This window comes from Canis lupus, chromosome 1, assembly GCF_011100685.1.
Source record: "Canis lupus familiaris isolate Mischka breed German Shepherd chromosome 1, alternate assembly UU_Cfam_GSD_1.0, whole genome shotgun sequence".
In the NCBI taxonomy this organism is placed as follows: domain Eukaryota; kingdom Metazoa; phylum Chordata; class Mammalia; order Carnivora; family Canidae; genus Canis; species Canis lupus.
The window spans coordinates 5131798-5275976 of NC_049222.1; the positions used below are offsets into that span (position 1 = coordinate 5131798).

A 144179-nucleotide genomic window follows, 5' to 3' on the forward strand; every position below is an offset into this window, starting at 1 on the left:
CCCCTTCAAATTCACGTATTGAAGTCCCAACACCTAGAACCTCGGAAGGTGACCTAATTTGAAGACACGGTCCTTGGAGGTAATTGAGTTAAATGGGCCTTAATCCAAAGCACTGGCGTCCCCAGGAGAAGAGAAGATCAGAAAGGACATACACAGAGGGATGACCACGTGAAGACGGGGGAGGAAGGCCATCAGCCAGCCTTGGAGAGAGGCCCTGGGAGGAACCGATGCCCCGACAGCCTGGTCTTGGGGTCCTGGCATCAGGACTGTGAGGACACAGAGGTCTGCGGTGTAAGCTGCAGCCAGGGCCATGTCTCCCACCTCCAGCCACAGTGCCCAAGGCCAGGAGAGCCGCCAGAGGCAGAGCACTGGCACCCAGGCCTTGCCACCATGTGGCCCTCAGGTCCCTTCCGAGTCCCAGCACATCCCACTGTCCCTGGAGGGGGTGGGCAGCACCAGTTCAGGGGCTCGGGCCACACTCAGCTGTCTCCTCTCTTCGCCAGGTGTCGGGCTGGAACTGTTTCTCAGAGCTCCATCTCCCTGACTCTCACGACCTTGGACATCACAGGCCAGCTGTGTGGCTGGAGGTCTCCCAGTCCCGGTGTGGCTAACGTCATGGAAGGGGAGCCGTGTTCTCCTGCCTCTTCTCAGGGACGCGAATCCGCCTGTTCCTGGTGCTGTTCCCTGCAGCTGTGGGGTGAAGGTGGCACCTGCCAGGCTTCTCCCCGGAAAGTCACCCCTTCCCACTGCCGATGAACAACACAGAGTTGTGTGCATGGGGGGTACCTCGGGCTGGGTAACTGTTTCCTTCCTCGTGAAACATTTCTTCACTTATTTATTAGTGTCACTAAGGACCCAGAGGCCCATTTGCTCAGTGGCTTGTCCTCCACTGTAATTCACTCTGATGTGCAAATGGTCCCAGGTGTGTCCCCAGCAGTCAGGCCATGTGGTACGAGGTGCTTTAGGTGTATTCAAGGCTCGCCTGGCCTGTCCTGGAGCCGCCCACTTCTCCAGAGCCCCCTGCTGCCTCTTAGTGGGAACCGGACACCTGCGGTGGCAGTTGGGGCGTACACATATAGACACGGGGGCACACGCACGGGCTCACGTCTATATTTCTTTCCATATCCACCGTGTGAATGGGCAGCCCAGGTTCTCATCGTTACCTCCACCCGGGGCCACCAGCACCGGCTCATTCCTGGCCTCCTCCTTTCCATACCTGCCGCTTGCTCTCTCCTGTGCTCAGAACCTGGCTCCCTTCCACTGCGTATGTGACAGCTGGACCACCTCCCCGTATGTGACACCTCCTGACCCACCTGAGCTCCAACACCTCTCCCAGAGGCCAGCCCGAGCTCCAACCCTGAGGCAGCACCGCCCCTGCACTGACCCCCTTCCTGCCTGGAGCTCTGACACCTGCAGGCCCCTCATCCCTCACCTCTGCTCACCATATGCAGGGTCTGGCCCCCAACCCCAGGCCACAGTGCCCCTTTTGGGCACCCTGTTCACCTTCACCCTGCCCTGGGCTCCCCATTCTACTCCCTGTACCCCGGTCTATGGAGACACCTGTCGTGTTTGGTCACAACGCATGGCTTTTTCTTCACACTGACTTGATTCTGCAATAATGGGGCCATATTTCCTTGAATAAGAATTAGATGCTTGCTAAAAAAAAAAAAAAAAAGAATTAGATGCTTGCTCAAGGAGTTTCCCTTGTCACATCTCATTCAAAACCAGGGCATCCAGAGTCCTGTGACTGGGTTATAAGACATCCATAAAACATGCTGGAGCAATGCCACATCCCAGGGGTGACGAGCACCTGTAATGTCCTTGTCCTCTGTAGGCCACTGATGAAAGGAAGGAGCCAGAGCCACTAACACTTCCTGGGTGGCCTGGCCTTAATGAGATGTGAGCAGCATATGGGCAGCTCCTCAGGAGGCAAGCGCATGTGCCCAGCTGAGGGGCTGAATTCCTGGTTTTGTGTGATGTGGCATGATGTGACAGGGATGAGGTGCCAGTGGATTATTGCTTCCCTGACGTGCCACCTGGCGCCCGGTTCCATGGTGGCTACAATGCTCAGAGCGAGGACTCTGCATGTCCTTTGCAGCTGTCCCACGGAGCAGGTCTGCTCTCCCTCAAACGCCCCTTCCTGCCCCCGTCCCCACTGCAGCTGTGTTCTATCCCTCTAGCTCCTCCTCTTGTCACCTTACGTGTCTGGCCTGAGGCCCTACATCAGCTGATTTGAACTTCCCGCCCAGCATCCCTTCTAGGATGCCTCAAGGATGCTCTCCTTCCACGTGCTTCCTTGAAAGTGTCCAGTAACATCCCTCTCGGTCCTTCTCTCCTTGACACTCCTGAAGGACATGCCACAGCTCCCCATCCGCTCCCTGGAGAGCACCCCTGTTTTGGCTTCTGGTATAGTTTCCTGGAGCCACCATCACAGATCACCACAAACTGGGTGGCTTGACGCATCAAGAGTCTTCTCTCGCTGCTCTGCAGACCAGAAGTCCCAAACCAAGGAGTGGGCAGGGTCGCCCTCCCTCCACGGGCCCAGGGGAGGGTCCTTCTTCACCCCTTGCAGGTTCTGGGGGCTCTAGGTGCCCTTGGCTTGCAGCATCATCTCTCCGATCTCTGCCTCTGCTTCACACTACCGTCCTCCCATGTGTCCTTTTCTGTTTCTTATAAGGAGGCTGTCATTGGATTTAGGGCCCACCCTAGTCCAGTATGATATCATCTCCATCCTTACCTTAATTACATCTGCAAAGACACTAATTCCATAAGGTCACATTCTGAGATTCCACGTGAGCATGAATTTTGAAGGACATTCTAGCTCGCTACAAGGGCTGAACTGGGCTTGTCTTTGCTTCCCACGTCCATCCTGATCATGGTGTCTGTCAGACCATAGTTCTCCACCCCCAGACATCCCCTCAGAAAGATGGCCATGTTCATCCTGAGATCAGAGCCCATAGAATACTCAGTGTATGCATATGAATGGCCTGTGGTTCTAGTCTCCAGGCCTGAATCCTGCAGTAGAGCAGTAGGCACAGCTGCCGGGCCCCTACCCCTGCACAGCTGACACTTAATCCAGCATGTCTAGTAGGATTCATTCTTGCACCATCCCTCTGTCCGCCACTGCCATTCAGGTCCACCTCCCAGCTCCTCTGGTGTGTCAGAGGCATCTGAGTCTTATAATTATCAAGGCTAAACTTATTAGGCCCATCTATGGTGTAGCAATTTGAGAATTTATGGCAATGAAAGAGAAGCCAGATAGCTCACTATAGGCTTACTGAGGAAGGAAACTACAGGGGATACTTTCCTTTTACGGTATATTACTTTTGGGTAAATTATGAAGTAAGCTCAAAGGAGCTAAATAATGTATTATTGTAAATTATTATGTTGTTCACAGCTGCAGTTAGAAAAAATTAAAAATTTTCTACTTTCCAAGTATTTGAAACCCAGGATGAATGGCTGTCACTAACTAGAGGGAAGGTCGTTTATATAGGGCAAGTAATAAGAAAACAAGATAGCTTTTTAAAAATGCTGTTTGAAAAAAAAATGCTGTTTGATAAGGTAGGAGGGGGAGAAAGGACCCACTTTAAAAAAAATAGTTACATATTGTTGTGGTGGTGTTGAGATTTCTCTCCCATGTTCTCATTTCTGTAGGATTCTTTTGCATTTTGACATTGCATTCCTGCATTACATGCATTAAACTGTCCTGGAAAATAACACTGAATTTTTGTTCTCACACATTCCCACTAGATAGAAAAATATGACATTGGTTTTAAAACATCTAACCTTAGGAGCGCCTGGTGGCTCAGTCGGTTGAGTATCCGACTCTTGATTTCTGCTCAGTTCATGATGTCAGGGTTGTGAGACTGAGCCCCCCCACCATTGGGCTCCACGCTCGGTGTCGAGTCTGCTTGTTCCTCTCTCTGCTCCTCCTCCTGCTCAAAATAAATGCATAAATAGAATATTAAAAAAAAAAAACAACCTGGAATCCCTGGGTGGCGCAGCGGTTTGGCGCCTGCCTTTGGCCCAGGGCGCGATCCTGGAGACCCGGGATTGAGTCCCACGTCGGGCTCCCGGCGCATGGAGCCTGCTTCTCCCTCTGCCTGTGTCTCTGCCTCTCTCTCTCTCTCTGTGTGACTATCATAAATAAATTAAAAAAAAAAAAACGCTTCTAGTCCTAGTCAATGAGAATAGTTATTTTTTGGCAAAGGCAAGTTGTTAGAAGTGGTAATAGCAGATTATGTTTGAGCTGTGAGCTTCCCATATTCCAGACCCCATGGTCAGCTGGACATGTGTGTTTTGCCTCTGACCCTCATGCTTCTGGGTCTCAGGGTCATCTGGAGGTAAACTGAGACTCAGAGAGATTAAGTGACATTACCTGTGATACTCAGCCAAGTGAGTGACGGGACAAAGATTTCATTCCTGTGTCTGGCTAGCTCTAAAGCCCATACCCCTAACTACTTGACCGTAATTAATTTACTAATGTCCAAATCATAGTTTAACAATATCTTGATTTTTACAGTGCTGTCAGGATTTCTCAGAAGACTTCTTTCCCTAACAAGTGGGAGTGTAGGTTGTCTGATACTTGATTTCTACAATGTTCCTGCAGCTGTGTGTAGAAGGAAAACCACACAGAGGAGCGGTTTTCTATGTCCTGTCACCTGGAGGGCCCCGTGCTCCTCATTCCACTCCCTGAGTGGGCGTGTGAGACTGGGGCCCTGTGCCACACGCCTTGTGCTCCTGGATGGGAGCTCCTGTCCTCGTGCACACACGCAATCATAGGGCAGGAAAACAGGACCGCTATGACTTAAATCATCACGCACAAGAGTCATGGAAGAGAATGATGGCAGGAGGGATGTTATATGCAGAGTGCTGTGTGTACAGAAGGATTTCATGGCATAAAAAACCATACCTCCCATTCAGGCTGTAAGGTTTGGAACATACTTGAACCCTACGACAAGGCTTAAAGCAGGCATACAAAACGGATTCAGCACTTCTTCAAATTATTCCGTTCAATATAATCTAAAACAAGGACTCTGAGTGGCATATTAAAAATGCTTCAGAGCTAAGAACTTATTTCCTTTCTGCTATGTAAATTATTTTGACCAAAAGACAAAATCTAATTAAGCTAAAGCCTTTATGCACATTAAACTAGTCAATCTTCCTCCTCATTCTGCAAATATGCTCAAATCCGAAGGCTGGTCTCCTATGAATTGTAACGTGCTGTTGGTTTCTATGCAACTTCATACTGTTGCAGTTTCCATAAAGAGCCAAGGGTGTTTTTAAAGTCCATTACAGGTAAGCAGAGAAATCACACCCGGGACTTCCCTCCAGCAGCCAGGCCACGAGGACTTCAGGGTTACATCTGTAAAAGGCATTAAGGTGGACAAAGGCCTGAACTGTTTTTTCTGAACTCAAAAATTCCACCGCAGTTTTAACCTTGAGCAGATGGGTGATGGGGGCAGTCATCTGCTGTTGAATCCCTCTGGTTATTTCTGACCAAGGCTCCCTCTGTCACCTTGTCATGCTACGGGCACCGTCACTGTGGAGTGGAATCAGTGTGGTTTTTCGGGAGAGAAAAGATGCACCACTATTAAAGTAAAAATTTCTTTTGGGGGGGTTAACTTGTGAGTTATATAGTTCATTACACACTCTCTATCACTTTTTGACACTTGGCTCTGAGTGGCTTTTTCAGCGCCTCGGGCACAGCAAGGCTCAGCTGGTGGAAAAGAGGTTCTGGAAACCTCTCCTGGCCCACAGTGTGCTACTTCTCCCTGGGGGCACTAGGGGTCCCATGGAAGCTGCGTTTGTGGCAACTTGTATTGCTCTCACCAGGTGAAATAATTTACCTCTGCGGCAGGTTAAATGTCCTTCTTAAACGGAGTTACCTTCTGCATGCTGGTTTTTATTAAATTACCGCAGATGTCGTGTGAACAGACGGGAGCAGAGACCCGTGCAGCATGCTCCGCAGGGAGTAGGATCCCCATGTCCCAGTTCTTGGGAAAGAGCTGCTTAAATGTGACCCTGGTCCTCATCTCTCAGAGATGCGCATCTCACCATGGGTGTTTATGCAGTCCCAGCTTGAGTCCTACCCCAGTAGGAAGATGCCCAATTTGAGAGACAAAACCAACACGGAAACCCAGAGAACATAGAGCTGGCTAAGCTCTGAGAGCCAGGGGTGGCGTGCTCTTGGCCAACTGTTTCTAAGTCACCCATGTTACCTTGGGAACCCATTACAAATGAGATTCTTGGGTCCCCTAGCCGATTAAATGATGACCCCTCAAAAAAGATGCCAGTGTTCTAATATATGGACCATGTGATTGTGACTTCATTTGAGAAGGCTCTTGCAAATGTGATTAAGTTAAGGATCTTGAGATGGGCCTCCTAGATGATACAGATGGGCTCTAAATCCAGTGACAGTGTTCTTCTGAAAGAAGAGAAGGGGACAGGCACCCAGGGAGGAGGCCGCATGACAAGGGAGGCAGAGACAGGACTGCTGCATGCAGAAGCCAAGGACATGCACCACCGGGGACTTGCACCACTGAGGACGAGCACCACCGCCACAGGTAGAAAGAGACAAGGTAGGATTTTCCCTCTGGAGCCTCCGAGAGGCACGGCCCTGCCCAGCCTGGATGTCACGTTGCAGGTCTCGGTGTCCATAGCCACAAGCCAGGTTGTGATCATTTGTTTCAGCGGCCGCAGGAGTCAGGTAGGGCCCACCCCAGGCCCCCTGAAAGCTGTCCAGTTTCAAAAAGCTCTAAAGCTATTCTGATGAGCAGGTGATTTGTGGAAAAACCATGGGAGTCATTGGTCTGGCTCTGAGGTGCTCGAGCCCTATTGTACACTGAGCCCTCGGAGCACCTAACGTCGGGGATGCCCAGGCCACACTGCAGACGCGGATGCTGAGTCAGGTGGCCGGGCATGGACCCGGGCGCGCCCTCCCGTGACTGTGATGTGCAGTAAGGTGCCAGCCTCTGGCTGCCCGGCCGCTGCAGGTGGAGACGCAGGTTCCTGTTGGACGTTCACCCGAGCCCTCCAGCAGCTGGCCTTGGAAACGGCCCAGTGCTGGGTCTTCCCGGCTCTGGCCACGCTGCTTACCCGCTCCTTCCTGCCCTTCCTCCCCCTGCTTACCCCTTTGAACAGAGGTATTATTGACATACCGAGTGTGCAATTGGTAAGAACGCCTGAGATTTGCAGTTGCCTGTATCTGTGCGATGGTTACCCCAGAATGTTCTGAATCCCCTTGGGGCCAGTTCTCTCAGCCCCTAGAGTTACTCCCGCGCTATCACCTCTAGCAGTGAGATTGTGTCTCTGTTCCCCTCATGTAACCTGTCTTCGTTCCGCTGACTCTTCTAAATGGTTCCCTTTACTTGGTTTCCATTAATTCGAGCCCGACATACCTACGTGTAGTTTTTCTCCCCCCAGGATTTTATTTATTTATTTTAAAGAGAGAGAGGAAAGAGGAGAGAGAGAGAGAGAGCGAGCAGGGGAGGGGCAGGAGGAAAAAGAGAGAGAGAATCTCCAGCAGACTCCCCACTGAGAGCGGAGCCAGACTGGGGCTCGATCCTAGGACCCCAGATCATGACCTGAGCTGAAACCAAGAGTCAGACACTCAACCTACTGAGCCACCCAGGTGCCCCCCACCCCATGTGTTGTGTTCTTGGTCTTTTGTCTCTCCTTGAGCTTCTTGGATTTGCGGGCCGTTGCTTTTCATGAAATGCAGAATTGTTTTTGGCCATTGTGTCTTCAGGTATTTTTATTCTTTTCTCTGTTCAGTCTCTCCTCCCACTCTGGGTTTCTAAGCTTCCATCCTTAAAGAATCATCTCTATGTGGACAAGTCTCAGAGCTGTGTCTGCATCCCCGACCTTTCTCCCAAGGTCTGAATTTGTGGCTGAATGCTGGGCGACTGTGTATCAGTGGCATTTCAGATTCTAAAACTGAACTTCTAATTTTACTTCCCCAACCTTTTATCCCTGTGTTCCAACATTTACATCCACTTTGATACCATCCTCCTCCTCAGATGTAAGGTTAGACACTTCAAGGTTGCATTTTCCAGACTGTGTTCCTTGAGCTGTACACGTGTGCACATTCCACGTGTCCATGTGGTATGTGTGTGTGTGTGTGTCTGTTGGGGGAGGTTCTGTTGTCGAATACATTTGCCTTCATTCTAACTTTCCCTTAGATGCTACCATTATAAATTGCCACATAAATGCCCTTACAAGTCCCGCAGCCATAATTTAACTTTGCTTAAAAGTTAAATTATCATTCGGCATTTTTCAAAATAAGTTAACCATAAACTCCTCTTTTCAAATAAAATAGAAAATCTGCTAAAATCCATGTAAGTGAATTTTGAGAAATATTACCACACGGCCATCTTTAGTTAATCTTTGTCCTATGAATGCTCCAGTACTCACGAATTCTGCTTCCTGGTATCCCCGGTCTTTTTCTGCCTCAATATCCCCACTTTCATCACCTCTCATGATGACCGCACAGTCTCTGAGCAAGAGCCTCCCTCCTTTTAATGTCTTGCCTCTTTAATCCACTCTTCGCTTGGCTTCCAGAATAGTCTTCTTCAACACCAATCTCTTTCTTAAAAGCTTTGAATGGCTACCCTTTACTTGGAGAAGAGGGTCCAGGGTCCTCAGCCAAGGAGCAAATACTTTTCCTCATGGGCAGCCCTCCCAGCTTTTACCCAAGCTCCATCTGCAGGCTGTTATGGGCCAAGGTGGGGGCTTCTGAGGGAATGCAAGTGGGGCAGCAGGTTTCTGGGTAGGGGTGAGTTGGGCAGGACGATGGGGGTGGCGGTTGTGCCTGGGAGAGCAGCCTTGCGGGGACAAAGCCGAGCAGAGAAAGGACAGGACAGCCTGAGATTAGAACCAGCAGCAGGTGTGGAGAGAACAGGAGGATGGGGGGTGGAAGGCAGGGTAGGAAGGAGGGAGGAGCTGGGCGGAGAGGCGGCCCCAGAAGGGCTGACACAAGGCGGTGACTGAGACCATCGCCAGGCGCTCCTTGGTGCAGACGCTGACCATCTCAGCAGGTGCAGCAGGGTGCTGGCTGGGCAGACGTTCCTCCCCCACCTGCAGCGCTTCCCTCCACTGAGCTTGTGGTCCGGCCCACCCATGGCTCCCCGTCACTTCATTTCTTCCCCAGGACCCGGCCGATGGACGCAGTGTGAAGCCTTCCCCAATCCCAGCCCCGAGATGCTGGATGGTAAAGCTGCACTGCTTCTCTTAAGCAAAGTGGATCGAGTCCCTGGTCCTATTCACGGCACATGGACAATAAACATTTAAGGAACTGGTCTGAGAATGAGATGGGGTCTTGGTGTTGACATCAGAGGATCCATGAGATGCTCCGGATCCCTTAGGCGACTTCATGAAGTGGCTTGTTTCTAATTCTGTGCTTCTTCCCACTGGTGAGACGCATCTTTACTTCTCCCGATCCAGTGAGACCCACAACATTGATCTTGCCTGATGTAAATCAACAAGAAGGGATGTAAATGTTTGTCAAGAGGGAAGGTGGCTAGACATAAGTCTCTAGTATAGTCTGTTAAGGAGAGAATAAGGAGAAGACGAGGAGGAGGCGGAGGAGGTAGGAGACGAAAGAGATGGAGAGTCAGAGGTAGTGTTGGAGAGAAGGGGATACAGCAGGAGAAAACGGGGGACCTGCGGCTTGATGGATTTTAAACGAGAGCAATCGTGTCCTGCTATTTCCTTGGGGCCTGAGCTGCTGTTTGAAGTCACCTGGATAATGAGGTATTTGGCTCCTGTTTATTCTTCAGAGCTCCGTGCACACTGGAATCCTGACTCTAGCTGAGACTCAATAAATCTGGGGGTGCCCTTTGTATGGGAGGAACCCTGCAGCCCACTTCAGAAGCATCCCCAGGATTGCAACCACAGGAACCAAATCAAGAACGCTTCAAAGACAGTTGCAATCGAGCCAGGCGCTGCACTTGCTCCCTTGGTCAGATGCCCCCACGTTATCCCCTGACGTGAGCGCTGAAAATCGCAGCCTCCAGGTGGTCCAGTTAACGAGAAACTTCTGCACAAGTCCTTAGCAAACACACCGGCATTCCTGGATTAAGTAAATTGCAATAAAGTAAGTCAGTATTAATAACACAAATGATGATGCAGTTGCATTTGGTAAGGACAAAAGTGAACACATTAACAATACTTTGAAATGAAAAATAATGAGCCTATTACAATCTGTATATTATTTGAAACTATTGAAATGGCATACATCATTTTTACGTATTTATGTCCATTTCATATATCTATAGGCTAAACACAAACTTATATCAATGACTGTGACATCTAGCTTAATTACACTTATCGTTTTTATCCCAACTGTTGCTGAGGAAAAATAACAGCATTTCCTGGTGGTCTGTCACAACAGCAGCCGGCAGCTTCCAAGAAAAACAGTTGACTTTCATCATCTGTGCCAAAGACAAGGGGTCCTGTTTGGTTCATCGAGAAATCAATATACTCCTTTAGAGTCTCCTCTCCAGACAGAAAGCCCTGTGCCTCCCTCAGCATTTACTTGTTGATAGCAGTTACTTATCTCCAAAACAATACTGACAATTTTGCCTAAATAAATGAACGTTCCCACTGCTGCATTCCCGCGTGGCAGGAACAGTAAGTGAACATGAACAATGAGTTCCCATAAGGGAGACCCCTCTTGGGGCTAGAGCATCATTATCATCAGACAAACATCATTATGGTCCTGCTCTTTGCTCATCATGCCGTCCCCCTCCCGTGACTTGATGGCACAGCTCATGCCAAGTAACAGTCAGGGTGCAGTCAGCACAGGGCTGGATACCCAGGGCCAGGGATGAAGTCTGGGTTCTCCATTTGATGAATTCGACCTTGTCAACTTTATGTGTGTTTTTTTTTTAATTTTTTAAAAAAGATTTTATTTATTTATCTGGGAGAGAGAGAGCACAAGTGAGAGGGGCAGAGAGAGAAGGAGAGTCTTAAGCCAACTCCGTACTGACCTTGGAGCCTGACATGGGGCTTGATCACAGGACCCTGACACCACGTCCTGAGCCGAAACCAAGAGTCAGAAGCTTAACCAACTGGGCCACCCAGGCAACCTTTTTTTTTTTTTTTTTTAACCTTTTTAATCCCTCAGATCTCAATTAATAGAAACGATCCATGTTAAACATTGTTTCATTCATTCACATTTCTGTTAACTGTTTTTAATAAAAGCTCATCACAGATTCTGGGAATAAGGGGAGAGGATGGAAAAAGAAGAAGGAGAGGCGTTTTATAGTTTATCAGAGATCTTACTATTATGATTAAAAACCAGAGAAAAGTGGACTAATAGTTTTCTAGGTTGGGTGGGGGATCTAGAAATAGGATATTTGGTGGAAAAGGGGACACGGTGCCCCCAGCAAGGCATCTGGGTGTCAGGGAAATTCGGGGAGAGAGAACCTTCCCTGCGAGCTACACAGAAATAACTGTGGCATCAGGGCCACGCAGTGAAAGGCCGGGTGGGGTCAGGCTGCCGCTCTGGACAGTCAACAGATTAATTGCAGCACATCCACCACATCTGATGAACACAAGTGGTTCTTTCGAGCTGCTTCTGCAGGAATTTTTAAGTAAATGGTCACAGCATTGGCACTGCAGTCAAAGAAATGTTTTACCATGAAAATAGTCTTTTATAAAAGAATGGAACTCTCTTTGGTCAAATCAACAGATGTGAATGCAGCCACTTACTGTGATTCTCGTAACTATTTGATCAGATCATTACTTTTCTTTCCATTTTCATTCTGTCATATTGTGAAGCAAGTGGTCTCACAAGCTGGTTTTTCCATAAACCATTTTTTGCTGCCTTAAATATATATCTACCCCAATGAGCAGGGTGTTTTCCTTCTGCCAACCCCACTCCTGGGGGGTATATCCACCTTCTAGAGGCATCAGTTTGATGTTATTTTGGTTGTTATTGTATTTTACTGATGCAGGGTGGCTCGTGAACATTTGTGGACCACATCCACAGATTTCGTGGCTTTCTGTTCCTTAGATTTGGCTTACCAGGAATTTTGCAGCTTTTCAGTTGCCTTCCAAGTCACGTGCTGCGTTAGAATGATGGATGTTTCTAAGGCTTGGATTTCACAAACATTTTGGGAGGACCTACTATTGCCAAATAACCCTCAAACTGGAGGTCCAAAAATGGAAGCGATGCCTTCTCTAAGTGCAGTCTGAAGGGAAGACGAGACACACACTGGTAGCTGCCCTGGGTGGGAGCACATTCCACACGGCCTCACAGAATCCTTACAACAACCAGAGGCAGTTGTATTGTCCTCACTGGAGAGATGAGGAGGCCGAGCTGTGGAGAGACCAAGGGGCATGAACCTTGGCATGAAACAATGTTGAAACATCCAGGCTTCAGACTGCTGGTTCCAAGGTCACACAAAGCAGGTGGCTCCAGCCCATGCATTTGGTGGCCTCCAGAATGGTGAGTGGGTCCCAAAAGATAGGTCTATGTTCTAATCCCCAGAACCCGTGAATGTCACCCTATAGGGCAAAAGATGTGATTAAGATGAAGCTCTTGAGGCTGTGGGTTATTGAGTTCAGCCTGGGTCTCCACTGGAGGGAGCAGTGCGGCCCTGGGCTTCATGCACCTGCTCTGGACTTTTTTTTTTTTCTTTTTTAAAGATTTTATTTATTCATGAGAGACACAGAGAGAGGCAGAGACACAAGCAGAGGGAGAAACAGGCTCCCCGCGGGGAACCCCATGCAGGACTCGATCCCAGGACCCTGGGATCACGACCTGAGTTGAAGGCAGACGCTCAACCACTGAGCCCCCAGGTGGCCCTGCTCTGGACGTTTTGTGACGACGTCTTGCAGGCAGGGAGCCCAGCATTGATCAGCTTCATGCCAGCCCATGGAGCAGGAAGGAAAGCGTTATTTCCCAGGCGGATCTCCCTCTGCGTGTCACCCACCCGTTTCCAGGGGGGTCCGTCTGCATGTGGTGTCTGCACAGGATGAGGGCCGGGGGGGCGGGCAGCAGGAGGTGAACCTGGGTCTGGGACTCACCGCGGGTGGTTCCAAGCCCCTGGTGGTAGCAACCCCTCGCCTTGCTCGGCACAGGGGGACCCAGGAGGCGCAGGCGGTGTGAGTGAGGCACCCTGTTTCTGCTCCCGGGACTAACAAGGCCCCATGCTCCCCGTTGGTGGTGGTGGTGGGGGGCCCTGCTCAGCCCCTGTGGCGAGAGGCCCACAGTAGGCAGTGCCCCAGGAGGAGCTCTCGGCCACGCGAGCTTGTGCCCTGAGCTGGGGGGGACTTGGCTTTTCTGCCCCATAAGGCCCAGGGCCATAGGATAGCCCGTGACCTGCTTCTTGGGTGGAACCTTACGGTCAGGAGATGGTTTTGGAAATGTCACCGGGGGAAGGAGACCTCTTGCCCATAAAAGCATAGCTTCTGGGGCTGCTTGGGTGAGAAAGGAATGAGCCCGGGGCCCACTGGGAAGCATTACGAAAATTCGAAGTAGCTGAGAATATTTACTAGGAAGACATACGCAGGTCCTAAAACCACCTGTTAGCAAAGCTTTTGGATGTCAGGGTGTGAGGAGGTGAGCCCCTGGAGGGGGGCTGGAGCAGGGCGGGGGCCACCTGGGGAAGGACCTCTGTGGGGAGCTGCGGAGATCGTTGGGGGGGGGCTGGTTTAGAGGGAGGACGTAGGGGCGCAGACGGAGGTCGAGGGGAGACTCGGGGGGGGGCTGGTTTCGAGGGAGGGGGTACTAGGAGCACAAACCGAGGTTGAGGGGAGGATTCCGACCTCCCAGCTACAGCAGCTCTGAGCATCTGCCAGGCGAGGGGGCTGTGGGGACGGGGTAGGACGTGGATAAATCCTACAGAGACGCGGCACCTGGGGGGCTCAGCAGGTTAAGCAGCTGAGTCTTGGTTGTGGCTCAGGTCGTGGGCTCGAGCTCGGCGTGGGGCTCAGCGCGGTGTCTGCTCGGGTCCCCTCCCTCCGCTCCCCCTGCTCGCACACACTCGCACAAATACACACCAGTCTTAAAAAAAAAAATGAGGAAGAACAGATAAGTAGCCAAACTCGTAACAGGGCTACAGTTCAGGCTACAGAGAGGACGAGAGACACAAGCAGAGGTGCGAGAGCGGAGAAGCACGGGAAAGCGGGGTCTGGTGCCTGCGGCCGGGGACACTGACGGGGTGAGCGGGTCCAAGGCCGAGGCCAGGCCGCAGCGCAAGCGGCCGGAGGGGCGCCCGGTGTCCGCCCTGAATCAAGTCCTCGAAGACGGGAGCAATCCCCAGGGCAGTGCTGGGCTGGGGGGTCTGTGACACCGGGGCACCCCGTGCTTACTTAGGCTTCATCTGTGTAAATTTGCGGAGCGTGGTGGCAGGTGACCAGCCCCGTCGGCACCGAGCCCGGGATGCGTCCTCCTCGCGGTGTCCTCAGGGCCAGAGGCTCCGGAAAGCTCCGGGGCTTCTCTGAGAACACTAATCCCGGGGCGCCTGGTGGCTCCGCCGTCGGTGAAGCGTCTGCCTGCGGCTCAGCTCATGGTCCCCGGGGCCTGGATTGAGCCCCAGCTCGGCGGGGAGTCTGTCTCCCTGTCCCCCTGCCCCTCCCCGCTGCGCCTGCACTTTCTCTGTCTCTGTCTCAAAATCTTAAAACAAGAACACTAGCCGCATGCGTGGGGCCCACACCCTTACAGCCCAGTGGCCTCCCAGAGGCCCCAGGGCCCAACACCATCACCTTTGGGGGTTAGGGCTTCGGCATATGAATCTCGGGGGTGGGTACAAACATTTGGACATAACACATGGTGACTGAAGTAGTGGATCCCAGTGTCCTCCTCCAGGCTCTGGTCCAAACTTGCCAGTGTTTGGCTCTCGCATGTCTTGCTCTGGGTTCGGGGCCTGTGCGCGTGAGGCGTCCTAGGCCCCTGATGGGAGGAAATCCTGGTTGGGGACGTTGTGCATTTATTTTCAACTTTTTTGAGCAGTGTCGAGTGCGCTGTCCAGCAAGTGCCACTGCCCCCCCCCCCCCCCCGGCCCCTCCAAGCAGTGGGTCAGGGCTCCCTGTCCATTCTCTTTCTTTTTTCTTAACATTTAAACAGAATGTTTTATTGACTTTAAGTCAGCTGGGGACAAAAACCTGTGTTTATGTTCTAAGACCATTCACTTCTTTACTGATTTCAAAGCGTTCACCCGTCTGGCAGATGGAAACGAGGAGCCCACGCTGCACGTTCCTGATTTCAGTGAGGCTGGAGGTTCTCTCAGAAGCTCCTCAGCTCCACGTGCCCTCCCTTTACTATTAACTGTTCTGGGATGTTAACATGCCCACTTTCGCCCTGGGTTGCTGCTTCTAGCTCACTGGTTGTCTTCAAGCTCTTTGCAAGTAATCCTTCCTTTGCTATAGGTGCTGTAAAGCATTCTCATTAGTGGCTTAATTTTTTTCTAGTTTTTTTTTTTCAAGATATTATATACTTATTTTAGAGGTGGAGAGAGTTTGAGTGGGGGGAGGAACAGAGGGAGAGGAACAAGCAGACTCCACGCCGAGTGCAGAACCCTGCCTGTGGCTCAATCCTGGGACCCTGAGATCATAACCTGAGCCGAAATCAAGAGTCAGACGCTCAACCGACTGAGCCCCCCAGGTGCCCCTCTGTAATCTTTTTAAAAAAATTTTATTTATTTATCCATGAGAGACATAGAGAGGGAGAGGAAGAGACACAGGCAGAGGGAGAAGCAGGCTCCTCACAGGGAGCCCAGTGTGGGACTCGATCCCGGACCCCAGGATCACTCCCTGAACCGAAGGCAGATGCTCAGTCGCTGAGCCACTCAGGCGTCCCCTGAAGTTCCTAATCTTTTTTTTTTTTTTTTTTTTGAAGTTCCTAATCTTAAGACCAATCTTTTTCTTCATGATTTCTCATTCTGTGTCTTACAAGATCCTTCCCACAAAGGTCACAAGGATGACCGAAGTTGTAAGGTGTTAATCTATGTGGGACAGACACTTGTGTGGTGTGGGGCAGATTCCACTCCCTTCCTCCCCACCTGGTACCCGACGCCCAGCGCCATTCGTTTGAGCGTGTGACTGACCTCCGCATGGGTAGGTGTGTCCCGGTCTGCGACTGTCCGCCGTCCCCACCAGTAAGCACAGCCATCTGGGCGGCAGGGCCCTCTGTGAGAGCACGTGGCCTCCAGGGGACACAAGCCCCCTCTTCCTGCGGCACAGGGGCTTCACTCACCTGAACCCAACCACCTGCCTCATCTGTTCTGTCTGTGGCAGCGGTCACACAGCTGTGCCACTTTCTGGGCCTGCTCTCACCCTGGCCACCACGCCCCCGTCTCCCCTCTTGCCCTTCGGAGACTATCCCACACCTCGTCCCACTCTCCGAGGCCCAACCCCACTCGAGCGTCTTCTTGGCTCATGACACACTCAGGCGAAGCAGCTGGGGCCGACTTTGAACTTGTCCCTCCCAACCCCCCGCAGACTTCTCTGCCCTTGTGCCCCTCCCCCCTGCCTCCCTGGGTTCTGCCCTGAATCCAGTCCCCTGGGACCTCGCTCTGTCCTTGTCCCTTTTCTTCCCTGCATTTCAGCGTCTCCTCTCTTGCCTCCTTTTCTTTTGCATGTCCCCAGATTTCTTTCATCTTTAGGAATCCTAGAAAAAAAAAAACCGGTTCAAAGTGCAAACACACTGATGCTTTACTTAGTGTCTGTTAATCATTATAGAGAATGGGGGGGGGGGGGTGGCGCGAGGTGATGTGCCTTCCCGCACCGCCCGTGCCCGTGCCTGCTCACCTCTGTCCACCTCAGCTGCTTCCTCCGTGTGGGGCTCTCTGAGCTCCTTCTCTAGGCCACATAGTGTCCTGAGCACCAGACTCGACTGTCCAGTTGCTCCTAGACCCACCACATGGCTGACTCGGGGGCTCGTTAACCTAGATGCTCAACTTAGCATCCCCACTCCCTCCCCTAGTTCTTACTATGCTCACTCTAGGTGGACCCGGGGGCTATCCTGGGCTATTCCCTCTGCACCCACTTGGCCTCTACCCCTAAACATGCTTCCACGGTACACCTTCTCTGGCTTCATCAGTGTCTGAACTGTCCTAATGGCCTTCATGCTGGTCTCCTCCCTGGCTCTCGTCCCTCCTGCAGCTACCAGTCCTTTTTTTTTTTTTTTTTAAGGTTTTATTTACTCATGAGAGAGACACACAGAGAGAGAGGCAGAGACACAGGCAGAGGGAGAAGCAGGCTCCACGCAGGGAGCCTGACGTGGGACTCAATCCCGGGTCTCCAGAATCAGGCCCTGGACTGAAGGTGGCGCTAAACCACTGAGCCCCAGGGGCTGCCCACCAGTCCTCTTCTGTTACCACAGACACAGTAGCTTCTGCTCCTGCTCAGTTTCTCATGTTCTCCATTGCTACTGGAGAACCTTAACCCTCTTGTCATGTGATATACTACCCCCCCCCCCCCCACCCCCGGCAGCACTCCCAGGCCCCACAGAAAAGGACATTTCTAATGCACAGGCACTTTACAGTCACATGACTGCACTCTTGGAAGTTAGGGTCAGTTTCCTCCAGATCGCCCATAGATACTTGGGATGATGGTCCTGTCCCACAAAGGCATTGTATGTATATTGGCACCAGGCTGTCTCCACGTTCCTTCAGCAGTGAAGAGGGACTTGTGTTCTCCAGGGCGTGGGGACACTCGGTGATGCCAATTCGTGGTTGGTGCTTGCACCTTACCGCTTGTTCAGCTGGACAGTGAGGTCAGACGGTGAGGTGTGGCATCTATACAGGCCTCTGCCCTGGTTGAGGATCCAATGGCCCCCGATGAGCGGGCGTGGGCTTCTCCCACTGCAGCCAGTGTTCCCACTTGCTGAGCTGGAAGTACGAGACACACTACAGTGCTATAAACTGTGGTGTATACACCTTTCTACAGGTGTGCTGAAGCATACGTTTAATATTTGCATTTGTCACTTGAACTTCCTACAGTTCTCAAATGTTCTCACATGTTCAAGTCAGATTCCCAAGTGTGTGGAAGCAAGCAGCTTCTGACATCTCTGTTACTTCTGACTTTATTTCACAGATTTTACAGTTATACAGCATGAAAGCATAAAATATTGAACTCTTTTTGCTTATTTACATGGTATAGTTTTTAATAACAGATTTCTTATCATGAAAGATATTAACTAGAACAGAAATACTGCCCATGATCGATTCAGAGATACCATAAAGTATGTTCTTTTTCATGATTTGCCCTCTGTAAGAAATTCTCCACGTACGTGTATCTAAATGCAACTACTACCCAGTTACATTCACTTTTATGTGCTGCACACTCTTTCCTATCTTATTCTACAGCCTTGGGAGGAGAGTGGGGAAGGGCGGAGCTGTGTGCCCGCACCACTCCACGTGTGCTTGGAAACCGTGCTTGCGGGGGTCTTGCAGTCAGCTCAGGATCGATTGTCTTCGATGATGATAGTTCTTCTAGGGTGGGGCTCAAGTTCAACAAATATGTATCGAAATTCATATTCGCCACTTTCTGGGTTCTGAAAAATAAACATATTTCTTGGTGTAACTTCTGTCCCCAGAGCTTATGTCCTGCTGCGTCAGAGCCCTTGATCCTCCTAAGGCCCCCTAAAGTTCCCACAAGGTCCCCACAAAGTCCCACGAGGTCTCCACCAAGTCCCACAAGGTCCCCATACCTCCTTCACTTCAAGATGCACTGTTCCTTGTTTCCCAGGCTCGGAGCCCTCAATGTAGAACTTCACACGCATGTGTTTCAGCCCATCCTTTACATATTCAATAAAACTGCCAAGAAAATGGAAGAGCGTGGCTTAAACTTCTGTCACTTAAACAAGCGCCCGAGCTTCCTGAACACATGTGAACGGGTACCTGACGTGCTGTCTCCGTCCACGGCGCGTCGCCTCCCCGTAGCCCTTCACGGGCTCCCCGAAGATGCTGATGACCTGTGGGACAGACTCGGTGAGGCCTCCACCCTTCAAGCTTCCTAGGGAAATATGTTCTGACAAATCAAGTAACTTTTTTAAAGAAAACAAATCATTAAGCCTGGGACCCTTTCAAAATGACAACTCCACTGATGAGAAAACGGACCAAAAAAAGAATTAGGCGAAAACCCTCCCACAAGGATATATTTCCTGCAGACAATGGGGTAGGTGATTCTGCGGTGTGAGCTACAGCTTCAGGACAGGTGACCCCACTTCCCTCACAAAGACCGGACACAACAATGGGGGCAAATGCTTAAATATACATTTGAATGTTTTTAGTGAAATGTATCTAATGGGGTCTAATACTCAAAGCTACAAGAATAAGACAACTTTCTGAGTCACTAGAGACAGTGAAAAAGAAGAACGAGTACAGGTTTCTCCAGCTATCCAAAAGTTGGCTTGACCACGTTGCTTTTAAGAAGGACCTACGCTAATACCTGTTTCTGCTAACTGAACAAAATCCAAATGCTTCTTGCTTCCATGAAATAAATGGTGGCTGCGCCCTTGCTTTACGCTTCTGACTTATGAGAACTTTCATGGGAGCGCACCACTTCCAGACGGCAGGGGCACCTGCAACAATCAACTGCTTAGAATAAGCCAGATCTAGAGGTATGAACCCACGATTCCTAAGGGAAAACTCACAATGACGTGGACATGCAGTTCTTCCTGAATTTAAAATGCAAATACCATGGAGCCCAGGGAAAGCGGTCAGGGACCTGCGCCTACTGAGGGCACCTGCAGCCTCACGCCTCCCCCTCACAGGGTGCTGTATTACTCCTGGGTCTGGGTGAGAAGCCACCCGCCTGGTTTTTGGTGCTGTCTGCTGTTTTCCTTCAAGATACAGGGATTGAGATTTCAAAGAGTTTCCGCTCTGGCACTACAATGGCTGCGCTGGCTTTCTACCTGTGACTGGAAAGCATCACGGAAAGCCCTCCTTCTGGACAGGACTCGTAACAGAACATGGGCAGCTTTCCCATATGTCAGCCTCCTCCCATGGGCAGGCCGTGCTTAAGAGCATAAGCTTTGGAGTCACACAAACTTGGCCTCAGGTCCTGGCTGTATCATTTACAGCTCAGCAATCTCAGTTGTTACCCAGTCTCTAAAGTGTCAGTCTCCCCTTCTGCAAATGACACAGTCAGTAGTATTTAACACAAATGGCTTTCATGAGATCCAAGAAAGAGGATGTGCTGAGTGCAGTGCCTGGTGCATAATGTGCCTTTAGTGTCAAGAATTATCATTATGATCATGGGGTCACTATGCTTTTTTATAAGACTAGAAACTTACCGCATGAGTTTAAAACTCTGGGAAGATCTAAGCATTTAACATCTATGACAATAAGTGACTCTCTTGTATAATTAGGATGGAAACACATCGCTACACAGACCTTTAGGTGGTCTTAAGGCATTTCAAGTACAGAACAAAGAGCTAATAACATAATCACAATCCAACCGTTATGACTTTATTATCCTATAAACGTCACTAGTCTCAGAACCAATATGTGAGTTCTGTCCCTCGACCCTGGCATCTTCTCCGGATCTTCAGAGTGTGTGTGACTGCATCTGGAAGACTCACCTCGGGGTGTGATCTGCATTTTTCTAAGGCTTTCCCATAGATCTTATTAGGACTGGATGAAGAAAAAAGTTCTTTGAAAATTGTGTAAAACAAGCCACCTGCGAATTATAGAAAAAGAAGATCAAGCAAATCAAGAGCAAGACAAATGTTTAATTAAACAGATTTTAGGGACAGACATTATACTTGCTGTGATCAACCTGTGACGGTGATTCCAATAAGCACCACTATCAAATAGGTAAAATCTCTTCCAGCTTCTTTCACTGTAAACAGAAAGCACCACTGAGTTAGAGGTGTGCCAGATGGGCAGGAACGCGCATGGCTTCAGCACTTCTGGAGGGTGAGATGTGGACCCAGGACCCTACGGGGGGGTCTGCATGCATGCTGGAACAGCTGCTTTCAAGCCTCCCCACAAATCAGAACCACCTAAAGAAAGTTTTCAAAAGAACCTCAGCAGAATTCTGGGCCAAGGAATTTGTATTTTAATTTTATTTAGTAGTATAATTTTAACACTTCTTTACTTTCTAAGATGACAAAACACTTGAAACAAGTGCCCCAGGCCCTCGGCATGAAAACATGTTACAGATTTGGCAGTGCCGGTCACATTCTGTTCACAGATGAAGTGTTTGCTTTGTTAACTGTAGTCCAAGGGATCAGCATAGGCCTCAACTCTTCCAGTCACCTTCCCACCAGGCTGCCCCCACTGGCAGAATGGAATTCAGAAAAGGAATTTGCTTGGCCAGAGCTGATAATCGGATAAACTTAGAATACGAAGCACCTGCTACCAACAGGTAGTGCTTGTTGGAACACAAAATGACAACAACGTCTATGTATGGTCTCACCTAGGATTTGTTAGGTATGTGTTACAATGTGATTGTTAGGGACCTGAGCCTTCTGGACTTTGGCTGTCCTGTAGAGTAACCACACACCATACATGGCTATGTGAGTGTTATTTTAAAGTTACGTTAACTTAAAATTAAACACTCAGTCCCTCAATCACACTAGCAACATTTCAAGTGCTGAACAGCCACATGTAGAGACCTCATACGTACAGAACATCTCTGTCTCTGCGAAAAGTTTTATTTGGACAATGCTGTTGTGGACATTTTGCAAGACATCACAATAGTCCATTCTATTTATGCCATCATATTCGTCAGAGCCCAAAGTAACAAGTGGCATGTGTGTCAGGAAGCTTGGTAAACACAGGTACTCCAAATGTGGGGGATGAGGCCAAAAAACAGATCCAGAGCTCACCAACCACATGAGCAAAACCCTTAGGGGTATACTGCATGGGGCATGCTAAGACACTCCATCTCAAATAAAAGAAACTACTGCATCTTGTATACCCTAGTGTGGTGTGTGATAGGTTCCTTTGGACGCTGTGGGCAGCATATCCCACATTTGGGAATACTGCTCCCACTCATTCGCTGAGTCACCAGGAAGGCTGTTGCCTTTGAATGGGGTCCAGATCAGGACAGGACTCTGCAGCAGGACCCGTCTGCAGCGTAAGCAGCCCTATTGCTGGAGCGACAACCTGACACATGCTGTTTGACAGTCTCTGCCTCTGCCCTCTGCATACAGGTTGTTCATTCATGCTGAACTTTTAATCATCCCTCACAGCTCTGTTCAGGCTATTATGAATGAATGAACATGTATTTTACATATTCAACAGATTACAAAACAATTGCTAGGATACAGGTTTTTTTGTTAATGTTAAAAAGTATATATGCACTAAAAAAAAAGTATATGCACGGAAATAACATAGAGCAAAATATTAACAAAAGTCATCTCTGCATGGTAAAATCAAGATGTCTGAACTCTTTGCTTCCTTTTTACTTATTTTTCCACAAATTACCGTGAAATGAAGAAATAAACAATAAACGTTAAATTCATCATCTCATCTGTGAAAACCTGACTTTCCCTGACAGAAAGACATTGTGCCTTCCGTATTACATATGTTCTTTCTATCACTTCTCGTGTCACTTGGAGGTAAACGGTTTGGAACACCTTTAATTCTGTAGCGTGAAGAGTCTAACTCAACATCTGGGCGTCGCAGTCATTCAGGAGCAGTGTTGGGCTGACCTACGTTGAGTAGGTCCCCACGGATTATGCCTCAATAGTATTTCTTTTATTTATTCTACCCAATTACTCTATCTATTTTGTGCTCTCTGGTACTCTTTGCAGCAAACTACCATGTTTTCATTGTTTCACACTGTACCTACCTCCTCCTCATTGAGTGCATCTGTTTGTGTACAGGAACTCTCTGGCACACCCGTTAGCATCTGCTCAAGTGTACGCAGAGGAAATGGAAGCTCAAGAACTACTGGTGAACGGCTGTTCTAAAGAGCAATGACCTGGGTACTAGGAAATGAAGATTAGAAGATGTGGCTTTAATTTTCCGTTGTGTGAAACTGGGGAAGTGTGCCTCACACACAGAATTTTAATGTTTGAGGGAGGGAACAGGAAACTCAACTGTGGTAAACCACATCTGTGAAGTCTACTGACTTACTATCAAGTACTCAACAACGGTTAAGTTGTAATAAAAGCTGGGAAACATTTTCTCGCCACAACTCAACAAAGTCACCTAAAAAGCAACTTTGAAATCCGAGTTCAAGTCTGTGAAGAAAAGAAGTCTGTGGGTCTATAGTCTCAAACTCTGCACTGTGTTGAACGGTCCTACCTTTTAATTTGCGTGAACCGTTTTTCTACCTTTAGCCCTGAACTTGTGCGAAGGAGGGACCCTGCTCGCTCTCGCCACGTTTGCTGATAGACTCATCACTCCCGTTACCTTTCTGTGACGTTGAGACGACGGGTTCCCCTCTCTGGCTGTGCACGGACACTTGTTTGCTGCCGTCGTCTCCTGCCCTCTGGGGGCTCTGCCTCTGCGTCCAGATGGTTTTCTGGGTGACTCCAAGGATACTCTCAGGTCGTACCGCTTTCTTTTGCTCTCGCAGACCCCAGCTCAAACCCGACGCGGTCTTCAAGCGAGCTCTGTTAAGCACGAAGTGTGGCGGAAACAACGGCTTCCCTGACGACCTGCACAGCTTCTCCGCACACCGCGCAGCTCGTAAGAAAGTACAAATCATGATCACAGAAAACCGCTCCGCTTTACAAAGGTGCCAGCGGGGAACCGCAAAGCTTCACCACCCAATACACGCCCAGCCAGAGTGTCCTCAGCGCTACACAGTCACATCGGTGATTCTGCACGGCTTGTTCGGCAAAAAAGTTAGCTCCCGAAAGAAGCCGTGTCCACCTCTTCTTCCCTTCTGCGCTCTTTCTACTAGAATTAAAGTGATTTAATTACCTGCCGTATTGACATTCACACACTACCCGCCATGCCTCTGCAAAGTAACCTGGGACACCTCGGGGAGTCCTGGGAACAGTAGTCCGAGGCCCTCACTCCTCGCAGAGCTACCGCAGCGGGAAAGGCACCGGGACTACAACTCCCACAGTGCAAGGCGGCCAGACAGCGCGTGGCCTTTCCGCCACCTTCCAGAGTTCCTTGCGCATGCGCTCCACCTATTTGGCGCCAGGGTGGGCGGGGCGATCGCTCAACGGGCGGCAATCAAATTAGCGATTACGAACTGGGTGTTCTTGCAGCCCTTCGAGAGGACTGTAAACTGCGAAATTCTCAGTCTGACTATGGCTCTGCTGTTGCTTGTGGGGAAATGATGTAGCCTGTGTTTCAGTTTCTTCCCAAGGCCACCAGACGGGAGGCAGCACAAACTTCCCCAAAGCCAGCGGCTGGGGAGAGACGAGGTTGCGGCAGTGCCCCCACCCGGGACCGAAACTCGGCGGCCCGCTTGCCACGCGGCGACCTCGGCATCAGGCCGCGGGGCGTGGGAAGAAGCAGGGCCCGGAAGTTTCCAGAACCGCTCCTCGAGCCGGCGGAAGGGCGGGCCGCCCTCCGTCCCGCCCCTGCGCACGCGCGCCGGCGTCGAGTGGGCGTGGCGTGGGGCGGCGCGCTCCTGCCTCCGTCGTCGCTCCGCCTCGGGCGCTCCCGCCGGGTCTCCATGGCGACGGGACGCGGCCGACTCCTGCTGCAGCACTGGCGCGGCCTCCTGGCGCTGCATTGGCCGCCGGGCGGCGTCGGCGCGGCCCCGGGGCTGGCCGGGGAGGCCCCCGGGCCCGCGGGGTTCAGGTGACTGTCGGGGGCCGCGGGGCGGGGCGGTACCCGGCACCTTCCCCCACTAATTTCACTCTCGGCTGTTCTTAGTGCAGGAGAGGTCCAGAGAACCGCGGGAGGACGTCCCCTCAACTTGGAAACATGCGGAGACCCCACGTCCTGATACAAGTAGCCTAGCTCCCCCCCACCCGGGGAACAGGCTTCCTCCTTCCCTTCATTCAGTTGTAGGCGCTGTGGGGAGCTGGGAGCCCTGGAGCAGCGCCTCCTGCGGGATGCGCTCCACCTGCGAGGGCAGGTGCACATCCCTGGTCTGCACCTGCGGGTCGCCACAAGGGCACCCGTTCAAAGCTCATCCCTAAAGTAGCTTGTGTCTTCTGGGGCTGGAAAATCACCTTTCGTTCTTTTTATTAGGCTCTGGAATCTACTCATCAAAAGGTTACCGATTTTCTCTCCCGCCCATGGTTCCTGAATGGAGGACACAACCTCTAAGCAGATAATTCTGGTGGGCGGGTTGGTCTGGGAGTTTGTTTTCCTGGGGCAGAGCTTTCTGAATTTCGGATTTCGAGGCCTCCAGTGCCTTTCGTTTGGTTTCTTTTTACTCTTTTTTTCCTTCTTTCCATGGAGTTGGGGGGGGGAGAGTGAGGGAGAGATGGGGAGGGCAGAGGAATAGGGAGAGAGAGAATCTTAAGCAGGCTCCACTGTGAGACTTCATCTCACAACCCTGAGATCATGGTGGAAGCTGAAATCAGGAGTCCACTGCTTAGCAACTGAGCCACCCAGAAGCCCCATAGGTCTGCTAGGCAAACCCTGAAGGGATGCTTATTGATAGCCACTCCTTGGTGTTCAGGCCCCTGATCCCCTTCTGCCTCTCTTCCTTGGGCACCTTGCGGCTGAAGGGTGGTCCTCTTGTTAAGTGAGAGAAGGCAACTTGGAGGTGATGGGGAAGGGGCAAGAAGCAGGATGCTGCAGCTATAATCCAGAAGGCTCTTTAGCTTAACTCCAAAGGTTGGTTGATTTCAGAGTGAATGATCCAGTTTGTCAGAGGTGCTGTCATGGTCCCTTGTGGTGAGTGGTCCCTAACTTTACAGCCATCATCTCGGTTAGTGTGCCAGGTGGAGTGACAGTATGAAGAGCAGTTTGCAACCTTGATGATTCTCTTTGCTTGCACGTCCTTGTGATTTGTAAGATACAAAGAACTCATGTGTATCGTGTCTTCTAATAAACCGAATGTCTGTGTTTATGTAGAAAAAACAATTGTTATTTAACAATCGACAATTTGAATTTTGTTTTCCCGAATCTCCAGGACTACGTCCCATGTTCACCCAAGGGTCCATAACCCTGTCATGTTGTTTTTGGAAGTGGTGCTCTGCACCTTTGTATTATGGCAGTAGTTGGTTCTTGAGTGTAGCTGCAGTGCTGGATATACCACAGGACTTGTGACAACTAAAATGGTGACAATGCCTTCAAAACTTCTGTAGGAGCATTTAAATTTGAGGTCTGAACTTTAGATCAATTTGCCACTAACACTAAAATTAGTCTTTATATATAGAGCTCTGTCAGTGGGGAGCAGAATGATTTTTATGTGATGAATCTTCTATTACTTTGTAAGTTGAGTGAACATCCTGGTAATGACGTACTTAGAGTGCCTGGCAAGGGAGCCTGCTTGTCACCCTGTGATTTGGTGAGGTCTGCATTCTTTATGGGAAGGAAAATAAGCTGCTGAAAATGATTGCAGATGGTCTAAGTGGGTGGTGATTTTTATTGTTTTACTACAGAAAAATTAGATTTTAATAAGGAGTCCATGGTTCCCTTTTTAATGAAAGATGTGAATATGTGTAAATATCATGAGCTGAGAAAAATGGCAGCATATTAGGTTGGCTTAATTTGGACTTGATTTAATTTCTTTGGTTTATCATATATCAAAAATCAGGCTCAGAAGATAATTTTTTAAGGTAAACTTAAAAAATAGTGAATATATTCAAGGCTATCAGGCAAAATGTATTACTCGAAAACATTGTTTTCAAACAAAATGTCATCTTACTAATTATGTCAGCTAAGTATGCGCTTAATTTTGTAGACCCATAAATCTACATGAGGACATGCATGCAACTTACTGACTTGTTAATTGTGTGGCCCTAGAAAATATGCAGTTGGTTTATTTTATGGAGAAATGGAAATGTACTTTCAATATACCAAAAACCATACTAATAGGATATAGAATATAATACGGTGAGAAGAGCTCTGGAAGGACAGTCAGGAGATGAGTCTCTTGGGCTCTGGACCTCTGTCTTGGGACCTCAAATGAATCCCTGTGATTGCCTTGTTAGAACTTCGGTAATCTTTGATTTGTCAAATATGGACATATGAAATCTATTTTAGTTATGGAAAAGCAAAACAGCAACAGATAGGCTGTATTTCTCAAACAGGTGCCAGTGGGCAGGTAATGCATGGAGCATCCTCCTGCGATGTAAAATTAATGCAGTGGCTTTGGGGAAAAATGTTAAGTAGTTCAACTGTAGGTAATATAATCCACTTGTTATATTAGAACAGCCACCGACAAATTATCCATTAAAGTGCATCATTTGTATTAATTTTTTTAAATTTTTATTTATCTATGATAGTCACACACAGAGAGAGAGAGAGGCAGAGACACAGGCAGAGAGAGAAGCAGGCTCCATGCAGGGAGCCCGACGTGGGATTTGATCCTGGGTCTCCAGGATCGCGCCCTGGGCCAAAGGCAGGCGCCAAACCGCTGCCCCACCCAGGGATCCCTGTATTAATTTTTAAGATAAAATAAGAGACTTCAAAGAACTTTTGAGCTCTCTGCAGGCTGTGCCCCCAGATTTCAGAGCAGCTGGCACTCCACTGCACCTGCCTAAAGAAAGGATTGTGCTATCAAACTGTGAATCCAAACCTTGTGTATGGGATTCTCAGTTTTGAAATTAAAACAACAAAAATCCCACAGTTTATTCCATATTCAATATATTAAGAAATAATAGAAAACACATGGAGTTCTGTCCTTTCAGCTCTCCAGCCCCCATTTAAAAACATCCATCACCCAAAAACCTCACAACTTTTTGCAGTCCTGTGAATCAGACATATTACTGGCTAATACCTTGTCTTTTTTTCCATACACATTTCTTTGTGTGTGTTTACTTCTTCTCATAAGGGATAAATTAAAAAATATTATGTGATATATCTTGATATAACCTGATTTTTTCAATTCATAGGTTATTAATTTAGCAGGTATTTATCAATTGCCTCTCTATGCCAGGCATGTTGTGGGTGAACAAAACTCATGCAAAAGACCTGCCAGTGTGGAGCTTATAATTCCAGTGATAGCAAGCAGAGGAGATAAGATGTGTATGTAGTGAAGGATGGTGATATGTACTGAGGAGAGAAATAAGGAGAGGGCCTAGAGTGTGTGTGGGTAGTATGGATTGGAGTTTTAGAGAACATGGCCAAAGGAATTGTCAGTGAGTTGGTGACATTTGCATGAATACCTGAAGGAGATGGAGGCATGAGCCATGCAGACACAAAGACGTAATGAGCTTGTTTCTATCTCAGACACTTTTTTTCTGTGCTGAAAATGTCCATTTTAATTGGCTGAGCATTGTTCACTGTATGTAGCCACACTGTTGAACCAATCCCTGTATCGACTCTGGAAGTTTGTCAGTGTAGGCAAGTCTGAGATGGACTTTCTCCAGCAACATTTTTGGGCTCATTTTCTTGCTTTGGGATATATTTGTACAAGTGAAATTCCTGGCTTAAAAAAAATACATGTGCCTTTTAAGGATCTTGGTAAACACTACCAGATTTGGCTTTCCTTACTGTTTATACCAATTTATGCTCCCAGCAGTGAATGAGATGTTCTTTATGTGGTCTTTGCCAGTTTGCTAGATTGAAACTGATCGATACAGTGTATTAATTTACTTTTCTTCGACTCCTGTGGAAAGGACTTAGGGTAATAGATTTTATTTCTTTTGACAATTTTTGATTGCGGAAACATGTATGGCAAAAAGCTGTTGTCAATTTACTAATGCTTTTAAACAAATTTATATTTGAGTGACCCCAGCAGTATTCATTTAAGTTAAAGAAGCCTTCCTCAGTCTTCATACAATGTGTAATACAGACTCTGGGAGTTCTTAGCATGACCATTCATACTGGCAGGGGTCTAAGGGTCACTGGAAAATCCAGGCAGACAGTGGATTTGATGGAGGAGTTATAGAAATGCCTTTCTTAAAACTTATATGTTAGAAACCTCTATCAACTAAAGATATTTGATCTTTGAGTATGTAATACAGGTTGGTATAGAATTTACAACAAGTAAACCAGTTAAAATAAGGAGTGCTCTTAAATCATTTAAAAATGTATATTGTTTAAAAACTGTGTTAAATGGTGCCCCCCCCCCCATTCATGTCTACTCAGAAGCTTAGGGTGTGATTTTATTTGAAAATAGGGTGTTTGTAGATGTAGTTACAATGAGGTCACACTTGGTTAGGGTGGATCCTAAATCAAATGTGACTGGTGTCCTTAGAAGAAGAGATGAAGACACACACCGGGAAGATGGCTGGGCAAAGATGGGGCAGAGATAAGAGTTAGTCATCTTAGTTGCCACAAGCTAAGGAAAAGCAAGGATTGTCAGCAACCACCAGAAGCTGGAAGAGGCAAGGAAGGGTTCTTCCGTAGAGACTTTGTGGAGGGAGCATGGCTGTCCCAACTCCTTGACTTTGGACTTGTGGCCTCTAGGACTCTGAGACAATACATTTCTGTTGTTCTTAGCTACCTAGTTTAAGTCAGTTTGTTAAGAGAGCCCTAGGACACTAATACAATTAGGAAATTGTATTTTACTTCTTATTACTGTGTTAGAGCCAGGTTAGTGGAGTTGAAGATTTTCTCTTGTGGAAATCTTTGCTTAAATAATACTTTCAACAGAAATACAAAGATTTACTGCATAGGTGGAATTCTCTGAAATAAGGGGTGGGAGCGTTACAGAACTTTCCAGAGTAGGGCCTCTTCTGCCCCTCTCCCTCCACTTCCTGTTCTGGAACACACAGATTGCAAACTACTGGTTGTGTCCAGCTTCTTTGCGTTCCCAGGGACTCCCTGGCTAGGAGTCAGGTAAGACAAAAGGCACATTGACTGTCTTCTGCTGAAGCTGGAATGGAGAAGCATGGGCAGCCAGTGTTTTTACCTCGGCGAATTTGTTACCCTCCAGGATCTAGAAAGGTTTCCTGTGTTCCCCCTCTCCTGTGTTGACAATAGTGTCAGCATGCAGATGCTAGCCAGTGTTTATCGAGGGCTTATCATGGGCCCTTCATTATGATGTTTCTGAAGAGAAAAACCTATAAAGGGGGGACAGACATTCTCTGGATGCTCAGAAGCCCCTGGGGAGCCATCAGGCAATTTGAGTGCTTGTGGATGTGCACTTCATGGGGCGCATGGTTCCACCGTGGGTTTCAGGCTGTGCTGGATTGTGGGTGATTCAGTCCCATGCCTCCTCCTAGGGGCAGGCCGTGCTTGGGTGCTAAACTCTTGGTGAACAAAGTACATCCTCAGAGCAATGACATACTGGTGAACTGGATGTATGGAATGGATACTCTAGATTTTAGTCACATGCTGGGTGGGAGGTGGGGCAGTAGTTTGGTGTGTGTGTGTGTGTGTGTGTGTGTGTGTGTGCATGGTAAAGAAGAAGCTTCCAGACCTTTCCAAGAGAAGTAGCATATCCACCAGTAGCTCTGTCTGTGGGCTGCTGCCTAGAAAATGAGGGTTTTGGGCTCCATGCCTTACTGGGGTTTCAGATCCCTATCAAACTTCTGTGGAGCAGTGCTGGTTTTGAGGGTGATTTTAATAAAAAAATTAGGAACTTCTGAAAACTGCATAAAATACACCTTATTACATTGAGCCTTAAAAGCCATTGATTGTAAGAGTTACAATTTTTTTGTACTGCTAAAATGAAAAAAAAAAAAAAAGATGGCCAGTTAAAATATATTCCATTGAATCTGAGATATTTAAAATGTGAAAAAAAAATTGAGGATGAGTATTTGGTATTTCTGTAGCTGTGATTGCCAGAGCTAGGGTTGGATTCATCATCCCTTAAGACCAGCAAAGTTGTAGATTGTGTGGGCAGTTCTGGTTTGCAAATCTAAAGGTTTTCTTACCTGATTGATGCTGTTTTCATTAGGTTTCTGCTATGGTATTGCTGAAGCTGGCCAGGTGATACATTTTATATTTATCCTTTTATTCCATTAAATAAGTCTTATTTAATGTCTTTGATATGCTGAAAGCCTACAAAAGCAAATATTTAATCTTGTTGTTTACTTGATCTTAGTCAACAGGCCAAAAGTGATGAATCTTATGTTTAAAACATATCAGAGTAAGTCCAGTTACCAGGTTTACGGACTCAGGACATGGAATATTTCACAGTCTCTTGCCTGCCTCCTTCCTTCCTTCCTTCCTTCCTTCCTTCCTTCCTTCCCATGATGCAATTTTACAAGGAGTCATTCTTGGAGTTTATGAATCCTCTACAGTTTTGTAGAGGGAACTGGACAGTTCGCCTGTCATGATTTCACTTTTCTGTGCTTACTTTCAGGAAGAGACCGGGCACCAGTTACGCAGGCACTGCCACCCTGAAGCAGTGCGCTAGGCGAGGAAGGCACTACAAGCAGCCCTCTGCTGACCATCCTGCATCTCTGGAAAGGTGAGTCACAGTAGTTGGTGCTCTTCTGGAGGCCCCAGGGGTGGAGCTTGTAGAGAAAGTTTCAGTGCTGTACATAGCAAGCTGCTGTTCTTAGCCAAGAATAGAATTGCGTAGGAAGAAAGTACAACATGGAGAGTTTGCTGTGAGTCATCAGCCTGTCACCACTGTCATTATTAGACTAGGTTTATGAAGTGAACTTCTAAAAGTGACAAGTCAATTTTCCTCCTTAAAAAAAAATATTCTTCAAAATTATTCACTTTCTAGTTGATAAAGACCCTTGAAACAGTGGAAAGAAGATGAAAAAGCTCCAGAGGTCTCTGGATTTTTTAGTGTTCAATGCTTTGGGAGCCCCTTGTGCCATGGCAAGGTTCTGCACTGTGACCTCGGCAACAGAATCTGTAGAATCCTTTCTTTGAACTAATTATTTGAAATTGGTGCTGAGATGCCCATGGATTTGTAGTGCACTGACACTCGTGGGACCCAAGCCTGTGCTGAGCATTGTGTGAAGCCCTGAAAGCGTGGCGTTCCCATAGACATGTACGGTGGGGAGAGTAGGGCTCACAGAGTCTGCACATTGCAAAATTCAGATTCAAACATAAGTTCCTTGTTTTCAAGTTTTGGGCTTTGACACTATAACTCAGCTCACAGAGTACATACTTTCAGTGTATTCTTTAAAAGAAATGAAAACAAACAAAAAAAAGTTAATTAAGGACAGCAATTTAAGCTTTAAACCCTATACTCTGTGAATATGATCTGTCATCTAATAATGTGATGTAGGAACTAGAACAAATACTCGATTGGTTCATCCATCCATTAAACATTTGAGGACCTTCTCTGTACTAGATACTGTGCTCTGACACTTGGAGCTTCTTGGATTGTCCTGCCTCTCTCTCACTTTCTTCCTCCCCCCAACCCCCCCTCCACCTGCTGTGGTATAAAATGATTAGAATCCAGCACAAGGTGACCCAGTGGAAACCTTATGAACCATAATGAAGACTGTCTTTGCTCTCTACTATTCTAACTATGGAGTGGGGGTTTTCTGCTTTTGCTAGAAGTACAGGGAGAGCCCCCATTATGTTAGTCTGCTGGGTAGGGGGTGGGAGTTAGTCTCTAAGAGCCTTTGAGTAGGATTTTAGTCCAACTCAATAATTCTCCCCAGATAGGATTTGCCAGATACCACTCTGGAATGTTTTCTTTAAGACCAGCTCTACATTTTCTTTTGGATTATAATTATTTAAAAAATAATAACTATGAGTTTTTGTGAAATAGTTGAATCAAAATATGAAAACTATGTGCAGCAGGTCATCCAAATGGTCACAAAATGTGTTTTCTTGCAACTTTGCCATCTATGCATTAGCAACCTTTTGTCACTAAAAGCATCTGATTTATTGACTCTGAGTGTAAGGAATTTCATTTGGTGGGAGGGATTTAATTAACCCCAAGCAAAACTGCTTGTTTAAACCATCAGGGAGTCTCTGGTCGAATATCTCTGAAGCTTTTGAGTTGGGGTAGCTCTGACTAGTGACATGGGTCTGGTCTGTCTTGTATTCTTCATCTTTTCTCTGAGGGAGTCCACATCATTCTTTCTCAGTATTATCAGAATCTTAGGACTGATTATTTCCCTATGACACATTTAATAACTTGATTTTCATCATAATTAGAAAATTTAAAATAGTTGAAATCACAAGTGGAGAGATTAGGGGCAAGCCATTTTAAATTGGCCAAAGGGTTTTACTGCCTAGGTTCGTCATCCCTGGGCCCTTCCCCTCTCCCCGTGACAGTCTTCTCTGGCTTGCTTTCCTTCAGCCTCAGAGAATGCAGCTCAATGTCATTCATTTAGGTTATAAATGAAAAAGGAAAAGGGAGTTCAGAAAATCTTACAGGGCTTGGAGTCTCTTAAAACCTAGAGGAAGGTCTTAAGTGTGGGGAAGAAGAGAGTATGTGAGGGTGGTATGGGGTAGGTGGAAAATAAGTGGGTATTTCCTATTCCAGTTCCTTTGTTTTTTTGAGGAGGACGAGGATTCTGTGGTTTATTATTATTTTTTTATTAATAGCTAAGAATGCATTCTTTTTCTCTTATTTCCTTTTATCTCACCAAAGAATAATGCATACTTTCATGAGGGAGTAAGGAAATCCTGTCTCTTGATCCATTGTGTGTGCATATAAGTAACATGCCAAGGAAGTTAGCTCCCTGTACCCTTGAGTCTCTGGATTTGTTCAGGTCATGAGGATTGTGGTAGCCAGGACATTTCAGTTGAGAAACCAGTGTAAGATAAGGGTCAGTTTGCCTCTCGTACAGGAAGGGTGCTGCTCACCTTCGGTCTGGAGATGAACAGCCGGTGGTTTTCTGGTTAACTTGTAGTTCAAATGCTCGATTCTTCCCCTCTCTCAGTATGCCTTCAGAAATCTTGCTGAAGATCTTTTCCTACCTGGATGCTGTGACCCTGCTGTGTACTGGATGTGTGAATAGGCGCTTTTACCACCTGGCCAATGACAAGTAAGGAGAAAACCAGATCTCTCTGTTGTCTTTTGATAGCATTTTGATGGAAGTCATGAAAACTAGTAAGACAATTTTAACCATTTTTAATATTTAGGAGAATTAATTTTGAAAGTGTTTTTAGGCACAGATGTAATATGTCTAATGCTTTAAGTGGTCAATTGACATTTTCAGTGATTTGTATTTATATGCTTAAAAAAAAAGGAATACCTTTGCATGAACTGAAAAAGATCGAACTTGTTATTGATGTAGCTGTTGTCTCATGTACGGAAGAATACATCTCTGTGTCAGTAGGCACACAAGTGGGTTTAGTGTGGGTTCAAAGGAAAGAAGTGTGCCCTTGACAGTCATTCTAGAATGGACGCAGAGCAGTTTTTGTGTCTCTTTCTTAATGACTCTTAATAAGAGATGAAGACATTCACTAAAGCAAAGTGTAGCAAGGCATTGTTCATGAAGGAGGTCATTTAAATATCCCAAAATATAGCTTTTTGGAGGGTTCTTACTTTAAGGATAGAACTCCAATTACTCCATAAGCCAATAACTTATAAATTGCTTAGTTTCTCTTAATATCACCTTTCCTGACTGACTTTCACAGGCTCAGGTGGTATAGGCACTGAGCCCTCCAGTGGATTTGGGGCTATACCTCTAGTAATCTTCCTTTTGTACTTTAATTATGAATTATGTGCCTATCCCACATTTCTTGGGAGTTGTCCCTTAAAAATCTGAGCTTCTGATGAAATTACCCTTATGTTTGTTTTCTTGTTATAGGAAATATCTTAATTGCATCTGTTGAATTTTATTTTATTTTTTATTTTTAAAAATATTTTATTTAGAGAGCGAATGCATGCACAAGCCTGAGCCAGGGGGCGGGGGGAGAAGGCAAGAATTTCAAGCAGGCTCCTCCACCTTAAACATAGAGCTTGACAAGGGGTTAAATCTCACTCCCCCAAGATTGTGACCTGAGCCAAAATCAAGAGTCTGGCACTCAACTGACTGAGCCACCCATGCGCCCCTTCATATGCTGAATTTTATTTGTAAGAGTCATAGTCTGATTTTATAGTTAGACTTCAAAAAGGGCATATTTATTTATTTATTTATTTTTTTTTAATTTTTTATTTATTTATGATAGTCACAGAGAGAGAGAGAGAGAGAGAGAGAGAGGCAGAGACACAGGCAGAGGGAGAAGCAGGCTCCATGCACCGGGAGCCCGATGTGGGATTCGATCCTGGGACTCCAGGATCGCGCCCTGGGCCAAAGGCAGGGGCCAAACCGCTGCGCCACCCAGGGATCCCAAAAAAGGGCATATTTAATGATTGGATGGGTAAACAATAAATGTTTTGGGGGGAGTATTTTAAGCATTACTTCTGGAGAGGGCAGGAGTACCTATTGTAGCCAGTCATACTAATGACTAATAGGGAGACCTGTATGGAGGGTAGGGGTCTCGCTGATGCCCTTCTTACATCAGCGGGGGCTGCCTCCTTGCTGCGCATGTCGCATCCATCAGCAAGAGCACCAGGCTCCACCTGCGTGGAGGTAACGGGGAAGCGTGGGTCAGGCTGGATCTGGATCATCATGTGGGGTGTTTATTTTCCAGCACTCTGGGAAACACTGTTTATCAGAATATTAAATTGGCCCCATTTTGTCAACAACTTGTTTGATTGAAGTTTTTCTGTGCCTGACTGGTACAGTAGCTAAATACGCTCTTGTTCTCAAAATCACCTTTGTTTTTTAACAGGATGAGGCGTTGGGTGATCAGAAATGAATGTGTTTGGGTTTTGAGTACTTGTTAAATGCATCTTATACTTGACATTTGTATTTTATCAAGTATCAAGTGGAACAATCTGCACAGTCTATTCTGTAAAATGTTCTGTTTAGACTTCACTTACAGTAAATACAGTAAGCTAATGAGTTGAAAGTGGTTCTTCATACAGGTGTTGGGTGTAGTTGTAACTGAAGGTGTGTGGGGTTCGGGCTCCGCTCCTTCAATCCCATTTCCTCTTTTGTAATTCAGGAGTGCTGGCGCATGGACAAGAATCGAGTCAGCTTTAGGTCATGTGGCGCCAATGTGAGAAATTTGGGAACACTTATGTGGAGTAAAGTGATGAGTAGAATAAATTTGAAGGAGATGTGAACAAGCTTTTATGTAAAGGGAGTTTTTAAAAATGCCTACTCAAGAGATTTTGGTGAAACAGTTTCAGATTTACCTAGATGTACTCAAGTAATCATCATTTTACACTCTTAGCTCACATCTGAAAGTCCAGAAATTTCTGAACTGAGAAAATAAACACCTTAGGGCAGAAAGCTTGGTGTGAAATGATTCTGTGGGGTGAGATATAATTTGAAAATGCATGCTACCTAAGGATGTCAGTGGGGGTCTGATTCCGTGTGAGTGTGTTGGGAAGTGCGTGCACTGCCTGGATCAGGGAGACACGTCTGCAGGTCGCGTGTCCGCCGAGTGCACCTTGCTGTCGTGGTGGTGACTGGCTGGCCCCCAGAGTGTGTGGCATCTCCAGCGGATCTCAGGCAGTGCGGGGCCATCCTCTTCTGAGGGCATTGCTTTCTCCTTGCTGCCTTTTGGCCACTGGCCACTTCATCCCGTGCTGAACTAAACAGAAAGGTAGAGACACAAATGAGCAGATTATTACATTTATTTATGTAAAGCTCACTTTTTGCTGTTGGAAATGGACTTTAGCCATGGCTCAGTTCCCCCAAAGAGAAGTTTGCTTCTTTCCCTGGAGGAGAGCATTGGCTCGGAGAGAGGTGTCTTGGGCTCCCTTGGGCCCCTGCCAGCTGCTACTGCTCCCATGGCTTCTCCTGGGCCTCAGTGTGATGGGCGGGAGGAGCACAGGCTCTGCCTTGGGGCTGAATTTAAATTCAACCTTGCGGCTGATGGGCTCTCTGAATTTAGGCGAATTACTTGGTTTCTTCAAGTTCATCTCTTTGTCCCTGAAGAGGCTGAGAAGCACAGGGGATGGATGTGTGAGTTCTGGTTGAGGCTGTGAGGGTCCAATCCTGGGTCTTCCATTTCCTCACCATCCACAGACCCGTCTGGGCCACAACTTCACATTGTGGCCTCATTACATTGTCCAGTGGGGACAATGATAGTGGCTACTTCATGGATTTTTTGATGATTAAAGTAGTTGCTGTTTACCAAATGCTCAAATAATGCTTACCACAGTGCTCAGAAAACACTGTTGTTATTTTTTTCATTCATTGTGCATTTTCCTCTCTTTGTGCAAGCATGACATGTCTTTGTGGAAAAATTAAAACATAGAAATAAAAAACATTCAATTCCATTCTGCTGACATTTCTCTCTGTGTGTATGTACATATGGTTCCTTTCCGACCTTTATTTTTTTTAATTTTTATTTTTTTAAAGATTTTCTTTATTTATTCATGAGGGAGACACACACAGAGAGAGAGGCAGAGACACAGGCAGAGGGAGAAGCAGGCTCCACGCAGGGAGCCTGACATGGGACTCGATCCTGGGTTTCCAGGATCACACCCTGGGCCGAAGGCAGGTGCCAAACCGCTGAGCCACCTGGGCTGCCCCCTTTCCGACCTTTAAAAAATATATCTACCTAAGATAACACAGTAGGAGTCACCTTGTATATTTCTTATTATTTTTCTGTAATCTCTTATTCCATTATTGCTTTAGGACAGCAGTGGTTTGGGTGATGCCAAATACCGTGAGATCACTCATTTTAACTTGACCCTGGGAAACGAGCTTTTCCTTTTAGTATGTGTTTCTGGGGTTGGTGAATCTGAAACACTTAACCTCAAACTACAGTTCACTTTAACACATGAGCAACTGTAAACGTTTGATTTATTCATGGACTAGGACTATTTACAAACGATTGTGCATCTCTACGGTAATATATTGCTACTGCAGGTATATGACAGTGTCTCATAGTTAACATAGTTCCTCTTCTCCCCCAGTTTTATTTGGATCAGAATCTATTCAACTGCCTTTTCACCTAAAATATCTAATTGGCAAGTTAATTCAGCAGAGAAGACCACTGTATCTATGAACTTACTGTCGGTTGAGGATAAAGAAGCTGGATATTGGAAGAAAGAATATATTGCAAAGCAAAGAGCATCTGTAAAAGCAGCGCTAGCGCGGGTTCTCAAACCTGTCAACCCTTACACAGGCCTTCCAGTTAAAACCAAAGAGGCCCTCAGGTACACAGCATCCTCTTGATCAGTGGGTATCGTGGTTACTTGCGGGTACTATTTAACATTTATATGCATGTCACTTTAAAAAGAATGATGGTGTAAGCTCAGGGTATTGTGTGTATAAGGACATAGGTACAATTTATACTGTGAGGGACTGTCTCTTGAGATATTCATGTGTTTCTGTGCATCTTATTAGCTATATAGTATTTCCATATACCATAGAAATGGCCTGAAGTTTTTATGAAAAGCAGAAATAACTAGTAATCTATTGTCATAAAGTGACAGCATCCAAAGCATCCTTGCTTCTGGGCAGAACTTTGCCTTGTCTGTGTTTTGCCACTTCTGAGAACATGGTAGATGTTCAGTGATTTTTAGATGAGGAGAAAAAGTCTAAAGAGAGGATCATTGATGAAAAAATTTGTGCCAGGTACTTTCTAAGAACTTCAACTTTGGCTTTTCAGGAACTAGATACTTTAGAGATGATGTGTGAAATTGACCTTAGCACTTTTTTTTTTTTTTCCTGCAGCAAGACAAACATTTTTAATTTTTCTTTCTCCAGAATATCTGGTTTAGGTTGGGTGATTATATTGAAAGAAAAAAATGGAAAAGAATACATCATGCAGCACATTGACCTTTTGATAAATGATTCATCAGTGACAATTATATGGTATGGCAGAAACTGGCCACAGCTAGCCACATTGTCAACCCTAGATTTGTGTGGTGTGACGCCAGTTTTTAGGGACCGGTCTAAACCCCCCTCCAAAAATGGGTAAGTACTAACTCAATAGAACCTTTGGGTGAGAACATCTTATATGTAAAAACTAGTTGCCATTAATCTTGTAATTTAAGAATACTATTAGTCTTGTACTTTAAAAATACCACCAGTGCATCTTAAAGGCTTCTTTTGCAATGTGGATCACTATAGAATAGAAAAAGAATGGATTTATAACATTTATGATTAGATCTAAATTTAGGTTCCTCACACCTTGGGTTATCTATAACAGAGAATAGTATTCTAGTTCACAAAATTCCTAGGTGATTTATGGGCTAGCCTTTTGAGCCTTTTAGTTTAGTTTTAATCATTTTAACACAAAGATATATAAAATTGCTATATCTTCCTTCATTAGTTAATGATACAGTAACCATTGGTTAAACATTAGGTCATAAGGTAATAATTCTTATTTTTATATGCCTTTCTGTTGAACTGACTGGATGTGGGACCTTGTGCAAGGGTCTTAGTCTCTCTGCTCAGCCTTCCTGTGTGTGGAATGGGGTGATGCTGATGGTGAGGAGTATTTAGCATACACGACTGCTCTGAAGAAGATCAGAAGGTTTCACTGTCAAGAGGCATCAGTCAGATAGATAGATGTGTGTCACGTTGCTGATGTGCATAGAGTCCTTACTTAGGGGCTCTGTCCTCAGGGGTTCTGTGCTGCATCCACATGCATTAGAAGTCTCTCCTCACTCTTCTGGTCATTAATCACTTCCTTCTCAAAGCCAGCTGCTGCTGGTTGTAGCATCCTGATCTCCTGAGCAAGCAAGTGCACCTACATAAAATGCACAGCAAACGCAGAGGTAAAGAGAGGTCATGGCTGCCTTCTCCAGGGCCAGTGTCCTGCGCTGGAATGCCTCCTTCCCTGCCCAGCATCCTTTGATGTTGCCATGGCATTTACCACCTCATTGTTCCTACCAGCCTGTGTGTTGTGATTTCACCCTTGGTTTCTCTCAGGTCACATGTGTCCTTGGGATGGGAAGTGTTGTCATGGTGGGTCAGCATTCTTTCATGGCTTTCCTGGACACACACATTTTTACAACTTTGTAACCTGGGACCTTGTTTTAGTTTCCACTCTCTGGTGCTGATTCTTTGAGGATATTTTCAGTGATTACACTTGTCATGCTGAGAATGTGAGAGCATTGGGCTTCTTGGTGATGATAAAGCCAGGCTTTAGCATATTCTGAAAATAACCTTAATGCTATGAAGAATGATATGTGAATGGTTTTCCCTGATGATATTACTGTAGATAATTTGGAAGCATGTTTACTTTTTAAATTGGTACATTTATTTGGATAAATCTCTAAAATTTCATATGGTATCATGACGGACACAAGATTTTTCTCATGTAGTATTATGTGCTGTGCAGTTGTGTTTGGAGAATCAATCCCCAATCTCTGTACTGATTTGACTGAACAATATGTTACTTGCCATATCATGAAATATTATTTATAGGCATTAGGACATTATCAACATCACATTAAGATAGTCACTGAAGACGAAGTGGATAGTGTTGAATTGTAAAGCTCAGTTAAAGATCCTGTGCTCCTGAAAACTGCCATCTGGGTCAGGAATACGAGATACTGTACAGTGAGAGAAGTGCTAGAATTCATTGGGAAAATTGATATACGGAATTTATTTCCAATAAAACTCAGTGGACTTCAGCCAGCATTTGATAAACTGTGCAGAACAGACACTGGAAGTGTTTTTTAGGAACGTGTTTTGATGGGCTCTTTTATTGCAAGTTTGAGAGTGAATGTGTTTATCATGCAGAAGTACAAATCCTTATCTGCATCTGTGACAGCAAAGGAGAAACTTGGGGATTGTTATTTGGGTCTTTTTTTGTTTCCTCCATGACAGTTTTTTCAAGAACAGTGAAAGCCTTATTTGAATTTTCCTGTAGTTTATACCATTCTAGTTAGACTCATTAAGTTTTCTCCTCTGCAAATGTTCTCCATTCTGTGGCTTATTCTATTCTTCTCCAAACTTGGGAGGAATGTTGGGTAGTTATTAGCCTTCATTTCTCTCTCTGTGGCCTGTGAGGCCAAGGCACATGAGGACTTAGCCTGTTCTTTGTGGAGTCTGTTTAAACTGCTCTGGAGCCATGGTGATGAGTATTCTCCTTTTGGGCCCATTGAAGAGTGTGAGAGGAAGGTTTTCACACCCTGCCTGACCTCATCTGTCCACACTAATGATCATAGAGGCAGTGACAACACCATTTCTGAGCACCTTGGGGTTGGATTTAAGGTTTGCTTGATGCCATACTTAGGTTCCTAACCCTATGTTTTGCTTCTGCTCCATGTATTATACCTATGTGGAGTATATTTTTAGGTCATACATCACACACATGCTTGCTCCCCATCACTCCCTAACAAGTATGGTTTTCAGCATAAAACGTCCTTTGAAAATTGAGGGAGGGACCAGGGTAGTCTAGAAACTGCAGATCTGGTTTTGATGCTTAAAGCCTCCTGGTCCCATGCCCCCACTTGGAAACAGTGCCACAGCTGAACTCCTTAGTTTTCTGATTCTTTTAGTGAATATTTGAATACATCTCCTGCTAGCTGTTGCCTTAGGTGCTGGAGGAGAATGCTTGAATGCCATGTGGCCCCAGCTCTTTAGGGACCCTCTTCTAATACTGAGCTGCGTTAATTGACCACTGTGATCTCATCTCCCTTATAATTTCCTGAACTATCTCTAGGTCCCTAGAAATGTTTCATTCCAGTTTTTAAGTCTTATGGTGAACAGCAGTGTTGTGTTTACACATCTGAGTTATTACTTACTCTTAGACACTGATTCTAATATAGAGTTCACAGTGGATCTCCTTCATGACAATACTCAGGGTTTTGGTTTAAATTCATTTCCTAGTATTAAAATTTTCACACTTTCTAAATTATTTTTGATAATAATGTTAAAAGGTATGTTATCTGCTTTCAGACAGCCTACTGATACCACCTGCTTTTTTGTCATTTAGAATATTTTGTCTTTGCTTAGGTGTTATTTCCCTTGGTTATGAATACATAGGAGAATCTGCTTTTGACTCTAGCATTGTGCTGATTTCTGAGGGGAAGAGGAAAGAACATGGTTCTTTCTCATCCTCATGATTCTTCCACCTCTGACTGGGCTGTTGAGTTGACAGTAACAGCAAGGAGGAGGAAAACATAATTGGGCAAGAAATTTGGGTATATCCATTTTCTTTTTAGTTATAGGAGTTGTTTGTGTCCCCTGGCCCTCCATGCACTATTTCTTAGCAAGGTGCACATTATTAGCATGCTCTTCAAAAGTATTTTTAGATACCCTAGACAGAATTGATAACATTCCAGGTGTGAAAGCTCATTTCTCTCTTTCCTTTCTTTGGCATGGATGTTCAAAGACCTCGGTGGCTTTCTTTAATTGCAAAGTACAATCTGAGTAATTTAACTGAATCCACCATGATTGGCTGGGACAGACTCATTCGGATCTTCTGTCTACACCCAGGCCTCCTGGTGGGGCTGTGGAAGGTAAGGTTGGAGTCCCTGCCTGCATGGTGCCATCTCCCTCCCAACTCCACATTTACTCACCATTGTGCAGGATGCCAAATGTGAGGTCCCTGTGAGTGTCCACTAACCTGGAAACCTGTTTTACGCTCTTACCGACTTCATTTTTCCAGCGAAATGACCCTCTGCTCTGTGGAGGCTACTCTGCTGTTTTGCTGTCACGGATTACAGGCCACCTGTTCCTGCCTGCATGTTTTTGTTCACATTCTCTCTTCCACGTCATGGGAATCGCCCCCTTTCTCTTCCAGTCAATACATGCTCTGTTCTCCTCCTCTCATATCCTGTGTTGGCCAGAGTGTCTCTTACTCTGTGTTTAACCCAGCGGCACATGTGTGTCTGATCCCAAGCATGTGATGTTGAGTGTAATCTGCCCTTCAGGATACAGTGTCTGAAGACTTCTCCTTTCCCACTTGATGAGGTTTCCTTTCTCATGGGGTGAGGCTGTTGGCCAGCTCCCTCCTCTGGGGTTACTTTCTAGGCAGGCGCTTTAGTGAAGAGCGTAACAGTGTGATGTTTCTCTGTACACCAGTTGTGTGGGCATCTGTGGCCATGGTCTGTGGGTGTTTTAAGATAGAAGTTTACAAATGTGATTCTAAATTATGACCAGACAGAACCAAGATATACAGCATCATCCTCTCATCATCCTTTGCAAGCAGCCAGTTAGTTTTTCCATCCCTCCCTCACTGTGTGAGGGTGACTTTTGGCCCAGGCAGCACTTGGCCTGCTAAACATTTCCTGGACTTGAATTCATCAGACTTTTGGCCCACATAGTTATGAGGATCCTCCTCTGGCGGGCTACTGGAGAGAGATGCCTTGGATTGACCATTCTGGGTTACCCACACCAGACAGTGTCTGCTGTGAGTTTGGGAAGAAATGGGTATCTGTTCCTCTACAGTCATATTTTCTACTACTTAACCTGGTGGGTGAAACTCTTCATCCCCATTGGCTTTGCCAAGTCAAGTGGGTACTCAAGAGACGAATGTATGCCACAATGCTAAGTATTTGTGGAATTAATCTTGTATATGTGAAGGTCTTACCAGTATCATCTTTATCTTGGTAAAGAGTTTGAAAGGACCTGGAGCTAACATATATTTTCACAATCGTGTGTAATAGAGTGATTTGACATTTCACAAGTGCTAGGATGTTAATCCTTTTGGTATTGCATGCTCTGCATATTTGGGTGGATTGTCCTGCTCTCAGTATGACACATAAGTCTTATTGGGTAGTAATAATGTATTAGCAGTAATAATGCATTCGTACTGTGGTGATCTTACAGTTGTAAGAAACGGCATCTATCTGTAACGTGAATGTGCTGTGATCTTCACAACGACCTTGTGAAAAATTAATATTTCAGTTGAAAAATGTATTCTTTCTAATTGACTTTTCAGAGGGAGGAAGAACTGGCTTTTGTTATGGCAAATCTTCATTTCCATCACCTTGTGGAGAAGAGCACATTAGGCTCAGCCACTGTGTATGTATTTATGTGTGGGTGTATTAAATTTTTGACAGTAAATATAAAGGATTAGAAGTTGATACCATCTTAATATCCTGAGAGTAGCTACAAAGATACTCTGTTTTTAATCAGTAGACACAAGCCAATAGGCATAATTACTTAGCTGTTGCTAAAATAATTGGATTATTCATGAGTACATATTTGCTTTATTTGTTCTGGGTTAAGGATTATGTCCCTAGTAGAATGTTATTTATGGGGGCAGGATAGCTTCATTACTGCAAGATGCCAGTGCATCAAGATGTTTCCTGTTCTTTGCATTAATGTGAGTTTTTATATCTTGCAAGGCACACAGACCCATGGCTGAGTTGGGTCTGCAGATGTGTTTTGCTTGGTCAACATAGTACGTGTCTTTTAATGACTTTGAAGGTCTTGAGGTGGGCAATATGCTTTTCATTTCACTCCTGCTTTCACATTCATTTTTAAAATTATTATTTGAAAAGCTCCTGAATGCTTTTGAGTTTGTTACTTTACGTAGTAAGGTTTTTCTTACTGAATAAAACTTTGTTCATCATAGCTTTGGGTCTCTGCCTGGTTCCTGATCTATAGGTCTGTTGTTTGATGCATTTTCCTGTTGAGCAGCTCCGTTCTCTGGTTACTGAGACCTCTGAGGAGCAGAGTTGTCTTTGCCGAGCTGCTATCTTAGGCAGATCCCAGGAATGTATTCATCCGTGGTCATCTTGTGGATACTTACAGAACTCACTCCTTTGCCTGTTTTTATATAAGTTGGTGAAAGGAACACAAAGCAATTCTTTTGAGTTCCTGGTGTGGAAGGCTATTGGGAACTCTGTAGAGGATTGATAGAAGCTGGTGTTTGGACAGATGTTAATTTTTTTAAAGGAGTATTTTCAGTTTAAACATTTTATCTCTGGTTGACAAATGTGTGTATGTTTTGTTTTGCTTTCTTTAGCCCCTACGAGCTACCTCCTCATACTCCTCTTTTGGATGACAACCCGGAGTATGGACTACATGGCTACCAGCTGCATGTTGATATGCACAGCGGTGGAGTTTTCTACCTGTGTGGTACATTTCGCAATCTCTTTACCAAGAAAGGTGAAACTAATTGACTTTTTGTTTCAGTATGAAATTAAAAGGTTAGAGACAATAAGGGACCTATTTTTATATTTGAGTTAAGAATTGTCTCTTCACTGATCATCTGTTGGCACTCTGTCTTCTCATACCCACACCTCATTCTAGGACTTGTGAAATACCATGGCCAGATCAAGTCTCTTTAGCCTCGGGCTCCATCTCTTTCATTACCACCTCTCTACCTTCTGGAATATTCTCTACTCATGTTTTCTGCTGATACTTTCCTTACTATTTTGCCCTGCTGTGCCTCTTCCTCTTACCCCAAACTTCTTCCCTTCTTTCTCAAAGGAATTTGGTAAGCTTGCCCACAGGGCCAGTGTAGCACCTGTCCAGGATAAGAGTGAAGGGAAACCACCCTTCTGTATATCCTGCATCCATGTTTACCATGCTCACTAAAACTGAGACAGAGACTGGAGTAGGCTGAGAGGGAGGGGGCTCAGTTGAATGAAAGGGAAGAAGGAATATAGAATGCCCCCTGTTCTGCTTTGTCTTCTTGTTTCCTCTCGGTTTCATTTGTCTGTGTCCTGTAAACATGGAGGTTTGATGTACAGAATCATATAGATACAAGTTTAACATTTAAAAAAAAAAGATTTTATTTATTTATTTGAGATAGTGAGAGACAGCACAAGGATGTGGAGGGGCAGAATGAAAGAGAGAATCTTAAGGAGAGTCCCTGCTGAATACGGAGCCTGATGCAGGGCTCAATCCCAGGATCTCAGGATCATGACTTGAGCCAAAGACAGATGCTTAACAGACTGAGCCACCCAGGTGGCCCTCAAGTTTAACCTTTTTGGTAGTAGTGTTTTATAGGGGAAATTTAATACTTTATTTGTGAATTCTCCAACATTCTTTCTTCTAATAGTTTTGACATCCATTACTAATCTCTGCCTGAATCAATTTCTTTCAGAGTTTAGAAAATGGTGATTTTCTAGTTATGTCAATATTTCTACATTTATTAACTGAAATTTTATAAAGAATTTCCACACATCAACTGGTGAACTCCTGTAGTGGCAGGATAAATGCTCTAATCCTTTCTTTTCTGACCACCAATGCTCAGATTATGGAATTGATGTTATCATCACTTCCTATGGTGGAAATTATTTTGAGTGCACACTCTTCTTGTTGTTTAGGTCATTGTGGACTCTGAGTTTTTAATTTATTTAATAATTTATAGACAATTACAAACATTATTCTTTTTGAAGCTAAAATTGTCCTTAGTTTGATCAGTGGGCTCTACTTCAAGCTGGCTTCTGTGCTTGTTTGATACACCCCCATTGGTCTTTGAGTCTTTGCTTTCTGACTCAAGATTTCTAGGTTTTTCTATGCTTGTCGACATTTTCATTAGAATCATTTCGAATGTATATTTGACATTCACCTGAAGTGAGTTGACATCTTTGTTGTTGACTTGTCCTACCCAATAATGTGGTATGTCTTTCATTTAGTTCAGAAATACTTACATGTCTTTTAGAATGAGTGTTTCAGAATTTTCTTCATACTAGTTTTGCACATTTATTGGTGAGATCTTTAGTATTTCATCTTTGTTATTTCTCTCCCTTTGTATCTCCCAGTTGTTGTAATGTTTAATGCGGCTTTGGTCTCAGGCCACTCCTGATTTCATAGAGTAGGTTGCGAAGTATTCATACCTTTTGGATTTTTTGGATTTTACTTAGAATTGGTAGTAATTCCTCCTTAAAATGGTTGGTGGAATTCCTTCAGGAAGCCATCAAGGCCTGAAGGTTTCTTTGTGGGAAGGTTTTTAACTACAGCTTCAATTTCTTTTATAGATATAGGACTACTTAGATTATCTATTTATTCTTGAGTAAGCTTTGGTATTTGTGTCTTTTAAGACATTTGTCTAAATATTAATTATATTGAGATTGATCCGTGGTTGAGATTTTTGGCCTGCTTATTCTATTATAAATTTCTCCATGAATGTTTACCAAATGATGGGCATCTATATGCGTTATTTTATTGAGATTGCAAAAATGATGTTTCCCTAGTTACTTCATTCCTTGTATGCCTATTATGTAGGATCCTTCTGTAAATAAGAGTTTTCTCTTATCAACTGTTTAGTTAACTTAAAAATAATTAATACAGGAAGGGCAAGGTACATGCTTGAGTCTTTCTATTTATAGTGATTAATGCTCTAACAGTCTTCAAAGATGACTTAGAGGGTTTTTTTGGGGGGAGGGGATATTATTATGAACTCCTAGATTAGAAAATGTATTTTATGTATTTTGGTCTATTTTCAGTCATTATTTCTTTTATTGTTATTGTGATGCTCAAATTGTCATCTTCTCCTGTGTTCCTTTGACATGACTCTAGTCATCCTTGGTAGCTTGCTTGTGCTCTTACAGGACTGGATACCTAAGCTCATCTTGTCTGTTTCTTGCACAGAGGTGGAACTGTCATTTTTCTGAGGAGCTGTGCTTCCTTTTAGTTCCCACTACACTATGGTATTTAGAAACCATAATCTGGACCCTGGAGATGCACCTTGCCCTTGGGTTTTCATTTCTTTTAGGGTTTTCGGTGGGCAGTGCTAACAAGTTTGTAGGTTTTATAATGGGAAGAAATCAATCATGCTTCATTAAAGGAAAGATTTTAAGGTTTTTAATTAACTACTTTGAGTAAATACTTGAATATGTTTTCTCATGCTGGAAATTTTTGTTCCAAACATCAAAATCTATAATAATTTAAAAATAGCAATATTGTTGCAAATAACCCATTGAACATCCTTTTAATTAGGATTTTCCTATAGCTCACTATGGGCTTAAGATACATCATGCCAGAGAGTTAAGTCACCTGAAATAGTTCTTCTCTGTGTGATTATGCTACCACTTTGACATACAATCAGAGTGATTTGTTTCAGTTGATTTTTTATTTTTCAGGATTGTTTTCCTTTTATTTTTACATTAAAAAAATTACATCCCACATTTACATGGTTTATAGTTGAAACTATAAAACAAGGAAGTTCAGAGAGGTTTACTTCTATCCTTGTCCTTCATCCCTGTTCTCTCTGTTCCTCCAAAGATGATCCTGGATATTGGCCTTTGGTTTATTCTTTAAATGCTGTTTTCTGAATATATGTTATACATCAATGTATTTCTATTTCTCCCAGTGTTTTTTAAAGAGGCATACTATACTCCTTTTTAATTTCCTTGCTTTTCCCCTGTTAGTAATATATTCTGGAGATTACTCTTTAGAATGACGTAGAGATTTTTCTCATTCTCTCTTTTCAAACCATCTGTAGGTGGGCAGTTTGTTAATGGTTTCCTTCTGTGGGTTCCAGTCTTTGCTGTCACAGTAAATAAATAGCCTTCTTCATACATCCTTTTATATTTTGCCAGCTTGTCTTTGGAATACTTTTTTAGGGGTAGGGTTGCTAGGTCTAAGGAAAATGCACAGTAATTTTGAAAGACACTGTCAAATTCTTGTTTATGAGGGGGTATTTCTAACTTAATAGGAAGTTAAAGCATTTTATTACTGGGGATGTTCTAGGTTTGTATTATGTGGTCATACAAGGCAGTTTAGTTAATAAACTTTCTATTTCTAAATTAGTTGGATTTTTTTAAAAAAATTGGGAATGGTTCTTAAATGTCAGATACATCTTTGGGTAACTATTGATAATCATATGATTCTGTCTCCTTTATACTATTAATGTATAAAATGCTTCAGTGTATCTTCTAATAGTAAGCATCCTGGAACCTCTGACAGAAGCTTCTCATTATGTATGCTTATTTCTAAGCTACTGGTTTCAGTTATTTGGTATTTAGTGTTTTTCCATTTATACTCACAGATTATTTATAGTTTTGTTTTTAAAAATCTGTTTCTGATCTGGTTATAATCAGGTTTTCTACTTTTCATTGAATCATTTTTTAGTATTTATATGATTTCCTAGAAAGTCATCTGTTTTCTTTAGGTTTATTTTGATCTTTTTTTAGCTTTTTGAGTTGGCTGCTTAGATTGTTTAATTTTCAGGGTTTCTTATTTTTCTTCAGTACTCTTTCTGCAGATCTTGGAGTCTGAATCAGGAAAGAACTGGAAGGTGATCTAGAGAGTGAGCCCTCCTGGGCAGGACTGCACTCTGCTCAAGGGCAGAGGTACTGTCCTGGGAACAGTTCTCCCAGTTTTATGAAGGCATGAAAGTTCTGCCTTTCTTCTCGGTACTTCAACCCTTTTAACTTTATTATGTTATTTGAAACAGAGAATAAAATCTCATCCCTTTTCCTGGTATATCCTATTGAGGGTGCTACTAATGTGCAGCGGTCTATACCTAGGGTACAAATGCATGTGCCCTCTGGCTAGTGTTAATTGAGGACGTCCTAGCTTTCAGTCTTTCTCATGAACATGATCTGTGCTCTCAAGAGCCTGTGCTGGGTCCTCCAGGAATTAGATCTTTTAGGTGGGATCTTAGATGGGTATGTAGAACTTCAGAGGAGAGGACTTACCCTCACCTAGTTTTAAACAAATATAGTGTAACCTTGATGAAGCTTCGTGTGCATTCCTTATACAAGCAGTGCCCTTAATAAGGAAGACGATAGTACACAGCAGACTTGTGGGCGCTCATTACAGGTTCTTACTGAATGTTTTATATTTATATTAATTATTCAACTTAATCTTCACGGCAAGCCTGTGAGTTGGGTAGTATTTTCTCTCGCGTGTTACTGGTGAAGTGGCTGGAACTGGTCTTGTAGGTCAGTTCTCTAATTACACGCAGCCCGCGCATGGCAGAGCCCCATATGCACCTGCACAGACCAGTCTCCAGAGTGCGGATCTGAAACACTGGGCTGCACTGTCTTCTGTATATCTGTACTTTCAGGGACATGCTTCTAGAATATGTGTCTTGTGTGTATGACTCGGTCTGTCTTTTCAAAGCGTTTGCATCATAGAGCGATCAGGAAGGGCCTTTCACTGCCAGCTCGTGGGGCGGCCCGTAGCCACTGTTCTGTTAGTGCTGATGGCTCACAGGGAAGGCCAGATGATTATCCATGACTGAGAGACTGAGGAAAATGAAGGAGAATGGGAAGCTGAGATGGGGATAGCTCACTTTTCATCTGTTTTCACAATTAGAAAACACATTTCCACGGTGAGAAGACAGCGCAACTGAGACACGTTTCCTCTGCATGTGGTTCTGTGATGAGGAAGCAGCAGAGGGCGCCGCCGCCATCAGCTTCCTCTCACATTTTAGAAAAGTACAAACCAGAATGTCCTTTGCAGTTTTTGAGAAACTCTCCTGTGGTACCATGTGGTATATTTAGTAAATTCTGGCTACGTCATTGCAGTTGGGAACGACAGCTCTTTGCCCTGTGTTTTAAGAACACTTTCTCTCTCTGTCAAGGATAAAATGCTTTATCATCATGTCCCTGGTGTTGAGGTGGCTCTATCCACTGTTTGTCATCAGTGAGACCCGAGAAACCTGCCTGATTCTAACGAGGCCATCTGCAGGGAGTGGCAGGAAGTAACGGGGACAAGGGAGGATTTATTTATCTGATTCATTCATTATTGAACACGTGTGCTGGACACAGGGCATAGATGTGTCAGGCATGGTGCCTTTCCTCCTCAGGTTGGTGCTGAGCCAGGTGACAGGCACATGTGGGGCTCTAGGGATTCTGGGCATCCTCAGGAAGGGCAGACCAAGAGCAGTTGGGGGTGGGGTAGAGTGACCAGAGCAATGTTCATAGAGGTCACTGGAAAGGGGTCCAGACCAGTTAGTAGGAGTCATGGGGCATGGAAAGGGTACAGCTTTAAATGTGACATAACTTACAAACAGAGCCTGAGTTTGGTGATTGTATAGGGTCATTTCCAGCATTCCATCTTAAACTAAGAATTCTGAGGATGTACCAATTTAGTCCACAAATTCATTGTAGTTTTATTAAAAAATCCCAGTGGGAATTTATGATATATCTTGCATAGACATACTCATGTGCATATGGAATGGCTGACAAAATTTTTCTTTTAAAATTTTAATTGTGAGATAATAAGTTCTTTTCTATGTATGATGTGTGTACAGACCATGCAAAAAACAGTAAAACCCGTGTAGCCACTACACGGTTTAAGAAATGGACCATTGCCAGGGACTTTGAAGTGCCCTGTGTCTCTCCTTCTGGTTCTATATATTGTGTTAACCACTGTTTTGTGTATTAACTGTTCCCTTGCTTTTCTCTTATTTTTTTGTAATTAATCTTCTTTGTATTGTGCACTGACACTGAGAAATGCATAAGACAGATTATCATAAAGCAGACACTTGTGTGATCACCATCCAGATCTTGGTTAAATTTTGAAGATGGATAGTTAGAGGGGACTGGCCTTTGCTCATGTTAAACACACTGACCGATGGTGTATGGTGCCCCTAAAATGAAGCAGAATAGCTATGCACTTCTCTCGCAGCTCCAGAGTCTTTTAACAGATTATTCTCAGAAATGTGAGGCTCACAGCACAGCAATTACCAGCTGTTTTAATGAGTTATACCATGATATACCTGTGTATCTGAGTATATCTTCATCCTTTGGAGGATGTGTATATGTTTCTTTAGAGCATTGGTGTAGAATATGTTGTATAGAATCATTTGTCTCAGAGTGGCTGAGAGGATCTTTAGAATTGGCTCTACAGGAAATATGCATAATCAGAGGATTCATGCCATGTTTAGACTTAGCACAAACCCAGTGAGATATTAGAGTGAGCACTGGCCAACTGAGATGCCTACCTCTCTGTCACAGTATTTTCTCTGAACAAGATAGCCCTTTGTTCTGTTTTCTTGACTCTGTCTCATGGACTTTGCTACACGGTCCTTTGGATTTTATTATTATTATTACAACTTACTGAAAAAAAAAAAAAGCAGAAGACCCTGGTTAGTTCTTGTGCCTCGAGTGAGATTCCTGATACTCAGAAGGGATCGGGCCAAAGCTCTCTCAGTGGGAGATACCTAGGATGAGCAGTATGTCGGCAGCCCACAAGCAAGGCCCCTGCATTTGGCAGGGCTGTCTTCCTCATCCACTCGAGGCCATACCTCATGCTCCTTGGCTTTGGATCCCAACACTGGTCTGGTGAGCTGAGTTCTTAGGCTGGTGACTGCCCAGCCCTGCTGTATTCTTCACCCGCCTTCATCCTTTCACATCAGAGCAGGCATTATTCCAGTGTGCTCAGGAGTAGACTGGGGCCTCATTTTATAAGATATTGCTCAAGCTTCCAGACATTATTCTCTCCCATCCAGACACTGTATTGAGGGGTAGGGCTTTCTGCCTCCCCTACCTCCTAGTGAATAAAAGATCTGTGTCCTTTCTTCTTTCCCTAAAGGTTTGATTCCTTCCCCTTGGAACTTTGTCATATTCCTCCCCCAAGAAACCTGGAAAGTTTTCTCTTTGTATTTTTATGTGCTCTGCCACTTTGACAAGTCATGACTAGATTCAGAGTTTTCTAAAAAGGATCCATATTATCTCTCTTCAAAGAAAAATTTATGATCCCTGTACTTGCACATACTTGCTACTTGCTTCTTTGTGTATTATTACTAAAATCCAGCTAAAAGGCAGTTTAGGAGAAGAAGTATTTTTGTCACCTGACGTGGATTTATGAGAGGCAAGGGGTGGGAAGGATAAACAGTGAGGCAAATACCAAAAGAGGGGTTTGTGAATGAAACTGTGAGTTAAGCTTGTAGAAGTGCCTGCTGTGTTTATCTGTGTCCTGTTCTTTGGGAAATGTGGATGCGTTGCTGGCATTGGGTCCCGGAACCAACCTCAGGTTCTGTGACTCACTGGGAGGAGCTCACAGGACTTAGGATATAATAGTATTAGTGGCTACGACTTATTACAGTGAAAGGCTGCAGAATGAAATTGGTAAAGGGGAAAAGGTATGTGGGGAGGGACAGAGGAAAGCCTTCTGCAGGGCAGTCACCTGGGATGAGCATATTTTCTCCCAGAATGAGTTGTGAAAACACGTGAAAGTCTGTCTGCCTAAGTTCGTGTAAAGACCCGATGCCCAGATTTCTTAGTGGTGACTTGTCACGTAGGCACCCTCTGTCTGGCACTGCCAGCCTCCCAGACCCTCAGAGGGAAGGATGTTGAGCATACACCATGTGGTTGATACAAGCTGTTTGATGCAGTGAGCCACTTGTGTGAGTTAGGAAAGATGAGGTGGGAATTCAGGTGCCGGGCCAGCTAGACCAGTAGGCCTCCCTGAGAGTAGACTGTTCTGGGGCTGCTGTGCTAACTGCTCCATTCCACGGTCTGTGAGCGCTTCTGTTAGAGTGTGGCACAACCTGGAAGGAGCATGCAGGAGATAGTGCAGCTGCAGTTTTGAAGTGTAAATAGAGCTTGAAAAAAGACATGATCAGCGATGCAAAGTATGAGGCAACATGTATTTTTTGATCTTTGTATCAAGCTAATTATTACCAACTTTCAGAAGCTGAATGAAGGGGGTTTTGCCTAGGACAGCAGACTGTAGCCTTTTTAGCAAGATTGGGAGTGAAAGTGATAGAAGCAAAGGGAAAGGATTTTTAACGTGTGCTCTTCTGTCCTTTGACTTTTTGAGTTGTTATAAAAATGCATTTAAAACCTAATGTCTTTTTATTATAGAATTTGAAAATTCTGAATATATAGAAGTTTATAAAGAAGCAAATAAAAAAAAAAAGAAGCAAATAAAAACTACCAAGGACAACCTTTGTTTATATTTTGATCCATTTTCAGATATACAGCTATATTTCTATCCGTGGACCACATTTTGTGAACAGTGCCACACTCTGGTTTTTCCCTTTACCATTACATGGTGGGCATTTCCCATATCACTGAATTGTTTTAGCAAATTTGATCTTGAAAAAAAAAGTTATATGGCCTCCCACTGTTTGCTTTTTATCGTGATCTATTGACCCACTCATCCTAACAGGCATCGGTCTCAGTTTTTCATGATTGCAGTGCTATTGTGATGAGTGTTATTTTGTAAAATGTTTGATGATTTGAAAGGTGAAAGTGACATCTGATTGTTTCACATCTGCATGTCTTTGAATATTAATTTGACTACAGCAGAGGTGGGTGGTGGGTAGTCTGTGTGTGGGGGCATTGTCACAGGACCCACCTCGCTGCCGCCCCTCACCGGCACGTGGCTGTGGACACTGTCAGTGTCCTTGCTTGCAAAGTGTGGCCACGTCAAAGCCTGCCTTCCAAGGTGTCTGAGGGCCAGGGTGGTAATAGAGGCACCTCCAGGAGGCTTGGCCCGTGCTGCTGCCCGTGAGGCTTGTTTTTATATTTCTCCTTTAATTGAATTTCCATGTGCTTGTTTGATTGGTTCTGTTGTTTCTACAACTTCTAGTTGTATTCATTGAAAATATTTTCTCCATTTTGTATTTTGCTGTTTAATTTAGTGTATATTGTTTCTGAATTGCTTTGAGGTTTTCAGTTATATGTAAACATAAAACGTACAAAGCCTATGGATTCCCAAACCCTTCCCCCTTAGGACTCTTTCTGTTGAGAATCGATGCCCCTTTTGTTTCCGTACCAGGCAAGAAGATATTTCAAGCTTTACTTGTATATATATTTTTAAGTTTGTTTATTTAAGTTATCTGTATACCAGTGTGGGGCTTGAACTCACAACCCCAAGATGAAGAGTCACATGCTGCTCTGACTGAGCCAGCTCAGTGCTCTCTTATTTTGTTACCAAATTATGTGTCCCTCCCCCCAATATAAAATTTCTTACTAATGAATTTTTCCCTAAGTTTTCTCTGTTATTTTAATCTAGTTATTCTTTTAGGTGTATTTAATAATCACTCAGCCAGATTTTAAAATACCTCGTTTGGATTTTTTTTTTAAGATTTTATTTATTTATTCAGGAGAGAGACAGAGAGGCAGAGACATAGGCAGAGGGAGAAGTAGGCTTCCTGTGGGGAGCCTGATGTGGGACTTGATCCCGGGCCCTGGAATCACACCAAGCTGAAGGCAGATGGTGTGCTGCTGAACCACCCAGGTGTCCCTCTCATTTGGATTTTGATCAGATTTGCATTAAATGTATATGTTAATTTGGAAGGCATTGATCTCTTTTCTATTTAGAGTTTCAGACGCTCTCTCTCCTTTAAGTCTCTGTCACTGCTCTCAGGAGTAGTGTTCTCTGTGTGGACCTGCCAGTCACCGATATTTCATTTTTGTGGTGCCATTGTGAGTGAATTCTTTGAGATTATGTTTCTGTGATCTGTTAGATTCAGGCTATATCCTACAGAGTTTCTGCAGTATGCTCTTCATTAAAATACTGTTTAAATAATACATGGTGCTGTACTTAACTCTATAAGACACATAGGAAGTGTTGAAGGGAGAAAAAGAAGGTATGGGTTTCAGAAACTTCTTTTCCCTCCAGAAAAGTGGGGTTTCAGCTATTCAGCAGTAGAACCTGATAAGCCCAGATGACCTCTGTTTAAAGAAATTCTACTTTTAAAGTTTTAATAGTTTGTTTCGAATATTTTTCATAGGTAGCATGTTATCTCATTTTTATAGTTGTGATTCCAAAAATAAATGACTTGTTTCCTCTGTTGATACTAATTGCTTTCTGTGTTTCTAGGTCGATTATTCTCTCTCAGCATTTATCATAACAGGAAGACATTAGAAATAGTACAGTCCTGAGTGGTGATTACCTATGAAAATTAGAACAGATAACTCCTCACAGCATCTTCCAGCGGTTGTTAGTATGTTTTTCCTATTCTGTCCGTCTGGTGACCCATTATGAAAAATCAGCATTATAGATTACTTTCGCAGAGCAGGAGAACCCAGATCTCCATACCTTTTAATGCCAGAGCTCTTCAAGAGTGCACAGTACTCCACCTGGAAACAAGGCCACGTGATTGTGGGACGTGGTACAGATGTGCAAAATGAAACTGTAGGGCTCCTTGTTAAAAATGCAAGGATTTCAAAATGGCAGCAACAGAGCCCAGGCTGCGCCCCTGAAGTGGGCCCTGCAGAGACACAGCTTGTGTGAGGAGCTGCCTCAGGCTCCTGAGGCCTCCCTGCAGCTTCTCTTCATCTGCTGGTCTGGACTCTGGCTTCTGTGTGACTTTTGACTTCAGAGTTGTAGTTTTGTCTTTCTGGTGATTTGCATTTTAAAAATCATTTAAAAGGAAGGGTATGAAGTCTTTGTTTATATTTTCACTTTCAAGGATATTGTTTAAATAATACATTTAGCTTTTTTCATAGATTTTTATTAAGGCAATTGTGAAAATAGAATCTTAAAACAAGCAGCTGGAGGCAGTTACGTCTAATAAGAAATGTAAGAAATGGGTTTTCTCATTTTTTTACCCCAGGGTGGAGTTAGTGGTTAGAACCTGAGCTTGTCAGGACATTGAACTTAGGGCCACCTCTGGGGTCACCAGCATGTTACCATCTGTGGTTCCTGTGCCTTCTACACACCTCTTTGGGTTTCTTCTTATTTCTTCCCATTCTTTGTTACCTTTCTGGCATCATTTTCGGGGCACATGGTCTGGGCGGGCTACCTTTCCTTGTGGCCCTGTGGTTTCCCTGCGTCAGTAACTAAAACACCACTCACCTTGATGTTGCTTCCCTGACTCTAATGCTCCCTGGGTCCTTGGGGAAAATCACAAGTATGTGTCTGTTGGTGCCGTCCAGTGTTGACTCACCCCTGGTTGCTACTCAGAAGTCTTTTAATTAGCCCTCTTTAAGTTCCCTTTGTATTTCATGTGAGGGTTGTTTGGATATGATCACAGTCATCTTCCTGCTCTGTTCCTTGTGCTTGGGCTCACTACCTGCTGTGCTAAGAAAAACTGTCACCCCTTTGCTTCCTGATCGTCCTCTCTCATCTGCCATCACATTGTCACTATATTATAGTCTCTTTGTATTCTTGTTTTTTGTTTTTTTTTTTTTCTTTAGGGAAAAAAATGTCCCACTTCTTTCCAAAGAGTATATCCCAATTTCTATTCCTAAATATATCTGCTCCTACCTCCTCTGGAACCTGTATTTAGCCATTTGTCTCTTAGCATCATCTCAAATCTGTTTTCCCATCATCTTTTTTTCAATTCATGTTTTTTGATTCAAAAATTATTTTAAAAGGAAAAAACACTTCCATACAGATCAGAAAAAATTGGTTGAAAGCTATGGAAAACCTAACCTAAAACTGGCTTAGCAAAAAGGATTCGTGTAGAAAAATCCAGGGAGAGGTTTTATTTCAAACAGTTTGACGCAAGGGCTTGTTGCCTGTCAGTGGGGCTGGATATATCTGGACACCCTGTCCCTCTTCGTCTCTCCCATTCTGATTCTTCCTGCTTCACTGTATTCTGAGTTATACTTCCTCCTTTGAAGGCAGCTCTGGCTAGCCCTAGATCTCATGTCCAAGTCTAAGATCCTCCCTTAAACACCCCCTCCCCAAGAGTCTCATTGCATCTCCTTGGCTCTTGTTGGCTCAAAAACTCATCCTGCCTTAGTCATGTGTCAGGAGGATGGGATGCTCCATATCTGAGCCTGGCTGCTATCATCTAAAGTATGGGGACTGATGTGGGTATGTGTCTCAGAGGAATATCAGAACATGCTTTGTGAGAGAAGCAGAACAGGTGTTGGAGAGTCCAAAACAAATATCCATATACCTTCCCCATAAACATCTCTGGAAAGACTCCCATAAACATCTCTGGAAAGACTAGCCTGGAAAAAATGATGCATACTCAGATTGACTGGACTGTTAGGAAATTGGCCCCCCGGCATGGAAGATAAAATCGGGTCTTGTGAAAAATACATCTGAATTTTTACATCAATAGGAAAAGCTATTTTGAAATACTATTGAATTAATGAGCACTGAGCTTTTTAAGAGTCTAGGTACACACTTTATCCTGTTGAAAATCAAGTTTATTGTCAGCAGTACCAGGAACAGTACCAGCAGCAAATGTAGCCTGTTAGGGTTCTTGCTGGTTGAGAGAAGTGGAGGGTCTGTGGCTCAAAGACTTAGGGGATTTTACTGATGTTGCCACACTCATCAGTTCAGGATTTGGGAGGGATGTTGTCCTACAGATTTGAAAGTTCTCCTTTTCCAGTATCCTTCCAACACAGCTCCAGTTCATTTCACTCATGCTGCCAGTACAACAAATGAAACCAGGGAGAAAGTTCTGATCCTCCTCACATTCAGAGATGACCTCTCTTTTCATAGTCCATGATCTGTGTCTATTCTTAGCTACTTAAATTTCATGTGTATCAGGGGTTTGGAAAGCAATGGAAGTATCTGAAAATAATCAACTGAGAAAAAGAGAGAAGCTCTGTGTTTACCTTATCTAATATAAGATGCTGAACAAGGAAAGAGGGGGAAGTACTCAAGGTTTTCTTGTCTGAGAGCCTATTCAATTTGATCATTAGAGTCTGATGACTTTCTGTCTTGTTCTTAGTTATTCCTTTATAGTGTTGGTGTCTCTGCAGCTTTAAACTGTTAATACTTGGTGGCAAATATTTTTGAGTTTGTAGGGTCTTCTTTCTTCTTACACACTCTCACCTGAGAATTGCATACTGATGTCCCATCCACATGTCTGTGTCACTGGTGTGTCACTGTGTTCACGTGTTCTTGTTCCTCCGGCAGTCTCTCAGGTGGTGCTTTTGGGCCCCACCTTACTTAGTGCCTGCTCTTCAGGGTGATGTGTGCAGTGGGCTCCTGTTGCCTTTCCTGCCTCAGACAGCACTACTGTGATGTAAGCCCCTTTCCTGTCTGCCTTGGGAAAATCATTCAGTCAACCCAGTCAGTAGTCCTCTCTCTGAACCTTCTTTTACTTCCTGCCTTTTCTGGGTTCTATTTATGGGGCCAAAAAAAAAAAAATGAATTCTAATCATAGCTAAGAAATGAGGAATGTTATTAGTAGTGCCATTAATCATGCCGTAGAAGACATGACCTTTTTTCCTAAAGACTGTAGATTATTTTAGGAAACGTTGAATATGCAGAAACAATCCAGTATAATTAAATGTTCAGGTGTTAGAACATTAATGTTAGCAAGGGTTAGAAAAGGAAGAGATTAGCGTAGGCTGGAAGGTGCTATTAGCCATAGAGGTGAATGTTGAAGTTTTGAGGGACTAAATTCCCTCAGGGAAGAGGAAAATGATCTGAGGACACAGATTTGCACATTTCCAGGGTTATGGGTTGGATAGGAAAAGAGCAGCTAGTTGTAATAAGCAGAAGGGGGTCTTCAGAGGAAGGTTGATATAGCTGCTAACAGCTAACGTCTATTGAATGTTACTTTTTTAGTAACATTTTATTTTGATGTAATTTCCAATGTAGAAAAAAATTACAAAAATAATACAAGAACTCCCACATATAATTTTCTGATTTTTTTCACCATAGATTAGTTTTGCTTGTTCTACAACTTTATATCAGTACAGGATGTACTCTTTTGTGTCCAGATTCTTTCAGCGAAATGCCTTGAGTTTCATTTATACTGTTGCAAGTATTGCTAGTCATTCCTATTTATTGATGAGTACTATTTCACTGAATGAATATGCCACAATTTGCTTACCTGTTTTCCTATTGATGGACAGGGAATTTGTGTTGTTTCCTGTTTGGGGCACTTATGAATAAGGCTATTACAGAACTCTTGTGAAAGTCTTTTTTTTGTGGACATAAGTTTTTTTATTTCTCTTGGCAAAATACCTAGTACTGGAATCGTTGGTTTATGTATTAAAAATTATCATTTTTATGTATAAGAAAATTCTATGTATAAGAAATGGCCAAAATATTTTTTTAGATTGTTTGTACATTTTCTACTCCCACCAGTGTTGTATGAGTGTTCTGGTTGCTTTATATCCCAGTCGACGTTTGATGTTATTAGTCTTTTAAATTTTAGTTGTTCTGACATGTGGGAGTAGGATCGATCATCAAGGCTTTGATTTACATCTCCCTAATGGCCAGTAGTGGTGAGCGCCTTTTCATGTGCCTCTTGGCCATTTTCATATCTTCTTTTTGAAATGTCTACTAATCCTTTCAACTTTTAAAAATAATGACTTATCTGTTCCTGAATTATAGGAATTCTTTATGTATTCTGAATACTAGTCCTTTGATAGATAAATGTTCTACAAAATATCTCATCCCAATCTGTGGCTGGCTTATTAATTTCCTTAATGGTATTTTTAAAACATTTTTTAATTGAAGTATAATTGATGTATAACATTATATTACTTTCTGTGTCTGGATTAGCTCACTTAACATAATGTCCTTTAGGTCTATCCATGTTGTTGCAAATGAAGGATTTCCTTTTTTGTAGCTGAATAATATTCCTTTAGTGTGTTTGTATGTGTGTTACATATTTTTTGATATGATTTTTTACATGTGTATTACATATTTTTCCATTCATCCATTGATGGACACTTGGGTTGTTTCCATGCCCTATTGTAAATAGTACGGCAGTGAACATGAAGATGCAGAGGTTTTTTTGACATAGTGATTATATTTCCTTTGGACAAATACCCAGAAGTGGAATTGCTGGATCATATAGTAGTTTTTAAAAAGGATTTTTGAGGAACATCTATACTGTTTTCCATAGTGGAAAGTATAAATTAGTGCAGTTAATTATCACCGACAGTGAGGGCTCCCTTTTCTCCACATCCTCACTAATACTTGTTATTTCCTATTTTGCTTTTCAATAATAGCCATTCTGACAGGAGTGAGGAGATATCTCAGTTGGTTTTGATTTACATTCTCTTATGATGATTTATGTCAAGCATCTTTACATGTGTCTGTTGGCCATCTCTATGTCTTCTTTGGGAAGAGGTCTATTTAGATTCTCTGTCCCTTTTTAATTGGATTTTCTTTTGATACTGAGTTTTATGGATTCTTTATATATTTTATATATCAATCCCTTATTGACTATATTATTTGCAGATATTTTCTTGCATTCAGTAGGTTATCTTTTCACTTTGTTGATGGTTTCCTTTGCTGTGCAGAAGCTTTTTAGTTTGACATAGTCCCATTTATTTACTTTTGCTTTTGTTAACTTTGCTTTTGGAGACAGATCCAAAAATGTATTGCTTTTGGAGACAGATCCAAAAATGTATAAGTCAAGGAGTTTATGTTTTTTTTTTTTCTAGGATTTTTATGGCTTCTGGTCTTACATTCAAGTCTTAATCCATTTCAAGTTAATTTTTGTGTATGGTGTAAGATAGTGGGCCAATTTCTTTTTTTTTTTCCTGTATGGCTGTCCCATGTCCCCAACACTATTCATTGAAGAGATCATCCTTTCCCCATTGTATATTCTTGCCTCTTAATAGTATCTTTTCATGATTAGGAGTTGCTCATTTTGATAAAATCTAATTTATTAGTTTTTTTATTTCGTACTTTTTTTGGTGGGGGGGTTTAAAAACTTTTCCTATTCCAAGTTATAGAGATGTTCTTTCTTCTGATTGTATGATGGTTTTAACCCTTACATTTAGGTCTATGATCCATCCCTAATTAATTTTTGTGTTAAGTGTAAGGTAAGGGCTGAAGTTCATTCTGTTTTTCCATATGGATAGTAAGGTTTTTTTGTGAAAAGACTTTGTTTCTCATTGAATTATTTTGATGTCGTTGTCAAAAGTCAATTGTTTGTAAAAGTGTTGGTAGGTATTTAGATCCGTCTATTCTGTTCTGTTGATCTATCTGTATGTCTTAGAGTGATGACACGCTGTCTTGATTGCTGTACCTCTACGGTAAGTCTTGAAGTCAACTTTTTTTCTTCTTCTTAAGATTGTATGGCTCTTTTAGGTCCTATTTCCATTTGAATTTTAGAATCAGATTGTCAGATTTTATTATTTACTTATTTTTCTATATTGATTCTTTATAAATTATTAAATTCCTGCTGGGTTTATGATTACAATTACATTAAATCTGTAGATCATTTGGGTAAATAGATGCATTTATAATTATTGAGTCTTGTAATCCATGTACATGGTACATATCCACCTTCTGCTTGGCAGTAGGCTTGGCTCTTTAGATAGAGGAATAATATTGACATAATGCATGTAAGGTGCTTAGCATATTTAGCCTGGGAGATATAATAATCTACACTGTAATGTTAATATATATTATTAGTTCCATTAATCTTCACAAAGCCTTATAAAATACTTTCTATTCGTGTTCTTATTTCACTTAGCTTAGAGCTTGAATGTGGTTACACAGCTAGTAAATGGCTGGGCAGGGTTTGGAATGAAGCCTATCATGACTAAAAGCCATGCTTGTAAGTGAATGTCACTGGAAGCCAAGGGCAGTGAGCCTTGAATTTAATTTCTCTGCATTTTGGGGATGGCCTTATGCTTTGTAGGTTAGAGCTGGAGTTACCAGAATTTATTCTGACTGGTTTAAGCAACGGAGGAACTCAGTAGGGGTATATTAGCTCAAGTGAAGGAACCCAGGCCACTTATGACTTAGTTCTAGGAAGGTTGAGGAGGGGAGGTGAGTAAGCATGAGACTCACAATGGAGGAATTGACACAAATTTGGGGGAGCCATAAATGATTCTCCAGCATATATTGTCTGCTGATTTATAGATTTTTTTCTCTATTGACAGTAATATGAAAGCAGAACTTTATGAGAATTTAAAATATTACATACTATATAATATATATTTATTATTATAAATTTTTAGTATTTAAGCAAATAAGTAATTATGTTTCCTCCTTTTGTGTTTTAATTTATTATATAATTCTATATTATATTAATCTATTATAATAGACACATACTGTTTAAATCATGTCTCTGTCACTTACCAGTGGCATGACCTTGGGTGAGGTACTCTTAATCTCTCTGTATATTTCTCTCATCTGTGAATTCAGAAAACTATAATACCTAATTTATAGTAGGATTTTAAGATATTCTAGTCTTTTAAGCTACTATAAAGTGCTTAACACAATGGTTGGTGTACAGTAAGTACTCAAGAATATTGCCTATTTTATATATTTAACATAGAACATATGTGCAGATTGTTTAAATGTAGGGTAAGCTTAAATAGCCTTTTTCTCTTAGAGATACAAGCAGAAGGAGTTCTGACCTTTCAAGATACTGCAAATGTTAAAGTTGTTCTAAAGTGGGAGAATATTTGGTAATAAAATAACAATAGTCTTTTTGCTTCCACAGAGATTTCATGTTTATTAGCTTAGACAATTGCCATTGAGATGTTATTGGCTGTTGTACTTTGGGGTCCATTTTCTGCAGTGTCCTGAGGACAAGCCACATGGAAAATGAACTCGTGGTTTTCTGTATGGCATCGTCTGGCTGCCAGCACACATGCCAGCCGGTTGGAGGTCTCTCTTGATTTTGCACATGGCTGTGCAGTAATATAGAGCAGAGCAGAGCCACATCTGGTCCATTCAGAATGTCATTACTGTGTCTCCTCTGAGGCTTGGCTTTTCACACATTTCCTCCGTGCTTCCGTTGAGCCCTGCAGAGGTGACAGTGGAGCTGTTGCCTGGGAAGGGTCAGTGTCTTTTGGCATTCATTCCTGCAGCAGGGGAGAGGGGGAGAGAAGCTGCACTGTTGTTGCTAATTACTCAGCAGAAGGGGACCTGTGGGCTGTCCCTGTCCTTGGTACTGAAGGCCTCACAGTGCCCTCCTGTGGGGCTGGAAAGCTCCAAGGGGCTCATTACTGTGTCCCAGAAGAGGCTGCTGGCAAAGTGGCCCGAGACTGTGCTTCAGATGACACTGTGTAGAATTCTTAGGGTAGGGCTTTGGCTTTACTTTGTCCCTTGAAATCACTCACCTAAGGTCAAGGAACCTTTTTCTGTCCCCTTCTTCTTTCCCCTGCGTGACTCACCTCTTACCTTTGTTGAGGTGTCTCTCTCTGAAGAGAGCTTACATCCAAATGGAGGAGCTCTTATGTTGTCCTGCATGGTGGTCATGTTTCAGGGTAAATGTGTGAAGCTCATCATCACAGGAAGCTCGGCAGTACATGCATAGGCTCTCCATGCGTAAGGGCCTTGGAAAGTGGATTTGTGTGCCTGGGTTGGGATGGTCCATGGTTAGCTAATCAGAGGAGGGGCGAGGCCTCTGGTCTCATGCTGTTGGTAGCATGGGCATGGATTTCTGCCTACTAGTAAGCGTGTGAAAGATGTGTGTGCGGGGCTTCTTGTCTCTTCCATACTCCCCTGCTCTCAAACTCCTCATTCCTATGAACATTGCCCTCCTTGTTCCCTTCTGTTTAATGTCTGGGCCACTCTGGCATCTGCTCTCTTAGAGGCTCCGTACCATGATTGCTGTTAGCTTAATCAAATCAGAAGAACTTTAGCCTCCTTAGCAACATTGGCCTCCATCAGTTACATGTAACCTCCAGGTTCACCCCAGGCATCCCCCCCCCCCCCCACTCACTTTTGAGATCATGTTTCCAGGATATGCACTTGTTTCTCTGTCTCTGGAGAACAGCTATGCTACCAGCCTCAAGCCAGATGCCTGCATCCAGGACTTGGCCATATGAGGCATTCTCTAGGAAGCAGCAAGTCTAAGGACTCTTGACTTGTCCTGCATTCGCATATCATAATTTCAAAAATCTTAAAATCTTTTCAGGATCATAATTTTAAAAATCTTAAATCTTTTCAGGATCCATTGAAAATGGATATGTGAAGCTTGTTGTTATACGTTTTAAAAATAACACAGAACACCTACCTCTTATTGGAAAAGTTGGCCTTTCTTGGAGAACTGATGTTTTCAGTGGCTGCATAAAGGTAATTTGTTGTTTCATTTTCTTAATGTAACCTGATTTCTGTCAATGTATATTTCTTTTTTCTTTAATAATAAATTTATTTTTTATTGGTGTTCAATTTGCCTACAGAATAACACTCAGTGCTCATCCTGTCAAGTGCCCCCCTCAGTGCCCGTCACTCATTCACCCCCACCCCCTACCCTCCTCCCCTTCACCACCCCTAGTTCATTTCCCAGAGTTAGGAGTCTTCATGTTCTGTCTTCCTTTCTGATATTTCCTACCCATTTCTTCTCCCTTCCCTTCTATTCCCTTTCACTATTATCTATATTCCCCAAATGAATGAGACCATACAATGTCTGTCCTTCTCCGATTGACTTATTTCATTCAGCATAATACCCTCCAGTTCCATCCATGTGGAAGCAAATGGTGGGTATTTGTCATTTCTAATGGCTGAGTAATATTCCATTGTATACATAGACCACATCTCTTTATCCATTCATCTTTCGATGGACACCGAGGCTCCTTCCACAGTTTGGCTATTGTGGACATTGCTGCTATAAACATCGGGGTGCAGGTGTCCCAGCGTTTCATTGCATCTGTATCTTTGGGGTAAATCCCCAGCAGTGCAATTGCTGGGTCATAGGGCAGGTCTATTTTTAACTCTTTGAGGAACCTCCACACAGTTTTCCAGAGTGGCTGCACCAGTTCACATTCCCATCAACAGTGTAAGAGGGTTCCCCTTTCTCCGCATCCTCTCCAACATTTGTGGTTTCCTGCCTTGTTAATTTTCCCCATTCTCACTGGTGTGAGGTGGTATCTCATTGTGGTTTTGATTTGTATTTCCCTGATGGCAAGTGATGCAGAGCATTTTCTCATATGCATGTTGGCCATGTCTATGTCTTCCTCTGTGAGATTTCTGTTCATGTCTTTTGCCCATTTCATGATTGGATTGTTTGTTTCTTTGGTGTTGAGTTGAATAATTTCTTTATAGATCTTGGAATCTAGCCCTTTATCTGATATGTCATTTGCAAATATCTTCTCCCATTCTGTAGGTTGCCTTTTAGTTTTGTTGACTGTATTCTTTGCTGTGCAAAGGCTTCTTATCTTGATGAAGTCCCAATAGTTCATTTTTGCTTTTGTTTCTTTTGCCTTCGTGGATGTATCTTGCAAGAAGTTACTGTGGCCGAGTTCAAAAAGGGTGTTGCCTGTGTTCTCCTCTAGGATTTTGATGGAATCTTGTCTCACATTTAGATCTTTCATCCATTTTGAGTTTATCTTTGTGTATGGTGAAAGAGAGTGGTCTAGTTTCATTCTTCTGCATGTGGATGTCCAGTTTTCCCAGCACCATTTATTGAAGAGACTGTCTTTCTTCCAGTGGATAGTCTTTCCTCTTTTATAGAATATTAGTTGACCATAAAGTTGAGGGTCCACTTCTGGATTCTCTATTCTGTTCCATTGATCTATGTGTCTGTTTTTGTGCCAGTGCCACACTGTCTTGATGACCACAGCTATGTAGTACAACCTGAAATCTGGCATTGTGATGCCCCCAGCTATGGTTTTCTTTTTTTTAAAATTCCCCTGGCTATTCGGTGTCTTTTCTGATTCCACACAAATCTTAAAATAGTTTGTTCTAACTCTCTGAAGAAAGTCCATGGTATTTTGATAGGGATTGCATTAAACGTGTAAATTGCCCTGGGTTGTCAATGTATATTTCTGACACTGCTTTTAGAGTCCTAGTTTTACTGTTCTCATGTCTGAAGATATGTGCATATTCTCTTAGCTGTTGACAGCTGATTGATTCATTCAACAGGTACTTGTTGAGTACCTTCTGTTTTTTGTTGAGTGTGGGGGAGCAGGAGCAGTGGGTAGCATGCAGCAGCATTTCTGCGCCTCTGCCCTCCCATGAAGCCCCTCTGTCTGTGTTGTGGAGAAGAAGTAGAGCTCTAGGTTGAACCAAACAAGTAGCAGTTACTCAACATCTTAATTGCTCTTATACCAGGATACAGATATTTCCTTGAAACCCTTCCTTGAACAGTTATATCAGTTTGTACCTCACCAAAAATTATCCCCATGGATGGGAGAGTTTATTTAGTGTTTGGGAGTTGGCAGGGACAGAGGGAAGAAGAGGTAGAGGAGGGTGAGAGTCCTTGAAACAGTTCTGTTTTCTTCTGGGATCTTGTGCCCATGGATGCTGGGGTTCTCCTTGTTCTCCATCTTTATTTTGTTCTCCATCAGGATTTACGTATTCCTGGTGAGCCCGTGAGATCTATCTTGAGTAACTTTATTCCACCATACAAGTACAGACACCTTGTGAGAATAGTTACCAATGATGATTGAGATTGAGAGCAGTGCTATCATTGACTGTTTTTTTTTCATTGACTGTTAAAATCAGTTAATTATCATTAAGTATTATCTCTTAAGCCACTTGCTATTTGATACAATGAACTGCTTTATTGATTCTATTTATTTGTAAACAAATATTTTAATTTTGGTACAGATTATTTTTATCATATACATAAGAATATTGTTTCACATCTTGAAGAGCACAGACTTGTGTTTTTCAATGGGTCTTATAAAAATATGAACTAAAATAAAATGTTAAAGCCAGAGTAGACCTTGAGGTCCAAGAAAGGTAGAATACAGATATGAAAGACTTAAATGTGTCCATGTGATTATAAAAATGATGTCATTTGTTCTGTGTTTTTTTGTTGTTTGGAGCAGGATGAGAGCAGGGTGAGGGAAGTGTAGTAATTCTACAAAGAAACAAAGCTTTATCCCAGCTCTCACAGCCTCTGGTGGGACTTTATGTCAGGTAGACTAAGCTGTGTAACAGACCATCCTAAATAGCATTTTAGCTGCAAATACAGGGACAGATTTTTTACAGCAACCAGAAGCTGAAGGTGCAGCTTCAGAATGAGCTCCAGGCAGTGATTCTATAGGTTGCTTGACCAACGTGACTCACGTGTGCAGGTTTCTAACAGAGTGGCTTGATCTGCAAATGGGGCTGTGAGTCCTTGAAGTCAGGCATGAACTGCCTGTTCCCACACACTTTTTCCCTGCAGTTCCCTCTCCCAGCTGGGCTTTGGGAGGAGGTGGAGCGGGGCTGCACAGCTGACCCTCCCCTGTGGGCCTGCGGTTCATGATTTGGGGTTTGGTAGTTAAGACTGAGATGTCCTCAGAGTTTTTCAAGAAAAAAAGTGGAGGTAAGTGATGTCCTGTCCCTTCTGTTTGCTGCACAGATCAGGAATTTCCCTCAAGCATCTGATCAGTGTAACTATAGTGAAACTCTAAAACATGTGTTAAGAAATTGCTCTAGAGTTAAAAATATTTCATAAATGAGGGTAAATGGTAAAAAAAGTTTCTTATATATACATAACTATTAAAAGCCAAAAAGCTAAATCTCCTGTTTGTTGTGGAGATTGTATAAGTAGTGTCCCGGACAGAGCCTCCTGACACTGTTGTTCACACCATCAGGGACAGGTCTGTTTGAAAGTGTCACCCACATCAGTGATTCTGGGTCCAGGCCAGAAAGCAAAGAAGTGCTATGAATGATCATGATAATGACAGGTGGAGGAGCTGCCGTTGCACTGTGGTATTTGATGTGGTGTGTGGTCTCACCGGTGGGGAGCTGAGGTCCTCCTGGTGTATTGTCGCCAGAGGATTTCTTTCCATCAGAGGAGTGTGAGGGCTGTCAAGCTAACGCTTGCTGCCACTGAGGCCATTCAAATCACATGTATCTGTAGCCTGATGCCTGGAGTCCAGCGTCAGCAACTCATCGTTTTATACGGGGGATTACTCAACCTTAAACATTTTTAAAAAATCACGTTAAAAACTGATCAGTATTTTTTTTACCTTTTAAAAGTCAGATTATGATCTCAAATACATTTTAAAGATGCCTGCAGTGGCTGCTGTTGGTTATGAGTCCACGCAGGCCAGCTGCTCTATAACTGGTTGCCATGCTGTTTTACAAACTCGTTTTGAGTAGCCAGGGTAGTCGCCCCACTGCAGTCTTCAGTAGAATTCAGTGTAATTCAAAATGAAACACTCTCCTGCTCTGCCTTCCCTCCATTCCTATCAGAAGTGCTGGTTGGTGGAGTTTCCTTTGTTAAGGCTTTTCTTATACCTGTTCCTAGTGCTTCGTCCTTTCATGCCTTCCTTGGCATTTTTTTGTGTTATTTTAATATTACTTCTAAATCTATGTGGAGCTTGGTATTGGTTGTAATCCAAGCTAGATATTTTAGTATAACTGTGGTTGTGCTTTATGCAAGTGAAGTCTGCTGATGGGTGTGTCACAGTTCAGTGTGCAGTGGTGGCTGTGCCCTCCCTCCCCCCAGGAAAGATGCCCTAGCAGGTTTGCTGGTGGTGCTGCAGTGACCTGGGTGATTCCAGGAGTAAGCACCTTGGGAGGAGCCCAACGCCCCACTCCTTGCCCTTGGATTTTGCAGAGTTCATTGGTCAGTGAGGGGTAGGTAAGAAGAACAGACAGACTCCCTTAGGGAAGGTGAGTTCTGCCTACTGCATAGGTGTGCATGTTTCTAGAACTTTGTGCTGAAAGAGATCGATTTAGGGAAGGGTAGTTGGAAACATACTTATCTTGAGGAAGAAGGCAGAAGGTGAGTGGAGGAAGGTTGGGGGGTGTCTAAAATACCTCTCCTTCTCTCTCCTTGCCCCGGCCCCCAGGATGGAAGTGATTTCTTATGGAGAAGGGACCAGATGGAGAAGGAGCTGCCTTGTGCAGACACAACTCTCTCTGGCAGCTGAGGGGCTGAATGCAGCCAGAGTAAGCCATTTGCTGAGGAGTGCAGGGCTTGCGAGTGGCATCCTTGTGGAAGAGTTCTTACACCTCTTGACTGCTCCTCCTGAATTTCCTTCTCCACCTCCCTCTGGAATGTTGGGGCAGCCCAGGGTGTCACCTTCTCCTCCATGGTCTCCTCCTTGCTCATGGTTCTAGCCACTGTGCCTGTGCTGCTGGATTTTGATGAGGTTTAAGTAACAAAACCAAGAGACTGCTAAACCAGTAGTTAAGATAATGAAGAGCACTGGGGTAGAGAAAGGTGTGGGTCCACAGGACCGCTGACTGGATGTATTATCCTGGGCATCGACGTGGAAGCCACGGAGCTTCCTTCATCAAATGGCCATAATGGTAGCTGTTTATTCCTGAAGGACTCCTGCTGCCTAAGCACAGAGACACATTTTAGCCCCCGGGAATGGCTTTGGTCCCTCTGTTCTCAGCCCCCATGAGCCCTCCTCTGTGGTCTGTGAACTGTGGTCCCTGCTCTGCTAGAAACAGAGGGTGTGGTGGAATGGGCTCTCATTGGGCTGATGTGTACTGTTCCAGGACCTGGAGAGCCATTGGGAGCAAGGTCTAGTGTTGGGCTCCTCAGGCTGCCCTGCTGGGTGGCCCCCACCTCATGTGGTCTGCTCTTTCCACTGTCAGGGCTGAGGATGTTTCGTGTTCGCTGTGTCTTCACTCAGGTCTCCTCCAGAAGTGGGAACCACTTCACATCACTCATTTACTAGACCATCTCAGGTTGGTTGTTTGTTTTTGACTTTTGGAATGTTTGTATTCCTTAAATTTCTCTATGAGAAACATTTTTTGGAGTCAGGACTCATTTAGTCCAAATGGTGAGTGCTCTTGGCCATATTTGATTGTGTATAGATCTCTGAAAGCAATGTTTATGCTGATACCTATAATATTTTATATATTTCTCTATGTAGGTATCTATAATACCTGTATCTATAATTAGGTTGATATTGATAGGTTCATTTTATGCTGATATCTAAGAGTAAGCTTTATATTCCAATTAATAAAACACTAACACAGGGCACAAGTCATGGCAAAAAATGAGCCAAGATTTTAGCCTTGATACTACTTCATAATTTCTTGAGAAATATAGTTAATTCTTGAGTATTAAATAAAGTAGTAGATGTAAATGCTTGGATTAGCATCTGACGAATAGAACATGTTAAAAAAATATAGCTAATGTGATACACTCATGTTCATTTCATAGCAGCATTATTCACAGTAGCCCAAAGATGGAAGAAACCCAGGTGTCCCCCGGCAGGTGCATGGGTAGCCACAACTTGGTGTCCAAATACCATGGAATGTTGTCTCCTGGAAGGAGATTCTAGCACATGCTACAGCATGGGTGAACCTTGAGGGCATTATGTTAAGTGAAATAAGCCAGACACAAAAGGTCAAATACTGTAGGATTCCAGTTGTATGAGGTACCATACAAGGTACCAGTTTACAGAGGCATTGAGGAGAATGGTGGTTCTCAGGGGCTGGGGAGATGCAAGGAGGGGCAGTTATCGTTTCATAGGTTCCAGAGTGTTGGTCTTGCAAGATGAAAAGAGCTCTGGGGGTAGGTGGTGCTGATAGCCACACAGCAGTGTAAATGTGCGTAATGCCCTAAGCTGTATGCTTAAAGATGGTTACAATGGCAAAGTTTTGTTGCATGTGTCTTCCCATAATTAGAAAATAAATTTAAAACTATAGCTCATTAACAATAATCACTATCAGCATCTCCCTCTGATTCAGGTCCCCGTGGCACTTGAGATGCAGCTGGTACTTCTCCCCAGACCCTGCTCTTCTGCAGCAGTGGCGGAGGGAGTAGGAGGTTAGCACCCCCTTCTCCCTCACCCTCACCTCCAGATACCAGATTCTCCTCAGTGTCAGTACTTCTTCCCTCTCTGCCCTATGAGTTACTACCACCGACAGTTGAGGGCTCTTAGCACCACTTCACTGGCATGTAACAATAACCATCATTCCTGTGCTGTTCTCGCTGCCCCCCCACCCCGTTTTATTGCTCTTTTGTGTATCGGACGTGCATTTATTGGCACGGGTGGAGGTGAGGAGGGGCAGCCAACCTGCCACCCTCATGACCCCGTTGCCCCCCAGCGCCCAATTCCTGAGACTTCCAGCACTTCTTGCTCTCACAGTCTTGGTGTGGGCCCTGCCTTCTTGTGTAATTCTGCTCTCTCTTCTCTCCTCCCTCTTCTTTCACTTCAACCTTCATGACGAGGCTTAATTTATACATTTATACATCTATTACTTAAACTTGTAAATCAGGTCCAGTTGGCCCTTTTGTCCTTTCACTTATGAATATTTATGTTTATTTTGTAGAGTTGTTCTATAATGGACATAACTCTTTTGGACGAATATGGGAAACCCTTTTGGTGTCTCAGTTCCCCTGTTTGCATGAGATCTTCTGTGCCCTCTGATGGCCCTAACTTCTTGGGACAGACTTACTGTGTTGACTATGTGGACTCGGAAGGCAAAGTGCACGTGGAGCTGGTGTGGATCAAAGAGACAGAAGAATACTTCATCGTGAGCCTGGTCCTTTACCTGAAGATAGCAAAAATAAACCACTGGTTTGGGACAGCATACTAAGTATTGCCTGGGGGTGGCAAAATATTGCTGCTGTTTGTTTATTTTGAACTAACTGGTTTTGTTCTTGGTGTTGGAAATTGAAATAAAGCAGTTATCTGTTTGATGCTTTTTCTTTCACATTAGAAATTATGATCCCTGGGCCATTTTAAAGTTTATGTTCAGAGAATTTAAGTTAAATTTTAAAAACATGAAATAGCAAATCCCAATGAAAATTCATATAAAATAAGAAAAAAGATACTTCTGCCCTTAGAATTTAAAAGACAAGGAATTCTGCTTAAGCATGTGATCATGGGATCACTGTGTGTATGTGTGTATGTGTATGTGATCACTCCATGCATGTGTATGTGTGTGCACACGTGTGTATGTAGGTGCACGTGTGCGATCACTGTGTGTGTGTGTGTGTGTGTGTGTGTTGTATGGGTAGAGGGTTTTTTTTTTTCTTTATTGGCTAGAACCCAAAATGCAAAAGTGTATTTAAATATGAACTCCATGGTATCTGTTAAAATGAGAAAGTGCTGTATTCATGGCATTCAGCAGCTGCATTATTATTTAATGAAACTAAAGGAGACAGGTGCCTACCTCACAAGGTAAGATGTATCTGAAATCATCAGAAGCAACTGTTACTGCTTAAAAGAGCAAAGTGTGATACGAATGCAGTGAAGACTCCCAGCTTGACAAAAGTGGAGACCAAGACCCCCCTTCTTTAGTGGTGCACATTCTCCTGCAGCTTTCTAAGAAAAGTGACGTGGGAGACAATTTTGGATGCATGAATTCTGAAAATGTCTGATGGATTTAATTTGGGTTTAAATTAAATTAGAATAGTTTAATTGGGTACAAACTGTAGGATGACAAATATTTTCTCTTAGAACGTGGAGGCAGTTTTCTCACGCTTGTCTATCCTGGCATTGTTGATGTCATAGTGCCATTTTGATTGTTCTTCCTCTGTATGTGACCTGTTCTCTTTCTCTCCTCTCTCTGGAAGCTTTCAGAATTTACTCTTCTTTCTTGGTATTTCAAAATTTCAAGACAATGTGCCTTGGAGTAAATGTTTTTCATTCATTATGGTCATTATAAGAGTTTTTGTACTTCAATTTTGGATTAAAAGAAGAACATTTTCTCTTTTTCTGTAGCTTTTATTAACTGTCATCCTTTTTGGATTGGTTTTCTCATCTTTTTTTTTTAAAGTTATATTTTATTGGAGTTCAAATTGCCAACATATAGCATAACACCCAGTGCTCATCCCATCAAGTGCCCCCCTCAGTGCCTGTCATCAGTCACCCCTACCCCCTGCCCACCTCCCTTTCCCACCACCCCTTGTTCGTTTCCCAGAGTTAGTAGTCTCTCATGTTTTGTCTCCCTTTCTAATATTTCCTGCTCATTTTTCTCCTTTCCCCTTTATTCCCTTTCAGTATTTTTTATATTCCCCAAGTGAATGAGACCATATAATGTTTGTCCTTCTCCAATTGGCTTATTTCACTCATCATAATACCCTCCAGTTCCATCCACGTTGAAGCAAATGGTGGGTATTTGTCGTTTCTAATGGCTGAGGACTATTCCATTGTATACATAGATCACATCTTCTTTATCCACTCATCTTTCAATGGACACCGAGGCTCCTTCCACAGTTTGGCTATTGTGGACATTGCTGCTATAAACATCGGGGTGCAGGTATCCCGGCGTTTCACTGCCTCTGTATCTTTGGGGTAAATCCTCAGCAGTGCAATTGCTGGGTCATAGGGCAGATCTATTTTTTAACTCTTTGAGGAAACACCACACAGTTTTCCAGAGTGGCTGCACCAGTTCAGATTCCCACCAACGGTGCAAGAGGGCTCCCCTTTCTCCACATCCTCTCCAATATTTGTTGTTTCCTGCCTTGTTAATTTTCCCCATTCTCACTGGTGTGAGGTGGTATCTCATTGTGGTTTTGATTTGTATTTCCCTGATGGCCAGTGATGCAGAGCATTTTCTCATGTGCTTGTTGGCCATGTCTATGTCTTCCCCTGTGAGATTTCTGTTCATGTCTTTTGCCCATCACACTCTTTTTGAACTTGGCCACAGTAACTTCTTGCAAGATACATCCATGAAGGCAAGAGAAACAAAAGCAAAAATGAACTATTGGGACTTCATCAAGATAAGAAGCTTTTGCACAGCAAAAGAAACAGTCAACAAAACTCAAAGACAACCTACAGAATGGGAGAAGATATTTGCAAATGATGTATCAGATAAAGGGCTAGTATCCAAGATCTATAGAGAACTTATTAAACTCAACACCAAAGAAACAAACAATCCAATCATGAAATGGGCAAAAGACATGATCTTTTCCATCTTCTATCTTAGCCTGTGTTCTGCTTCTGGAATATCATCTCAATTTTGCTTTTTAATCTGTCTGTTGGATTTTTTTTTTTATTTTGATGATTTGGTCAGGCTTTTATCAGAATTATTTTTCTAGTTCCTTAGAAAACATTTTATACTTGTCTCATAATGCAATATTTTCCTAAAACAAAGGGGTTGGCAACCCCTTTTCTGTGAAGGGCCTGATCACAGTTGAACTTTTGTGGGGACACACAGTGCCTGTTGCGTCTGCTCAGCTGTCCCACTGCAGCGTGATGTCAGCTAGACAGTGTTCACGTGAATGGGCCTGCTTGTGTTCCCAAAGTCCCCACGCCATAGTTTGCAAGTACTGCACAAAAGTCTCTGAAGTTATTCTTCATTTTCAAAAAACTTTGCATCCTTATCATGCAAACTATGGTTTGGCAAACCATAGTTGATTTTTATTAGGCAGGGATCATCAATGGATGCTAAAATTCGTGGGTGAAAATATGAAGAACAAGATAGGGACACAGTCTCAGAGCATCTTGCCACAAGGTACTTGCTGATACAAAGGACAGAAGAGTGTTCACAGTGGAGGAACCTGGAGAGATAGCATGTTAGCCCATTGTCCCACTGTTCCCCTCTGACCAGATGCCTCCACCTCACCCCGGGCACACCATGATTGCATGCTCTGCCATGAGAAGACCCTTCCCACCCTGCCAGGACCCCAACATATACCTCAGTGCCCCCCATTCCTGCATGTGCAACCTCCTCATCCCACATGGGCCCAGAAAATTCACAGTAGGGCCACCATTTTATAAGATTTACAGAGTCTTTTGATGCTGGGACACAACATACTAATGCTGGGTTAGGTGAAAGGCAGTTTCATATGAGAGAGGCAGGGCCATGCCAGGAGTCGTGCCTGAGGACAGGGTGACAGTACACTGCAACTTCAGGGAGCATCTTACAAATGAAAAGCCTGGTGCGTAAAGCTAGGTTTTGAAAACTCCTGTGGATTGGCAAATTGGAATAATCTGAGCTGTCCCTGGTGGTCTGGGGTCTGGACCGGGGGCCGCTCGGGCAGGTGCATAGTGGCACTGGATGGTGAGAGCCCCTCTGGTAAAGGAGTTGGGTGGGATGTGGACTTAATCAGCCACTTAGGAAGGGGACTGACCTACCTGTAGCCTCAGGACTGGCTCAGGACGGCATTAAGAAAAGCCTCAAACCAAATCAAAATCAACTGTATTACAGCCACTCCTCTGCATGGATGTCCTCACTACCCTCCTTAAGCCCGTCCTCCCTCACCATGCTGCTTCAATTGAGGAGCCTTCCTCAATCTGTCTGGAAGGTGTGGATCCCCCATTCCACCCACTGCAGGTGCCCACCTCGTTAGACCCAATTTCATGGCTGTAGGAATTACCAGTGGGGGAAAGGGAGATGTTTCTCAAGAGCTAAAATATATTAGTGTGTGTCCTAAATGCTCACACATGTGCCCAACATGAATAATAAACCTTATAGGGGGCTGGCCATTTTAGGATTGTATGTAGTGACATTAAGTTGTCAGACGCCTAAGATAAAAGCATTTACTCATCATACTCCTTTGTCTAAGAGGAAGCCTTTTGACTGCAAAGCAAGAGGCATTATGCTTGATGTCTTAAATACAATGAGAGGATGGAGGCTTATGGAGCTAAATCAATTCGAGAAAAGTAACAGGTGCAGACTCTTAATTATGCAGTTGGCAAAGAAAACAAGTGCAAGTTACACCCAGAAAAGCATACCTACCAATAGTGTAGAATAAAAGGGACATATTCTTATTTCAGGTGTATTCCAGATACAAAATCTTGCCTGATTTAAAATCAGACCAAAGATCTGACCAGCCTTCTTAAAGATGATCTTTATATGTGACCTGACTGTGGCCTCATTGTCATTTAACCTCTGATAACTCTGGTTAGTTACTGCTCCAGAAAGAAAATGCTCACATGAGAAAATTATTCTGCAAAATGCTCATAAGGTAAAGGATGTGCCTTTAAAGAACTGATGTTAAGGAGTGGGTCCTGCACACCAGGGTACATTTCATATGTGAGATATCACATCAACTTCAGCAAAGGCTGTCTTTTGTTGTCTCCTGGGGCTTCAAGGAAAAACATCTGGATTTTCCTTGTGCTTCCACTAGACAAGACCTGGGCTGCAGAGGCCCCTGGGGCTGAAAGCCACTTGCACTGAGTAGAGCTCAGTAGGATTAAGCACAGGGCAAGAAAGGGGGGCAGCAGGTGCCTGGAGAGAGGAGGAGCAGCTGAAGGCACCTCTCCCACTTTACAGCTACAGGGTCCACCCAGCGGGCAAGGTCCACCAGGCTGTGGGCAAGGTCGGGGAAGAAAGCTCGTCTGGGCACAGCTATAAACAGTGACAGGCCCAGTCTTCAAAGCAGGAGAAACAAGGATACTCAGGCTCACACACCCGTCATTTCAGGTGTACCTGAAATAATAGTTTGTTCCTAAAAATGATGCACAGGTATGAGTGGGTGCTCTGAGAAATGCATAATACGGATTTATCTGTTGAATGTCAAGTTGTAGAGTCTTACCCGACTGGTTCTGCCTCAGCCTGGACAGCTGGCCTTAGTTAACCATCTCATTTACCTTCTGGCCTCTTGGGGGTTATAAAATGAACTCTGGGAATTACCCCGAGGACAACTGTATGTTAACTGGTTGACACACAGTCATATGACTGAGTCACAGTGAAATGGGTATTAAAAAAAGTACATTCATTTTTATGTGTCTAATTCCGACATGTGCTCATACACTTGAGATGAAACACCTGTGATCTCTTGCTGACTTGCTGTGGGCTGGGGAGAAAGTGAGAAATTCATCATGAAATAATAGCTTTCATTTAAAAAATTGAATGCTTATTGTGTGCCAGGCACAGCCTAAGAAACTTTAACTGTATCTTTGAAAATCTTAGAAACCTGGGGCGCCTGGGTAGCTGAGTCAATTAAGCATCTGACTGACTCTTGATCTCAGCTCAGGTCTTTTTTTTTTTTTTTTAATTTTTTTTTCTCTTTATTTATGATAGTCACACACACAGAGAGAGAGAGAGAGAGAGAGAGAGGCAGAGACACAGGCAGAGGGAGAAGCAGGCTCCATGCACCGGGAGCCCAACGTGGGATTCGATCCTGGGTCTCCAGGATCGCGCCCTGGGCCAAAGGCAGGCGCCAAACCACTGCGCCACCCAGGGATCCCTCAGCTCAGGTCTTAATCTCAGGGACATGAGTTCAAGCCCCATGCTTAAAACAAACAAAACAAAACCTTAAAAACCCTGTGAGATAGGTGGTGTTCTAACATCATTGTACAATGAGGTGCTGAGGTTCAGAGAGGTTAAAAGCCCAGAGGTGGACATCTGGTAACGAGCTAGGATTCACCTGTCTTTAAAGTCCATGCCTAACTGTTGCTGCACACTGCTACATACTCCATGACACTTATTGTGGGAAAAGCAACCTACAACTCAATAGCAAAAATAACTTGATTTTAAAAATGGGCAAAAGACTTGATAGGCATATGGCCAACAGGTAGAAAAATGGCCCGTATGACCAATCACTAGGGAAGTGTAAGTCAAAGCCACAGTGAGGTATCACCTCACACCTGGAAGGATGACTAAAATAAAAAAACAAAAGATAGCAAATGTTGGTGAAGCTGTGGAGAAATTGCAACCCTCGTGCACCATGGTGGGAATGAAAAATGGTGCAGCCGCTGTGGAAAACAGGATGGAAGGTCCTCAAAAAATTAAAAATAGGAATACCATATGATCCAGAGCTATCATAATCCCATTTCTGGGTATATATGCAAAAGAAATCAAGATCTTGAAGAGGTTCCTGCACCCCCATGTTCATTACAACAGCCAAGAGATGGACACAGTCTATCTATAGATGATGAATGGATAGAGAAAATGTGGTGTATATGTAAAGTGGAATATTTCTCAACCTTAAAGCAGAAGGAAATCCTGCTGTATTGGATGAATGTTGGAGACCGTATGTTAAGTGAAGTAAGCCAGTCATAAAAGGACAGAGTGTCTAAAATAGTCAAGCTCAGAGGAGAAGAGAGTGAAACAGCCGCCAGGGCCTGGGGAGGAGGGAAGTGGGGGAGGTATTCAGTGAGTATAAAATCCCAGTTACACAAGAGGAGTAAACTTGAGTGATCTGTACCACACAGTGTCTGTATTTTACAATATTGCATACATAAACATTTGTTAAGAGGGTAGATCTCATGTTAAATGTTCTCACCACAATTAAAAAAAAGGAGAGACAACATGGGTAGTATTTCCATGCAGAAGCATCTCTGATGGGCATTCAAGGCACCGTACTTTTTTTTTTAAGGTTTATTTTTTATTTATTTTAGAGAGCACATGGAGGAAGGTCAGAAGGAGAGGAAGAGAGAATCATTAAGCAGACTCCTGCTAAGCATGTTGCCTAACACGGGGCCTAACCCCAGGACCCTGAGATCATGACCTGAGCTGAAATCTGGAGTAGGCCACTTAACCAACTGAGGCACCCAGATGCCCCAGGCATTTATTCTTTTAAAAACAAGACCTTCTCTTGTTAGGAAACGTATTCCCTCTCTTGATAACTTATTTTAAAAAAGATGTGTTTATTTTGGGGAGAAAGAGAGAGAGTGAGTGAGCATGAGTGGGAGGGGCAGAGGAAGAGGGAGAAAGAATCTCAAGCAGACTCTTCGCTGAGCACAGACCCGGATGTGGGGCTCGATCTCATGACCTCATGACCCTGAGATCACAGCCTGAGCCCAAACCAAGAGTCTGATGCTTGACCAACGGCGCCCTGCAGGCGCTCCCGTTTTGATAATTGTTGCTAAGCATTCCTCTCTGTGTTGCACCAACGCCTGAGACTAAGTAACTGTCAAAAATAGAATGTAACTCCTGGGCCAGAGTTCCCCTGACCAGAGGTGCATAGTGTACATCTGACCACCTGGCTCCACCACTGGTATTTTAAAGGGAGGCTGAGGCAAGGACTCAGCGGTTGAGCATCTGCCTTTGGCTCAGGGTGTGATCCCAGGGCCTGGGATCGAGTCACACATCGAGCTTCTTAATGGAGCCTGTTTCTCCCTCTGCCTATGTCTCTGCTTCTCTCTCATAATAAATAAATAAAATCTTGAAAAAAAAAATAAAGGGAGGCTGAGGCCTCCCTTAGCATCAGCTGAGCTGTTGAAGTGATCTCTGGTACATCTCTTACAGGATTTTAGTCAATCATGGATAACTGTCCCCATGGGAAACAAAAGAAAAATCCTACATGTGATGTAGGTATAAGTAAAGCAGGATGTTTGTACACTAGCATTTTAGCTGCAGAGATGTTTTGGTTGCGCACAGTCTTAGGAACAGTAGCCTCGGTGCAAACAGCCCAAAAGAAGACTTGTGGTCACTGAAACCTCACATAAAAACTTTAGACCTGGAATAAATAAAAAGGACTGAAGAAGACATTTAGTGGCAAAAATGTTAATGTGTAAAATTTAATAGGGACCAAAAAAAATAAATGAGTCAGATTGGTGTTGTGAACTGTACATGGAAAGGGTTTGGCGCTCCCGAGGGGGAATGGCTTGCACCGTTCACTCATGCCGTCTAGAGAGCCCATCAAAGGGTTGTGTTGGCTTAATGGCCTTTAGCGTTGCCATAGTTCTGAGGAAAATGTTTTTATTGATAAATAGAGATTAAATATCCTCAGGGTCAGAACGACGGGGTTAAAAACATTCTGTATTGATTTAAAATGTCAAGCACTTCTTAGCTGCAGTGCATTTTAAGTTCAGCAAAAGTTATACATACATATATATATATTTGTAACAGGAACTAGATGGAAAAATGGACAAATAGATGCAATTTGATTTGTGGAAGTCATGGAATTATGAGTACATTTTATGTGTAATTCTATTAATGTTGCTATAATGTAATAAAATATTTAAAAATCTGAAATTTAGTTTGCGGCTGCACGAACTCTGTTAAATTCGGGTGTAAGTAGACTCCAGAGCCTGCAAGAAAAATCATTTGATCTTTTATTCACATCCAGCTGACACCCCGGTAGTCCTCTGTTGCCCCTGGTTCTTGTGCTTTTCCAATACATCCGGATTCCTTGCCTTTGATTCGGGCACAAGAAATTGTGGCTGTCATGGAATGAGATTAAGTGGTGTCTCTTACAGACTCAGAAACCCTGGCCACCCATCTTCCCAGAACACGATACTTTCTTTCTGTAATAGGATCCCATTGGCCACTGTTGCACAACTCAGTTGCTAATTTGCCCTATTATTTGTTCTGCCCAAGTGGAATGAGAGGTCATGCAAGAGAAATTTGTCTCTGAAGCGGCCCTCTCAAGTGACTGTGCTGACGTGTCTATTTACTACGCGCTCTGTGTGCAGCGAAAATAGGCCCGCGTGATGCCCGACCATAAATTGTAGGCTCTTCTCTCTCACACAAGGAGATAATTACGGTACATTTATAACTATGTTTTACAGAGATCCTCAAAGCTCTGCACAGGAAAAAGTCCCCAGATGGCAAAACTTTGTTTCATTGGGGGGCAGGGGAGCAAAATGGAAAACCTTCCACATGGTAATAGGAAAAGGTGAAAAGTTTCCTTCCGGAAGTGGAGAGCCTAATGTCATCTCATGGATTTATGTTACCATTCACATTTATTCCTCGTGGGTGTTATTAAATTAGGAAGTATAGCTATGCATTTTAATCACTATGGTTTATGTTAAAAACCTAATAGCAGCAGAGAGCATCACTTCTGTGTATGACATCCTCCCTGCCAATCTGTAGATGCTGAGCTATGTGAGGAAATTGTTCCCTCAAGACCCTGTATGGGCTTGGAACTTGGATAGAATCCTGAGGATTGCCTTCAGGTCTTTTCAAATGTGTTGGATCACATGAAAGGGGTGAGATTATTGTGTAGCTGGTGAATGTAAACTCCGTGCTTCAGACTTCAGTATGAGTTCTGGGGTTTCAGATCTGTGAACTCTCCTTGCGCTCCAGCAAATACTTCACATTTAAGTTGCAAGTTCTTGCTTGTACTTGATGGCACTCATTCTAACCCACAGGTAGGAAACCTTGACCAGTGATCCAAACATGTATTGTGCATCTGTTCAGCGTGGGGCCCTGATCTGGGTGCCATGGTTTCTTTCTTTTTTTTTTTAAAATATGGAACGCTTCACGAATTTGCGTGTCATTCTTGCGCAGGGGCCAGGGATGCCATGGTTTCTAAGATGACGAGATTCACTCACTCCCAGATAAAGCAGATTGCACGGCTCACCCGGATGGGAGATGAGGTATGGCTGCAGTGGAAAAGATGCCTAATTTTGTGTCTTTAGTAGCTGCTCAATAACTATTTGTTGACCTCAATTACAAGTGTGGGCAGTGAAATCCATCTAGATGACATTGCCCCGTAGCTGTGTGATCTCTGGGCTGAAATCTTACACTGAAATGGCAGGTTTTCTGCCTCTGCTGGGACGTTGGTCCTCTGGGAACATCAGTCTTAGCTTGCACTATCTCATGTGATAGTGGTCCTCAGACAATCTCCATACAGGTGGGGTCTGTCTCTGGGGTCTGTGGTGGGTAGTCTAACGCACCACATTGGCCAGGCTGGTATACTAACTTATACTAACTGAGGTGCTGCTGTGAAGGCATTTTGTAGAGTAACACAATCCTTTGGCTGTAAGTGAAGGAGATGGCCCTCCACTATCTCTGTGGGCCTCATCTTTCACGTAAGAGTAAAAACTGAGGTTTCCCTGAGAAGAAGGAATTCAATCTCCAGACTACACATCCACCCCTGCCTGATGCGTCTGCATTCTACGGCCCTGCCCGGTGGGTTTTGGACTTAACCAGCCCCCACAGAGGAGTGAGCCATTTCTTAAAGTGAATCACAAATAGGCCTATTTCCTGTTGGTTCTGTTTCTCTGGGGTGGGCACCCTGACACCATGTCCCTGCCACCCGCTGGCTGGGCCCTCCCCATTCTCTGTCATCCTTTCTTCCTTCCTCTTGCTGCTCGATGCCCACCACATGTCCCCTGTGCTTGTCACCTACACCACAGCCCCACACAGCCCCACAGCCTCCTGAGGGCCTGTCCTATGCTCCGGAGCTGCTCTTCATCCCCAGAATCACATTTCCCATGTAGGAGGGCCTCAGGAGGGGGTTGGGAGATTAGATTGAAGTGGGGGTTTGCACAGTGTAGCTCACATCTGAATTGAGGGAGACTCGTTAAAACTCTGATTTCTGGGTCTCACTCCCCAGAGTTTCTGATTCACAACACCTGGAGTGGAGCCATGACTGCATTTCTGATGGGCTCCCAGATGAGACCAATCTGCTGCTCCCAGGACCCCACTTGGAGAACACCTAGCCAGTCTCCAGGCAGCCACACATAGCTGACCATGTTATGAGAGCCTTAGGAACCAAAGCAGAAGACAGAAAAGAACTCTTTCTTAATTCAAGGATAGAGTGAGAGGGGGTGAAGAGGGTGATGGTCAAAAAGATCAGGGGTGAGGGAGCCATGGAGGAGACTAAGCAGGGGACAGTCCTACAAAGGCCTAAGGAAAGAGAAGTAGAGGCTCGGAATAGAAGATTTGCCCTCTAGGCAGGGCTGGTGCATCTTTTTGTTCATTATCCTAGCTCATCAGACTCAGTAAGGACTCGCAGACTAGACACACAAAGTCCCTCTCAGAAGTCATGACCAAATGTCAGACTCCCGTGTAATAGTATTCTGTTAGGACAAGACTTTTCCTTCTCGTATCTGCTCTGAACCCATCAGATAATATTTGTACATTTCCCTCTGAGAAACTCCTGCTAGCAGAAGGAATCTCAAACACGTTCATTCATTCATTCATTCATTCATTCACAGAACACACACTCCCAGCCTTGTAGCACATGGGAGACATTGTTCTGTTTTTGCATGTTCTGTATATCCCTGTTCCTCCTTGCCTTCAAAACATGCACAGCCTAGCCAGGGGATCTCGTGGGATCTGTGATCTCAAAGGAGGGATAGTTTGTGCTCTGGCTGAGCCAAGGAGTCTACTACTGTCCTGCTCACAGTCTGATGGAGCAGCACTGGCCGCCCTGGTGGGCCATCCTGGGGAGGGGAAATGTGCTGTCTCATTGGATGGAGGAGGCTGGAAGTAAACATTCCAGGTGCTTGATGCCAAGAGGTTAATGCTGGTCACTGAGTCCTTCCAAAATGAATATACACTGCTCTTTGAGTGGGCAATTGTGTACTTTCTGGATGGTGAGAATCTGCATGCTGTGTATAACCCCAAATGGAGTTCACCACAGAAATAAATGAGCAATGGAAGTCAAAGCATCTGGTGTAGTACGTGCACAGTGCAACATGACAGGGTCACCCTGTGTAAATTTGGAGGGAGGTAGAGGTGGGCGTGGATTCAGTAGCTCACAATGGCAAACATGTAATGTAGCTCTTACCACATACTCCCCCAACCCTTTCCTTCCACCAGAAACATTAACAGCATTCATTTTCTGGGAAAATATTCCCTAAGAGTTCTGAATCCTAAATTAAGGCCACCAGGAATTCAGCCTCAGATAGAGAACTGTGTCCTTACTGTCCCATTGGTGCAGTGTGGAGGATGACAAATCACATGGTATGAGAGTAGAAATTCCTTGTGGAGCTCGTGTATGCCCTTGGAGAGTCCAGTAGAGGACAGGGTCCGATCCTTAGAAATACAGGAGAAGCCACAGCTATGATAGACTGAAGAGAGCTGCTTTTATTCAGGCTCCTTCTCAGGTTATTAAATCCAGTATGACAAATATTTACTGAGTACATAGCAGGTACAAATTATTACCTGTCTCTACAACATTTACTCTACCGAAGTCTGTAATAAAATTTATCTATGATTCCACAGTAATTGCCCTGTTTTCAACCTTCAGTGTCTATTTAACTTGAAGATACACCTAAAATTTCAGAGCTCAAATTAAAGTTCTGGACACCTGTCAGTGAGGAAATTGAAACTCCCCGTGAATTAAAAATGGGTTCATAACTCTGTTTTCCACTTGCTGTACTGGAATCTTAGAGAATTTGTTCTGTGAAAGGAAGTCAGTTGTGCCCATCCTGGGATCGGAAATCCGGTATATATAGCAACCAGCTGCAGATGGTATTGAACGCTGTGGCGCAATTCTCTCCCTCCTCCTCAGCAGCTAAACTGTGAGCGCATCTGAAGGAAGACATTAATGTGTGGATGAGGAAGGCAGGATGCAGCTGAAACCATTCAATTTTAGAAAGTTAGGAGCATTCAGATTGCATCGAGGTTAGAGTGTTTACTGTAACCATCTGGGCATTGAAAGAGTGGATGCACCCTGCTTCTCACTTTGCTGTTCACTTTCACAGTGACCTTCAGGATATCATCTAGAAGGGAATCTTGCTGACCGAGATAGCATGCTAAATAAAGCCCACAGAGAGGACATGTTGAATTGATGAAGCTTCATTCTTCATTAAAGTTTGCAAAGAAAGCGATTACAGTAACCAACTGATATCATCCTTCACATGGTAGGCAGTCAACAAATGTCCAACTCCAGTGAATTCGTCGAAGTGAGTGCAATTATGCATGTCTTCCCGACTTGACTCAAATAATTAAGCCGCTAATATCCATTAAAGAAATGGTGCTTTGTTTATCTGATCAGGCCAGTTATTTTTAGAGGCAGATGAATCCCGGAGATTGTGCCCCAGTCTCTGCTCACAGCACATTTCACGGCTCTATGTCCGGAGAAGTTAATAGCTTTGGTTTTGGGAATGTAGTTTTTGTGAAATTCCTTAGCCAGAGTTAGCCTCTGGGAGATGTATGTGATTGGGATGGAATTCACCCAACAAACATTGGGATAAGCCCTCTTTTAGCAATCTGTGAACCTTGCAAATGGTAAATCACTGCTCCTGTCATTTGCAGAATTACCTTGTAGCCTACCAGCTCTATAGACTGCAAGGCAGAGGGAGGATGAGATTTTGAGTTGTGAGCGCCTGTCTGTCTTTGAGAATTAAAAAAGAGATGAGTAGTTAAACACTGACCTATGAGGATGATGTTTTTACGTACTATGCCCTATAGCTTAAAATACAAGATAAAGATAAATTGAGATCATGGAGTACTACTATTTAAAATAAAAGCCAAGAAACAGCTAAGGGGCATGACAAAAATGAAGTAATTGATGAATGACTCCTGCTTGAAAAGTAAATGGGATAATTTTCCTAATACATTGCATTCCTACAATCTCAGAATATTAGCGTTTGGTGAAAATAGCTCAGTCTACTTTCTTCCCATTGAGGGAAGTGACCTTTCTATGGATGTTGCCAAGTTTCATTCCAGTGGCCAGTGGTCATGGAAACAATGAAACACTTGCTTTCAGGAGGCCACAAGAGCAAGGATTTGTGGTAAATGCACTTCCCTCCCATACTAGAGACAACCCAGTGTTGGAGTTTCCCTTGGGCAAGATACACATGTGAAAGGGAATCTGTTTGCTCTGATAATCATTCCTATAGAAGCATTTTCATTTTAAAAAGTGCTGTGTGACATCCATCTTCCTGTACTGAGGTTAGCAAGCCTGACTTGTGACATGCTGGACAGTTAATTAGGACACGAGGGTGAGGCTGCTGACTGACCTGCTGCTGCTGCACGTTATGAAAGAATGCCCAGGGGTCTTATTTTTTTCCTCCCAAAATTGAAAGAGACTTCTTAGATCGTTGAGGAGTATAAAAGCAATACAGGCTTTTGGTAAGAAGCTTAAAAAGTACAAAATGAAGTACAATGGGAAAATAAAAGGGTGTAGATATAAATGATATTAACAATGGAAAAAAAGGGCAAAAGTACTGATGTGACAGAGATTGAAAATATGAGAAGATTATGAATTAATTTATTCAATGGAAAACAAAGAAAACATGATTTTTTGAGGAAGAATACAACAGAAATTGATTTAATAAGAAATGGAACATATGAATGAAATAAAATCATTAGAGATTGAATAATCAAAGCCCCATCTATTAAAAAACCCTAAGTTTAAAGAATTTAAAACTGATTTTTCACTTTATATTACTCTACCGAAGTCTGTAATAAAATTTATCTATGATTCCACAGTAATTACCCTGTAAGGACCAAATAATACCAACATTTTGCCAACTGTTCTGGAGCACATGAAAACAGAATGTTCTCCAAATTCATTTTTAAACAATTTTAAAAATCTTGTAAAAATTGTCAATTATAGAACATATAGGAAAACTGCATGAAGGAAAAGTGTACAGATGGCTGAACTACGGTTCAAAACCCTGCAAAACCCCCACCCAGTACTGCCCTCACCCCATGGGTCCCCAGGTGCCTTTCCAAGGAAAACTCTTTTTTCTCTCAAGATAACCAGTATCCTGACTTTTAGGTTATCACATCCTTATTTTTCTCCATATTTTAATAATCTAGGTATGCATTCCTAAATGCCTTAATTTTGTCCATTTGTGAACTTTGTGTAACTGTTTTGGATAAAAGTCTGAGGTAGTGCAGGAAGGCTGGAGAAAGGGAAAAACATGATTGGAAAGAACACTCAAACTATTATTTGCAGATGATATGATTTTCTTCATCAAAACCCCAAGCTAACCCATTGGAAGACTATTAAAATTAGAGACTTTATCAAAGCTTCTGGATAAAAGATCCATGAGTAAAATTCAGTTTATTTTGAAAACCAATAATTAGAAGATTTAAGTAATGTATTATTTGTAATTGCCAAAACATCCACCCAAAACCAAAACTAACAACTCTATGGCTCTTGGGAACAAACTCAACAAAGGATCTGTAAGACCCTTATGGAGAAGACATACAACTTTCTCAAACGACATTAATGAAAATGTAACTAAATAGAGTTACCATTTTTGTAGATAGAAAGACTCTAACAACATCATCGGTTTCCAACAAGTTAATCTACAAATGCAATCTAATTGCAACCTCATTGCAAAAATGTTTTATAGTTGGTAAGACAATTAAAAAGCCAAATGGAAAACTATAGGACTAAGAATGGAGAAGATGATTTTGAGGACGAAGATAGTAGATATACTTCTAAGATTTATTTTGTAGCCATAGTAATTAAAACAGTGTGAAATTAGCTCAAGGGTAATATATCGATTTACAAACACATAAAGTCGGGAACCCAGAAACAAAATCATGCATAACAGAAACAATTTATGGTAAGGTAGAATTATAATTCAAACAAGAAATGATGGACTCTTCAATAAATGGTGACAGGGGACCATTGGAGACCCATATGCAAAAAATTAAAATTAGACTCCTTATTTGGGAGAAACGAGCCAAATAAATAAAATCATGAATGAAAAAGGAGAGATCACGGCCAACACTGAAGAAATACAACTTTTATGTATATATATATATATTATTCATGAGAGACACAGAGAGACAGAGACATAGGCAGAGGGAGAAGCAGGCTCCCCATGGGGAGTCCGATGTGGGGCTTGATCCCAGGACCCTGCGATCACAACCTGAGCTGAAGGCAGACGCTCAACCACTGAGCCACTCAGGTGCTCCAATACAATTATAAGAGAATATTATAAGCAGTTATATGCCAACCAATTAGGCAATCTTAGAGAAATGGATAAATACCTAGAAAGCTATAAACTACCAAAACTGGAAGAAATAGAAAACCTGAATAGACCCATAACCAGTAAAGAAATTGAATCAGTAATCAAAAATCTCCCAACAAACAGGAGTCCAGGGCCCGATGGCTTCCCGGGGGAATTCTACCAAACATTTATTTATTTTTATTTTATTTTATTTTATTTTATTTTTTTTAAAGATTTTATTTATTTATTCATGATAGTCACAGAGAGAGAGAGAGAGAGAGAGAGAGAGAGAGAGGCAGAGACACAGGCAGAGGGAGAAGCAGGCTCCATGCACCGGGAGCCCGACGTGGGATCCGATCCCGGGTCTCCAGGATCGCGCCCTGGGCCAAAGGCAGGCGCCAAACCGCTGCGCCACCCAGGGATCCCTCTACCAAACATTTAGAGAATACCTATTCTTCTGACATTGTTCCAAAAAGAGGAAATGGAAGGAAAACTTCCAAACTCATTTTATGAGGTCCAGCATTACTTTGATCCCAAAACCAGACAAAAACCCCACTAAAATGGAGAATTACTCATCAATATCACTGATGAATATGAATGCAAACATTCTCACCAAGATACTAGCCAACATGATCCAACAGTACATTAAAAGGATTATTCACCATGACGAAGTGAGAATTATTCCTGGGCTGCAGGGATCGATCATTCAACATTTACAAATCAATCAACATGATACACCACATTAATAAAAGAAAGGATCAGAACCATAACATCCTCTCAATAGATGCAGAAAAAGCATTTGACAAAATACATCCTTTCTTGATAAAAACACTCCACAATGTAAGGATAGAGGGAACATACCTCAGTATCATAAAGGTCATATATGAAAAACCCACAGTGAATATCATCCTCAGCGGGGAAAAATTAAGAGCCTTTCCCCTAAGAAATGAGATGTCTACTAGAAGTTCTGGCCTCAGTGATCAGACAATAAAAAGAAATAAAAGGCACCAGAATTGGCAAATAAGTCAAACTTTCATTCTTCGCAGATGACATGATATTCTATGAAGGAAACCTGAAAGACTCCACCAAGAAATGGATAGAATTGTTACAGGAATTCATCAAAGTTGCAAGATATACATACATGGATGTGGATGTAGATGGAACTACAGGGTATTATGTTAAGTGAAATAAGTCAGAGACAAATATCACATGATTTCACTCATATGTGGAATCTTTTCTTTCTTAAGAAACAAAACAGATGAACATAGAGGAAGGGAAAGAAAAAAATAAGATAAAAATGAGAGGGGGCAAACCATAAAAGACTTTTAAGTATAGGAAACAAACTGAGGGTTGCTGGAGGGGAGATGGATGGGAGGGGGATGGGGTAATTGAGTGATGGGAATTAAGGAGGGCACCAATGTAATGAGCACAGAGTGTTAATGCAACTGATGAATCACTAAATTCTACCCCTGAAATTAATAATACAGTATATGTTAACTAAACCAAATTTAAATAAAATTTAAATAAAACAAATTTAAATAAAAATCAAATTTAAATTAAAATTTTAATAATTAAAAACATGAAATTAGACTTCCTACTTCACACCATACACAAAAGTACATTCTAGGGAGACTGAAGACATAATCAAGATTTCAAATTTGAAATGAAAATATCGGAGAATATCTAACCTCAGTGTAGGGTAGGATTTTAAGTAAAAAGACAAAAATAACACAAACACAGAAGAAAGTCCACATCAAATTGACTACATGTAAAGGAAACTTCCATTCATAAACAAATGAAAAGACAAACATGGACTGACATATGTTTGTAAAACATATAGCTGGCGAATGATTAATATCCAGAGTGTATTAAACTCCTTGAAAGCAATAAGCTGAGGACTAGAAACTCACTAGGAAAATGACACAGGATATGAATAGACAAGTTGCAGGGCAGGAAGAATGGACAGGCACCAAACACAGGAACAATAGTCCACCTCACTAGTCATCAGAGAAGTTCAAATTAAAACCTGAGATACTATTTTCTACTCTTCAATTGGAAAAAATATAAAGATCTAACAATTCGAAGTTTTAGTCAGAATGTGGAGCTTAGAAACTGATCTATCCTGCTTGTGGTGGTAAAAATTGGTACAACCACTTTGGAAAGCAAATTTGTATTCTCCAGTAAGTTGAAAATTTGTATACTCAGCAATCTAGCAATTTTATTTCTAAGTGTGTTATCAAAAGGAAGATTTATGCACATGTGTATAAGGAGAGATATGTAATGTTTTGACACTGTTGTTTGTGATAGCAAGAAATGGGAAAAATCCTGTATGTTCATTCATCAACAAGAAAATGAATTTTAAATCTGTGGAATATTTATAAAACATTAATATTATACAGCAGTTTAAATGAATGAACCAGAGGTACATGCATGAATGTGGATAAATCTCAAAAACATAGCATTATAATATGATACAATTTGTATGAGGTTTAACATCTTCCAAACCAACTACCATATATTTTATGGAAACATGGATTTATAGATAGTGTATTTAAAGTATTCAAAATATGCATGGGAGTGACAAACTTCAATTCAGGTGAGTGGTTACGGAGGGAAAGAAGATAAAAGGGATTAATACTTCAGCTGATATGAAGCCAATATTGGCAAAATATTAAGTGGCTAAGTGATATGTAAGGATATGTTTGAAATATTTTGTATGGAAAACCATCATCATTATGTGTCATGTCTCTATCTATACATCCATCTACCCATTCACCCTCTATCAATCAATCAATCTATCTATCTATCTATCATCTATCTATTAAGATCTTCAGTGTTCCTTAGAGAGACATTACACATTTATAGACTTCTATTAAAAAGTGATTTCCTGATCATACTGTAATGTATCTAAAGTTTGGTTTTATTTAAATTTTTAAAAATCTTTGCAATATATAAATTTACATACACCTGTAATCTCATTTAATGTATCAGTTAGCAATTCTCAAGAACACTGTGAAAGAACAAAAAGTGGGTGGATGGAGGTTGCTACCTCTGACTTTCATACAATCTCCACCTAACCGAAGCCCTTCCATGTCAATCCCTCATACCTAAAGGGCTGAACAAAGGATTGTGAGCCTAAATGAACACTCAAATACACAGGCACACCTTGAAGATGTGGTTTAGTTCCAGACCTCCTCAATAAGTTGAGCATCACAATAAAATGTGTCAAATGATTTTTTTGGCTTTCCAGTGCATATGAAAGTTATGTTTACACCATAGTAAATGCAATAGTATTATGTCTAAAAACCAATGTACATACCTTAATTTGAAAATACTTTATTGCTAAAAAACGCTAACCATTATCTGAGTTTTCAGTGGGTTGTAATGTTTTTGCTAGTGGAGGGTCTTGCCTCAATGTCGATGGTTGCTGACTGATGAAAGTGAGGGTCAATGAAGGTTGAGTAACAGTGGCAATTCATTAAAATAATGTAACAGTTAAGTGTGCCATGTTGATCAGCTCTTACTTTCATGAACAATTTCTCTGTAGCATGTGATGCTGTTTGATAGCATTTTGCCCACAGAACTTCTTTCAGAATTGGAGTCAGTTCTCTCAAACCCTGCTGCTGCTTTATCAACTATGTTTATAGGATATTCCAAATCCTTTGTTGTTATTTCAATAGTCTTCACAGCATCTTCACCAGGAGTAGCTTCCATCTCAAGAAATCACTTTCTTGGCTCATTCAAATGAAGCAGTTCCTCACCCGATCAAGTTTTGTCATGAACTTGCAGCAATTCAGTCCTATCTTCAGGCTCTGCTTCTAATTCTAGTTCTCTTCCTGTTTCCACCACATCTGTAGTTACTTCCCCCACTCAAGCCTTGAACCCTTGAAGGTCATCCATGAGGGTAGGAATCAACTTTATCCAAAACTTCTGATGATGTTGGTGTTTGACTTCTTCCCATGAATCACAATTTTTTTTGAGAGACAAAGAGTTAGGGTGGGGAGGGACAGAGGGAGAAGGAAAGGGAGAGAGGGAATCTTAAACAGGCTCCACATTCAGTGCAGAGCCTGACTTGGGGCTCAATTTCATGACGCCGAGATCATGACCTGAGCCAAAATCAAGAGTCAGTGGGGAGCCACCAAGGCACTCCAATCACAAATGTTCTTAGTGACATGTGGATTGGTGAACTCTTTCCAGAAATTTTTCCACCTACTTTGCCCAGATCCATCAGAGGAATCACCATTGATGGCAGCTGCAGACTTATGAAATGTATTTCTTAAGTAATAAGACTTGAAGTCAAAACTACTCTGAGTCTATGGGCTACTGAATGTATGTTGTGTTAGTAGGCATGGAAACAACATTTATCTTACTGTATATTTCCATAGAGCTCTTAGATAACTAGGTGCATTGTCAGTGAGCAGTAACATTTTGAAAGGCATCTTTTTTTCTGAGCAGTAATTCTCAACAGTGGGCTTAAAATATTCAGTAAACCATATTGTAAGAAGATGTGCCATCATCCAGGCTTTGCTGTACCATTTACAGAGCAGGGGCAGAGTAGATATAACATAATTCTTAAGTGCCCTAGGATTTTTGGAATGGTAAATGAGCATTGGCTTAAGTTTAAAGCCACAGCTGCATTAACCCCTAACAAGAGTCAGCCTGTCCTTTGAAGTTTGAAGCCAAGCATTGTCTTCTCCTCTTCAGTAAGGAAGGTCCGAGATGACTTCTTCCAACAGAAGGCTGTCTCATCTACACTGGAAATCTGTTGTTTATTGTAGCCACCTTCTGTAATGACATCAGCTAGATCTAGATAAGTTGCTGCAGCTTCTACATCAGCGCTTGTTGTGTCACCTTATACTTTTTTATGTTATGGAGCCACTTTTCTAAGCCTCAGGAACCAGCTAACTTTTCTCCTGCAGCTTTCTCATCTCTTAGCCTTCACAGAATTGAAGAGAGTTGGGGACTCTCTCTGGATTAGGATTTGGCTTAAGGGACAATCATGGTGGGTTTGATCTTCTATCCAGCTTTCTCCCTCTCAGCAATAAGGCTGTTTTGCTTTCTCATTTGTGTGTTCACTGGAGTAACACTTTTAATTTCCTTCAGGAACTTTTCGTTTGAGTTCACAACTTGGCTACTTTTGGTGCAAGAGGCCCAGCTTTCAGTGTGTCTCAGCATTTGATATGCCTTCCTCAACATGCTTACTCATTTTTAGCTTTGATTTAAAGTGAGAGAGGTGTGACTCTTCTTTTCAATTGAATACTCAGTGGTCATCATAGAGTTATTTATTGTCCTAATTTCAATCTTGTTGTGTCTCAGTGAATAGTGAGGCTGGATGAGACTTTTCTATCCACTGATAGAAAGCAGTCAGAACACACGCAAAATTCATTAAGTTCTCCATCTTATGTGGGTGTGGCTCATGATGTCCCCAAACAATTACAAGAGCAACATCAGAGGTCAGTGATCACAGATCACCATAACAAAGATAATAATATACCACATATTCATCAGAGAAGGACAATCATTATATGGTTTCACTCATACGGGGAACATAAAAAATAGTAAAAAGGATTATAGGGGAAAGGAGATAAAATGAATGGGAAAAATCAGAGAGGGTGACAAAATATGAGAGACCCCTAACTCTGGGAAACGAACAAGAGGTAGTGGAAGGGGAGGTGGGCAGGGGGATAGGGTGACTGGGTAATGGGCACTGAGGGGGGCACTTGACAGGATGAGCACTGGGTGTTATACTATATGTTGGCAAATCAAACTCTAATAAAATATATATATATAAAACAAAGATAATAATAACAAAACGAGTTTGAAATATTGCTAGAATCACCCAACTGTGACACAGAGACTCGAAGTGAGCAAATGCCGTTAGAGAGATGGTGCTGGTAGGCTTGCTCGACGCAGGGCTGCCACAAACCTTCAATTTGTAAAAAGTGCAGAATCTGTGAAATGCTAGGAAGTGAAGTGCAATAAAACGAGGTATCACTGTAAAAAACTATGATTTGAGTTTTAAGACACAAATTTATCGGGCCAGGAAAAGAACGCGATTACAAACATTTCCATTACTTGCTTTGACATCTTTTTCTTCAGGTTCACCACACATTAGGCTACACTAATAGTCACTTACTCCTTGATTTTAAGAGAACTGCTCTGTGTAGCTTTCGAATTGATGGAAAGCAAGGAGTAGTCTCTGCCATGAGCAAGGAGCCAGTGATGCACAGCTGAGTCTTGAATTCCTGTAATCAGAGCTCTGCTGTCACTTCCAGATTTGACTGGGAGGAACTACAAAATCTCATTAAGACAATTATGGCCCTTGAGTCACCCTGGGGCTACTCATTATTATGTACCAATTTGCAAAGTTGTTTTAGGTGATGGGTAAGTCAAGTAGGCTTGTTGTGAACGCTGCGGCATGGCATGGCTCACTTCCTTCTGCTCTCTCGTTGGAATGTACTTCAAGGGCATTAGCATCAACTTTGGACTCTCAAAAAGAGGCCCGACTATAGGACTGTGCTCAACCTTGCAGTAGGAAGATGAAAATTTAGGTGAAAATTTTGGAACACACCTAACCTAGTGTCTGTTAGTAGCTTTCTAAAGCTCCCAAAGATTCTTCTCTTAGTCACCAGCACAAAGCAATACTGAAAGTGGGGTGTTCAGCCCCCCAGGGAGGCGTTCACCACATCTATTTCTGCATACAGTTGGGAGGATCAGTCCTCTTGGAGGAAGGGTGATGATGACGAGTGGAGGCAGGCACACAGGATGTTTGGGCTCCTTTTCCTACTAGGATACTGACAAACCACAGTTCCTGGCACACAATCAATACCCAATAAAAATATAATTTACTCGATGAATAAATGAATGAAAATCTGTTCTTAATCTGCCATCATAATTCGACTTGGTTTTACTAAAAGTCACTAACATGAGTAACATGGATTCACTATTTCTGAACATACTTCAGCTTATTGTACTGAGCTTGGCAAGTTCTTTAACACTCCTGCACTTTATGTAGGTCAAGGAGATAATTGCTATTTAATACTTGAAAAGCAAATAGATGTCATGGATAGTGAAGGCCAGCCTGAGGCTTTGCAGTTATAGCCTTATTATCCTAAGTCTCCATTTTATTCTTAGACTTGTCCTTTTGGTTCTGACCATGTGTTTGCTCAGTGTCAATCAGAAGGCCCCCTAAAAAATGTGGAAAGAATAAACACAATTGTGTCTCTAATGGGCAAGTGCTTTGGAAAAGATGAAAACATTTTGTAAGTGAAAGGCTTTGGCTTTATAATTTGGATCACATATTTTATTAGTAGCCATGCAAAATGGAGAATCACCATCATTTGCTTTTGGTTGTCAAGACTTGTGAGATGACAGGTGTGAGGAAGAGAAGGGGCTTCCACTGGGACCAGCCATGGAGGGAGGTCAGCTGGAAGCAGGGACAGAGGAGGACCTTATAAGGGAAAGGTTATGATTAAAGCTCTAAATCGAGAAACTTTGGACCTCAAAGGAAATTGTCTTTACCCAACCCCCCCGGCCTTTGCATTTTAGCTATGACTGGTGGGTATACTGAAATAAGTTACTTTAGAAAGCTGCATTTCACTGAGAAACTGCACTTGACCAACATGTAAAATGAGGAGGATGAAGTGGGAAGCAGGAACACTTCGGAGTTCAACAAATCCCGATTCAAGTCATAAGCTTGTCAGTTACCAGGATGTGATCAGGGCCACATCCTTCCCTTCTCCCATCCTGGGTTCACCATCTACCAAACAGAGATTGCCCCTGCCACACGGTGGGGAATCACTGTCATGCCATCACATGGGTAAGACACCTATGGGAGGTGCCTGCTCTCTGGCTATTTCCTCTTCCATGGGGACCTTCAGAAATTGGAATGGATGTGAGGCCCGAAAACAAGGTGAAGGTAGGAACCAAGACTTTTGTGACCTGCAGATGACCCAGCGCTGGGCTGAGGGCTTCACATGCAGATGAGTTGTGTGTTTGTTTCTGTGACGGAAGAGTGGAGGGGTACACTTTGAAACTTTTACTTCAGCTTTTTCAGTTATATTAAAATGGAAGCCAATGGCACTGTGTTTCTTTTGTATGTGCCAGACTTCTAGAACCGTCTCTGCTGTGTGATATGGGTGCGACAAGCCATTCTGCTTGGGCCTGTACAGGTGCAGGAAGAAATGGTAACTTGTGTGGGACCCGAGGCTCCAGGGACATTGGAGGTGGCACCATGTTTGTGCAACTACATCACACAACTGCCTGGTTGCACCAAGCTCTGTAATGAGCACTCTGAGAATTTTTGGAGGCATATTTTCATGAGACTACATTTCTTAAAATATATTTTATGACTGCTGTTTATATGGGGGTATGTAGAGCGGTCTGCCTGTCTTTGTTGGGTGCAGTGCTCTTCTTCTTGGGAGACATGAAAGTGAAAGTATGGAGACAGCTCCTGCGCCAGTGGAGGAAAGGAGACACAATGATGACAAGTAGGAAGGATAGCTCTGTGCATGTGCGTGTGCGCGTGTGGTAGAAAACACACCAATGTCATTGGAGAATAGAAGAGGACATATAAATAAGAGAAAAGACAACATGGTAAAATTGAAATGGCTGTGTGGACTTCACCAAATATTTTCTCCCTAATTTTTTAGAAAAGTTTTTTTTTAATGAATTATTTAAAGACACCTGTTTATTTTGAAGTCTTGGCGTAGTCATCTGAATAGGACAGAATGGAGAAGAAATTGTGATAGAGATCAGATAAGTCTTGAAGTTGAGTATTTCTCATGTTCAAGAAAAATCACCAAGAGTCCTTCAATTTTGGTTTTTATTGCAAGTGGCCTTCGGCCTGGAGGCAGGATAGTAGAATGGTTAAAGCATTGATTTTGGCATCTGCTTCCCCTTCACTGAGTAGCCTTGTGCGTGTGATTTAATTCTCTGACTCCCACTTTTGTCATTTGTAAAATGTCGTCTGTATAATGACAATAGATTCTTCAAAGAATCGCTGTATTAAATGAAATGGGAAACACGTGGCCCGTTATTAATGCCCGACTAATACAGTTATTACTTTTCTGTATTATACTGAGCAGCATATCACAATGAATTGTGTCTGTGGATCATGACTTGGCTGCGCACCTCGGTGACACGGGCTGGAATGCGGACGCTGAGCAGAATTGGGAAAATTCTTCAGAGAGGAGAATCCGGTCCTTCTCAATATCCGTCTAAGGTCAACTTCCTTTTCCCACCTCAGAAGGACTGAGAGAACGAACACCCACTTCTCCATGTGGTAGACTGGCTCCTGTGGCAGAAATAAGACACTCGTGTTACCACGTGCCTCTCCAAAGTCTGAGCAATATATTGTTGCATACAGAAGCAGCCTGCAATCTGAAGGAACCCAATGTTTGGATAGTTAATGGAAAAAGATCAGTTAAATGGGGGGGAGGGGATTCATAAGGAAATGTTTGCATGAATAATCTAAATATTTTAATTTAAAACATAAGTATGTAGCCAGGTTTTTTTTCTTTAAGACTTCTTCTTCTTTTTAAGATTTATTTATTTTAGAGAGAGAGAGCATGGAGAGGAGGGGCAGAAAGAGAGGGAGAGAGAGTCTGAAACAGACTCCTCATCCAGCGTGGAGTCCGACACATGACCCTGAGAACATGACCTGGGCCGAAACCAGGAGTTGAACGCTTGCTTAACTGATTGTGCCACCCAGGGGCTCCTTGCCAGTCTCTTGATACAGGATCAATCTATTCTTTGACTACAGGTTACAATTCGGTGTCCTCTCTCTTGCATAGACCACAAATGTATTCCACCACCTATGATTTTTAGTTTTGATTGTTTAATGTGGGTTGAGGACTTAAACTTGGCAAAGCAATCTGAGTAAACACAGTAAATACTATCTTTATTTTTAGTTAGCTACAGAGACTTAGATTCCCCTGATACCTCATGCCATGGTCTCTGCAAGGCCCTTCAGTTTTAGTCTACAGCGCAGTTATGACACCCATGCCTCACACACCATAGTGTGTTGGGAATCGGTTAACCTTCGATGACAGCGGTCTCCTCTGTTGCCTCTGCCACAGATACTCATGCTTGTTGATCAGGCATAGGTGTACAGGTATCCCTGTCAGACCTGTGATGATAGTGATTGTTAGCATTAATTTCCCTACATGGTGTTGATCTATAAATCCCACTCTCTTTCTTGCTTTTTTTCCTCTCCACTTTTTTTGATATCTGTTCATACTGCTGAATATATACCTGGTTTATTGCTTTTAACTAGACTGTCGTGATCCCATGGTACACATATTTCTTGTTTATTCCCCTAGTGATAGACAGCATATCAATCATCTCCTGCTATGTTACAAAATGCCTCGAAGTCTGTGCCCTACAACAGCTGTTTTACCTGCTCATGATTCTGTGGGACAGCAGTGAGAGGACTGAGTGGTTTTCTGGTCTCACTGGAGGCTCCTCGTATGGCTGTGGTCATCTGGTGGCTCACCTGGGGCTGAGTGATCTAAGACAGCCTCACCATCATGCTGACCATCCACGGGGCTATCTGTTCCAACAGGATATTCGAGCCCTGACACTGCTGTTAGGGCTGTCCATGGGTGTCCTATTGCCAGGAAGTGTCACCATGATGATTGTGGAGTAGTCACTAGACTCAAAAACTTAGAATTTTCTGTAAAATAAAACTTTAAAATTACTTATTTTTTAATTGTTGGAAATGGTTCATAGTTACACCTAGCACATAATTTGCTGAATTGTCACCAAAACGGTCACTCTTGGTTAAAGAAATTATTCTCACTTCCTGAACTTCTGTGGTGCCTGCTTGTCACTAAAGTCTGTAAGGAATGATGAATGTATCTATATGAGAGTTACTATGAATATGACATTAGTTCAAGTAGAAAATATGAAAAGTTTGGGCTTCTTCCTTTTTTTACTTGCTGGGCCATTTGTTTTTTCACCAAACTCACCCTCTTGGCAAACATTTATTGAATGCTGTTTTGTACTGGACTATCAGAAAAATGTAGTTGAATAAAACACTTTGTTCCCAGATGGAAGATGTGACATGTTCTTAAAGAATGATAATACAAGGCAGCGCCAGACGGGAGTTTTGGACAAGTGCTGTAAGACTTGGGGGAGCAAGCGTTTTCTTCTAGCTGGAAAGGAAGGAACTATTATTATTAAGCAGGTAACATGTGTTCCAACCCTTTGTCCGTGTAGTGGATGGACTCTGCACATATGAAGGTCAGAGGAAGCTAAGAGGGGACTTCTTGGGGGGTAGAGTGAATGAAGGCATGGAGTGGAGATGGGGCACAGCACACTCAAGAAATGGGAAGTGGGTAGGTACATCCATGGATTAACAAGATGGGAGGGTATGGATGGGTTGAGAACAGACCCCAGGAGCCCTGGGCACCAGTAAGCCATTTCGACATTACTACAAGGAAGTGGACAACAACACAGCTTTTTAAGCAGAAAATGATGTGATAGAAATTCTGTTGTAAGAAACTTAATTTGAATGAATTCAGAGTTTGTTTAAAGCTCCTTCCTGAGGTGGGGAGACTGAAAATGAGCTAAGAAGATCCTGGAAAAACACAAAAGTGGGGAGATCTCCTAGTGGGGAAGGTGGTGCTCCAGGATGACCCTCCTTGGTTTCCCTCTCTGTTTTCATCATTAGTGATCATATTGCTTGTTTATGCATTTACATGTTTAAAGTTTGCCCCCACCTCCATTAGAATAGAAGCTTGGGGACCTGGTCTACGTCATTTGTCCTCAGGGCCAAGAATGGTGCTGCACAACAAGAGGCAGTCCTGGCTTACATTTAGAGTTAATCGAGGTTCATTGAAAACAGAGAGGTTAAAAACATGCAAGTCCTCATTTGACTTGATTTTCTCCAGTAAGATTGGGCTTGGGGATGACTATGGAGCAATATCTACTTTGTGTATAGAGTTGTGCCATTTTCAAGTACTCATACATTTTATTTATGCCTCCCAACAGCCACAAAAGCCAATCTGAAAGGCAGCCATTCTTTCACCCAATGTTTATTGAGCACTTACTCTCTGCCTGATGATATATTATGTGCTGTGCAACTGAAGGTCTCATAGTATGATGGAGAAAACCAATATGGTCAGAGGACTGTTATACAATATGTCTATGTTAGTTAGGGTTCTCCAGAGACACAGAGCCAATAAGATGTGCATATATATAGAAAGAGATTTATTATAAGGAATTGACTCACATGAGTATGGAGGCTGAGATATCCCAAGATCCTCAGTCAGCAAACTGGGGACCCAGAAGAGCTGATGATGTACTTCTTCTAGTCTGAGTCTGACAGGCTCAAGACTCAGGAATAGCCAATGTTTCAATTTGAGTCTGAAGGCAGGAAAAAAAAAAAAAACAGTGTCCCAGTTTGAAGACATTCAGGCAGGAGAAATTCTCTCTTACTCCAGAAAGAGTCAGTTTTTTGTACTTTTCAGATCTTCAACTGATTGGATGAGGCCCACCCACTTGGGGAGGGCAATCTGCTCTACTCAGTGTCCTGATTTAAATGTTCACTTCCTCCAGAAACAGCCTCACAGACACACTCAGAATCATATTTGACCAAATGTCTTTGCACCTCATGGCCCAGTCCAGCTGACACATGAAGTTAGCCATCATGATGCCCTTTGTTGCTATAGAGATGTGATCTAGGTTCCACTCAAGCTAATTCCTTCTTGAACAAAGAAGGCTTTGTAAAGGAGTAAAATAGAAATAATTGACAGATACTACAATCACTTCTATTTTTTAAAGAAGGAGAGATAGATTTGGGGAGATTAAATAATTTCCCACTATAAACAGACAGGAAGTAATAAGGCCAGGAGTTGAGCCCATATATTCTGATTCCAATTTTGTATTTTTGCATTATGTTGAATAAGAAAATTGGAGGAAGAATTATAGGATACTACAAGAAGTTACACCTTAAGCTGCCAGAGTGATCTGTGAGGGTCATTTTAGAGTCATGGTAAGAGAGGTCTCCTTCCCCTGCCCCCCATGCCCATCAGCCCTATCTCTGTGCTGGTTGTGGGATGGGCAGTGGTGGCCCTTGGTACTTGAAGTTTCCAGTTGTCCTGGTTTTGAGGTAGGTGAGGATCTACAGCAGTGATATAACAGAGTCGTAACTCCCAGTTGTAGGCAAGAGGCCTTGGGGGTGTTGGTAAGTGTTCTGTGCAGTCTCCTCCAGAAGTTCCACTTCCCATGTGCATCTGATTTATGCTATGCTGTTTCTGTGGACTGGTTTCCCTGTGGACTTTTAGCTAGTGCCCACTCATAGCATCAATAAGCGAGTGGCTTTTGAGTGTGAGACATGTCCCCACCTCTGTGTGGGCTTATGTGGTCAATGCCCAGAATAATACAGTCCAGGTACATGCTTTTTAACTTCCAATTCAAACTCTTAAGGTAAAAATAAAATCCTGTTGGCTCACCCTGGGTCAGGTACCCACTCTGGCACAATGCTAGGTATCTCCTAGAGCCACCCCCTAACTCAGAATGTGGGTGATATTTTAAAGAAGGAATGGGCTAGCCAGACATCTCCAATGTGTTTCTACTAAAGTCCTCCCTCTGACTTCCTGCTGGGACCCCAAGATGCTTATCTCAGCAGTGAACTGATTGTGTCTGGGCTTTCATCATGCTCCCCCTGGGAACACCGGGATTATGACTCCTCTTTCTGGCCACTCACAGGGTCCTTGAGAAGCCATCGTGGCCTACATGATGTTAAGTGCATCCTGCTTAAATATTGCTGAACTATAGGAGGAGAAAAGTACATAACCACTCCTGAATCTGCAGTCAAATCACTTTCAGTGCTGTTCTTGCTGTGGATTTTCAACTGCCATCTGAAAGGAGTGTTAGTCATCTTAATAACGTGAATTAATCATAAGCCCAGCCTGCTGGACAATATTGCAATCAAAACAACAGAGGCTGAAATGTTCCTGCCAGAATGAGAACATATGAACATAGCTTAACTCAGAAATACTGCAGCTGCATCCAACAGAGTTCCAATCAAAAGAGACTTACAAGCCATATCTAAAATTTCTTGGCTGTGAAAAGTGCTTTTGTCACTAAAGGGATGTCAGCACTGTAATTTCAGGCTCAAATAATGAAGAGAATAACAGTAATTATGGACATTTTGTGACCAGAACACTTCCAACCAAATGATACAGTTGAAGTTGTATCTTTTTGAACCAATTGAATTCTGCCTTCTGTATCAATTTCTGAAAAATGTAATTGTTATTAATAAGACATTAACAGGATATCATTTCCTTCAACGGTAACTTGATCACTGTGTAAAAGTGAGTTATTAGAACAATTAAGAACTGTATGAAAGTCTATGGTCTAGAGATGATTCGGCGTTTTTTCCCATTGCTGGCATATTTGATGCTTTTGAAAAATGTGTCCACCCTTCCTCCCGCCCCCCCCCCCCCCCCCCCCCGCCAATCTGCTTTAAATTATATGGGAGTTAAAACTGCCCCTTTGTTCTTTTTGAAGATTTTTACAACAACTTGCTTTTGGGAACAACGGAGCGACTTTAGAATTCTCTTTATTATTGACCCAATCGTAAGACTTAGCAGAAAAGAACAGAAGGCACCGTGGATTGCAAGCCAGGCGCTGGGTAGATGCTTTCAGATCATGCAGTTTATCCTCATAGCACCCCTGGAAAGTAGGTACTGCTCTTCCCACTTGTACGAATGAGACAAATGAAGGTCATAATGAAGATAATGACACTCAGGTGATCTGACACCAAAGGCCAGCATCTGCCTTCTGGAACATTCCTTCCCCTCTGCCCGCTACAGTTATAATTAGTCAGGAAGCAATTGAAGTCTCACTTAGGTCACATGTGCCCTCACACCCATACCCTAAGTTCAGTGTGCTACAGCAGGCGGCACGGGCATTCTGCACCCCCAGCCCCACACCCTCTCCTCCGTAGAAAGACAACCTGAGCCGGGCTCCTGTCCTGTAACAAATCAGCCTCTAGCCATCAGCGGCCATAGGAGCCCTTCTGGGACATGGCAGGACTCAGCACAGCACTGGGGGGAGGACCCGTGCCACACTGGTTAGGTGGTGCTCTCTGCTGCTCCTGTCACGGCTGTGCTGTCTCTGAGGGAGATGTGCTGACATTGGAGGTTAGCCAGTGAGGCATCTGCAGAGACGGTTCCCTGGTGAAAACAGAAAAGGTGGCTCTCCTGCAGAAGGGGCTGCCCCGAGTTGCCTGCTGGACTGGAATCCACCTCCCCTCCCCTTACGGCTCCCCTAGCAGGTAGAGACAGGCCACAAACACCCGTGCCACTGGAGCTGGGGCCAAAGCACTCAATGTCACAGGACTTGGGGAGGGGCCCGGAGTGGGATCTCCCCCTGGGGGACAGATAATGAGGGGTTTCATTACACATTGGTGCACAAATCTGTGGGCAGGTGAGTGTGGGTGTGAGCATGTGTGTTCCAAAGAAGGCTTTGTCGGTGTCCTGGTTTTCTGAAGGCCAGTGTCACTTTTGCTTTTCCTTTGAAATTGCCCTTATCCTCAGTGACAAAATCCACCTCTTCCAGCACAGTTTGGGGCATCTGTCCTGTGACGGGGGTGTAGGGGGGCACGCAGACCTGCTCTCACACCTTGTGATCCCCAGCCTCAAGGGGAGACTAACGTCTCCTGTTCATGATCCTGTTCATGAGCAGGGAGCTAGTAAGATCCTGCCTTCTTTTATCCTCCCAGAGATGGGAGAAGGAGAGAAGGAGGGCGCTGGCAAACTGCAGACACCTTGGGGGAGAGCCCAGAGCGCGGCTGGTATGGGGTCTGCAAGGTGGCTGGCCAGGGAGCATCGCAGAGGGGCCACGACCACTCGTCTCCTCTTCCTCAGGAGCAGGTCTTCCTGCAACCTCTCTGCTTGAGGCAGCTGTGCATCCCGGTGTCCCCCGATCCCAAACCTATGCTCATTCTTTAAGGCCTCTTGGGACTCATCTGGGAGCCAAGGCCCTCTGTTAGGCCCCCTCTCCTGCACCGTGGTGAGCTCCTGCTCTTTCTCCCTTTCTGAATAAAGCTGAAGAGAGTGGAGGATAGGCGAGCTCGCAAGAAGTGCGCAGTGTCTACCCCGGATTGTCCTGGGCCAGGGGAACCTGACCGCCGGCCCCACGGCGGGGCAGCCGCGTTCCTCAAGCGGGCACAGCGCATCAAATTCGCTAACAGCACACACTCTCCTAGGCAGGGATTGAAATTAAGTCCTTGTCTATTTAAAAACTCCTGTGTTACAATCAGGACGGTGGTTTGTGATGGTGAAGGACTTAAGCTCTGTCCGGGTGCCGCCCGCGCGCTCACCATCCAGCAGGGGGCGCTCACTGCAAAGGCAGGAGCGGGGGGCGGGGGGCGGCGGGGCGGGTAGACCCGAGCCCTGGGCGGGGCTCCTCTTCGCTGTCCCTCTTGCAGCAGGTCTTTCAGCTCCCCTGACAGGTCCAAGGGGGATCCCCGGCTTCTTGGCCTCAAGGTTTGTTGACAGACTGACTAGGTTCCTAGGCGTATTTTCTCCTGAAATGATGCATATCTAAGTCACAGGGAACTGCATAGACGTGCACCTGGTGGGCGGTAAGATGAGTGGAAAGGCAGCAGGACTCTGCTGGGGGCTCTCGGGAAAAACTTAGGACAGGAGGGGCACCCCACGGAGGAATGGGCTGCTGTGACCTGTGCCGGCCCGGGGAGCCCGCCCCTGAGCTGGAGGTGATGGGGAGCCCGAGGCTTTGAGCAGGGACTGGAGGTCCGACGTGCAGTGTTAGGGTGATTGGAGGTGAGAAGGGGCGGGGGTAAGTCGGGAAGCTGTGGCCGTGTTCCAGACTGAGACGAGACAGGTTTGCGAGATGTTTTGGAAATCGAGGGGACAGAAATTTAATTAATTAATTAATTTAAAAAATAATAATAAATTTATTTTTTATTGGTGATCAATTTGCCAACATACAGAATAACACCCAGTGCTCATCCCGTCAAGTGCCCCCCTCAGTGCCCGTCACCCAGTCACCCCCACCCCTCCCCGCCCTCCTCCCCTTCCACCACCCCTAGTTCGTTTCCCAGAGTTAGGAGTCTTTACGTTCTGTCTCCCTTTCTGATATTTCCCACACATTTCTTCTCCCTTCCCTTATATTCCCTTTCACTATTATTTATATTCCCCAAATGAATGAGACCATACAATGTTTGTCCTTCTCCGATTGACTTACTTCACTCAGCATAATACCCTCCAGTTCCATCCACGTCGAGGCAAATGGTGGGTATTTGTCATTTCTAATGGCTGAGGAATATTCCATTGTATACATAAACCACATCTTCTTTATCCATTCATCTTTCGACGGACACCGAGGCTCCTTCCACAGTTTGGCTATCGTGGCCATTGCTGCTAGAAACATCGGGGTGCAGGTGTCCCAGCGTTTCACTGCATCTGTATCTTTGGGGTAAATCCCCAACAGTGCAATTGCTGGGTCGTAGGGCAGGTCTATTTTTAACTCTTTGAGGAACCTCCACACAGTTTTCCAGAGTGGCTGCACCAGTTCACATTCCCACCAACAGTGTATGAGGGTTCCCTTTTCTCCGCATCCTCTCCAACATTTGTGGTTTCCTGCCTTGTTAATTTTCCCCATTCTCACTGGTGTGAGGTGGGATCTCACTGTGGTTTTGATCTGTATTTCCCTGATGGCAAGTGACCATTTTCTCATGTGCTTGTTGGCCAAGTCTATGTCTTCCTCTGTGAGATTTCTGTTCATGGGGACAGAAATTTAAAATCTGACTTCTGTTCCCCTGTGTCCTCTCACGCCCCTGCCCCCACCCCTGCCCTACAGGCCTTCACTGTCTTCCTCTCCGCCCTTCCCTCCTGCCGGTGCTGTTCCAGCTCATCTGGCTTTCCCCACCTTCCTGCTCCTGCCTTCTTGGACACCCCGTATGCCCACCAGGCCTGAGCAGACCTTGGTTCCTATCCTGCCCCATCATTTTATGCCACTTAATATGATGATAATGACTTCTTTTTTTAAAAAAAAAAATAAATTCAATTAGCCAACATATCCTACATCATTAGTTTCAGACATAGTGTTCAATAATCCATCATACAACACCCAGTGCTCATTGCATCCCATGCCCTCCTCAGCACCCGTCACCCAGTGACCCATCTGCCCACCCCGTCTCCCCTCCAGAGACCCTCCCCGTTTGTTTCCCAGAGTTAGAATCTCTCATGATTTGTCTTCCTCTCTGATTTTTTCCCACTCAGTTTCCCCTCCTTCCCTTGTGGTCTCTTATACTATTTCTTATATTCCGCATATGAGTGCTGACAATGACTTCTGTTTAGATCTCACTGGACTCTTCCATCTTCCCACTGGAACATGAGCGGGAGGCAGAGCCTGTGCTCACAGAGTCTTGTCGCTGTCGCTGTTTTATGGTCCGGGTCTCGCCCGGGACCTGGCTGGCAGCACAGGTGCAGCAGTGACTGTAGGCATGAGTGTGCAGGAGGAGAGCTGGGGGGTTGGGGGGCTCCGGGGTTCCCAGGGTGGGGGGTCCCTGAGTAGCTAGTAAGGCCCCACAGCACCAGGCCGCGTAGAGTGAGCAGCAGGCTCAGGAAGAAAGACCACGGGGACCCATCAGATGTGTCATTGTGGTGGTGCTGCCTGTGGCCCATGGAGGTGGCAACGCTGATGGAGTATCTCACGAGATGGTTCTGGCACACAGAAAATTTAGGACGAAAGACACAGATCTGGGAACTCTCTGGCATCACTCTGGTATTAGGATGAGCTCATGACACCGAGAGAATATTCTCAGGGAGAGAATATTTTTATGACTTGGGCAAGTGTCTTAACTCATTTAACTTTGAGTTTCCCCATCTGTCCGCTGAGGCTAATGCTACTCGCCTCTAGCTCTTGTGACCAGTAAACATCTGTAAAACCTGACGTCTACGTGGAGCTCAGCTCAATAATGAGCACACAGCACACATATGCAATAAATAGGAGGGAACAAATGGAACCCAGGGGGGATATTTAAGGGGTGGGGGAGAGTATACAAGGAAAAACAAAGTAGGAGCAAAGCTAGCAAAAACGTAGTTGCTTTTCTTTTTAACAATAATGTGAAAATGCGGCATGATTCTAAAGTTGTATTTGTGGCATTCTCCTAAACTGTACATTTTTAGATTTTTTTCACTTTTTATTCTCTATTTATTGTATTTCAGATAAGCTAAAGAAAATTTTCGATGAAGTAATTTTGAAAAATTCTGTGTATAGCATGTCACATTATAAATGATGTTGTCTTAGATCTGCTTTTTATTTGATAATATTTACTTATCGTTAGTGCCAAGAGTAACGTCTCACATAAAACTTCTCACATATGACTGCTGAAGGCTAGTAGTGTTTTATTTAATTAAAAATTAACTTGTGTAGAAGAGGAATTTGAGAATTAGTTCCTATTGCTATAAGTTCATGTTATAAAATAATGGTTTTAGAATTTTTATCAAGTGGAAGTGTATTTTGTCAATTAATGGCTTGCCTGAGAAGTGATTTACAGTGTTCTATAAACATAGGAAACAAGTATAAGTGGCAGGTACAAATGCTCCAGAGACGTCCTCATCCATCCATGTGATTTTAAATCAATGGATTGTGAAATTCTTCTGTCAGAAAAATTGATTATGACCCTTTAGGCCCTACTACAAAATTATTCCTGTCATTCATGTATTAAAAATATTCTTCCCATCATATACTTTTCCTGGTAGCCTTGTCCATTTACCCTTGAGTGTCAGACATTATGTTCGACATCATCACGAGGTCGGGGCAGCAGAGGATGATGGGCATGGGCATCTCACACCCAGAAGGGAAGGTCTGATCCTTTATTAATGAAAGACAAATTAAAACAATGAGAGACCATCTTTCATCTACCAAATTGGAAGTGAGTAATAAAAAGAGTGCCTGGTGGTGTTAGACAGTGGGCACAGAGATGACCATCCTCTTTCACAGCTGGTACCAATGGAATTGGGATGATTTTTGTTCAAGATAGTTTGACCAGCACCATAAAAAAAACATTTAATCCTTGGAGGCTCTAATTCATGCAAAGAAAGTGAACTGTTTGGGCACAGATTTGTACACAGACCCGCTCACTATGGATGTCGTGTCTACTTGTGAAAATGTAAAAGTCACTTGTCTGCCTAGCAGTATAAGAATCATCACACAAACCATGAGAGAGCCACACAAGGAGATACTGTGTAGTCACTTTAAAAATCACATTATAGAAGAATGTGACTATTTAGTGAAAATGGACAGTATTTCTAAATGACAAAAGCAGAGCACAAAATAGGTTTTGAATACGCATATATACATACCTTTGTGCATACATAGAATATCTATGAGGATGAAGTTCTAGTTATCTTTTGCTGTAAAACAGCAATAATTTGTTATTTCTCATGATTCTGTAGCTTGACTAGGCTTTGCTGGCGGTTGGGCCAGGGTTCCTCTGCTCCTGGGTTTGGCTGGGGTCCCTTATATGACTCCATTTCGCTGGAGGTTGGGCTTCGCTGGTAGGCCCAGGAAGGTTTCGCTCCCAGGCCTGGGGCTTCAGTTTTCCTCTATGCAGCTTATCCACGAGGCTAGCCAAGGCTTCCTACAGCAAGGGGGTCTGGGGTAGTTGGGCTTTTTATACGGCAGCCAGCTTCTCCTTAGACATAATGCAGACACTGCCAGATCTTGAAAGGCTAGACTGAAAGCTGGCATTGTGTTGCCTCTGCACATTCCATTGGTCAAGGTGAATCACGAGGCCAAATTCAAGGGGAGGGTGGGGCACATGCACTTTGAGGGAGAAGAGGAATGATAGCAACCATCTGTGGGTGCTATCCAATGCAACGTACATCCAAATTTTAAAAAGAGTTTCTGAAGGTGATGTGATTATATATTTATAAATATAAATATATGTATATATTGATATACTTGTTCTCTCCTTCATACTTATGCTGGATTTCTACTTTACTATCATCAAAAATAGAAAACAAAAACCCTCACTGCACCAAATTATAGTTGCACGTATAGGGCATTATAATAAGGTTTGAATTACAGCCTTGTTATTTACCTTATTTGGGCGGGTTACTTATGTTTGTGAAGCCACAGTTACTTCATAGTTAAATGGGGGTAATAGTATGACCTTATGGTATTTACACAAAAGATAGAAAAATACAGATTCGAAGGGGTACATGCATCCCAAGGCTTATAGCACCGTTATCAACAATATCCAAATTACAGAGAGAGCCCAAATGTCCATCAATGGATGAATGAAAAAAGAAGATATGATATATATATATATATATATACACACATATGTATGTATATAACAAAGTATTACTCAGCCAAAAAAAAAAAAAAGAATGAAATCTTGCCATTTGCAATGACGTGGATGGAACTAGAGGGTATTGTGTTAGTGAAATAAGTCAGTCAGACAATGACAAATACCATATGATTTCACTCATATGTGGAATTTGAGAAACAAAATGAATGAACATATGGGAAAGAGGGGAAAAGAAAAAAGAGAGAGAGGGAAACAAATCATAATATAATCAGAGAACAAACTGAGGGTTGATGGAGGGATGTGGGTGGCTGATGGGATAGATGAATGAAGGGCATTAAGGAGGGCACTTGTGATGAGCACTGGGTGTTGTATTTAAGTGATGAATCACTGAATTCTACTCCTGAAACCAACATTTTATGAGTTAGAATTTAAACAAAAATTTGGAAAGAAAGAAAATAAGATCTTATGTGAAGTAAGACCAGTACGATGCCCACCTAGAAAGTGCCCAATAAAAAAAAAGTGCCCAATAAATAATATTTCTTTTTCTCTATATGACATCTTTTCTTAAAATTTTGATATACAACTGGCATAGCATTACTATGTTCATATTTTTCATTCTTTTTTTCTGATCTTTGTGATTTTGCTCATCATTTTATTCATATTCGTAATACAAACTCAGATTTCTTTGCTCAAACAGGAAAAAAAATTCTCTGGTCACATAATATTTCTCAACTGGAGAGGAATCCTTGCATGTCCACTCTCCATCATTAACTGCTCTTTATTCAGGTCTGCAGACCGGCCCAGAGAACCATGGTGTTCTCGTACAGGTACTAACTGCAAAGTGTCAGGCTGCCCAGGACACAGTGAGAATTGTACAGTTGTCCTGTGGAAGGAGCCCAATTCCGGGACTTTGAAGATCCAGGATTCTTATTTTTGTTTTATAGCTAAATAGGTGTATGGTTTTAAGAATGCCATTTTCTCTGTTTTGTTTTTGAAATATTTAAGATGGGAGAGATTGGATGAAGGTGATTTTTAAGCTTGTTTCAGCTTTAAAATATTGATTCTACCAGTTTAAGCTCATGTCAAGAAGACTAGATGAAGTGTACAAAGGCTTCACTTCTTCTGAGCAAGAACTGAAGGCTAATGCTTACCAAGGGAACTGGCGTCATTTAATGGATGGGGCAGCAATGGGACATTGGACACTCAGTCTCTATTTTAAATATTACCACTGACCTGCAGGTTGACGCTTGGGAAATTAAATCCTATCTGTGTGCTTTACTCCCTTAGGCATCTAAGGGCAATTTTTCTTCTTACCTCAAGAGGTTGTTATGAGAGGACTATATCCAAATAATGATATTTTCCCAAAAAAAAGATGAGGTTTCTAATGGCCAGGTGATGATATTTTATCATTAATGAGGACTCTCCAGGAAAATAACCAAAAGTTATAGCCACAAAGGTGAATCGACATTCACTATGTAGATCTAGGAAGACACCAGCACAGCCCTCGTTTCTACAGGGTCTTCAGCTCTTGTCTGCGTCTTGTCATTGAGATCACTCTGAACTTATAATTGGACATGGAAACAAACATTCTGGGGGGGTCGCTGGGGGTGAACAATATTGCGAAGGCTGCTAACAAGTTCTCTAATTGGGAACTATGCTCATGTTGTAAACTGACAATATTTGAGGCATAAGATATTAACATCAAATCATATTTTACGGTTTTTTACAAATTGAATGATCGATTAATACAAGGCATAAATAACGATGCTGATGATAGTAAATGCAAGCACAGAGAGGCAGGTATCGTGTTATGTTTATAACAGCATCACTCACCACTGGAGAGCCCTGGAAACACTCCACCAGCAACAGATTGGATAAATAAATTCCAGTATGTTCACACAGCGGTGAAATGAACTATAGGTACACATATCAACATGAAGGAATCTCACAAAATTACAGTATTTAAGTTTGCTAAGTTTACAGAATTACAGTTTGCTAAGCCTATGCTAGGAAAGCACCATTGGCTGGGCAGCTTACACAACAGAATTTTACTGTCTCGTGGTTCTGGACGGGGAATCCAAAATCTAGGTGCTAGCTGACTAGTTCCTGCTGAGGCTGGGAGGGAAGTGTTCGTCCCAGGCTCTTAGCTTATCGAGGCCATCTTATCCCTCGGACTCCTCCTATTGTCTTTCCTCTACGTGTATCTCTGTGTCCAGATTTACCTTTTCCATAAAGATACCTGTCATATTGGATTGGGGTTCATCCTAACATCCTCATTTTAACTTGCTTATCTCTGTGAAGACCCTCTCTCCAAATAAAGTTATGGCTTCAACACCTGAATTTTGACCTCTCGTTTCAACCCATAAGAATTATTTTGTAATCAAGTTATGAATATTTTTTGTTCATTTAGTCAAATTTTTAATCAAATATTTAATCAAACTATGTATGTATAACTGTCTGCCACACTGAGAAGGACATTCATGGCTTTCAGAAATCCTCGACAAGCTCTGTAACCTTCAAAAAGTTCAGAAAGCCTTGCAGATGAAAAGTGGAACCTGTGCTACTATTACTTTTACTCCTACTGCCACTGCTACTACCACCACCACCACCACCACCACCACCACTGCCCCCACAGCCACCACCACCACCACCACCACCACCACCACCACGGCCATCACACTGCTGCTCTTACTACTAACAGCAGAACCAGAGAAGGTTGTTGAATGCTACAGAAGCTCAGCAGAAGGGCATGCAGAATTTTTTCTGTAGGGCATTGCAAAAGTGGAATGCTTGTATTTGCAATGGTTTCTATGTATTACTATGGGAAGTTATTTGAATAAATCATCTCGTCACTTTCCTGTCTTTAAGAAGGATTATAGTCAAAGCATCTCAGAAATATAGTTGTCCAGTTTTTCATGAGAAATATTCTCACAGCTCTTCATTTATCACCTCACATTTTCCCTGAGTGTGTCCTTTTGGACACGGGAAATATTTGAGATGATCCAAGGGGGATCGTGTGGTCCACACACCTCCTACCGAATCCTTGCTCTCAGGGGTCTGTCTTCAGGGACATTGTGAGCAGCAGATCCAGGGAGGGTAATCTGACCGTGTGCTGCTGCTCTTTGCCTGTGGTCTCACAGATGAAAGGGGCCTACCTGGCTGCAGGCCTCTGCCCATCAACAGTACTGAGTTGAGGGCTCTTTACATTGAGACTTTATAAAATAGGCAACAAAGATTTGTTGAGCATGACTAAGCTCATATCCTAAGGTAGGAGACATCTGATTTTACTGTGTATTAAATATGTGGGGGTGGGTCACCGAATGGGCAGCTCAGGAAGCTGGGGTGTGCAAGCCCTGGGAAGGGAAGAAAAGCAATGGAGCGTCCAAGGCCCAGTGTCATAGCTCAATGTTCCCAAAGGCCCATATGTGGCATCACATGTGAGTGCGTGTCACATGCCTCCTGTGGACATACTTACATGACCTGCACTTAGCACTTGTGAGTTGTTTTAATTGACGAAAACCTTTGGAGAATTCTAGTCCTTTATTTCATATTTGTCAACTGGAGGTGATCTCGATTCCACAAATGAAGACCGAGAACCTACATTGGGAACTGTGCTGGGGGCAGAGGCTCTCCGGCTCAGCAGCATCACCAGGAGAACTCAATCCTGGGCAAGATGTCAGGGATCCGAGTGGGGAGCCCCCAGAGGCAGCAGCCTCTGCCCCCGGTCGCAGAGGATGGCATCGGCCCACACAGATGTCGGGGAGTCAGAAGGAACTGGGAGGGGGATGAAGGGGGAGCCCAGGAGGAAGGGGCATACCCCCCACTTCTCTAGTTTGCTCTGCATTTCATCATCTCTCAGTTTTATATATGCAGATGGCTCTTTAAATTCTTGTTAAATTCATGGAAAGTTCCAGTGCCCTTGTTAAATTCATGGAAAGTTGCTAGTTTGAAAAATCATGCACATTCTCATGCAATATAGTTAAAGAATAAATTTACTTGTTCTAAGGAGGCACAAGTTGTATTTCAGGCAAGAAAGCTCCTTCTCAGCTGTGGAGGAGAAGAGAAATGTAAGAAGTATTGTTGAAAAAAATGAAGGAACTGTATTCTTTGTTTTAAGCCAAAAGAGAAAACTGAATGTTTTAAACATATGCAGTACTGAAATGCACTGTATTTTAAAATAGACCACGGTATGATTTAATTGTCACTAATCTGGAGTAGAATAAATTTTGAGTGGCTCCCTGCCGCTGACTGTGTTTAGTTTAGGATTTACTACCTTTTATTATCCTTGGAGAGTATGAAGTCTGAATAAATTACCTCTAGACCCTAGCCCTCTGCCTTCTAACTTGTTTTGCTTCCTTCTAATTGCTTGTAGAAGAAAGACAAACACACTACTTGGATGTTTTACGTTGTGTGGATGGTGTGTTTTGTTCACAGAACACAGGTAGGGCACACGATCTCATCCTGATGCTCTACCATGAATTCTGGTGGGTTCCATGTTTGTATTGTCTAGAACTGTGCCTGGGAACTTGGGCCTCACAGAGGAGGTGGTCATTACATGTTGCTGACCAGCTGACTAGTTGACTTACTGAAAAGTCAATCTGTTGGTGGCTTTGGTTGAAAAACCTTTTGGAGGAGATGTACCTGGGGCTTTATGGAAGGAAGGGTAACGATTTCTTGAATGAGTGTCTGTGCTCGGGACAGTCTCTGCTGGCGGAACAGAAATGTCTTTATGGGTGTTTCAAGGAAGGCCAGGAAGCTACAAACTGGTGCCCCAAATCCTGTGATTATATTATTCAAGAATCCTTTCTTAGTATTAGTACAAATACATCGACGTGGTAAATTGCTTTGCCATTGCCAGTCCTGGCACCTTTGTGTGAATTAGTTGTCAAATCCTTTCTTTCTTTCTTTCTTTCTTTCTTTCTTTCTTTCTTTCTTTCTTTCTTTCTTTCTTTCTTTCTTTCTTTCTTTCTTTCTTTCTCTTTCTTTCTTCTTTCTTTCTTTTTCTTTCTTCTTTCTCTTTCTTTCTTTCTTTCTTTCTTTTTTTTAAATTTTATTTTATTATGGTAAGAACATAATATGGGATCTACCCTCTTAACAGATTTTTAAGGGTGTGATACAGTATTGCTGACTATAGGTATAGTGATGGTTAGCGGAGTTTCTAGGCTAATTCATCAGTCTTAACTGAAACTGCATGGCAATTGACTACGACTCCCCAGTCCCCAGTCCCCCAGCCCCTGGCAACCACTGATCTACTCTTTGATTCTATTTTAGATACCTTCTAGAAGTGGAATAATGCTTCCTCAGAAAATTAAAACTCAAACTACCATAGCATCCAGCAGTCCCACATCTGGGTATTCCCCAAAGGAATTGAAATCAGGATTATTGAGGAGATAGGAGAACTCCTGTGTTCATTGTATCACTATTTACAACAGCTAAGATACAGAAAACAATCTAAATATCACTGACAGATGAGTGAAAATGTTGTGTATACATATGGTGGAATACTACTTAGCCTTAAAGAGGAAGGGGACCCTGTGGTTTATGACAGCACCTAGGGAGATGAACCCTGGGCACCCAGTCTAGAGAAGTGCCTTGCTGAGCTGGTTGTGAGCTAGTATGCTCTTCCATCTTCATCATCTACATATTTTCATTGGAATGCAGTGGGAACTGTGTGTCTGGTTGGTTTCTGGGTCTCTAGTACCAGCCACGGGACTGACTCTATGGGCACCAAATCCACCTTGTCCAAAGGACTCATCGTCATTCTGTTAGCTGACCCTCGGAGGTTCCCAGGTGAGGGAAGGACCTGCTTGATTTGCACTGAGTAGACAGGACCGGGATGCAGGGCATCCCAGGCCAGCATGCCCTGACCTTAACCTTGAGTATGATGATGATTTCCCCTACAAAGGCAGCCCCCAGAGGAATCCCACCCCCTCCACCAGCCCACCAGCTCCACTGTGGTTGCCTCACTTGACAGTTTCTATCTTTGTCCAAGAGAAATGAGGCACGCCTTGGCCCATTTATTTTAATGGAAACTCCTTAATAGCCCTGAAATGAAGGATTGTTTTGTGAGTAACCAGCTCCATGGGACCTCTCCTTAAGAAATAACGCCAAGTGATTGAAAGAGGGAGCCGTGCTACTCATTGGCCCTGCAGTGAGACGGGAGCTGTGTAGGGGAAGAGCCATAAAGCTGGAGTAGAAAGCCTCTCGGAGATGAAATCGTTACACTCTTGGTCTGAACACAACACCCACCAGTAAAGTAGAAAACCGTGGCATGACGAAATTTTGCAGTGAATCTTTTTTTTAACTACTACAACAATGGGTTTCAGCTTTCTGTTTCCTCAAAAGTGTCCATACAAAAGGAGAGATACTTAAACAGTATATTCACACTTACCACGTACGAACTGTCCTGCTTGCCTAAAACCGTCAGTGGAGATTTTCCATGGATAAGGAAATCTCTACGATTTTATTTTTTATTATTTTTAAATTTCTAATAAAGATTTTATTTTTAAGTAATCTCTCCACCCAGTGTGGGGTTTGAACTCCCAACCCCGAGATCAAGAGTCACACGCCCCACGGACTGAGCCGGCCAGGCAACCCATCCACGATTTTAGTTGCCGTGAAAAGTAGCTTTGGGGGTGCCCCTTGGGGCAAGGAGACCATATATATGTTAAAGTTAATATTTAGGCTTCTGCACAGAGTTGGTCAGACCTCATCAGCACAGATGCTGAACCGATGCTTTGATTGATCCCATGCGCCTGTGAGCTTTGTGTTGGAACTCAAACCAAGTTTCTAAGGTAGAATGCTTTGAGTCCAGAATTTGTTGTTGAACCTGCCGACACCATTTATTTCCCAGTAGCACAGTTGGTGGCTCTGCTATTATCTCCCCCACGTAAGAAGACAGACGAATGCTGGGGCTCACTGTCATAGCGAGTGCTTTACAGAGCTTTACGGAGGTGGTAGGAGGCAAGAGCCTGGAATATTTATGAAGCTTCTTGATTGATTCTTTTACAGTTGTTCTCAAGTGACAATTCCAGCTATCTACTGAGACAGGCACATTTCTATTTAAGGGAGCACCTTATTTTGGAATTTTTTTTTTTTTTTCCTAAAAGGGTAAGAAACTTTAGCGACTTTTTTTTTGTTTTTTTGTTTTTTTTTTTGTTTTTTGGTTCCTAGAGAACTTGATGATGGGTTGACAGGAAAGTTTCAGTGAGCACTGTACAGTGTCACTGGATTGGGATTTGGAAGAGTTCTTGGAATCATTCATGCCAGCTCTGGAAGAAGAGGCAGGGTAGGAAAGTGAGGTGACTGGTCAGAGGGAGGAGTGGAGACAATATTTCCTGACCCCATGGCTGCTTTGATTCTTTCTCCTTCATTTTCCAAATCTTAGACTCATCATTCTCTACCACCCTCCTGCATGCTCCCTCCTTCAGTGACTTTCAATGTTGGTTAGAGCCGGGCTATGGGTTCTGGAACCAGGTCTGAAGACCTCTAAGGACTCCAGAAATTTGCTTCAGATGTACCATGGAGGCAGTGATATTGATATTGTGCAAAATACACAGGTCATCAGATGGGCACTTCCCAGGAGTAGGATCTATAAGTATTCATTCTGGTCCCTCAGAGGAGATTTTTACCTAAAAAAACTTAAGGACCTCAAAAGATGAGCTCTGGTGTTTTTATTCATTTCCTCAAGTGGCATTTTATTAATACTGACCATGTGTCTGGTTCTGTCCTGGTTAATTGGTTCTCTGTAGTTCTGATAAAAGACTTGAGTATCGTCCCCAGTTGGGTTGCCTCGAGTTTCTCTCTATTATTAAATTTCTCCCTGTTATTTCCACTTCCAATTTGTCTACTGGAGGTAGAATACTTTATTTCATTTGATGGAAGCATTCTTAGGAAAGGGTACAGTTCTAACGCTCTGGTCTTCTGGGTATGCACCAAGATGGAAAGTGCTAGAAAAGGCATGGAACCACCGTACCTGTCACCCTCAATCACTGGACACGAGGGCAGCTCACCATTGATCCCAGTCCTGATCCTCCTCAGGTGATACTCAGTGTGTCATGGTGACTGGGAACAGAAGCATGTGGGAGGCTAGTGCTAGTGGGCTTGGGTCTTTGCCCCCAGGAAGGGCCATCGTCAGCAGAGCCTTGTCCTGGCGGCCTTGCGGAGCATGTCATATGTGCATGGGATTGCTGAATGGTTTGTACTTTCCAGATATTAGATAACTTCGCAGCTACCAAATTTATAGTTCCTTTTAGATGCTTCTGGCCTGAATTCAAACAGATGAATCAGAGCTATGTAGCGTTTGGTCTTGGCATCAATTTCTTTACCATCTCAAAATCCTTTCAAAACTTTTCTTTTTATCTTACTTTCTCTAGAATTTAAACCTATAGGATTATCTTTGGGGCTATAAGGGAGCATATAAAATACAAAGTATTTCTGTTCATAAGAGCTCTAGACTCATTTCAACCAATCAGTTGGCAAATATTTATCGAGAACAGTATTTATGTACAGTTGTCACACTGTTGATGAAGACAAATTTTCTGCCCTGACTCTACCTTTTAGAGGGGAAGATGGATAGAAAACCTGTAAACAAAGACACAAATAAGGTAATTTTAGATAATGGTAAGTATGGAGCAGTCAGAGTTCTAAGTAGCAAACAGCACAAATTGGTCAACTGAAATAACAAAAAGAATTTTGGAAGTGTTAGGCTGCTTCTGGAATCCACTGGAAGGCCTGGTCAGGAGTGAGGAGAGACAAGGCTCAGGCAAGGCCCTGTCACAGAAGCATGCGCCTTCCCTCCGGCCTGTCTGCACTGCATTGCTGTGGCTGGAAGCACGCTGCCACTTGGCTCTCAGATCCCCCCTGCCAACCTCTGGCCCTTCAGGGCAGGGTGCCGGTTGGACTCTGCTTAGGTCATGAGTGAATGTTTCAGCTCCTGGTGGACGGGAGAGAGAATATCTCCTTTCCTACACCTTCAGCTTTGAGGTAAGCAGACACCTTGGGATGTCTCCACAATACGAAGAGGTACTTGGAGATGCTAAGTAATGGCTCAGACAGTACTTGGGGGAGGGCTGGAAGGGGGGGTGCTCTCTGAGTGGGTAACATGTGAGCTGAGATCCACGTGATGACAGGAGGCAGCAAGTTGGCCCAGGAGGGAACATTCTAGCAAGAATGTCCAGCAACTGAAAGGAGCCCAGTGGAGAAAGAGAGAGAAGGGAATCCGGTGGAAAGCAGTGGGAGTCTAGGAAGGAGGAGGCAGGTGGGAGGGATGAAGTTGGGGGCTTGCACTGTCTCCTCGTGCAGCAGGGCCTTGCAGATCCCAGCAAGAGGTTTAGCTTTTACTCTTTTTGTGGCGGAAACCATTGCAGGTTTAGATATTACTCTGTTTGTGAGGGAAACAGTGACCAGAGGCTGCTGTGAACCACACAGTGGCTTGTACGTTGACCAGGCTCTTGCAGCTGTCCAGTAGAGTGATGAGGACGGCAGCGTGGAGCAGGTGGAAAGAGCGCAGAGGAAAAGACGTCAGCTTGCGGGAGGAGCAAATCTGGCAGGCGTTGGAGGTGGCTTAAGGTGACAGTCAGTAGTTCAGTTTCTGCTGCGCTGAATTCAAAACAATTCTTATCTTCTCAAGTGGAAATAAAAAAGATGCAGATGGATATATGAATCTGGGATTCAGGGAAGTAGCGTGGCAATTCAGGTGTGAGAGTCCTAGGCGTGTAAATGGTACCTAATGCCACAGGCCAGGACATTGCCGAGAAGAGTGTGGCTGGAGAAGAGGGAGGAGGGAAGCACGCCAGGAGAGGAAGGTCTCACAGGGGGGCCAAGAAAGAAGTACTGGCAAGTAGGAGGATTCGCCCGTGAGTGTGGACTCATGCCTGCCTAGCGAAGGATGTTTGCGCTGGAGAGCTAGAGCACCACTTTTAAAATAAGGGATTCGGTTTGGTCTGCATTATTTCAAATAGGCATTGCTGAAACATTTTGAATTTTTTTACATCGCAAAGTTATTTCCCTTCAGTGAATTTTATTTTATATTTATATCACATTTGCCTCCAAAAAAAGAATTTGAGGCAATTTGCTAGAAAGAGATATACAAGGGAAACCATTAAAATACAAAATCAAACTGAACACTATCTGTGCTAATGGCTCATATCTCTGGTTTCCGTGGCTGAGTATTACACTGAACTCAGTCTCCCCGCAGCCAACATTGAAGGGAACAGGTTGGGTTACATAACTCTCTTCAGCTGTTAGGAAGAATGCCCAAATTTAAGGGAGACAAATTATTTCCAAATGCTGCCAAAAGTAAGTTGATTTTGAGCCATCCCATACATAACAGAAACACCGTGTCCCCCAAATAACAGTGCCCATCATTATTTTATTCTCATGCAAACTCTTTAAGGTAGATTCCATGCTCACCCTCATTTCATGGATGAGGCTGGGAGGTGGAGGGTGGCCAAGATCTCAGGGCTGAGAGGTGATGGAGCTTGGATTTAAACTCAGTTCAGTCTGTGCCGGGGTGCTTAGCCACTGGGCCATCCTGCTGTCATACTGTGGTGCCAGCATCTTACACTGCCACCCTCCTGTCCTGCCACCAGGATGCACCATCACCATGCTCTACTACCATCTTCAGGGCAGACTGCTCCCCCTGAACCTTTAGCTTCAGTTGCCAGCTGGATGTCTTCAATTCAATGGCTACAAGTATCTCAAACTCAACTTCTCCCAAAATTGTACTCCTTGGCTATTCAAATCTGTTCTTGTATTCTTAGGTCACAGCCCCCTACCCTGGAAAGTCATCTTTGCATTCTTTCATCAATAAATGTGCATGATGAAGATGAATTGTTGGGTGAAATAACCACACTCTGTCACTAGACAGTGAACTCTGTTGGTAGTGACCGTATCTGTCCATGTAATCCCAGGCCCTTAGATACTCAGTGTTTGCTTTTTGAGCAAATACTATGACTATACACTTGGTTTCATGTAACTATAGCCTAGTACAAGGCATGGAGAGAATAAGTATAAAGGGAGGCTGGAAAGGTTGGGTGGGGTTCGATGGTGAAGGTACCTGGAGGTACACTTCTACCCTCTCCCCCACCCTCCTCCTCCACTGCCTTTACCCAGCTATTCCTTACCTTTCAGATCTCAGTGTCAACATCCCTGTTCATGGAGTGACACAGTTTTCTCTGGGAAACGTCTCTCACTTCCCCTGGGAAGCTCCTCTGACTAACCCCCAACCATCCCTGCCATATTGGGCTGGGAGTCTCTCCTGTGTTCCCTTAGCTCTGGGTCCTCCCCGACCAGTGTTTATCCCTCAGTCATGCCAGTACGTGTTTTTTTCTCGTCTTCCCACGTAAGAGTGAACACTCCTCGAGGAAGGATGTCTAGTAGTTAATGCTGTCAACTGGGATGTTAGCTGGCATTGTCCCATTACATCCTCCTCCTGCAGTCTGGACTTCCTCAGGGGATGGCGTTGGGGGAGGGAGAGGGGAGAGAGCACAGGAGCCCTACTGCCCTTTGTGACCTCTCCTCAGAAGACACGGAGTGCCACATCGCCCTACTCTAGTAGTTGAGGCAGTGACTAATGCCTTCCCAGTTCACGGGGAGGGGACATAGACCCCACCTCGTGATATGGTGGGGGAAAGGTCATAAGGTCATAGTATGAGAACAGGAAATGGGGGATGCTTTTTGTGGTTCTTTGGAAGAGACAAGCTGCCACTCCAGCAGAGGTTAAATAGGATGTGAGTCCAGTAGGCACGTCCAGGTGGACTTGGAATAGTCTCAGAATGATGGAAGCAAGGGTAGACTTGAGCATTAAGCAAGAGGACAGGAACTAGGACCACACATAAAGACTATTCTTGGAAAAGTTTTGCAGGAAAAAAGAAAGAGCTGGAACCACCTGCCAATTATAGAATGTTTTTATGTGGGTATATTTCATAATTTCTTAGTGTGTCCACTGGGTTACCCATTGCTAGTCTGGTTTTGGTCAATAGCTATACCTGAGACTATTAAAAAATAAAAATTCTGGGCTTTTAAGAATTTTTATTCTTATTAAATGCTTTCCCCAGATTCACTAAATTGGCAAGATTTTGTGATGTTGACTTTCTTTTTTAGGTTCTCTGCCAGCTGTCTTTGACAGTGGAACCAAAAAGAGCTAAACCTATTGAGTCCAATTGCCGGTTGGTTCTATGTTACGTCGAGCTGGCTGGTTCCTTAGAGAATAACAATAAACTTCTCTGGAGCAAAGCAGATCAGACTGCTGTTGGGTTTATAATGTTTCTTTCATGTCAAGTGTTAGAAGTTGGAGGAGGGTCCATACTGTACCCTCTAGACTGAGAAGACACTTTATTTATTTTTTTAAAGCTTTTATTTATTTATGAGAGAGAGAGAGAGAGAGAGAGAGAGAGAGGCAGAGACACAGGCAGAGGGAGAAGCAGGCTCCATGCAGGGAGCCCGATGTGGGACTCGATCCAGGGACTCCAGGATCACGCCCTGGGCCGAAGGCAGTCGCTAAACTACTGAGCCACCCAGGGATCCCCCTGAGAAGACACTTTAATACCGAAAAACATAGCAGGCCATTCCATATCACTCACACGGTTTTATTCACGGTGACTTGCTGGCAGGGGCAATCCGATGGGTGGAGGGGAAGATGATTCAGGGCACTACACACCTGTCCCTCTTTTCTGTCCCTTTGGAGATCTTAATTCCCCAGCTTTAACAGAGCGAGGGGTATGATGAGGTCACAGCAGAGTTACCTAATGTGGTGCCATCTGTGTGCCAGAGGGGAGAACAAGATGGAAGGCCAAAGATGGACTCACTGTTGCCATCACTCCTTCATCAAGTTAGCGGGATTCATGTAGATGTTGAGTGAATGTTTGCTTTGTAGCTAATTTAAGACAGTGTGCTGAGATTTTTACCAATTTAGAAGACTATGTGGATAGTTTCACATCTTAAAAGTGACCACATTTCGTACCTAAGTCAGTGGCTTTGACATGGTAAGTGAGGGACTGGAAGACGTAGCTTTTTCTGATTATCCCAGGTCCCAATCCTTGCCCCATACTCCACTAGTAGCCACTCTTAGCTGTAAGGTGCTCCCTGAAGATCCTGGTGGCTGTCGCTGCATCTCTATGGGCCTGCATGCTGCCCTTTCTTCCCTGTCCTTCTCACTTTGCCAAATAAACTCCTGTAAGACACCATCCCAGTGGTGCTTCAGAGCTTCTCATTTTCTGGGCTGATTTTTCTTCCTCTGCACCCTCACTGGACCTACGGGAGTTTTTGCACATTTGTTGTGATCTCTGGGCTCATTTGCTGTTACTATTAGACTGTGAAGTCATTAAGATGGAATTCTCCTTAATTTATCTATGTTTCTCCACTGCCTAGCATGGTTCCTGGTGTGGACTAGTAGGTATTCAACACATCTTGTTGTACACTTAAAGACCAAATTAATTATGTTTGAAACATTTGGTGCATTAAATCGTAATTTTGGATAATTGGCAATCTGAGGATGATAGCCACTTCTCAGCAGTCAGTATATTTTATTTTACAACATGCATAATGTGAAATGGAATAAGTTGATTTTTCTTCAGAAGTTGACAATATTTCATTCAATTCACAACCTTCAGAAGAGCACTACTTACCTTTGTGTGTGTGTGTGTGTGTGTGTGTGTGTGTGTGTATGTGTTCAATACTGAGAAACTACTTTATTTCAGTTCCTCTTCTCATAAATATGTATCTTAGGCCCGTGCAGGAAAAAAAAACATTGACTCTGTGGCCATGAAAAAGATTGGCTATGACCATGCCAAGGGTCAGGTAACAGTGAGAGATGGAAGATTTAAAATAAGTTAAATAATTAAATAAGTAATATTTACCAACCATTAGCTCATCAGCCTGAATCTTGCTTACATGAATGATGTACTAATTAAAAATACTTTTCTAATAATCTCATTTCTTTATATGACAGTGAATTGTGTGTATATAATATAGCTGGGCGGAGTGCTGAGAGCATGAAATGTATGCATGTGCATCTCTACAATAGTCAACGACCATGAAGCAAGCATAGTTTACATGGAATAAGGCCACAGGTCCTCCACATGGAATGAAAAACTGTAGGTCTGCTGGGTTTTTCTGCCTTATTTTTATTATTTTAGATTATTGATGCAGCTCAAGTAAATAGGCCTTTATTGCCAAGGATTTTCAGATGCCTGGAAATAAGACAAACTCATTTATTTTAGCATTAATGGAATAAAACTTGACACGATGGCCATACTGTCATAAATATCTTCAGTATGATCAATAAGATACATTGCTTTTTGTGGTGTCTCTCTGGATTTCTATTAAACCATAGTGACAGGTGGAATATTGTACCCAGCATGTCTGCTATCCAGATGAAGGAGAGGGTTAGCAGAAAGTGTATAATAAGAAAAAGACAATTTCTAATTTCTTTTTCAAATAACTTTTCGGCAACCTTGACACAAATTACCTGCAGGATGTTTTATGCTGAGCATAAGCGACTCTTTTTGGTAGTCAGGAATCTTCTTCCTTTTTGTCTCAAAGAAAAAATAATCTTCAGGAGATGTTAGGCTGAGAGATTTAGATTGACAAGAAATTTTACTTCAATTTCCAAGATGATTGAGTAACTTGGAAACGCTTTATAGTCTGTAGGATCAGGGACACAAACAATTCTGGGAAGATGGCAGACAAAAAGGGATAGACAATAAAAGCCAGAAAAAAAAATGTGTTTTAAAAACAACCAGCACATTTTGAAAAATAGTACAGTTTATTCTTGTTTTATTTCAATTTTTAAAAAATTGGAACAATCTTAACTTTATAAAGAAGTTGGAAATACAGTACATAGACCTTTTATTTTCCTGACCTGTTGGAGAACCAATTGCTAACCTTGTGCCTCATCACTCCCGGACATTTTAAGTGTATTTCCTGTATTACACAATCATCATAATCAGGAAAAAAGTATTGACACATTATCGCTGCTCCACTGAAGTGTCACCGTTTGTCCCAACAATGCCCTTTGTGGGTAAACAGTCCTGTCCAGAATCACATGTTACATGTAGGTGTCCTTGCGTCTTTAGGCTCCTTCAAACTGGAATGGTCCTTCAGACTTTCTTTGCTTTTTTATGCCCTTGACACTTTTGAAGATCACAGGGCAGTTATTTTAGAGAGTATTCCTCGATTTGGGATTGACTGCCATTTTGTCCCAATTAGATTCAGATTACCTGTCTTTGGCAGGGATGCCCCTGAATGCTGCTGTGTTCTCAAGGCATCCTCTGAGATGGCACCCAGTCTCCGATGCCTCATTTCTGATGGTGTTCACTCGGGTCACTTGGTGAAAGCGCTGTCTGCCAAGCTTCTCCCTGGAAAACCTACTCTTCTCCCCTTCAAGATGTTAGATTATTTAAATAACCCCTTTCTCATCCAACTTCAACCCATTCATCTATTTTACTGGTGAGCATGGAATCATAATTTCCCATCTATTCAACGAGTGTCATTTATTTTGGTGCCTGTGTTGCCCCAGACCTGGCCAGGGGAGCTCCTTCATCTCACTCCTCGGTGTCCTAGTGTCCTTCCATCATCCTTTGAACATGCCCTTTCTTTCTGGCACAACAAGACTTCCTGGCATACCTTGTACTTTTCCTGCTCCAGCCCTGGAATCCACTGTTTCTGTATTCAGCGCCTCCTCTTAGAGGAGGGTGGTGTGTTTAGAAACCAAGTGCTGGGCACAAGGTTTGTTGCTATTGGGACAGAACCCCTCTCAGACCCTCTTAGTCGGCAGAGGTCGGGATGTATGAATGCGTGCACGCACGCACACACACACACACACACACACGGATTTTTACTTACATTTATTTGTACAACTGCTTATCTATCTAGTCTGTTTATCTACCTACCTCCCTGGTGCACTGATCCCTCCAACCCGAATCTAATACTGGTTTTCTTCAATTCTATCTATGTAAATCTCTTCCTTGATAATGAACAATCTGTCTTCATCTCCCTGACGTCTTTGCCTGTTTGGGCCATCTTCCTGTCCGTGACCATCCTTCCATCGCTGCCTCCCCCAAGCTCAGAAGGTGTCTCCCTGCCCAAGATCCAACCCTGCAAGCTGGCCACTGTCCTCTGTGGGTGCACACCGTGGGGCCCTGACACTGGTGCCCATCCCATCCCAGCCCTCCATCCCTCTCAGGCTCCCACACACCATTCTGAGCCTCTAGTTTCCCTCTTCCCTCCTCCGCATGGGGCTGTGAGCCTCCCTCAGCGTCACCTCATGGCTTTCTGGCTGCATTGTTGAGGAAGAGGAGAAAATCAAGAAGTGGAATTAAACCACTTCTGGAATGCAAGTTTACTGCAGCCTGGAAGGGCAAGAGCCCGCGTGCAAGAACTCAGAGGTGCACTTGCAGCCCTGCTTTAAAGGTACACTTTAAGGGCTGCCTGCGACTCCCGTTGGAAACAAACTACTGACTTCTTGGAAAGAGACAGCAACTGCAAATGTGCACACACGATGCACTACGGAATGTGTGGTGCTTGTAAATCCCGGAGACTCTGATGCCTGGAGGCTGCGAAGGACAGAGGTGCCACCCAGAGAAAATGGGTGAGCGGGATCGCAGATCGCAGGTACAGTGTGAGCCAACACAGTTTGTAGCCTTGGTGCACAAACGGCCCACAAGAGAAATGAAAGCTCCCCCAACCCTCCCGTCCCGGGAGGGAAGGGATTCAGTTGCCAGACCCTGTGATTCCAGAGGACACCTAGGCCAGAGCTCTCGCCTTGTCCTGCAGGGGGCACCTCTCCACCCTGCGGGACCTCTGTGACACCTCACCCTGGGTTCCAGGACATGCTGGGTTCCAGCTGCCTCCCCCATTGACATTCCAGCTCTAGGACAGAAGGGAGAGTGCCTCGTTTGTTTACTGCTTCATCTCCCCCGTCCCCACCATAGCACCCTGAGGGCAATCGTGGTTAAAAAAGAACTTGAAAGAGAAAGTGAATGAAAATATAACCAGGGAGGTAACCGTGGATAGTGGCTTGGAAACAACCTGAGAACAAGGGCGTTTCAAAGAGGTTCACTTCTGAACAGACCTCAGTAACCCCCCAAGAACATAATTATCAAGTAAATTAAAACAAAAGCATAAAGACATGTGTGTATAAGAACAAGAAAAAGAGAAGACTGATGTATTTAAAGGAGAGTTAATTTTGAAAATAAATAAAATGAGGGTAGCTTTTGATCTTGTTCTCTCTTTTTTTAATAATACTTAAAAAAAAGATTTTATTTTATTTATTCATGAGAGACACACACAGAGAGAGAGGCAGAGACACAGGCAGAGGGAGAAGCAGGCTCCATGCAGGGAGCCTGACGTGGGACTCAATCCCAGGTCTTCAGGATCACACCCTGGGCTGCAGGCAGTGCTAAACTGCTGCACCACCAGGGCTGCCCTTGATCTTGTTTCTAGAACAGTGGTGGGTCAAGTGGAATTGGTAAGTCCGGTGCCTGCCTACATGGATTTTCCCTCCTGCCTGTTAAGAGAGGCTGTTTCCAGCACCTGGAGACCTCGAACATTTGCCAAGCAAGCCCTGATGCCAAAGATCCCACAGAGACCCAAGCAGATCAGACATTTGAGAAGGAAGATGAATTAACAAAAGGCAAAGTTCATAATGTAGAGCAGGATTAGAAATGCATAATGATGAAAAATCAGGGTACTCAATTCTATGGAACCAAAAAAGAAATTTAAGCAATGCCCCATCATGTAAGTGATCAAAAATATTGTCATAGAGTATTCAATATCATACAAATATAAATATCACCTGTCAATACTAAAAGAATGCCACCAAAATAGTGCTTAGGAAACTAAGTTACCTCAAATACTTGCATTTTTTAAAAAATAAAAAAGACAAAGAGAAATTGGGTTAAAAAATAATAGCAGAGGTGAATAGCAAGCAATTTAAACAGATCTGATGAACCAAATGCATTTACTTTAGAAAATATTAATGAAATTGATAATGCTTTATGAGACTAAATAATGACATGGCAAATTAATAAAATTAGAAAGAAAAAGGACCATAATAGTTAATAAAAAGGGAGCATATTGTTCTCATCAGTGGGTTAATTAATTTGATAAATAGATGACATTAGGGGCACCTGTGTGGCTCAGTGGTTGAGTGTCTGCTTTTGGCTCAGGTCATGATCTTGGGATCCTGGGATCCAGTCCCACATCGGGAGGATGGGATCCTGCTTCTCCCTCTGCCTATGTCTCTGCCTCTCTCTGTGTGTCTCTCATTGATAAATAAATAAGATCTTAAAAAAAATAGATGACATTATAAGAAATAAAATGTTTTAAAATTGGTATGATAGGAAATGTGGATATTCATGAATTAGCAACACAAGTAAAATAAAAGTTACAAGCATGACATGTAAGAATACAGACTTGATAAATTTACTGGAAAGCTTTTCTAAGCCAAATATTTAATCATTCTAAAGCCATCATTTAAAATATTTTAAAAAGTTGGTAATTGTTCATGTCATTTTTTTTTTTTTACCTAAACAGACAGGAGTGGGGGAAGTCATAAGCAGGAACCCACCTTAAGAAACTTATTTTCCAAATAAGATAGCATTTCAAGTATTTACAAGAGGGTACTTAATGAGATTAATCTATTATTTAAAGAATGAAGATGCTAGTAATGAACCAGGAGATGGAAGGCATCCCAGAAATTAGTGATAGCAGGAAGCCACTACCATCCTGAGGACAAAGAAAAAGATGGGGCTGCAGGACCCATGCTGAATGCAGCAGACCCAGAAGCCCCGAGGAGCAGCTCGCCAAGTCTCCACTCCCATGGTGCACGACCAGCAGGGCAAGGGGTGAAGGGGAGAAGTGACGTGGGGGCGAACAGCTCCAGGATTGGCGTATCTGAAGGACAGGAGCTTGCTTGCTGAGCGCCTATGCAGAGCTTCTTGCTCTGTATGTGTGGCTCACTGTGTGGGGTTTCCTCTTCAATGGCTTGTTAAACTTTGTGTAAGTCGATGATACTGCACATTTAGTGACAGACCCTTTCTTGGAAGCCAGTAGGTCATGAGCTGGCATGATGCCTATGATGCCAGGCTCCTATGCAACTTTATCTGCTACAGGAAGGACATTGGCAGCCAGGCCAAGGACCATGAGAGAGCCAGCCTACCCTGATGACTTCCTAACTGGGCCTTGATACTAAAGTTCTAACAGTACAGACTTGGAGACCTGCCGGAAGGGATCTTTAAGTAGATCCCTGCCCTCAGTCTTGACCAAAAAATCATGTTGACCAAAAGGCCATGATCTCATGTGGAATTCCATAGACCATGGCTGTTGGGGGGAAACTCCCAGATTGAAACTCCTCTCTGTTTTGCATGCTGGAAACTCTATAAAGAATAAATATCTCTCTTCTTTAGTAATAATAGCCACAGTGTGAAAGTCAGGTCCAGAATCCTGCTCAGTTTGTCTTATGGAGCTTCCCTGCCTCAAAGTTTGACCCTTATGGAAAGAGGGGTTGCCTGTAGAAGCTCATGGGCTGCCATCACCTGGGGCTTTGTGAGGTGAGTGGCCTGGCCCCGGGTGACAAAGGGTGCCTGCTTATTGGGGAAAGGACATTCTCCTCAGTACTATTAGGGGCACCAGGACAACTGTGGACACCAGGGAGTGTCAGAGGTCAAGTGCCAGGCAGGCAGCGTTCTCACAGAAGATGCTGGAAGCAGTGTTCCTAGCAGGGTCATACTCATGTGGCTTTTCTGTAAGCAGATATGAGTCAGGACCTCAGAGACTTGCTCCTTAGAATGTCAGGTATTTCCCGAGGATTCCCAGAAATAATTGAAAGACTCTGATGGAGGAAATTATATTGATAGGGGCTAAGGGCTTGATAATTCTGGATATTAATGAAATGTGACCTTATTATGCTCATAGCCTGGGGAGGTTTGGTGAAATTCAAATGTCTTATAATTCAGACCCTAAAACATGGTCATCAAAAGTACTTTTACCAAAGGAAAATCTTGGACCAAGTGTACATCCAAACAGATACAATTCTTAATAAAATTTTAGCATATATATTCCACATCAAAAGAGGAATATGCTATCACAAGTACCTAGGGCTAATGTATCACATTATTACTAATACTTGCAAAATAATACAATTTAACACCTACTGATACCTCCTGCCATTTAACAAATCAAGGGAGTACTGCCCATGCGTGAGAGCAGGATTCAAAGTCATCCAACATGTGAGAGACAAATTCATCCCTGTCTTTGTATGTAGTGATTGAGAGGTATGGGTTGTCAGGGAAGATTGATTATATTGACATAAACTACATTCTGAGAAACTAAAAGTGTAAGAAAAAATGTAACTAGACATGAAAGTGAACTGTCATTTGTGCTTAATTACCTCACGGCAGAAAGAAGAGTCAATATGCATTAACACTTCTGTTGATTACACTCTTACTTGCCATGCATGCGGCACGCTTGTTTACTCACAACTTTATATAAATTAAAGAAATAATGTGTACTAGTATTGAAATGACATGTCCTCCTGACAGTGGATTAATAGCATCATTTCATAAGAAGAAATTTTATATGGCCATATTGTATATAATATGTGATCTGTAAATAATTGATGCATCCTATTAATATAGACTCAGCCTCCCCATAAATTTGACTTTAATAAATCTTCCTACTTTACATGTCTAGTGGCCAGAACAAAAAAAAATGCAGTTAGGAGAATGAGAAAGGAACCTATAAATACCAATAAGGTCACTTATTTGGGACTTATAAATGTTTTGTGTTTGTGATTTTTTTTTTTAAATTTAAGTGAAGATGTGGACAAGCTAAAGATCATTAACCAAACCTTCAAAATACAAAAATATTACTATAATTTTTATTTTTTATTGAAAGGATAATTTGAGGTGGCTCTGTTGAGCAATGGATAGCACATTGGGCTTCTAAAAGTATAATTTGTACATAATAAAATATACAGATTTTAAAGTGTAAGTTTGAGGAGTTTTTAAACCATCCTGTCAACATATAAAATATTTTCAGAACTCTGGAAAGTTCCCTCACGTTTCTTTCCAGCCCATTGACACCCCACCTGAAAAAACCACTTACATTTTGTGTAATTGTAAAGCTTCACATAAATGGAACGTAGAGGATGTACTCTTTTGTGTATGGCTTTGCCTCACAGAGTTGTCAGATTCATCTGTGTTCTCTGCATCAACAACATATTGTTTCTTAAAAAAAAAATCAGTGAGTGGTATGTCATTGTATAATAATATAATTTGGTTATCCATTCACATGTTGATGGACATTTGGGTTGTTGTCAGTTTGGGGCTCCGATGAATAAAACCAGTATGAAACATTCATGTGCGAGTCTTTTTGTGCACATATGTTTTCCTTTTAGTGAATGCCGAGAAATGAAATTGTTGAGACCATATAGTAAGTGTACAGTTTTATTTTTTAAGATTTATTTATTTAAGAGAGAGAGTGTGAGCATGAGCAGGGAGAGAGGCAGAGGGAGAAGGAGAGAATCTCAAGCAGACCATGCTAAGAGCCCAACTTGGGGTTCATCGTCACAACCCTGAGATCATGACCTGAGCTGAAATCAAGAGTAAGAGACTTAACTGGCTGAGACACCCACGTACCCTTATGTTTGACTTGATAAGAAACTGACATCGTTTTCCAAAGCGGTGGAACCACCGTCCACTCCCACCAGCAGTGCATGGAAGTCAGGCTGCTCGCATCCTTGCCAGCACTAGACAATGGCAGTCTTTTCCATTTCAGTCATTGTGGTGTGGGTCATGTTGAGGGAGAAATGCCATTATGCTCTCAAAAGAATGGAAGTCAGAAGCCAGCCTCAGATTGTGATGCTGTCATTTGTTAGTTACTTAAACTCATTGTTTTTTAAAAAAATTTAATTCGAGTATAGTTGACATACAATGTTATATTAGTTTCAGGTGTACAATATAGTAATCCAACGATTCCTATCCATTACTCAATGCTCATCATAAATTTGCTCTTAATCCCCTTCCCCTATTTCACCCATTCCCCCCACCCAGCTCCCCTCTGGTAAGCAACAATCTGTTTTTTTGTTTTTTTCCCCTTTGTTCATTTGTTTTACCTCTTAAATTCCACATATGGGTATTTGTCTTTCTCTGACTTACTTATTTAACAGCATCATACCTCTAGATCCACCCATGTTGTTGAAAATAGCAGGATTTCACTCTTTTTTATGCCTGAGTAGTATTCATTATATGTATATATCACATCTGCTTTATTTATTCATTTGTCAATGAGTGGATACTTGTGTGGCTTCCATACTTTGGCTATTGTACATAATGCTGCAGTAAACATTAGTGTGCATATATCTTTTCAAATTAGGGTTTTGGTGTTCTTGGGTAAATACCCAGTAGTGGAATTATTAGCTCATATGATAATTCTTTTAATTTTTTTCCATAGTGTTTTCCAAGGTGGCGGCACCAGTTTGCATTCTCACTAACATTCCACGAGTATTCCTTTTTTTCCACATCCTCGCCAATAAGTGTTTCTTTTGTTTTTGATTTTACCATTCTGACAGGTGTGAGGTGATATCTTATTGTGGTTTTGATTTACATTTCCATGATGATGAGAGATGTCGAGCATCTTTTCATGGTCTAGTGGCCATTTGTATGTCTTCTTTGAAGAAATGTCTGCTCATGAATTCTGCCCTTTTTAAAATTGGATTATTTGTTTGTTTCCTCAGGGTTTTTTTTTATGTTGAGTTGTATAAGTTCTTTATATATTTTAGATACTAACTCTTTTTTGAAAGTGTCATTTGCAAATATCTTCTCCCATTCAGTAGGTTGTCTTTTAGTTTTGTTGATTGTTTCCTTTGCTGTGCACAAGCTTTTTACTTTGACGTAGTCCCAATAGTTTATTTTTGTTTTTGTTTCCCTTGCCTTAGGAGACATATCTGTGTACTGTTGGATTTGGTTTTCTAATATTTTGTTGAGGATTTTTGCATCTTTGTTCATGATAAATATTGGCCTGTAGTTTCCTTCCTTTTTTTTTTTTTTTTTTTTTAAAGGGTTTTTCTTTGGTTTTGGTATCGGGGTAATCCTGGCCTCATAGAATGAATTTGGAAGCTTTTCTTCCTCTTCTATTTTTTTGAATAGTTTGAAAAAAATAGGTATTAATTTAAAAAATAAGTTCAATTTAGTTAACATAAGGTGTATTATTAGTTTCAGAGGTAGAATTTAGGGATTCATCAGTTGCATATAACACCCAATGCTCATTACATCAAGTGCTCTCCTTAGTGTCCATCACCCAATTACTCATCCCCCCACCTGCCTCCCCTTCAGCAATCTTGTTTGTTTTCTATAGTTAAGAGTCTCTTATGGTTTGCCTCCCTCTTGTTTATATCTTCTTTTATTTTGCCTTGCCTTCCCCTATGTTCATCTGTTTTGTTTTTTAAATTCCACATATGAGTGAAACCATATTGTATTTGTCTCTCTCTGACTGACTGATTTCACTTAGCATAACACCCTCTGGTTCCATACACGTTGTTGCAAATGGCAAGATTTCTTTCTAATGCCTGAGTACTATTCCATTGCATATATAGACCACATCTTCTTTATCCATTCATCTGTCAGTGGACATCTGGGCTCTATCCTTTAAATATTTGGTAGAATTGACCTGTGAAGATGCCTTGTCCTGGACTTTTGTTCAGTGGGAGCTTTTGATTACTGTTTTTTTTTATTTTATTGCTGGTAATTTTACTGTTCAAATTTTCTACTTCTTCCTGATTCAGTTTTAGGAGGTCATATGTTTCTAGAAATTCATCCATTTCTTCGAGGTTGTCCAATTTGTTGGCATATAATTTTTCATAATATTATCTCATAATCTTTTATATTTCTGTGGTGGTGTTTGTTCATTCTCCTTTATCATCTGATTTTGTCTGAGTCTCCCCACCCTCTCTTTCTTTTATGAATCTGGCCAAAGGTTTATTGATTTTGTTTATCTTTTTAAAGAATCAAATCCTATTTTCGTTGATCTGTTCTATTGTTTTTTGTTAGTATCTATATCATTTATTTCTGTTCTAATCTTTATTATTTCCTTCCTTCTGCTGGTTTTAGGCTTTGTTTGTTGTTATTTTTCTATCTACTTCTGACCACCAAACAGCTCTGCAAGAAATATTAAGGGGGACCATGTAAAAGAAAGAGGAAGCCCAAAGAAATAATCCATAAAAACAGGGACTGAATAGGTATGACAATGACACTAAATTCATATCTTTCAATAGTTACTCTAAATGTGAATGGGCTAAATGATTCCATTAAAAGACGCAAAGTTTCAGACTGGGTACTTTAGGTGTAAGGTTAGGTTGTTTATATGATATTTTGCTTGCTTTTTGATGTAGACATGTATTAATATGAACTTCCCTCTTAGAACAGCTTTTGCTGCATCCCAAAGATTTTAGACTGTTGTGTTTTTATTTTTATTTGTCTCCATGATTTTTTTATTTCTTCTTTGATTTCTTGGTTGACCCATTCATTGTTTAGTAGCATGTTATTTAACCTCCATATACTTATGTTCTTTCCAGATTTTTTGCTGTGGTTGATTTCTAGTTTCATAGCATTGTGGGTGGAAAAGATACATGGTATGACTTCAGTGGTTTTTTAATTTGTTGAGACTTTGTGGCCTAACATGTGATCTTTTCTGGAGAATGTCCCATGTGCACTTGAGAGAATGTGTATTCTGCTATTTTAGGATAGAATGTTCTGAATATATCTGTGAGATCCATCTAGTCCAATGTGTTATTGAAAGTTACTCTTCTCTCACTGGTTTTCTATTTGGATTATCTATCCATTGGTGTAAGCAGTGTATTACAATCTCCTACTACTATTGTATTATTGTTGATTACTTCCTTTATGTTTGTTATTAGTTGCTTTATGTATTTGTTTGCTCCCATGTTGGGTGCATAAATATTTACAATTGTTTATCTTCTTGTTATATGGTTCCTACTATTATTATGTAATGTCCTTGTCTTTTGTTACAATCTTTGTTTTAAAGTCCATTTTGTCTGAAATAAGTATTTCTACCCTAGCTTTCTTTTCACTTCGATTTGCGTGATAAATGTTTTTTGATCCCTTCACTTTCAATCTGCAGGTGTCTTTACGTCTGAAAAGTCTCTTGTAGGCAGCACATAGATGAATATTGCTGTTTTATCCATTCTGTCACCCTATGTCTTGCCATTTTGTTACTTGTTTTATTGTTGTTTTTGTAGTTCTTTTCTGTTCCTTTCTTCTCTTGATATCTTCTCTCACGGTGTGCTGGCTATCTTTAGTTGTATACTTGGTTTCTTTTCTCATTTGCATATATATTGCTGGTTTTAAATTTTTGGTTACCATTAGGTTTATATAAAACATCTTATGCATAGAGGATTCTATATTAAGTTGATGGTTGCTTAAGTGTTAATCCATTCTAAAAGCACTAAATTTTTACTCATCTTCCCCCTACATTTTAGATATATAGTGTCATACTTTATATCCTTTTGTTTTGTGAATCCATTGGTGATTTTTATAATATACTTGATTTTTACTGCCTCTGTGCTTCCTACTGTTCTTACCCTTTTTTTTTTTTTTTTTTTTTTGTTCTTACTCTTGATTATGTTCTTTCCTTTGCACTGAAAGAGTCCCCTTTAACATTTTTTTGTAAGGCTGGTTTAGTGATGATGAATTAATCCCTTTAACTTTTATTTGTCTAGAAATACTCTTTATCTCCTATTCTGAGGGATAGGATATTTTTTCTTTCTTTTCTTTTTTTTTTTGTGAATGAATTTTATTTTTTTTTAATTTTATTTTTTTAATAAATTAATTTTTTATTGGTGTTCAATTTACCAATATACAGAATAACACCCAGTGCTCATCTCGTCAAGTATCCCCCTCAGTGCCCGTCACCCACTCACCCACACCCCCCACCCTCCTCCCCTTCCACCACCCCTAGTTTTTTTCAGAGTTAGGAGTCTTTATGTTCTGTCTCCCTTTCTGATATTTCCCACACATTTCTTCTTCCTTCCCTTATATTTCCTTTCACTATTATTTATATTCCCCAAATGAATGAGAACATACACTGTTTGTCCTTCTCCGATTGACTTATTTCACTCAGCATAATACCTTCCAGTTCCATCCACGTCGAAGCAAATGGTGGGTATTTGTCGTTTCTAATGGCTGAGTAATATTCCATTGTATACATAAACCACATCTTCTTTATCCATTCATCTTTCGATGGACACCGAGGCTCCTTCCACAGTTTGGCTATTGTGGACATTGCTGCTATAAACATCGGGGTGCAGGTGTCCTGGCATTTCATTGCATCTGAATCTTTGGGGTAAATCCCCAACAGTGCAATTGCTGGGTCATAGGGCAGGTCTATTTTTAACTCTTTGAGGAACCTCTACACAGTTTTCCAGAGTGGCTGCACCAGTTCACATTCCCAGCAACAGTGTAAGAGGGTTCCCTTTTCTCTGCATCCTCTCCAACATTTGTAGTTTCCTGACTTGTTAATTTGCCCCATACTCACTGGTGTGAGGTGGGATCTCATTGTGGTTTTGAATTGTATTTCCCTGATGGCAAGTGACCATTTTCTCATGTGTGTGTTGGCCATGTCTATGTCTTCCTCTGTGAGATTTCTCTTCATGTCTTTTGTCCATTTCATGATTGGATTGTTTGTTTCTTTGGTGTTGAGTTTAAGAAGTTCTTTATAGATCTTGGAAACTAGCCCTTTATCTGATACGTCATTTGCAAATATCTTCTCCCATTCTGTAGGTTGTCTTTTAGTTTTGTTGACTGTATCCTTTGCTGTGCAAAAGCTTCTTATCTTGATGAAGTCCCAATAGTTCATTTTTGCTTTTGTTTCTTTTGCCTTCGTGGAGGTATCTTGCAAGAAGTTACTGTGGCCGAGTTCAAAAAGGGTGTTGCCTGTGTTCTCCTCTAGGATTTTGATGGAATCTTGTCTCACATTTAGATCTTTCATCCATTTTGAGTTTATCTTTGTGTATGGTGCAAGGGAGTGGTCTAGTTTCATTCTTCTGCATGTGGATGTCCAATTTTCCCAGCACCATTTATTGAAGAGACTGTCTTTCTTCCAATGGATAGTCTTTCCTCCTTTATCAAATATTAGTTGACCATAAAGTTCAGGGTCCACTTCTGGGGTCTCTATTCTGTTCCATTGATCTATGTGTCTGTTTTTGTGCCAGTACCACACTGTCTTGATGACCACAGCTTTGTAGTACAACCTGAAATCTGGCATTGTGATGCCCCCAGATATGGTTTTCTTTTTTAAAATTCCCCTGGCTATTCGGGGTCTTTTCTGATTCCACACAAATCTTAAAATAATTGGTTCTAACTCTCTGAAGAAAGTCCATGGTATTTTGATAGGGATTGCATTAAATGTGTAAATTGCCCTGGGTAACATTGACATTTTCACAATATTAATTCTGCCAATCCATGAGCATGGAATATTTTTCCATCTCTTTGTGTCTTCCTCAATTTCTTTCAGAAGTGTTCTATAGTTTTGAGGGTATAGATCCTTTACCTCTTTGGTTAGGTTTATTCCTAGGTATCTTATGCTTTTGGGTGCAATTGTAAATGGGATTGACTCCTTAATTTCTCTTTCTTCAGTCTCATTGTTAGTGTATAGAAATGCCATTGATTTCTGGGCATTGATTTTGTATCCTGCCATGCTACCAAATTGCTGTATGAGTTCTAGCAATCTTGGGGTGGAGGCTTTTGGGTTTTCTATGTAGAGTATCATCGGCGAAGAGGGAGAGTTTGACTACTTCTTTGCCAATTTGAATGCCTTTAATGTCTTTTTGTTGTCTGATTGCTGAGGCTAGGACTTCCAGTACTATGTTGAATAGCAGTGGTGAGAGTGGACATCCCTGTCTTGTTCCTGATCTTAGGGGAAAGGCTCCCAGTGCTTCCCCATTGAGAATGATATTTGCTGTGGGCTTTTCGTAGATGGCTTTTAAGATGTCGAGGAAAGTTCCCTCTATCCCTACACTCTGAAGAGTTTTGATCAGGAGTGGATGCTGTATTTTGTCAAATGCTTTCTCTGCATCTAATGAGAGGATCATATGGTTCTTGGTTTTTCTCTTGCTGATATGATGAATCACATTGATTGTTTTACGAATGTTGAACCAGCCTTGTGTCCCGGGGATAAATACTACTTGGTCATGGCGAATAATTTTCTTAATGTGCTGTTGGATCCTATTGGCTAGTATCTTGTTGAGAATTTTTGCATCCATGTTCATCATGGATATTGGTCTGTAATTCTCCTTTTTGGTGGGGTCTTTGTCTGGTTTTGGAATTAAGGTGATGCTGGCCTCATAGAACGAATTTGGAAGTACTCCATCTCTTTCTATCTTTCCGAACAGCTTTAGGAGAATAGGTATGATTTCTTCTTTAAACGTTTGATAGAATTCCCCTGGGAAGCCATCTGGCCCTGGACTATTGTGTCTTGGGAGGTTTTTGATGACTGCTTCAATTTCCTCCCTGGTTATTGGCCTGTTTAGGTTTTCTATTTCTTCCTGTTCCAGTTTTGGTAGTTTGTGGCTTTCCAGGAATGCGTCCATTTCTTCTAGATTGCCTAATTTATTGGCGTATAGCTGTTCATAATATGTTTTTAAAATCGTTTGTATTTCCTTGGTGTTGGTAGTGATCTCTCCTTTCTCATTCATGATTTTATTAATTTGAGTCTTCTCTCTCTTCTTTTTAATAAGGCTGGCTAATGGTTTATCTATCTTATTAATTCTTTCAAAGAACCAACTCCTGGTTCTGTTGATTTGTTCCACAGTTCTTCTGGTCTCGATTTCGTTGAGTTCTGCTCGAATTTTAATTAACTCTCTTCTGCTGGGTGTAGGGTCCATCTGCTGTTTTTTCTCTAGCTCCTTTATGTGTAAGGTTAGCTCTTGTATTTGAGTTCTTTCCAGTTTTTGAATGGATGCTTGTATTGCGATGTATTTCCCCCTTAGGACTGCTTTTGCTGCATCCCAAAGATTTTGAACGGTTGTATCTTCATTCTCATTAGTTTCCATGAATCTTTTTAATTCTTCCTTAATTTCTTGGTTGACCCTTTCATCTTTTAGCAGGATGGTCCTTAACCTCCACGTGTTTGAGGTCCTTCCAAACTTCTTGTTGTGATTTAGTTCTAATTTCAAGGCATTATGGTCTGAGAATATGCAGGGGATGATCCCAATCTTTTGGTATCGGTTCAGACCCGATTTGTGACCCAGTAAGTGGTCTATTCTGGAGAAAGTTCCATGGGCACTTGAGAAGAATGTGTATTCAGTTGAGTTTGGATGTAAAGTTCTGTAGATATCTGTGAAATCCATCTGGTCCAGTGTATCATTTAAAGCTCTCGTTTCTTTGGAGATGTTGTGCTTAGAAGACCTATCGAGGGTAGAAAGAGCTAGATTGAAGTCACCAAGTATAAGTGTATTATTATCTAAGGATTTTTTCACTTTGGTTATTAATTGATTTATATATTTGGCAGCTCCCACATTCGGGGCATATATATTGAGGATTGTTAAGTCCTCTTGTTGGATAGTTCCTTTAAGTATGAGATAGTGTCCCTCTTCATCTCTCACTACAGTCTTTGGGGTAAATTTTAGTTTATCTGATATAAGGATGGCTACCCCTGCTTTCTTTTGAGGACCATTTGAATGGTAAATGGTTCTCCAACCTTTTATTTTCAGGCCGTAGGTGTCCTTCTGTCTAAAATGAGACTCTTGTAGACAGCAAATAGATGGGTCCTGCTTTTTTATCCAGTCTGAAACCCTGCGCCTTTTGATGGGGTCATTAAGCCCGTTCACGTTCAGAGTTACTATTGAGAGATATGAGTTTAGTGTCATCATGATATCTATTCAGTCCTTGTTTTTGTGGATTGTTCCACTGTACTTCTTCTTAAAGGGGAATTTTAAGAGTCCCCCTTAACATTTCTTGCAGAGCTGGTTTGGAGGTCACATATTCTTTCAGTTCCTGCCTGTCTTGGAAGCTCTTTATCTTTCCTTCCATTTTGAATGAGAGCCTTGCTGGATAAAGTATTCTTGGTTGCATGTTCTTCTCATTGAGGACCCTGAATATATCCTGCCAGCCCTTTCTGGCCTGCCAGGTCTCTGTGGAGAGGTCTGCTGTTACCCTAATATTCCTCCCCATAAAAGTCAGGGATTTCTTGTCTCTTGCTGCTTTAAGGATCTTCTCTTTATCTTTGGAATTTGCAAGCTTCACTATTAAATGTCGAGGTGTTGAACGGTTTTTATTGATTTTAGGGGGGGATCTCTCTATTTCCTGGATCTGAATGCCTGTTTCCCTTCCCAGATTAGGAAAGTTTTCAGCTAGAATTTGTTCAAATACATATTCTGGCCCTCTGGCCCTTTCGGCACCCTCGGGAACCCCAATTAAACGTAGGTTTTTCTTCCTCAGGCTGTCGTTTATTTCTCTTAATCTGTCTTCATGGTCTTTTAATTGTCTGTCTCTTTTTTCCTCAGTTTCCCTCTTTGCCATCAACTTGTCTTCTACGTCACTCACTCGTTCTTCCACCTCGTTAACCCTCGTCGTTAGGACTTCTAGTTTGGATTGCATCTCATTCAATTGATTTTTAATTTCTGCCTGATTGGATCTAAATTCTGCAGTCATGAAGTCTCTTGAGTCCTTTATGCTTTTTTTATAGAGCCACCAGTAGCTGTACAATAGTGCTTCTGAATTGGCTTTCTGACATTGAATTGTAATCCAGATTTTGTAACTCTGTGGGAGAGAGGACTGTTTCTGATTCTTTTGATGTGAGGTTTCCCTTCTAGTCATTTTGCTCAGTGCAGAGTGGCCAAAAGCAAGTTGTATTGGGAAAAGGAGAAAAAGAGAGAGAGAAGGAAAGAAAAGAGAGAAAGAAAAAAGAAAAAAGGAAGAAAAAAAGGAAAAAAGAGAAGAAAAAGAGAAAGAAAAAGAAAGAAAGGTGAAAAAAAAGGGTGGGGGAAGCAATCATAAATCAAAAAGAAAAAAAAAATACCACACGGGGCAGTATCTTCTGATTCTGTGTACTTTAAGTCCCTTGACTTCCCCTGGAACTTGTCCGTCTAGCTGGTCTTCTGGGGGAGGGGCCTGTTGTGCTGATTTTCAGGTGTTAGCACTTGGGGGAGCTGTTCTGCCTCCTGCCTGGTGCAGGGCTCAGTGGGGGTTGTTTACCCTGTGAGGCCCCAGGAGGAACAACCCCAGTGGCTGCCGCAGCTCTGAAAACCTGGATTCAGCCCCTGCAGTAACCACGGAGGTCTCAGTCTGCAGGGCCTGGAGGCTCCGGGCGGGGCTGCTGCTCAGCTAGGGCAGGACCGTCCTCGCTGTCCTGGGCCCTCCCGGCCTCTGCCTGTCCCGGGGGAGGCGGGATCCTGGGCTGTGTCCCGGCGCCCTGTGCTCCGGAGCCTGCGCTGTTGGATTCGCGCTCCCGCCCCGCAGCCCCCTCCGCGGAGCCGCCCCCGAGCCCCTCCGAGCTGCTCCGGGTCCCGCCGGGTCCCGCCGTGCACGCTGCAGCCCTTAGGGAGCTCGGCGCACTCTCCCGGGGCACAGGTGTCTATTAGTGTCCCCGGGAGCCCGAGGGCATCCCCGCCCTCCTGGGTCCTGCTCCACCTCCCTGGAGCCCCTTTCCGCCCGGGAAGGTCGGTGCAGCTCCTGCTCCTCCGGGACGGGGCTCTCCTGTCCTGGGGACACTCGCCCCGGCCTCAGCCCGGCTCCTCGCGGGGCCCCTCCCCCTTGGAGGCCTTTTGTGTCTTTATTTCTTTTTTCCCCGTCTTCCTACCTTGATAGAAGCGCGAACTCTTCTCACTGTAGCGTTCCAGCTGTTCTCTTTTTAAATCTCAGGCCGAATTCGTAGATTTTCAGGATGATTTGAAGGTTATCTAGCTAATTTGGTGGGGACAGGTGATTTGGAGACCCTACTCTTCCGCCATCGTGCCCCTCCTCTCCAGGATATTTTTTCTTGCTGGATTCAACATTCTTTGTTGTAGATTTTTTTTTTTTCTTTAGCACCTTGAATATATATATGCCATCCTCTCTGGCCTGCAAAGTTTCTGCTGAAAAATCAGCTGATAACATCATGGGGGTTTCCCTTGGATGTAATGGCTTTCTTTTGCTGCCTTTAAAATTCTTTCTTTATTACTACTTTTTGTTATTGTAATTACTGTGTGTCTTGGTGTGGACCTCCTTGGGTTGATTTTATTGGGAGCTTTCTATGCCTCCCGGATCAGGATTTCTATTTCCTTCACCAGACTTGGTAAGGTTTCAGCTATTATTTCTTCAAATAAATTTTCTACCCCCTTTTCTCTCTCTTTGCTTTCTGGGATTTCTGTAATACAAATGTTATAATGCTTTATGTCATTTATGCTTAAAAATTTTTTATTAGTCGTTTTTCTTTCTCTTGTTCAGCTTGATTACTTTCCATTTTTTCTGTCCTTCAGGTCACTGATCCATTCTTTTGCTTCTTCTTGTCTATTTTTATTCCCTGTAGTGTATTTTTAAAAGACTTTATTTATTTTTGAGAGAGAGAGAGAGAATAAGACAATGAGAGAGAGCATGAGCACGAGGAGACTCAGTTGGAGAGAGAGAGGCAGACTTCTCTGCTGAGCAGGGAGCCTGACATGGGGCTTGATCCCAGAACCCTAGATCATGACCTGAGCCAAAGAAAAATGCTTAACTGATTGAGTCACCCAGGTGCCCCCCCCCATAGTGTATTTTTAATTTCAGTTATTGAGTTCTTCATCTATGATTGGTTCTTTTTTTTATGTTTTCTGGCTCTTTGTTGAGGATCCCACTGTGATCTTCTACTCTTTTCTTGGTCTTTTTGGCCATTATTTAAATGCTCTATCAGATATATTATTTATCTCTGTTTCATTTGGCTCTCTTGCTGTGATTTTGTCCTGATCTTTCTTTTGGGACATATTCCTCTGTCTCTTCATTTTGTCTCTCTCTGTATCTGTTTCTTTTTTTTTTTTTTTAATTTTTTTATTTATTTATTTATGATAGTCACAGAGAGAGAGAGAGAGAGAGAGAGGCAGAGACACAGGCAGAGGGAGAAGCAGGCTCCATGCACCGGGAGCTCGACGTGGGTTTCGATCCCGGGTCTCCAGGATCGCGCCCTGGGCTAAAGGCAGGCACTAAACCGCTGCGCCACCCAGGGATCCCTATCTGTTTCTATGTGATAGGAAAGCCAGCTGTGTCTCCTGCTGTGGAAAGTGGTGACTTAATGACGAAGCCCTGTAGTGCCCTGTACTGCAGTGTCCCCTATTCACCAGAACCTAGCACTTATAGATGTCTGCTATGTGTGTTGTGTTTGTGGCTGAGTCACCTTTGCCTTCAGCCTTCATTGTCTGCAATGGCTCTCTTCATGTGTTCTGGGCAGAGCTTGGTTCCTGTGTTGTTAGTAGGCCAGTCTTGGGTTGCTTTGGGCTTGAGTTGAGTCGGACCAGGTGCTTGCCAGAGATGTAGTCCCATGAAACCATACTGTGCTTTCCTTATGTTATCCCCTGACAAGCTTTCATTGGTGGTGGGGCCTGTAGGCAGACCAGCTGTCTGCTCCCAACTCACTGATGGGGTTTCAGTCAGATTGGTGTCCGTGATTATCTTCCCCTCTCCTCAAAGCAGGAGTAACTTTAGGGTGGTAATTGCCCCTGCTGGGGCTATTTGCACACTGCCATTTGTGGCGCCAGTTTGGATGGACTTTTGCTTAGAGTGGGTCTGCAGGAGGATGGATCAACAGAAGAACATGGTAGCGGTGTGTGCTGTTAGCAAGATAGGTAGAGAGTGTTCATGTTGCACTGGTTCCTGCAGGCATCCATATGTTTTAGGCTGTGGGGCAAGGGAGGGAAATGGTGCCTGCCAGCCCTTATATTCTTGGAGAAGTTTCCCAAAGATCCCTGTCCCTCCAGTATATCTCTGAGATTAGTAGATAAGTCTCCCTCCTGTTTACCCCAGTCTTTTTTCTTTTTCTTTCTTTCTTTCTTTCTTTCTTTCTTTCTTTCTTTCTTTCTTTCTTTCTTTCTTTCTTTCTTTCTTTCTTATAGTCACAGAGAGAGAGAGAGAGAGAGAGAGAGAGAGAGAGAGAGAGGCAAAGACACAGGCAGAGGGAGAAGCAGGCTCCATGCACCGGGAGCCCAATGTGGGATTCAATCCCAGGTCTCCAGGATTGCGCCCTGGGCCAAAGGCAGGCGCCAAACCGCTGCGCCACCCAGCGATCCCCCCAGTCATTTTTCAAACTGCTATTTATACGCTATATCTTCGTGGGGTTGTTTGTTAATGTTATTTCTGTAAGGGTGGGGATTTAGTTTCCCTTTGCCCTACCAGCTCTCCCAGAGCCATGTTCAGTGATTTAAAAGTTCGAGATGTTAAGCTCCACTGATTGTAATAACTCTAGAAGTTAGGCCCCCCTTGTTTTCTTTTCTTTTTTTCTTTGTATATTTTTTATTGGAGTTTAATTTGCCAACATATAATATAACACCCAATGCTTATCCCATCAAGTGCCCCCCTCAGTGCTCATCACACCATCCCCCTGCCCACCTTCCCTTCCACTACCCCTTGTTCGTTTCCCAGAGTTAGGAGTCTCTTATGTTCTGTCACTCTCTCTGATGTTTCCCACTCATTTTCTCTCCTTTCCCCTAGTGAATGAAACCATATAATACTTGTCCTTCTCTAATTGACTTACTTCACTCAGCAAGATAAAAAGCTTCTGCACAGCAAAAGAAACAAACAAAACTAAAAGACAACCTACAGAATGGGAGAAGTTATTTGCAAATGACCTATCAGATAAAGGGCTAGTATCCAAGATCTATAAAGAACTTATTAGACTTAACAGAAAAGAAACAAACAATCCAATCATGAAATAAGCAAAAGACATGAACAGAGATTTCACCAAAGAAGACATAGACATGGCCAACAAGCACATGAGAAAATGCTCTGCATCACTTGCCATCAGGGAAATGCAAATCAAAACCACAATGAGACACCACCTCACACCAGTGAGAATGGTGAAAAGTAACAAGACA

At 43.0% G+C, this 144179-nt stretch overlaps 2 protein-coding genes across 7 annotated transcripts; one reads left to right on the forward strand and one right to left on the reverse strand.

The window, feature by feature from the left end:
* Positions 1 to 18016: 18016 nt before the first annotated feature.
* Positions 18017 to 24394, reverse strand: TIMM21 (translocase of inner mitochondrial membrane 21). The gene is made up of 6 exons (XM_038525791.1): positions 23322 to 24394; positions 20734 to 20796; positions 20537 to 20634; positions 18852 to 18925; positions 18662 to 18767; positions 18017 to 18505 (listed from the first exon to the last, which is right to left on the reverse strand). The coding sequence occupies exons 1-6, from the start codon at positions 23617 to 23619 to the stop codon at positions 18410 to 18412; spliced, it is 735 nt and encodes a 244-aa protein (XP_038381719.1). The 5' UTR covers positions 23620 to 24394; the 3' UTR covers positions 18017 to 18409.
* Positions 24395 to 24541: 147 nt separating this feature from the next.
* FBXO15 (F-box protein 15) lies at positions 24542 to 72035 on the forward strand. Of its 6 annotated transcripts, XR_005353316.1 has the most exons (11): positions 24542 to 24674; positions 31252 to 31359; positions 33752 to 33856; positions 37795 to 38037; positions 38591 to 38800; positions 42174 to 42300; positions 43725 to 43807; positions 44757 to 44899; positions 64437 to 64561; positions 69977 to 70069; positions 71666 to 71696. XR_005353316.1 is itself a non-coding variant. In XM_038525786.1 (10 exons), the coding sequence occupies exons 1-10, from the start codon at positions 24547 to 24549 to the stop codon at positions 71930 to 71932; spliced, it is 1539 nt and encodes a 512-aa protein (XP_038381714.1). In that variant the 5' UTR covers positions 24544 to 24546; the 3' UTR covers positions 71933 to 72035. The 6 variants fall into 6 exon arrangements, 5 of the variants coding, with proteins under 5 accessions (XP_038381718.1, XP_038381714.1, XP_038381716.1 ...); XM_038525786.1 differs by lacking the exon at positions 69977 to 70069 and having other exon boundaries at positions 24544 to 24674; positions 71666 to 72035; XM_038525789.1 differs by lacking the exons at positions 24542 to 24674; positions 69977 to 70069 and adding an exon at positions 24750 to 24827 and having other exon boundaries at positions 71666 to 72035.
* Positions 72036 to 144179: the final 72144 nt, after the last annotated feature.

What these genes read in the sequence shown, in the direction of transcription:
- TIMM21 (XM_038525791.1), bottom strand. Translation starts at nt 23,619, where the DNA reads ATGATTTGTACTTTCTTACGAGCTGCGCGGTGTGCGGAGAAGCTGTGC. An exon ending in TATTGGAATCACCGTCACAG is followed by an intron (nt 20,635 to 20,733) that starts GTTGATCACAGC and finishes TATAATTCGCAG; the next exon opens with GTGGCTTGTTTTACACAATT. An exon ending in TGCATCTTGAAGTGAAGGAG is followed by an intron (nt 18,506 to 18,661) that starts GTATGGGGACCT and finishes TTTATTTTTCAG; the next exon opens with AACCCAGAAAGTGGCGAATA.
- FBXO15 (XM_038525786.1), top strand. Translation starts at nt 24,547, where the DNA reads ATGGCGACGGGACGCGGCCGACTCCTGCTGCAGCACTGGCGCGGCCTC. An exon ending in AAAACCAAAGAGGCCCTCAG is followed by an intron (nt 38,038 to 38,590) that starts GTACACAGCATC and finishes TTCTTTCTCCAG; the next exon opens with AATATCTGGTTTAGGTTGGG. An exon ending in CAATCTCTTTACCAAGAAAG is followed by an intron (nt 44,900 to 64,436) that starts GTGAAACTAATT and finishes AAATCTTTTCAG; the next exon opens with GATCCATTGAAAATGGATAT.